General features: G+C 38.2%; 5 protein-coding genes across 8 annotated transcripts; 3 read left to right on the forward strand and 2 right to left on the reverse strand.

Annotated features, from left to right (window-relative positions):
- The first annotated feature begins 11,930 nt into the window (after positions 1-11,930).
- On the forward strand, positions 11,931-14,648 carry bet1 (Bet1 golgi vesicular membrane trafficking protein). The gene is made up of 4 exons (XM_044138313.1): positions 11,931-12,097; positions 12,292-12,398; positions 12,491-12,547; positions 13,955-14,648. Exons 1-4 carry the CDS (start codon positions 12,079-12,081, stop codon positions 14,108-14,110), a joined length of 339 nt encoding a protein of 112 aa, XP_043994248.1. The 5' UTR covers positions 11,931-12,078; the 3' UTR covers positions 14,111-14,648.
- Positions 14,539-32,520, reverse strand: zgc:85777 (uncharacterized protein LOC405871 homolog). The gene is made up of 9 exons (XM_044138312.1): positions 32,252-32,520; positions 27,915-28,035; positions 20,924-21,053; positions 19,528-19,634; positions 18,546-18,713; positions 18,154-18,327; positions 16,824-16,985; positions 15,405-15,555; positions 14,539-15,048 (listed from the first exon to the last, which is right to left on the reverse strand). The coding sequence occupies exons 1-9, from the start codon at positions 32,450-32,452 to the stop codon at positions 14,958-14,960; spliced, it is 1,305 nt and encodes a 434-aa protein (XP_043994247.1). The 5' UTR covers positions 32,453-32,520; the 3' UTR covers positions 14,539-14,957.
- Positions 32,521-33,161: 641 nt separating this feature from the next.
- Positions 33,162-34,228, reverse strand: gngt1 (guanine nucleotide binding protein (G protein), gamma transducing activity polypeptide 1). Of its 2 annotated transcripts, none has more exons than XM_044138315.1 (3): positions 34,166-34,228; positions 33,934-34,032; positions 33,162-33,792 (listed from the first exon to the last, which is right to left on the reverse strand). In XM_044138315.1, exons 2-3 carry the CDS (start codon positions 34,027-34,029, stop codon positions 33,667-33,669), a joined length of 222 nt encoding a protein of 73 aa, XP_043994250.1. In that variant the 5' UTR covers positions 34,030-34,032; positions 34,166-34,228; the 3' UTR covers positions 33,162-33,666. The 2 variants fall into 2 exon arrangements, with proteins under 2 accessions (XP_043994250.1, XP_043994251.1); XM_044138316.1 differs by having other exon boundaries at positions 34,143-34,180.
- A 2,359-nt stretch (positions 34,229-36,587) lies between these two features.
- On the forward strand, positions 36,588-38,968 carry tfpi2 (tissue factor pathway inhibitor 2). The gene is made up of 5 exons (XM_044138317.1): positions 36,588-36,721; positions 36,865-37,035; positions 37,447-37,626; positions 37,748-37,921; positions 38,289-38,968. The coding sequence occupies exons 1-5, from the start codon at positions 36,646-36,648 to the stop codon at positions 38,369-38,371; spliced, it is 684 nt and encodes a 227-aa protein (XP_043994252.1). The 5' UTR covers positions 36,588-36,645; the 3' UTR covers positions 38,372-38,968.
- Positions 38,969-51,733: 12,765 nt separating this feature from the next.
- On the forward strand, positions 51,734-121,570 carry calcr (calcitonin receptor). Of its 3 annotated transcripts, XM_044138318.1 has the most exons (26): positions 75,844-76,454; positions 77,116-77,289; positions 78,322-78,429; positions 78,532-78,667; positions 81,101-81,259; positions 86,963-87,030; positions 90,573-90,723; positions 91,556-91,663; positions 94,849-94,934; positions 95,063-95,198; positions 95,288-95,398; positions 95,481-95,593; positions 96,396-96,468; positions 96,571-96,681; positions 96,786-96,898; positions 101,088-101,253; positions 101,343-101,453; positions 101,524-101,636; positions 102,610-102,701; positions 104,095-104,221; positions 108,613-108,766; positions 109,665-109,725; positions 109,905-109,971; positions 110,066-110,284; positions 111,416-111,457; positions 117,814-121,570. In XM_044138318.1, exons 6-26 carry the CDS (start codon positions 86,986-86,988, stop codon positions 118,033-118,035), a joined length of 2,421 nt encoding a protein of 806 aa, XP_043994253.1. In that variant the 5' UTR covers positions 75,844-76,454; positions 77,116-77,289; positions 78,322-78,429; positions 78,532-78,667; positions 81,101-81,259; positions 86,963-86,985; the 3' UTR covers positions 118,036-121,570. The 3 variants fall into 3 exon arrangements, with proteins under 3 accessions (XP_043994254.1, XP_043994253.1, XP_043994255.1); XM_044138319.1 differs by lacking the exons at positions 75,844-76,454; positions 77,116-77,289; positions 78,322-78,429; positions 78,532-78,667; positions 81,101-81,259 and adding an exon at positions 51,734-52,195; XM_044138320.1 differs by lacking the exons at positions 75,844-76,454; positions 77,116-77,289; positions 78,322-78,429; positions 78,532-78,667; positions 81,101-81,259 and having other exon boundaries at positions 94,852-94,934.
- Positions 121,571-129,380: the final 7,810 nt, after the last annotated feature.

Below are 129,380 nucleotides of genomic sequence, written 5' to 3' on the forward strand. Positions count from 1 at the left end.
TATCACATTTTCAAGTGTGAGGCTCCAAACAAAATGAGAACAGAGCGAAAACCAGCTTGCACTTGGAAATGCTCCAGTCTGACTACCTTGATATGAACGTATCCTGGTTGACTGCAGGAATTCAAAGAGGCGACAGACATGTTTTTATGTGTGTGATCAAAGGCAGCATGTTCAATCCGCTCCCAGTTGGTTTATGACTCACTCGGCTAAATTGTGTCTCCCTGACTTGCGAACATTTCTCCTTCAAGTGGTGACACGGTAATGTCTAATTAGGCCAAGTTACTGTTACTACAGGGAGCTTTTTATTCAGATGAGACCATGGCAATGAAAGATCATGTCAAAACATTTTAAAATGACTTATGACCTGATGCAGCTGAAAATAGCCTCAAAATTAGCCACCACATTCATACTGACTCCAGCTGTAAGTTGGAGTCAGTATTAGAGTTGCAATCATTAAAAGTCCATCTGATGACTGAAAAAGGTTTCTGTAAACAACAAAATGAATTGTGTCACCAAAATGTTTTGGAAAACTGCGCGTTTAAAAAAAAAAAAAAAAAAAAGTATGTTTATGTCTAACAATTAAGATATTGTGACTGAAGTTGTTTGGTTCACGTTTTGAGTTTTGTATAAAATGAATGTATTTTATTTCATCACAGAGAACTATTTTTTGATTTAAGCCATCGCGGATTTGCGTGAATATAAAATACTGCGTGACTTGAATACACTTACAACAAACAGAAGCCTGGAACCGAGCTACATGCAGCAGCCTCAAGACTTCTGTAGCTGCAAAAGTATTCTGTAATTATCTTGGTAATATTTTGTAAACTCATCAGTTGTGGTGTTTTAATTATTTCAAATGTTAATTTAGAGTGGACAACACAAAGAGTATCTGTTAAGGACCTCTGAGGTGGCAGGCGGACATGAGGTAACTTTTTGTTAAAGCATGTGTTACCTGTCACCCTGTAAAATATCTAAAGCGTTGTATTTTATTTTTTATGGTTTTCACGGCATTCGATAAACAGCCCGTCTAAAGGAAGCCGTGCCAGTGTCGTTACTTCGGAGCTACAAGAATCACATTAATTGCCAAATTCCCCCATAACGCTTTCTCTTCGGTTGGCCTTGGCTGCTCCCTGTGGCTGTGCAAACACAATGTGAGAACCAACAGCCAGAGCAAACCATTTGATATTACTGATGGCACACTGTGGCCGCGCAGCCGTGAGTTACATATTGTGCTTCGTGCCGCAGCTCCAAATGAAATACGTGGGCAGACACGGTCTGTGTGTGACCAATGGAGCTGCATGTTCTGCTGCCACCGCTTATTAAAGCCATAGCTTATGAACTTGTTGCTTCTGAGTGAGAAACAAAAATAGCTGGTTAGAGGATTACACATGCCTGACGTCAAAAACAAAGGAGTTAGGTAGACAAATTTGGTTCAAGGCTTCGAGAAAATACAAGGAAATGGGAATCTAATTATTTACTGCCCTTGAGAAGTACAAATCTGTCAACACACGCTGATATAATAAGCAAAACACGCATTTGTCATCTGTGTTCTCCAAATTATGTTTTTATTCTTGAGCTTTTTTTTAACCTACCACACTTTAGGTAGGTAGGTGTTGGGCTTTTTGAGACGTTTAATAACACTCCTGCGGTCTCAGAGCATCTGTCCCTCTGTGTCTGGAGCAGCTAACCACATTCCTCCTTGGACATGAACTTTGTTATGTCTGGAAAAGTTTGAATCTGGCTGCATTTCCACGAAGAACATAAACTATGCAAACACGCTGAGGCAAATATTTGCTTGACTGAAGGAAATAACAGGCTACATTGCTAAGGAATAATAATAATAAAAAAAATAATACTTTTCCACTAGACGGATGAAGTGGTCATAGGATTATAATCAGCAGCAGAGTCAAACGGAGGGAATAATCTTGGAATAATAAAATGACTATAGGTCCCTGAATGGCTCCAGACTTAAAAACAAACAAACACTGTGAACATTTTCTGCCAAACAAATTATTATTTTTTTTTCATTTCACTCTTTTCACATAAACACTGAATTAATGCAAACTGCAATTTTCAAATGGTAAGTAAATTTTTTTCAGGGAAGAAAAAAAAAACCAACCAAACAAATAAACACCCAGGTTTTGAAGAAGCTACACAACCCAACACCATCCCACTAACATCACCATGTTTCAATATTGGTTTGATATCCTTCAACCTGAAATGCTGGTGTTGGTTTTACATCAAAACATCCCACTTTTGGTACATCAATGGACATATTATTTTCCCAACAGTCCTGGGGATCATGTGATCATTGGGTAAAAATTAGATGTACTTTCTATTGTTTGCACAGAGACAATGGTACAGAAAATGTTTCTTTTTTAAATCTTTAAGTCGACTACATGTTGTCAAACCTTTTAAGTGATTTATTGATTTCGCAGGTCAGCCAATAATTAACCCATACTGTGGCAAAAATGAACCAATCACAGGTAATTTATGATTTAACAATGATAAAAGTTAGATTTTCTCGTAGACACAGGATGGATAACTTTTTTACCCTTAGCAAATCTAGTAATAAGTTGAAATCTACTTTTTGATTTGCTTGGTTTGATCTGACAATAAAAACGTGTGATATTCTGAAACATTCAATGTGCGACTGAATCCAAATCAAGCAACGAACAAAAAGACATGATCATCTGCTGCAGCATCAAAGAATGTCTTTGTCAAGCAATTATTAGCCAGAAAATGCCAGTGGGAAAAGATGAACTCTCAGTCAGTGACATTAACATTTACAGGGCTGGCCTGGCTGTTGCTGTTGACTGAAATAAAATGTTTCCCGTCACTGCCATGGAACAGAAGTGCTTTGTAATTAGAGGCACTTCCATTTATTGATTAGAAGGGCATTTGTTGATTAAAAGGTCACCAAGAAGGGCAGAAAATGAAACTGAATCATAATTAGGCACTAGTTTGGGGTTTACGACTCTAATTCGGCAGTAAATGGTACTTGAAAATATCAAGTTTGATCTTAAAGCTCTATTTCAACAAGAAAAAGAGGAGAAAGTCACTTCAGTGTTTGATGGATTTCTGTTAATTTTTAGAAAATTCACTGGGTTCTCGAAATTGCAGCTATAAACACACTGTGAAGTACGAACGCCCAGGCACACACATCAGACAGGTGTATAATAAGAAGGGGTACAAAGCCGACAACTTACTTTAGTGAGAGTTATAGTCTTTTTCATCAGGAGAGACGGATATTCCCTACAGCTATTCAGCCAAGTGGGAGAACCATAAAGCTATAATTGAGGCTTTCAGATCGTTGACTTTGAGAAAGCGCCTGACCTTCATCTTTCTACTGAGTCTTAATCTGTTAATATTCAGTTTTTACTTTTCTGTAACAGCGGGATCAGGAGGTGTGATCAAAATCACATTATTATAAAGATTTTTTTTCTTCACAAGCTGTACATTAATTTAAAGAAATAATTTTAAAAAATGAATGTAAATAGGCATACACGCAGATTACTAGGGACACTTTCTCTTTCTGCACATGGGTATTGCATCATAAAAACCAAGATTATGTGTTTTGGATGTGAGTGAATGAGCCTATATAGGCTTTTGACATCTATTTAACTATTGAACATGAATAATTCCTAATTGCAATTATTTCCTCAAAATTAGATATCTTACAAGAGAATCAATAACAAAGCCTACAGGTCGTCCTACAGGTCTGCAGCTTTGCATGTTTTATTCATACAAAGGTTCAGTATTTAAATTGGTAAACTAAGCTCTCCTCTATAAAGGTTATCTTTATGAAAAGGTGGCAAATGTTTGATTAAAAAAAGTGTGTGATTCAATTACATTCAGACACAACACTACCAGTATTAATATATAATATACATCTTACAGTTTTTGATTTTAGAATAATTTGCTGCTGATTCCAACTCTGCGGAAACAAAACCAGAGATAGTAAGTTTCTCAGTCCACTAGTTTCATACTGAAGCACTCTAGAGTAGATCAGCAAAAAGAACAGAACGTAGTTTTTCCAGATGTATCGTTTTGATCTATTATTCAGATAATTATGTAATTTAAGTAGCAGCTCTCATTTATGCCTTGTATTCATTCCCCAACCTCTTCAAGAATCACAATAGTTTTAGTCACATTACATTAAATTTCATCATGCACTTAATAAAAAAAATTATTTTCATTTGATTCCTGCTTTACAACCCAGACAGCGACTGAGGCTAAAGTGTCATCAGAGACCCTTTTCGATTTTTTTATCCAGAGGAAGTAAAATTGCATCAATAGTAGTTTATCTCCTATGTGGTTTTCCTTCTTTTAATTTGTCATTTTGTCATTTAATTTGGCAGCTGATGGCCAGTAGTTGATAATGTATTTTATGATGCATTAGTATCCAGTGGTCTGTGTGCATTGATAACATAAAAATCTACAAGAAGCACAAAAAATGGCTTTTAGATAGCTTTCCACCATAGTGACCACTATGCATGAAAGAGTCAAACAAAATTATGCGAACTGTAGTTGGTTCATAGCAAGTTCAACAGAGACATTTCTCTTGGTGAACAGTTTATTCTATTTTTATTCAGAAAAGTAATAGGAGGAACTGATATTAGTCTAATTTGTTGGTGTGGATCTGCAGGGAATGTGTGAATGCAAAACCTAACAACACATATGTTGTAAATGAACAGAAAGATAGAGGCGATGGAGACTGTATGTGAAGGGTTCTGGGGTTATGAAGGTATAGGCTGGTATGGCGATTATGGCCTCACCGACTAGTCTGGATTTGCATATATTGGCACAAGGATAAATGCCAAGTTTTAAACATCCGAGTGCCTTTCTCCAGTCTGAATGCCCTTTCGTTAAATAAAATCTCCTTGGATCCATAAAGCACACCAAGATGGCCGCGCCCATTTCAGTCAGCATCATCTGTACCTTCAATCCTCATGTCAAGGCTACATATACAGTAAAGCTTTTCATTCAGATATAAAGAGATGGGAAATGGGGCACTGAAATGTGATACAGTAGATAAGTTCTAAATGTGTATTTATTTAAGATATCAGTCTGAGATAAATTAACGCCGTGAAAGTCATTTTAATCTTTCAAACCAGATTAGAGGCCCCGTGCAGCATTGGCTTAAAGCTGGGTGATGGATCACGTATGAGGGGATAAAGGAAGCCAATCATGGCTAAAAAAACACCTACAGGATTTTGGGAAGTGTTGAGAAAATCTTTTCCATCCAATGCCGCACAGACGGATATATCAGTGTGCCCTGGAACTGAACCCAAAAAGAACATCCGTCTGCATTTTATGGTGATTGGCTTTCAAAATGTTCAAAGGAAACAATCCGCCTGCATAGGAAAGGATCATATAGAAATCTTCTTCTTATAATCACATCATCTACTGCCAAAGGGAGATTAACCCTCAGATGTTTCCCACATTGGGATCTGCGCTGTTAAAAATACATTTCATTTTCTGTAAATTTGCCTTTCATCAAGCAATTTTTACAGCTAACCAAAGGATGCACACTACATTTATTATTTTGAAACCCCTTTACATACAAACACAACAAAGAGTACAATCAGTGTTAAATCAGGATAATATCAAAATGTAGGGATGACTAAACTGATGGGAAATCAAAATGTTCAGACTTTGTGTCATGGCACAAATGGAATAAAAAGTCAAATAAAATGTCTGCAAAAGGAAAATATTATTGGCATGTTTCACACAAATTGGACAGCACAATGCATTGTTCACTGTTGCTGAGTAAGATGATTAACTCCTACTTTCTATTTTAAAAATGTTTTTGGTAGTTCAGAATACATATGAAAGAAAGTCAATAAAGATGGATGAAGATGACTTTTTGTTTTAAGAAGGTAGTTTGTCTTTGTTTGTGGTATTGACACCTTGTCATTCAGACAAACACTCTGATTTGAAATGAATATTATGGTTTTTGGAGCAGAATAACACAAACATATTTATGTTTGGTTATTTTTTATGTTTCTTAATGATCTCTTTGAGGTATTCACAGTTTTTGCACTGAAATTAAATTACATACAGGTGCACTCACTAAACAAATAACTTCTGAGGGAACTTAGTTATTTTGTTTAGTAACATCAGAGAAAAGGGGACTAAATGCAAAGGTGTTCTATAATTATCAGGTTTCTATTGGCCAAATGCTTCAAGAACTGTTCATCTTTTTCCCCCACTTTGCAGTTAGGCATCTGCATACACTTTGTATTGATCTGTCACAAAGAGTTCAGATATAATGCAATGGTAACGCAACAAAAACTGAAAAAGCTGAAGGGGTGTGAAGACTTTTGGAAGGCACTGTAACGTGTTCCCACAGAGCAGTAGATACATCTGGATTTGAAACAAGAATCCCCACACACTGATGCTGTTAACTTGTTTTGTCTTTTTGCAAATTCAAAAAACCAGCAATAGTCCATTTTCCTTCTACATAAGCACTTTGGACTGTCATGTCTGAATGACCGCTACACTCCACAATGTAATGCTTTACACTCATTGTTCACACACAAACACAAAGATTAAGAGGAGTATTTGTGAAATTAGACCTTTTTGGTAAACAGGACAGCAGGCTATTATCATTATTATTATTGCGTAGGCGTAGTAACCGCTGCATTTCAAGTTTCTGCGAAACGCCCCTTTTCTTTGGCATATTCACCCTCGTCGGCCACCGTATGATGTCGTGGCGGTCGGAGCCGGTTGGAGAGTGAACGGAACAAACAAGGCGGTAGGATTTGAATTTTGGCGGTTAGCATAAACTGTACATTGACTGTAGCTACATGGCTTCTACATCAGGAGGAAATAGTGGGAATGAGATGGAGTGGATGATTTCTAGATCATCACGAATGAAAAGAACAATTAAGAAAAGACAAGAAAGAGCAAGAAGTTGGTCAGAAGAAAGTGAGACAAGAGCAGACATTAGCAAAAGAACAAAAACAAATGACAGGGCGAATTCAGATGAACAGAGTCAAGCTAATTTAGAAGCAGAATATAAAGTCGTGGTAGAATTCAAGCAAGAGGGGGGAGCTATACATCCCATAAAACTGACTAAAGCAATAGAGGCAGAAATAGGAAAAATAAAAATGGCTAGAATCATGAACAACAGAAGAGTGCTGATACATGCTAATCACAGCAACAAAAGATCATGAAAATGAAAAACCTAATGGGGGAAAGAGTTAGAACTCATATACCAGGATTGTTAGCGAGGCTAAGAGGAGTGATTTCAGGAGTTCCGCTGGAAATGACAATGGAAGATGTGAAAGCAGAAATCAAAGGAGGGAAAATAACTGATGCCACTAGGATTAAAAGTAAAAGAGACGGGGAACTTAAAGATACTATGGCAGTAATTTTACAGTTTGAAAATAGTATGCCTGGAAATATCCAGCTGGGTTACATGAACTATAGAGTTAGAGAGTATATCCCTAAACCCCTCCGCTGTTTCAAGTGTCAAAGAATGGGACACACTGCAAAGGAATGCAAAGGAAAAATCAGGTGTGCAAGATGTGGAGGTCCACATGAATATGGAAAATGTGAGAAAGATGCAAAAATCAAATGTTGTAATTGTGGAGGAGAACATAGTGCAGCTTATGGTGGATGTCAAATACAAAAGGAAGCTAGGGAAGCTCAAAGAGTTAAAATTACAGAAAGAATTTCATATGCTGAAGCCTTAAAAAGAGTAAAGAAAGACAGTAATAGAGGAATGGGAGAAACAGGTCAAAGAAACTCAGCTTGGAATATAAATCAAGTGCAGAACGGGCAGAGACAAATACTGGCTCCAAATCCAAATATCCAAAATGCATGCTTGCATAAATGTAGAGTGGATGAAGATACGATGGTGGTGAAAAAAGAAAACTTCGTAGCATTTATATGCCATATTGTTAATGTAACAGTGCAAATGAAGAAGAAAAGTGATAAAATAAAGGCAATAGTAACAGCAGCTGGAAGATTTTTAGATATGAAAGAAATACAAGCAGATCAAATACATACCATTCTAAGTGCCACTGAAACTACAGGAAATACACAGGACTAGGATCCAAGTGTTCTTTTAATGGTTTTATATATACTTCAATGGAATGCTCAAGCTTAATAGCCAATGGACAAGAATTTAAAAAGTATATTTATGAATTAGAAATAATCCCTGATATTATATGTATACAAGAAACATGGTTAAAACCAAATCTAGATTTTAAGATCCCTGGATATAACATGGAAAGACAGGATAGAAGTGATTGTAATGGAGGAGGATGTGCTACCTTAATTAAAGATGGAATAGCTTATAAGAAAATCCCAATGAATAATGAATTAGAATGTATTATTATAGAAATATTTAATGTAAGAAAATATGGTAATATTAAAATTATAAACTATTATAATCCATGTAAAATCTCGATTGTAAAAAGCTTAAGGAAATGGCTGGGAAATTACATAGAAGAGAAGTATGGTGCGGTGATTTTAATGCTCATAATAGTCTCTGGGGCAGCAAAAGACAGATCAAAATGGCAACATAATAGAAGAAATAATGGATGAAAGGTCACTAGTTTGTCTTAACAATGGAAAAGGTACCAGAGTTAATGTATATAAAAATACAACCTCATGTCTAGACATTACATTAGTATCTGACTGTCTTGTAGGATCATGTGAATGGAACGTCAACAGGAATCTACAATAGGGAGTGATCATTTTCCAGTAAGTACTATAATTAATGATAATATAAAGAGGCAAGAAGATGTCATAATCACAAGATGGTGCTTTAATAAAGCTGATTGGAAAAAATTTAAAGTAAAGTGTGAGGAAAGCAGACATTTGGTTACATTAAAAGGTAACATAGAAGAGTGTACAAGCCAGATAACAAAACATATTTTAAATGCTGCAAATTCAAGTATACCAAAAACAATAATAAAAGGGAAGAAAAAGTAGTCCCTTGGTGGAATGATGAATGTACTAGAGCGATTAAAGATCGTAACAGGGCATTTAAAATACTGCAGAAAAATTTAACACTTGAAACTCTTATTAATTATAAAAAGAAAAGAGCAGTAGCTCGTAAAATTATTAAGGAAGCCAAAAAGAAAACGTGGAGAGAATATACTTCCTCAATAGGATCTGAAATTAAATTGCAAAATGTATGGTCAATGTTTAGGAAAATGATTGGGAAAAGGAGTGGTATTAAAATACCAGCCTTAGTCAGAGATCAGGAAGTAGTAGTGCTAAATAAAGATAAGGCAGATTTGTTGGGGAAGCATTTTGCAGTACATAGTGGGGAACATCTTACAAACATTCATAGACAACAGATGAATCAAAAATTAGCAAGCATAAAAATATTTTGGGAAAAAGTCAAACATATAATTCAACATTAGACATAAATATAACCATGAAGGAAATTAAAGCAGTATTGAAAGGGACAGGATATTCAGCTCCTGGGGAAGATCAGCTATGCTATGCTATGTTTAAACAGATCCTGAAGTAACATTAGAATTAATATTAAAACTATTTAATAAAATATGGAAAGAAGGTTTAATACCAAATAGATGGAAGAGAGCAATAATCCTGCCGCTTTAACAAACCAGGGAAAGATCCTGCAAATCCAAATAATTACAGACCAATAGCATTAACTTCACACTTAAGTAAATGGATGGAGAAAATAGTGATTAATAGACTAGAATTTATTCTTGATCATAAGAAATTAATCAATGAAAATCAGTGCGGATTTAGGAAAGGAAGATCAACAATGGACTTAATAACTAGAATTAGTAATGATATAGAGAAAGCTTTAAAAATGAAAGAAATTATGATTGTAGTATTTTGGACATAGAAAAGCTTATGATTCATTATGGAGAGAAGGACTACTTATAAAAATGAAGCAGATGGGAATAGGAGTGAAAATGTTTAATTGGATAGCAAATTTTTTGAAGGATAGAAAAATAAAAGTTAAGATTGGAAATGATTACTCAAAAGAATTGAATATTGAAAATGGAATTCCACAAGGTAGTGCAATTAGCCCAATACTATTTAATATTATGATAAATGATATCTTTTCTGAAACAGAAGAATGTATAAAATCTGCATTATATGCTGATGATGGAGTTTTATGGATGAGAGGAAAGAATACAAGATTTGTTATAGGTAAAATTAAGAAAGCGATTAATAAAGTAGAAAATGGTCCTTTGAATGGGGTTTTAAATTATCAACAAGTAAATCTTGTTATATGATTTTTACAAATAAGAAAAACATAGACATAGGTACAATAACATTATATGAACAACCATTGGAAAGGGTAGCAGAATTTAAATATCTGGGAATATGGTTGGATCAATCATATACATGGAAAACGCATACAAAGAATCTGGAAACTAAATGTAAGAAAGTGATAAATCTACTAAAGGCTGTGGCTGGAAATAACTGGGGTGCAGATAGACAGTCATTATTAAACATATATAGGGCTCTCATGAGATCAACAATAGACTGTAGTTTTATATATGGAGTAGCAGCTAAAACAACATTACAAAAATAGATACTTTACAGAATAGGGCTTTACGTATATGTACAGGAGCAGTGAAAACGACACCTATTAATGCCCTTCTAGTAGAGACTGGAGAGATTCCACTAGAAATAAGAAGAATAAAATTAGCTCTGACATACTGGATGAAAATAAAAAGTAAAAAAGATGAAAATGTAAATTCAACAATATTAAAATATTGTTGGGAATACTCAAAGTTCCATAGTAATGGATTTGGATGGATCATAAACAAATGGATTAAAATATATGAATTAGAAGATAAAGAAATAGCTCAATTTAATCCAATTAACGTTAGCCCTTCATGGATATTTCCGGCAGTAAATGTAGACATAAAACTCCTTAAAATGAAAAACGATTGGAATTTAAAAGAAATAGGGGTAAAAACCGAAATTTACTTAAGAAACTCATATTATAATTATGCTAAAATATATTCAGATGGTTCTAAGAATTCAAAAGGATGTGTGGGAATAGGAATTTATATATCTGAGTTTAAAATTGACATATCTAAAAGATTATCTGATCAACTATCTGTATTCACGGCAGAAATGGTGGCAGTTATCATCAGTTTGCAGTGGGTAGAGGAGGTGCCCAGACAGAGTAGTAATTTGCACAGATTCCAAAGCAGTCATAGAAAGTATTCAAGGAGAAGGAAACAATAGGAAAGATCTAGTCCTAGAAATTCAACATAGCTTATTTAGATTATACAGAGGTGGCATTGATGTTTGGTTCTGTTGGGTACCAGCACATCAAGGTGTAAAAGGCAATGAAAGGGCAGATAAATTAGCAAAAAGGGCTTTAGATCAGGCAATAACGATTAAAATACCTATTGGCAAAGGGGAAGGGAAATCAATTATTAAGAATAAAGAAATGGAAATATGGCAAAAAAGATGGAATGAAGATAAGAAAGGAAGGAAATTATATAAAATACAGAAGTCAATATTTAGTAGAAATGTTAAGGAGAGAAATAGAAGGGAAGAAATAATAATGACTAGATTGAGAGTAGGGCACACATATTTAAATGATACTTTATATTTAATAGGGAAGAAAAATAATGATAAATGCGAAAAATGTGGAGAGAAAGAAAATGTAGAACATATACTACTGAACTGTAAAACATATGAACGTGAAAGGGAGAAATTGAGAAGAATAGTTGGAAAGACAGATCAAGAATGGAGTCTGAAAGGAATATTGGGAAATGATGGAAATATAATGGATATTTGTATGATAAGAAAAGCGTTATTTATTTTTCTTCAAAACACAAAATTAAAAAATAGAATATGACTGATGTAGAATACTGTTGCTACACACTCGTGTACAGTAGGTGGCGGTATGCACCTTAAAGTTGATTGCGACCCGCCATAATAGAAAAGAAGAAGAAGAAGAAGATGATGTCGTGGCGTTTTCTACGGTGGGAAGTCGCTGTCACAACTATCAGGCTACGGTTCAGTTTCGCTTTCAACCTTATTTAGCATCCATAATTTCCATCCACACCTCAAATTCATATCGGGAATTATTAATTTCAGTGGGTCGAGATGAGGCGCGCCGGACTGGGTAGGAGAAAAAAAAAAACAATTATACCTGACGGTTTATGAGTTCACGTTTAGCTTGTTTGCTAATTAGCTAACGTGTTTACCACCTGAGAGAATCCTACTGTCGTGAACTCTTGTTTTAGGTTTATGTTTTTTACCTAACGGGAGCAGAAGGCTAACGATAAACCTTATTGATGGTATTTGTTTTTCTTGCAGGTGAAGGAAGCTCTGGACATTATGTAGCCAGCGGCTACAGTGTGCATGAGGAGGAAAATGAGCATCTTCAGGAGGGACTGAGGAACAAAGTCAGCGCCCTGAAGAGTGTAAGTATGTTTGGACACAAATCAGAACCTAAAATGATTAGTAGAATTACTATTTAATTGTTCACATGTTGCCAATATTACTGTCTTAACAGCTGTCAATTGAAATCGGAACCGAAGTGAAGTACCAGAATACAATGTTGGACGACATGGTGAGTTTCACTTGGTCATTTTAGGTTTCCTCTCTGTATAAAAGCCAAAAAGTATTTTTTCCCGTTTCCAAGTTAAATGGTAAAAAAAAACAAAAACACCTTGTCTGCCTGTTTTTTAAATTTTAGAGCAATGTAAACTGAGTTTAGCTTCAGACTGGCATCTGGGAGTTGGCCAGGCTTTTTGTTTTTTGCTTATTGAATATTCAGTTTCGCATAAGCAATAGTATTCTAACAAATAGTAATAGTAACGAACCTTGATCCATCCCTCCTATTGAAATTGCAGCTCTATTTCAAGACATCTATTTCTTGCAAATGTATTGGAAAAAGTGGAACGTGTGCAACTCGAACTCCCGATTAAATAAACAGACTCCCAAAAGGAGTCAATTTGGCTTTAATATCACCGTACACAACCTTTTAAAACCTTTGAATGATATTTTCACTGTATTTTAATCTCAAGCAGTGCAACATGACATGCACAGTGTATTTTGAATACGTTGCCCTAACAATATCATGAAGTCCAATGATGTCATTTTACAATGCAATACTTGTCAGGAGTACACACTTCACATGCTGAAGCAATAGTCTGCATGTTGGCTGGAGATAAGATGTGAAAATGTCAGTGCTGATGTCATAATCACAATTTGCCAATAACATATTGCCACTGCATGTTTTGTACCAGAACAATTTAGGTCTTTACCTTTACAAAAGTCCATCTCTTTACCTCGCAGCACACATACACCTTTGTGGAGTTCACCAGGGCTCCACTCTTGGGCCAATTTTGTTCTTCGATTTTGTGGACTATATTGTAAGAAAATATAAAATCTTATCTTATCGATAAGACCCAGCTGTATTTGAAATGAAGTGGAATCATTCACTTTAAAAAAACAAAAAACAGTTTCATTTATTTTCACCATTATTTTCAGTTTCACCATTAAGACTTGAGGTCTTTAAATGTTCCCAGTTTCAGGGAGGAAAAAGGTATGCAATTATATTTGGACCCAGTGGTAATTTCAACAAACCTCATATATTGAATCTCTGTTAAGAAAAAGACCATTATACTAAAAATCCAAGACTTGAGTCTGACTTTTAATTCCAAAAAATAGATTTAAACTGAGATTTTGTCAAAGATGGAACAATATGTTTCAAAGATTTCAAAAGGTTGACCCATACTTTGTATACCGTACCCATACCGTTTTGGCCATGGAAGCCAAAACGGTTACAGTTTATTGTAACCGTTTTGTTCACTGCCTCTCTGTTTGTTACTGCATTGATTTAAAATGTTACTACGTTTATGGTGTTTTGTGTATTAAAATTTTATATCCCTATGAAGTCAAAATTGTAGTAAATGTTTGTTTCTGCTGCGTTTCGTTTGATTCCAACCTTTAACCCCCTTGCTCCCCTCTGCAGGACTCGGACTTTGACTCGACGGGCGGGTTGCTCGGCGCCACCATCGGTCGGGTCAAGCAGCTGTCCAGAGGCAGCCAGACCAAACTGCTGTGCTACATGCTGCTCTTCTGCTTCTTTGTCTTCTTTGTTCTCTACTGGTTTATCAAGTTGAGGTGATAAGAGCTTCCGCTTGGACTTGGACCTTTGGTTCCACACCGTTTAGTTCCTGTCTGATGCATTTCTAAACTAGACCGACCCAATGGTGATAATGCAGAGGCAAGGAGTAAAAATACACGTGATTCGATGATATGTGCTTAGTGTCTGAGCCGCGAAAGGACGCTCGACTGATTCTAGCTGGAAAAAGTACAAGCCGGCTCATTTATGTGAAAAAGACTTGATGATAAATGAGCTGAAATATTTTGTACTCCTCAAGCCATGCTAGTATTCGTCTGTGACTCAGAACTGCCTACTCTACAGTGAGATATTAGGACTTAACAAGTAATGACACCGTTCTGAACAAAAATGCAATTAGTGGAAAGATAATTTCATAGCAAATAGCACATGTTGGGAGTAATATCTGACTGTAAAGAAAAACCGTGACGATGCAATTTGTAAGAGTTTATGTGAAAGAATCAGGAGATTTATGAGAGCAACATCTTTGCTTCAGATTACATGTAAAAATGTTACTGTAAATAAACACATTTTATGTTCTGAACATTTGTGTGTTCCATTATCACATAATGGTTGTCATGGCGATCTGCATGAATTTATCAATGTGTAGAAATACAAGTTTTATACATGCTAATTGGCTTTTATTTTTTTTCCTACAAAAATAAGGCAAATCTTTACAATTAGTTAAAATTACAAAGGGAAAAAAAAAACTTGAGCGCTTAATTGTCTGATGAGAACGAGCAGACAAAAGTAAGTCTCCAGTCCTAAAAACATAAATGTGTCAGAATTGCACTTCAGTGTTTAATGATTTAGCAACACGTTCAGGACGGGTGCGAAGAAACCGTCGATGAGATCACTTCCTGGGCAGCGTGTCCATGTATTTGCAAATGATTCCCAGCATGACCTCATCAGCTCCTGCACCAATCGACATCAACCTGGAGTCCCTGCACACACACAAAAAAAGATTTAAATAAGCATAAAAATTTTTTTCTTTTGGCAATTATTGATGTTTCTAGGAATGCCGGTTTTTGCATCCCCGTAAGTCAGGATGCTATAAAATATCGAATCATTACAAATCACTAAGCCTTAAGCAGTACGTGGTGATGGCAAGCCTCATTAAAACCCTAGCATCTTTAGCAGTGAATGCACACAGCGGATTAAATTAATACTCGTCGCTTCGCCAGAGTAGAACTTGCAGAGGTCTCGTTCGGGTTCCATCTGCTCAGTTTATTAAGACGTACCTAAACGGGTAAAGAAAACAGAGAACTGAAGGAGAAATGAGCACAGATGTGTTGCTAACCTGTAAAATCTGCTGACTGGCACATCACTGGTGTAGCCCATCCCGCCCCAGTACTGCAGACAGCTGTCGCTCAGTTCTCTCGCAAGGCGGCCGCCCTTTAACTTGGCCATGGAAGCCAGCTTGGTCACATCGTTACCTTTAATGTACAATGCTGAAAAAGATTTTTTTTTTTTTTTTTTAGTTTTGAAATCACAGACAAATGTGTGGAAGAGTATAAAATTGGAGGAGATATTAAACAAATATGCTTCAGATTCAACAGTGATTGGCTCTAACTCTAACTTTTTTTTTTTTTCCCCTCATTCAAGCTTTTTTTCCTTGAATGAGGGAATGATGCCTTTATGATAGGAAGCCTGGAAAAGGCTGCGAGTGAGCTGCGTTCTTTCCTCTTTCGATATTTGGCTGTTTGGGTGTATAGTTATGCAACTTGTGCCAAACGGGTGCAGAGGCTTTGACTCCCGGAGAGCAGATTGTAAACTGGTACCACTGTGATACATTCATTCTAAGCTTCAGACCACTGGGAGACAAAGACAGCAGCTTAGTCCTGGACTCCTGCCTGACAGGTGTCTGAGCCACAGAGGTAAATATGTTCTTGGTGCCACACATTCATAAAAATACAGCAAGAATTCTGAGGAACGAGCGCCATACTGCCGGTGTGTCCTGATTCTGAGAGCACCGGGGGCAGATATGGAGAAATGGCCTCTGTCTTTGACGTAATAAAAAAAACCGAAACCAGGCTAACAGCTCTTTTCCTGGATAAAAGAAAAACCATTTCTGAAACGACTCCAAGTCTGACAGCGGTTCACGTACCGTACTAGATTTACTCTTCTTTTATTTTTTTTAACAAAAGATCAAGAAATGAAAATTGTTTTTGTGTTCTTCTAATAAAACATCGATTTTTTCCAGAGTAGGTAAGAAATTGAAATAAGGCCAGTTTGATGAATTAAAAGTAATGAATTATTTCTGTGCCGTCATTTCAAACTAACATCGACCTGTGATGAACCTGTGGCACACCTGCATCATCCTTGATGATGCGGTCGATGAGCGTACACTGTTGGCGACTACTTTTTAATAACCTGGAGACGCAACCACACCTCCATGATGAAACACCTCTGCATAAGATGCTTCTGTGCGTCAGACCTCGTCTTCCTCATCTAAACCTACCATCTGTCACATCCTTCATGTTTGGACTGATTAGCACTGACCGTATATGAAAAGAAGGAAAGAGAAAGAGAGAAGAGGACAAGGTGACTGGTTGTTTTTTCTTCCCGGATTCAGTTTAACTGCATTTTCTTTTCTTTACTGCCTGAACCAGGCAGAGAGAATAGAGGTGTTAGGATGCAACTCACACCCTCGAGCGAACAATGACCTTTTCTTTTTTTTTTTTTTTTCCCCCCTCCCAGCTTTATGAAGTGACTGTACCTGTAGCGCGGTACAGGAGGGAGCGGAGCAACTCGACTTCCGTCTGAAGCTCGGCCAGCCTGAAGTGAACCGCCTGGTGATGGAGGACGGGCTGCTGGAAGACCTTCCTCTGCCGTGTGTAATTGACGGTTTCCTGAATGACGCTGTCCATTGTGGTGACAACTGGAGAAAATTGAGAGAAAGAAAGAAAGGTGATGTCGAATTGTTTTTGGTTTCCTCATCGTTGAGTGTCATGTTCATTTCAGGCTTTTAATTACTTATTGAATTCTCCATTTTTCAGTGAAATAATTGTGCAACTAGCAACTTCAGGGACTTTTAAAGCAAGCACTTGGCGCACAAGCTTTATTTTGCATACATTTCCACTGTTTTCTGGTTAAATGTACCTTAGCAACTCACAGAGAACCAAGATTATGTTGTTTTAATACCATTTTCAAGTAATATATTGATAATGGCACAATGATGCAAATACACCAGCTCAAACATCAATAAGCTTACATTTGTTTAAAGAAAATTTCACGCCACAACTGGAAGATATTCTAGATATCCAAAATAAAACACAACTAAAGTAAAAAAGGGGAAACACATATACAACTGAGACCATAAATAAAATAGATTATTAAGTCTAAAAACTAAATTGCCATTGGAAAAATAATCATCAGAATGAAAATGATCAAGTTAATTTTATTTATCCTGGGAAGACTTGATTGTTTATTGCGACAGGCTTAAATATTGGTGAGGTTTTGTAGAAAATGGAGCCTGTTTAGGCATTTTGTAGGTTGGAAAAAAATAAAAATTAAAATCTAACTTGCACACACGATTAAAGTTTTTAACACTTCGATTTTGACACTAAGATTGTATTTTTTGTTTTAAGTGCGTCCTAAAAAGAAAATGGTTGAAACAGAATATTACAACGCAAATATAACAAGACGTTCACATTCACGCTGAGTATGGGGAAATTGAAACCTTTCTGCTGATCTACTGATTTGCAGCACTGCGAGTTGTGCAAGTTGTCAGACAGGCGGCTGTGCAACCATCCATTTCACTAAAGGCATTCCGGTTTGCTTCATTTCGACAAAGCTTCTTAAAAATCCTGCCCAGAAAACACTGAGTCAGACTTCTTTCACAAACTCAAACAACTATTTTACAAATGATTAGGAGCTTAAACTGCGTGACCCGAACTCCCCTTTTTGTTGAAACACTAATTAAAACCGAAGAAAAATACCAAAGAAGACCATGGAATGAATGGAAAAAAATCCAAGAGAAACAGAAAGCTGGGGAAATATTAAATGTTTTGATTGGCTTTTACTCAGGGAAAGAACGCTTCACTCACTATTGGCCACGGCCCAGAGCCTTTCTTCCTGGAACTGAAGCATCTGATAAGTGAAGCCCAGGCCTTCCTGGCCGATGACGTTCTTGCAGGGTACGCGGACGTCATCGAAGAAAACTTCGGCTGTGTCCGATGACCACATGCCGATTTTATTAATCTTCCGGGCAACGTGTACTCCTTTTGGGGGGGAAAACACGAGAAATACAGAAAATTCATATGCGGTCAAAACAAATATTATGAAATAATTATTGCCAGGTAAGAAAACAACGGCCAAAAATGAGCCAAATTTAAAGTTTAAGCTTTGGTTCTTAACGAATATCATCCTCAAGCTACATTAATCACCTCTACAAGGTAAAAATGTATAATATGAATATGAATACGACATCTTTGACTACCTGGCAGGTTCATGGGTAAACAGATGAGAGATTTGTTCTTGTGTGGGGGTCCATCGCTGGTGTTGGCGAGGAGACACATCCAGTCAGCCTGTGTACCACTGGTTGTCCACATCTTCCCTCCATTTATCACATATTCATCCCCCTTTCTCACTGCCTTGGTCTTAATACCTGCATTAAGAGAGCAATTGAGTGTGACTAAAGGGCCAAAGAAATCAAAATTTGGGAATTCTGCTTCGTCTAAGGAGAGGTGAAGACAGTGTGAACAATAACACCAACTAAACCAAAGAAGGAATTAAAGACGATGAATTACAAAGAGTTCTCGATTCGATCCTAAATATCTGCTCATTGTGAAAATATATTTTAGGAGCACTGAAAGAGGGACTGTACTGGCAGCTGCAGTTTACGGCCTGTGTGTCATGTGACTTGCTCTGCATGTTGTGCTCCCCGGACAGGTGTGTGGAGGTAAACAAATCAAACAGTGAACAGGAGAGAACAACCTTTCTGTCAATTTAGTCAACCCACAGTGACTGGAACCGCACTGAAATATGTTACAAGCTGAGTTATCAAGGAGTCGTATCAAAACAGAGAGGAAGCATGCTAACATTAGCACAGCACTTAAGCTAACTGCCTCACATGAAGGGAATCAACAGCAGGAGCAAGACTTGATTTAAACACTGTAGCTGTGTATTGGATAAAAGGTAAATAAAATACCTTTTATTTATTTTAAAGGTTCTCAAGATCCCACACCTGCTGATTAGTAAGCCCAACTTACTTTGTGAACCACTGGACTATATATGACAGATGATATGTATGTTGTTAATTTTACTACACTTTACAGTTGTTACAGTTTTCCAAGAACATATATAACATTGATTTAGTTAAAGTATTACACTAGGAATTGGCCAAATGCTTATTTTTAGTCGATACTCGAAATGGTGTTTTCGAACATGTTCTGATCATTTTCATTCCTCTGAATACGTACTTGAGACATCGGAGCCAGCTCCGACCTCGCTCACACCAAGACAGGCCACTTTGTCCCCCATAATGGAGGGAAGCAGGAACTCCTTCTTCAGCTCGTCTGAACCAAACCTGTGCAGTCACAAGCAAATACAGAGACGCATAGGAAACCTAGACAACCTGATAGAGTTGCATGAGTATTCGACATGGAATGATGACCAGATAAGTGGTAAAACTGTCAAACTGTGTTGTGTAAATGTGGTAAGACACATCCACAATTACAAGACTGCCAACATAGTTTGAAAGAATTACATTTCCAGGGGGACAGAAAGGAGGTCTCCTGAGGAACCGCTGCCCCCGATTGAGCAGCTCTCTTCATATATAAACCTTGTTTCAGGCGTAGGTTTCTTCTATGTCTTAATTAAGCTCCCGAGACTCTAATTGTATGTTCCCCCGGATTCTCTTTTGTGTCAACAGCAGCCACTTCTCAGCAGGGACACTTCACATAACAAGTCTATGTGGTTGGCAGATAGATGCCGCATCCAGCTCGTCTCAGACACAACACTGTGGTCAGTGATGGGTAAAATAGGAAACGTTTCAGCACGAAATCCCCTGCAACCCGGCTATTAGCGTAGATGTGAATATTTCCAGAAAACAAACGCACACAAATATCTGATCTTTTGTCATGGAAGCAAATCCAGAACACAGGGAACCCAGTGGAACTTCCCCAGACCATGATGTTCCACCCATCCCCAAAATGAGAAGAGGACATACGTCACCTCAGGAGGATGAGTCATTGTTCAAATTACAATGAACATTTTACAACACTGCAATCAGCTGTCTATATTTCTTTATACAAATAAAAATACAGCTCTTGGAAAAAATTAAGAGACCGCTTAAAATGATCAGCTTCTCTAATTTTACTGTTTTTTATAGGTATATGGTTGAGTCACATGGACAATGTTCTTTTATTCTATGAACTACTGACAACATGTCTCTGAAATTCCAAGCAAAGATTTTGTATTTAATTCCAAAAAATGGGAAATGGTCAAAATAACAGAAAAAAAAAAAAAAATGACGCAGAGCTTTCAGACCTCAAATGAAGCAAAAAAAAAAAAAAAAGTTGATATTCATTTAGAAACAACAATGCTAATGTTTTAACTCTGGGAGAGTTCAGAAATCAATATTTAGTGGAAAAATCACGATGTCTTCAATGGGGTTCTGCGCAGTGGGCTCTTAATTTTTTCCAGAGCTGGATAAACCTTCTAAAACACAATTTATTGAAAAAAAAAAAAAAAAACATTTTGTGAAAGGTAGGGAGCAAAAAAAAAAGCAAGAACAGTTTTTTGGGACACATTTGACTGATTGCAATGTCATTTTAAAATAATAATTTCAACAATCAGATATTATTAGAGGATTACCTGGCCAGAGCTGGAGTAGCCATGTCACTTTGCACGCCAATGGCCATGGGAATGCCTCCGCAGCGAATGCTGCCGAGCTCCTCTGCTACGGCAACACTGTAGCTAAAGTCCAATCCCAAGCCTCCGTATTCTGCACAAGACAGAAAACAAACAAAGTGAGTATTTCTGGTTTATCACAATATGCATTATTGCTGCTTTTTTCCCCCCCCTTTATTTATGAAAACTGAACAGGTGTAGAACCTTACCATTAAAAACAAAAACAAATCAGAAAGAGCTGCCTGCTTTGGAATAATATCCCAATCATCTTTTTCAAACACTTCAAAGTTGAAATCACATTCCCGACTTTAATCTTTTCTGTGTTTTCTGTGATAAAACCATCACACACAAAAGCACACTCGGGTCTCGGCACATAATCATTGTGAAGTGAGCTGCTGCGGCAGTAACATGCACTCAGATTAATAACAGGATGTTATCCTTAATTGTGTTCTCTGTAATTACGTGTAAAAAGCACTGCTGAGAGATCTAGCAACACACTGTAGATAGGGGTCACTGTAGTTTTTCTCTCATTCCATCTCTCCTACTTGGTATACGAAACCTGATTTGATCCATTAGACGATATATCTGCAGCAAAATCCAAACTCACCGCCTCAGAATCTGGTGTCTACTTCTTCCGTTTTGACAGTGGAGAGATATTTACCAAGACCTCAGGTCCTTAATGGAGTAGAGCGTTGCTTTTTAAACCCAAATTTGTCATTTTAAACCCATCTCTTTACTTTTTCCTTTGTTTGCCCTTCATCATCTGTTGCCACACTTACTGTGAAATAAACTACCTTACTCCAGCAAGAAACAAGCAATTGGTCATTTCATACAGACACGGAATCTAAGTTATTTGTCTGGAGGATATTGATGAAGCAGTCCAAACAGCAGAAGGTGTTGCCTAAAAAGTTCAGTTTCCATGGTAACGAAATGTTGCGCTGGCCGAGAGGTGTTGGTAGTCTCTGCTTTACTTTTCTTGTTACCTAAAGTTTTACTTTTTAAGCACTTGCCACAACATCAGTCCTTCTTAAACTAGAAAATAGCAAATTTACCTCAAATTTCATAATGGATTTCTCTTAATCTGGTGCAGTAAACCTTCTGAAAATCCATATTTCAAACTAAAAGACAAAATATATGAAGATAAACATGTGATCAAAGAGAAATAAGAAGGTATACTTTATTTATATAGGAGGAGGATAAAACAGTTCTCAAGAGAACTATTATTTAAAAATCGCAAGGTGGAGATTACAGCAAGCGTCTTCAAGGGTCTTCCTAAAAAAAAAATAAAAATCAATTGGACAATTGCAGCTGATCCAGAATACTGCTGCTCACATTCTCGGTAAATCCAATAAGATAGAGAGCATCACCCCATTTTTAATGTCCTTCCACTGTCTCTCAGTAGCTCAAAGAACAAACTTTAAAATAGTTCAGTTAGTTTATAAATCACTGAACTGCTTCGCACCAAAATTCATTAAAGATCTGCTGTTGTTGAAACAACCTTCCAGATCTCTCAGGTCTTGTGGTTCTGGTCTGCTCTGCATCCCCAGAGCCAGAACCAAACGAGGAGAAGCAGCATTCACTTTCCATGCTCTACTAATCTGGAACAAACCTCCAGAAAACTGCCAAACAGCTGAAACACAGAGTGCCTTTAAATCATGGCTAAAACCCCAGCTGTGTAGAGTCGCCATAATAACTTTGATCGATAATACATTTGATGTATATTTGCTGAATGTAATGTTTACTGCTGTTTCAGACTTTTTTTTTTTACTGTACTGCATTTATAATAGAAAGCACTTTCAACTGCTTTTGTTGCTGAAATGTGTTATACAAATAAAGTACCTTTGACTTAATAGAACACTCTGATGATGTTTGCAAAACCCTAAAGCTGCCAATACGATTGGGATTGTCACTTTCTCTGTTTGGTCTACTTTTCCGCCGATGGCTCCATGAGAGCGCTGCATAAATGCGTCCCTGAGGTGAAGCAGCCTATTTGGTAATGGGCAAGTTTTATCTCTCTAGCAGCCTCTGAGTTTGAGGAGCGCCGACTGTCTGCAGCGAAGACGACGGATGACTTTTGAAATATTTCGCTGTCAATTTCATCAGTGGAAACAGTCTCTAAAAATAAAATCACTTCAGCTTTCAGTCTGAATACATATAAAACTCAAACGTGTTTTTGTTCCCAGCTGAACACAGAAATTTTACCTTCCGTAGAAAGTGAAAATAATGATTTTGTGCCTGGTCAAGCAAATGAGAGGCGACCATTACTCATTCTGGACAGATAACCTTCACGTGGTTGGAAGTACCAAGGTGTCACTTAGTTTTTTACTGACTACATATAAAAGACAAAAGCAAGGGCTTATCGAATATGATTTAAAGGAAACTCACCACTCTGATTACCTGTCAGACTGGTAATCAGAAAAAGAGGAAGAGCAATCCTGTGGATCGCTAAGGAGAGAGAATAAAAGCAATAGAGCAAAACAACTGGAGACACAAAGAAGTGGAGATAAAGTGGGATAAGTAAACAGGGGAGAGCTGGGTGTAGCCAAAACTAAGAGGAAACACTTGCAGCTGCGCGGTGATAGGTCTCTGAGCACTGAAGTCCTGCAGCGGCTGATGTGAGCAGAGGTGGCACTAGGTTTACCCTGCTTTAAACAAAACAGCAGGCTGTCTGGTTCAGCCAGCGAGCAAAAGCAAAACAAACAGAGCTCTGTTGCACATGTCGACCCAAAACACATATGTCTCTCTGGAAAAGCAGCTGTTCCTCACCATAGGTGTACATAGGGTGGTGCTCCATATAAGGTAGAAGGAAGTGAACCATAGTGATGATAAGGACAATATATAGTTTTTTTTTTTTTATTATTATATAGCAAATTGAACTTTCATATTTTGACAATTGGATTTAGATCTGAACTTTGACTAAGCCAATCTAACACGTGAATCTGGCGCACTTAATTGTACGTCGAGAGTCGATGCCCTGCTGTTCTGCTGTTTTAACTTCAGAAAATCTTCGCCACAGCATAACGGGGAGTGTCCACTATGGTTTGGTTTGGAGCATTATAAGAAAAGAAACCATATGAAAACACAAATCTCAATTAGAGGATCTTCATTTAAACATTTGCATTTTAAAAAAACTCAAAGTGAAAATGTTGGAAGCTGACAGGGCGTATCTGTCAAATAGAAGACATGGCCATTTCCACGCTATAATCTCCAGATCCCTCGTTCTCAAAGCAGAGGAAAACAGGCAGAGAGCCAAAGGTCATCTTTGGCTTCTCCCTCAACGTGGGGGCGCAAGAAAAACTTCCTGTCCTGTGTGTTTTGACCAGTGGTGTTGAGTGGAACGCTAGGTACAGAGCTTCATCACTGAGGCACACTGGAAGGCTCCCAAAGTTATAAATGCATGCTCTAAAGTTGTTCAAAAAAGGTAAAATTATGAAAACATGATTGAGCAACTAAGCCACATTTTTTGAAGTCTTTTTCCCCCCCCCCAATTTGTTCCATCTTTTTACTGTGACATTTAGCAAGTCAGTGAGTAAGCTCTCTATCAAAGACATCCTAGACATCCATCTATCCAACTGGCCAAAGTCTTGAAACATCAATCGATTATATAATATCTATATTATGTCTGTCTCGTTTGAGGAGTTCTTTATAATTTCAACTTTGTACATAATGATTTGCAAATTCAATACTCTGCGCAGCTCAAACATTTAAAGAAATCACAGAAATATGAGCTTGGCATGCAATTTGATTGGTCCACAGCATTGCATTGTTCCAAAAACAGATCAACCTTTTAAAGTAAGACTTGTTACCAGAATTATATTCTCAATGGTAGGGATATTTTACGGGACAAAACCATAAAATAACACCAAATAGTACGTATACAATAACTTTTGTCCGTTATATATGTTTTTCTAATCTTTTTCCTAATCAAGAAGATATGTACTGTTCTCTGTGATTTGTTTGTTTCTGCTCATTGAACTAGTTTCAATAGAAAATTGTGGGTTGTTTTTGTATGGTGGCCAATGGGACCGACTGTAAGAAGCAGAGACGGGTTAATAAATCAGTCTACAGACAGACTAGGCCTGATATTTGTTTTTTCGTACTATTTTTATATCCGCCATTAACCTCACCTGAGTAGATCCAGCTGACAACCAATGAGGAACATCTATTGTTGTGAAGGTAGACACCAAATTAGGGAAGAGCCATTATATGCTCTTTTCATATATTATGACATTAATAGAACAATAAACAACATTCTGGGCATTTTGTGGACGAAATGACTTTGAAAAAAATTTTGTTTTAACTGGAAGCTTTTTCTGCATGTTTAGAATATTCCTAAAGTCAATAATCAAATTTTAATTTTCAAGATATAGGATCAATCTGAGTGAGTTGATGTAAAAGTCTTTTTGACTACGGCAGTTTGTATAAGTCCAGTTCATTTACCATTTATTGGAAAAACATGCTTTTGAACAGAGTAAGTCATGCGCTTTTGTGATTCTACTCCATGAATCACTTCTCTAATACACCAGTTCATAAATCCCTACTACCACTCAATTAATCCACCTTTAGAAATCAATTAATTCAATGGAGCACTCTGGAAATGTGCTTGATTGGTCATCAGGATTGCACTGAGCAGCAATAATAAACATCATGTTACTAAAAACTGTTGGCTTCTTTTAACAGCTAAAGTATATTCCAATCTTCATCCCTAGGAACTATGAAACTTTATTGAGCAAAAATTGTCTAAAAAGAATTAAAATTTCAATGTTATATTTTAAATGGTTATCCTGGACTTAATTTTTACACTAACATATTGACAGTGATATGGTACATCTCTCCTATAGTCTACCACAGGGCAGATCCTCCTTTCTAATCTTCTCAACTAATGCCTAATTCTTGTGCGCTCAGCACATTTTAATTCCTTCGCCCTCCCTTCTCTCCGACCTACAGACTCTCCATGCTATCTTCTCTTCAGAACTCACTATCCAACACTGTCCAGGACATACTTTGTTCTTTTCTGCATCAAAGGCCGTGACTTATGCTGCCATCTTCTCCCAAACATAAGGATAAGAAAAGCGTGAAAGTTATTATGAGACATCAGTCTGCTACGGCAAGAACAAAAAAAAAAAAAAAGAAAACACTGAAACGTCTAAAGTCTGCTTATAGTTAGCCACACATTGTGAAGTTTTGATTCATCTAAATCATAAGCAGTGGTCTGTTACTGTCCTAATTCCACCCTCTCCTCCATCTCAGACATAAACCGCACTGCATCCACAAGTGGAAATGGTTTATAAAGCATGCAGAAGCAGGTGTTTTGAATCGTGACAGAGACATTTAGATAAAAACTGAATCCAGGAGTGCTGTGTTGACGCACGGGCAAAGCACGACCCACGTATAATCTGTGGTCGCAGGTTCGATTCCCGGCCTGGTGACATTTGCAGCATGTCTTCCCCCTCTCTCATTCCACTTTTTCCTGTCAAACTACTTTCAAATAAAGGCCACTAGAGCCAACAAAACTTAAAAAAAAAAAACCTGAATCCAACTCTTCTGAATCGAGGACCTGCATGTAAATTATAGTCTTTGACTGATGGGTTTTCCGATCTGTCCTTTTGGGTTCAAGATGTTATCATTCAAAGCGACATCTGAGCTTTGACCAGGATTTTCCAGGCTTCCGACATGTTACGGATTTATCAAGGGAGTTTTTGAAACATTCACAAACAGAATCTGTACAGAGCATTTATCATGTCGACTGAGCCATAGATGATTAATCTGGTTTCGTGTTTGTAGAGCTCTCCAAATTAAATTCACAGGGATACAAATGGACTGAGTTCTGTGCCAAAGATTCCTTTGTAGATGGGACTTTTTTTAACTTATCAAACGTTCTATTTTTTTAAATTTTTTTTTATAAAGGCTCAGCATCCTGTCTAGCTCTGAGAAATATGTTCAAGAATGGCAGTTCAAAAGGAATTTATATATAGGTTTTATCAGAGGTTTTATTAGGTTTTATCATAGAAAAAATTCTATTATTTTGGTGGTTTAGAAATTATGATCATTGGTCTTCATTACTTTGAAAAAACAGGCAAATAAAATCGGAGTGAATTGTGGTTTTAAACGTAAGAACTTTAAGTAGATTTTTGTGGAACATCAAGTCCTTCATGAAGCATGGAAACACTTTCAATTGGTTTCAGTCATAAATGGACTGTGTGCATTGGGATCAGGGGTGTGGCGTTTACAATGTTCTGCTGAATCAAGACGAGGTACGTTATTCTTGCCATGACATCACTATCTTTTTGGCTCCTTCAGATTTAAGGACCAAATGACTGCTAGCACATGAAAATTTTATGATCTATGAGAGCCCCCTAGTGGTTGGACAAATTAGACATCAGTTTCGCGTTCAGTATGTGATGGAAGCTAATCTCTTTTGGTGCAGACAGCATAGTTTAGTGTAGAGTTTTGCGAGCTACTACTTGGTAACTTTTTCTATATTTGAATTGCAGTTGTGTTAAATCTTTAGCAGGTATAGATGAAAGTGTCAAATTTTTTGACAAATGAAAACGATCAAAGTGGAAATGCTACAATATTAAATACATAGTAACTTACACAAAAGCACTGTTTCTTATGGCATTGTGTCTCACGCAATAGCTTTCAATAGCAAGGTCACACTGCCAAAATCATCGGACTACAGATGGAAATTAGCATTAACAACATTGTACATCCATTAATATGCAGTCCTACTTAAATAAAATCAACCAATCAACTTCAGTACAACTCAGTGAAAAAGTTTTGTTTGTTAAACATCTCTTGTGACTAACTTCTTGATCTAGAGCTGTTTTACTTTGACACTTCAGTGAAAAAATATGCTACATTCATAAAGACATTTTTGATGTATTAGCATCAAAACAAGTATTTATTTTAGAACTTTAAAGTCTCAGTGTTACTACTACTACCGCCAACTTACCAACTGGTTTGTTCACTCCAAGAAAACCTGCATTTCCCAGTATCTTGAAGACTTTGTGGGCTGGAAAAGTCCCTTCTGCTTCCCACTGATCCACATAAGGGTTAATCTCCTGGTCGATGAGCTGCAGCACAAATAACAATCCAGAAGAATAACCTTGGACATGTGTGTCACTCTGTGTAACGTTAAGCATTAAGTCTGAACAGTTTTTCCAAGTAACTAGACCGCTATTTGTACATAATTTGCAGGATTTTTCTGCATAAAAATGTTTTATTTCATCCATTTAGCTAAAAGTGATTGACACACCACAGAAAATACCACAAGAAAAACATGCATTGTTATTTTTAGTCAAGCTATTTGTGTGGCAAATTTCTGTTCTCAAGCCTGCCTTTTAACACTAACGGAGACAAGTTGCTGCATATCATCAAAAGCGGCCTGCAGAAATGGTTCTGTGGGCGTCTTCAAACATAAATAAGTAGTGGGAAAGTGGGGATGTCATGGCATTTGAAAACGGAGACGTTGAAGGATAATATCTGTACTTTAGTGCTGATTGTGTCTGAGGCCAATCATTTTCTTGACGTTCAGCAGATCTGAATTCACCCAGTTAGAGTAAAAAACATTTTAATGTGTTTTTCACTGAATTGCTATAAGTATAAGGGGCAATTGTAATTTTAAGAATTCAGCTCAGTTAAGAATTTATACTGAAAATCATTAGTCAAATTCCATGACCAGTGAATCTGCTGAAACCACAAAGCATAAGTTGCATCTTCTAGAAAAATAAAGAAGCAACTAAAAGCATCAAGGAGCAACTATCCCTTTAGCATTACAAGCTGACGAGTATTTTATTTTAACAAATAAAATGTTAAAAAAACATTTGATGTGATCTCACATATTATTTTTAACATTTTATTTTAGAAAAAAACAAAGGGTCAAGCTAATCTGGATGGGTAATAAGTAATTATTTGAAAATAAAGAACACTATTGGTAATATCATTGGTATGTAGAAATTGGCCTGAATACCAGCATTGTTGTATTAATATTTTCCAAAATTAGGGATTCAAAACAGGAATTTTATTTGTTTGTACCATAATTAAATGCTATAGACGTGTAAGAATAACAAGAATATCTCATAAGGAAAAATATGAAAAAATTTTTGCCTAACGCCGAACATTGTGGGTCAGGTAGCTGCAGGAAATCCAAACTTCTCTGGCTAAAGAGAAATATAAATTATAGTATTTATAATAATATTTACCACTGCAAAAAAATGCAGATAGTTACAGTATGGAAACCAAAGGAGGAACACCCATCACAATTATAAAGGTAGCACTGTTTCTGGGAAGCATACCTGCAAAGCAGGGGACTATAGGCTTGGCACTTGACCAGATGACTTAAAAAAAAGTCATTTACAGAAAAGAGAAACATAAAACCTTCCTTTTGTTAAAGAAAAGAACTTCTAAAAATCAAACTAATTCTTTATCCTTTAAGCTAGCTAACCCACTAGAATCAGAAATTGTAAAAAAAATAAACCAAATAGCTTTATTTCCATGTTTTAATAAATCCTTATCAACACCTCCAGGCAGCAGTCAATGTTTTTGTCAAAACTGCAAAATGTGCCTGCAGTCATTTATTACTGCCAAAACATACAGATGCCAAGCTAATCACAGTTAGTCCAAAAGAAAAAAAAAAAAAACATTGTGAGGGAATATATAACAAAAAAACACAGGTAACCCTGTCATTTAACTTGCACTCCATGTTCAAAGTTCAGCTCCTGAAGAGGAAAAGGGAGGGACAGCTAGCTGCAGGAAATCCAAACAGAAAGGTCATCAGGGAGTAATCCTAGATGTCCTTTCCTAATGTCCTAAAAAAAAAGTCATTTTGCTCATTTTGTGCAACATAGCTGAGAGATTTCACATGAGTGCGCTGTCTTTTAGTAATATGTGGTCAGAAACGTTGCATTGCAAATCATTTCAGCATGCTCTGTTTGGAAAGTCGATGCTTTTCACTGGACAAAATATTCTGGATATAACGAAATTAGGCAGGATTTTCCCATTAAAAAATATTTTTTACAGTACGGCTGGACATTTAGGTATTTTGGAGGATATGTGCAAGATATCCTAATTAGCATAGCAAGAACATACTTATGACAAAATAATTTAGAAGTAATCTGAAAAACTTATTTTAAGTTGTTTTTTTTAAACACATTCATTTTTATCTGAAATATATTTATTTATCACATATATTAATATTGTCAAATATGTTTAAATCAATCGTTATGTTATTATTAATTACTAAGAATGGATTAGTATGCAATGATGACTGTCACAAAATTCTACGATGAGACCTAAATGCTTTCATCGAAAACAAAACCAATAAATTTACTTTCTTCTGTTGAAAAAAATATGCAATTTATTATCATTTTGGTTTCAAACCCTTGAAAACAAAGTAGTTTTCCAGGGCTTAATGAGCAGGATATGTAATTTTTGCTTTGTGTACTTAGCCTACAGGCGGCTGCTTTACAGTGTAGGTTAGTTGTAAAACTCTGCTGCCCTAATTAGAGGGATGCATGGTGAACTTATTGATAAGCTGCAGGAAATCTTTAGCTGCATCCAAGCAAAGCAACACATGACTAAGTGCTTCTGAATAATGTCAAGAGAATTTCTTGTTCATTTTTCATCACAGCAGCTGCTTTGTTAAGAATCCCAGCTCTGCCCAGTTCCCGGACATGTTCAGGGCTATGAAAGCTCATGGTTTAATGTTTATGTCAGATTTACTGGCACTCTGTGACTGTAACCTTCAGCATTGACCGGGGATTTCCTACAACAATAATCGTAAGTAATTTATAAACACACTACTCTATAGTAACGTTTTTAAATAAAGCATTCTGACTCAAAGTCCTCTTCCTGCATTGCCATCATATTGTTCTGGATTTCCTTTTTCACATTTACATTCTTCCCAGTATTCCCAGTGTTAGATTATTTTCAGCCGTCTGGCATTCTTCAATAAGAAAAAAAAAAAAAAGAGGAAGAATGAACCTTTATTGTCTGACTAATAAAGCTTTAGTCAGACAAAAAACTTCCCTTGACTTTATGCCACATTTCTGCTTCCTTCCCCCTGGGTCTCCTGTTGCTATTATTGAAGTCCATTTTCATTTTTTGTCTGGTGAAATAAATCCAAGAAGACTCAGGTTAATAGTTGTCAACCTATTTCTTTAGAAAAATAATTAGCAATAATAATGTGTCAGAAAGTATAGGCGCATTTTGAACAATTATAAAAGTCACAAACGACTGATTTAATAATCATACTTAAATTACACTGAACTGTGTGTGGCTCTATTTCGGTTTGGGCCAGTTGATTCCTAATAAATATAAAAAATTATGACTAACTGTTGAACTAAAATAAACTTATTAAACCGAGCTCCTATAAGTGGATCAAATTTATAGTCGGAAAGCCTAATTTGCAGACGATATGAGCAGATTAAAGAAATTCACTTTATTTTATGACATCCATTCTTGACATGAAACCTTCTATCAAAGACATCCCATCCTTACCTGAAAAAAGTTGGATACACCAAACATCATCCGACTGGGCCTCAAACCTTTACTTTATACATATAAAAAGTCTCTTTGCATCCAAACTACTAAGCTTGCCTTTTACATTGTAATTAAAATGTCAATTCAAGTTAGCATATAAGGCAAATAGCCAAGTGTAAGAGTAACCACACAGATGTGCTAAATATAAATTAATATTCTGTTTGGCGTATCATATTTGACGCCCTCAACACATTCAGACCTCAACCATTCCCATGATTGCCTGCATGTTTCATGTCATGTTCTGGAAATATAAAGATATAGGATTAAACATGCAGGAGTTAGAGGACAGGTAGATAGATATTATATAAGACAGCAGCAGCAGGGCAGCTGAAACGAAGACGAGGGTCATGAGAAGCGGCTGTCAGACTGTAACCGTGTTGGTTGAACTGTGCAGCCTCCGTGCTGCTCCTTCCTCAAAAATATACACACATACTTGTTAAACTACCTTCACACAGCAATGAGATGAGAAAATATTTAGCTGAGGAAGCCCTGTATCTCTGCAGTGAAGGACAGTGAGGCTGCAAATATGAACACAATCAAGCAATGGAGAAATCAAAACAAGCTAACTTTGACCTCTCACCTAGTTTCTAGCTTTAGTTTTCTTTGCTTTTAACACGTTTTGTGTTCAGTAAGTTGATTAAATACTTGACGGTCACATCCAAAGTAGTCACACTATTGTGTCAGCGTTGACTTGCTACCTGCCCGTTAGGTTAACTGTGACAAAATTATGATATTAGCAAACCTGCGTACCTTCCTGAGGGCCTCCTTCATCGCAAAGTGCTCTTGTGTGTAGATTAAATGGTCATCCGCGATCTCTGGGTGCTTAGGCGATACAGACTGAGAGGACACATGCTTAGAAAGCAAGCGAGCACCCGAAAAAGAGGCGAATTTGTACAAAGTGCGGCTGCAGAACAGCATCTTTACGTGCAGAGCTCCTTCACGTAGCGCCATCACTGTTGACGTTCAGCAATTTGCGCATGCGCACCTTGGTTTGTGTGCAAAACTTAGTGGGAAGCAGTGAAAGATTTCAGTGAACAAAAAAGGACTTTTAATCTATCTTTGTGCCGAGATTCATAACTTAAGAAAATATTCATATATATATATATATATATATATATATATATATATATATATATATATATATATATATATATATATATATATATATATATATATATATATATATATATATACTGTATATGGTTACAGTTTAATAGGTAATTACGTAGAAAACAGATTTTTTTTAAAATTGTGATCTATCTATCTATCTATCTATCTGTCTATCTATCTATCTATCTATCTATCTATCTATCTATCTATCTATCTATCTATCTATCTATCTATCTATCTATCTATCTATCTATCTATCTATCTATCTATCTATCTATCTATCTATCTATCTATCTATCTATCTATCTATCTATCTATCTATCTATCTATCTATCTGTCTGTCTGTCTGTCTGTCTGTCTGTCTGTCTGTCTGTCTGTCTGTCTGTCTGTCTGTCTGTCTGTCTGTCTGTCTGTCTGTCTGTCTGTCTGTCTGTCTGTCTGTCTAATCACAGAATACTGTAATTTATGTGTCCTTAGACTTGAACTTAAAAAAAAATGTATGCACTACAGAAAAAAAATACAAAAGTTAGTTATCTTTTTACTGCCAGGATTAATATCATCATCTGTTAAACAGTGAAATATACATTTCTTTGATAATGCTACAAATGTATTTAATGTCCACAATGCTGATAACATTATGACAAGTCTGTTACACATCTCCTACTGTAGGTTAACTTGAAAAACCCCAAAGGTAATCACAGAGACAGTCTGAGTTATCAACATGCACATTTAATGACAGTTGCTTCAGTGCATGAAACAACACACAGACCCATTTACTCAGACTATATACATCACATGAGAGGGAAGCATTGTTGTTGGAACTCGTGCAGAACAAAATCTCTTATTTATTGCATCTGCTCAAAGGGTGAAATTGTAAGGCTACAAATCTGCCCCCAAAGAATGGTGAATTCATTTACAGGGTAGCTCGTGCAGTTGTATAATTCCTGTCTTTATCGTGTCCTTCTAGTCTTCTCAGTCTGCAAATCCACTTTACGAGGGGAGGGAGAATGTCCTTGGGTACTAATCTGAGATACGAAAAGCTCCTCAGGTCCATTTCAGCAGATGACACAGCCACCTTTCTCCTTGAAGGGGTTCTTCTCCTCTGAAATGCCTTTGACGAGGGTGTCCTCTTCCACTCCAGCCTGAATGTACTCCTTGATTTCCTCACAGCATTTAGAAGTCTAAAATGGTCAGACAGGCATGTGGAAATGTGAGTTTAGGATATGTTTCCTAATAAATCAATTGAAAACGTGTGTGTTTAGATTAAATCCATCATCATGCAGACATTATAAGTAGAAATGATAGGGGTAAGAAAAACTTACCAACCACCTCTCAAGCTTTACTTCAATTTTGAGTTGGTTTACTTCCATCACAGCCTTATCCTTGTCCGTCAGGTCGTCCACATTTATGACTGGCATCCTCTGTAAAAGAAACGAAAAAGTTCAGCCAACATGATGCTCACTCAACATGACAAACACGAGATCTTGGCTTGAGGATTCTCAGTAGCATTTCAGCTAAAGCATAAATCCACCTGTAGAAAAGGAGGGTACTCACGAATGCTCACAGGAAGCGGTCCTTCACCACCAAAATCCTACTGAAGAATCCCTCTCCTCTCCCTCAATCTGGGTTATAAAGTAATCCGCACCAACATTTCTAATCTGCTAATCTGATTAAAACAAAGGCCCACTGAATGGTCATGTCATTTATTCTGGAGCAGCATCAAAGAAGGAAAGGATACCTCACAGGTGTTTGTCTGATCAGTATTGACGTGGAAGCATTTTAATCTGTGAAATGTTTATTACAGACTGAATCAAAATTTGAGCTTGTTTGACCAAAGGTTCCTCAGAGTCAGATATATTGGGTAGTGGGTGGTGTTTATGTATTAGGTCATTTTGATAAGACGGCTAATCTGTATTTAGCCTTTACCTGTCAAGGTGGAGACGCATCATTGGTCTGAACATGACGGCATGGCACTTTTTCATGTCACAGCTAGCAACAGCTAGAGTATATCAAAAAATTTATGTCAAATTAATGGTATAAATAAGGCCAGAAAGAATAGGTTATTCATTTATCAATTTTCTTCCACTTGTTCAATACTGGGTCACAGGTGTTACATCTCATTATTCTCGAGCTCATTCTGGGGTTCTCAAGGTGTTTCCAGGTTCAGGAGGGATTTTCAGGAGTCTTTCCCCAAGGTGTTCTCCTAATGGAACATCCCAACAAAAATCTCAGACAGCAAATGCCAAGAAGACATCCTGATCAGATGCCAAAACCACCACATTTGACTTGGTTTGAGTGGAGGTCCAGCTCTTCAGATGGAAAAGCTACTCATTTTATCTCTAAGGTTCTGTTCAACCATGCCATGGAGAAGGTTTGCTTCAGTCATTTGTATCTGGGATCTGGTGTTGATCCATATCTCATGACCACAGTTAGGAGTTTGATTGTAGATGTACTGGGAAATTATATATTTTTGTTTATTCTATCTTTTTTCTTTACAATTCCAGACCAAATACGAGACCCAAATATCTCCGACACGGGATTTCAACCATGGCCTTGAGGCATGGTTGAAAGCCTTCTTCAGTTTCACAAGACATATGTGAACCAGAAAACCAGACTCCCATGATCCCAAAGGCAACTCTGCAAGGGTGAAGTTCTGGTCAACAGTTGGATCACCTTGAAAAAAAAAGAGCCACTCTTGTTTTCCTGTTACATCAACAGTTTGTAGAAATCGCCTTTCCAGCATCCTAAAATAAGAAATAAAATAAAACTTTTCCAGGGAAGTGTTGGGACCACATCCCTGTTTTGTCACTTTATGGGTGTTGCCCCATAGCCCTCTCTGAGACATTACATGACCCATCATCAACCATGACTTTCTCATAAGGTGTGGCATCTTCAACATTCTTGGTCAATCTCATCCAATTATTGCAATCTTCTTCTGGAAGTTTTCAGCAACTTCATTGATCTCTGCCATGGTGATGACCTCACCTTCCCCTTATTCATCCACCTTCTCCCTTGAGGACACAGTAAACCGAACTTCCATCAGTAATATCAGAGGCTGGTCATTTTGCCCTATTACTGTTTCATGCCTTTGCAGTTCGTTGGTTTTGTTTCGACAACATACGACTTAAAGTATATCCCCCTCATAATCTGTTGTAATGAAGTGTAATAAATATCAACAGGAGGTCTCTGAGAGTTGGCAGGGCTACATAGTTTTCATTCAAAAATGACTCACACGTAATGTATGAGAGATTTGAGCATCTAATGGTTGTTTATATCAGGATATATGAAAATAATTTCCCTTTTGCTTTGTCAAAACATGAGCACAAAATTACTTGTTAATGGGTGCGAAATGGAATGAGGGGGGAAATGAGGTTTGAGGTGACAGTAGCAGCAAATTGATCAAATTTGATAAGTTATTATTAATATTGACTTTGAATGGTAATAAATAAAGTTGTGTATAACTAGAGTTTAATTGGTAAAGCAAGACATCATGTTTACGTGAAGGAATATTTGAGGTGACAAACAAATAATTATAGGTCAGGCAAGGGTTTGGTTGAAAAAGGGCGTGACTTCTAAATATTAATAAATATATTAATATTTATTTTTAAATTTGCTAATTAATATTTCTTATGATCTTATTACTAGGCTTATCATCATCATCATCATCATCATCATCATCATCATCATCATCATCATCATCATCATCATCATCATCATCATCATCATCATCATCATCGGCGTCCTTAGACTAAACCTTTTACAACGTACTCAGAGATATTTATTTTCTCTCAGTTCGGTTAAATACAGCGTTAGTCACAACTTTAACTCCACTCTACGCAAATATTGCGACGCAAAACGTCTCTTATGTCACAAATTCCTTAATCACGGATTTAGTGTGTATTGAAATGATTCACAACATCCTCGACCCCGCCCTTAAATTCCACCCCCCCATGGGAAGCCCTTCGTGGCTATAAAGCCTGAACTGAGTCGGGTGGTCGGTGATAGAGGGGAAAAGACTAATAACTGCTTGCACAATGGCGTTTGCCTTACTTGCGTTTTTTACGTTATTTGCATCATTTTCCAGTAGTCTGGCGTTGTCACGAAGTAAAGGTAACATAATTTACGCTGAAAGTTGAAGTTTTAAAACGATGTCTGTCAAGTGACTTATGTTGAAGCGAAAGTTTCCGTGTTTTTTTTTTTTTTTTTTTTTTTGCATATTGGAGCAATAATAACTTCATGTTGTTTTGTTCTAGGCGCATGTCTGCTTCAAGTGGAAAATGGTCCCTGCAGAGGAGAAATCGAGCGCTATTACTACAACACCGTTACCCAGAAGTGCGAGATATTTTATTATGGAGGTTGCCAGGGAAATGCCAACAATTTCAAGAGTTATCAGGAATGCCAAAAGGCATGCTTCAGAATCCCAAGTAAGCTCTCTTTTCATTGTAAGACCAACAACGTAATTTCAAACTGTTACAATTGATGAAAAACTATTATGTATGAACAGCTTCTCTCAAAATCACAATGTACCTCTCCAGGCTTCAATATGTCTTCAGATTTTAATGTGAAAGAGCCTCATAAAGTTAAGAAACCCCCGATGTGTAGTTCTTGGTTTTATCCAGATGCCCCTGAATAAATTACAGCACGACCAAATGCCTTTGAAAGTCTCTTTTGGTTATGATTGCATTTTCTATAACGTTCCATAAGTGAAACCTGCAGAGATCCTCTCATTACTCTTTCAGTAAGTTATCTGATATACTTGTGTATATATTCTGTGATTTAAAATTCTAAACAACTCTTTTTTTTTTTTGTTTTATTTTTCTTGCGCTGCCTTGCAGAGATTCCTCAAATCTGCAGGTTTCCCAAAGAGGTGGGTCATTGTCGTGGCCTCTTTCCCCGCTATTTCTTCAACATGACCACTATGCAGTGTGAGTCCTTTTACTACGGGGGATGTGGCGGAAACACCAATCGCTTTGAAGACCTCCCCTCTTGCCTGGAGTACTGCAGTCCCAAAAAAAGTTAGTAAGATTTCATAGATAAAATAAATAAATAAAAAAGTATATATATATATATATATATATATAATTGGCAGCCAACTCAATTATGGTTTTGTTTATTTTGTGTGTGTGTGTTTCACAGCTATTCCTGTGCTCTGTCTGGACCCTCTGGACAAAGGCAAGTGTTCGGCCTCTATAACTCGGTACTACTACAACACGGCCACCAAGACGTGCAAGGAGTTTGTCTACTCGGGCTGCGGAGGCAGCGGCAACAACTTTGTGTCACGGCAGAGCTGTGTGGACGTGTGTGTTCAAGGTGGGAAAGTGTGAATTAGTGTCACGTGTGTTGGAAGTTTCACCAGCCACAGTTGAGCTTAAAGCATTTATCAGACCTTTGCTCTGGTTTGAATTCAGTCAGAGGGAAGAAGGGTAAAGTCAGCTCAGATGATTTAACTATCAGTGGGGTTTAAAAATGCTCAGTATCTGAAAACATTCTCTCCTTGACCTCCGAAATCAAATCCTAAATCCAGTTGTTATCATATGACCTAGAGAACACCAGACAAAATCTATCTCTGAGAGGTCCTGTTTTTCTAGTTGGGAGTTTTAGAAAGTGAGCGATCATCAGACATGTGAGCTACACTAACAAGATCCTGGACATTTTCTTCGTTTTTTTTTCATTTCAGGACCAAAAAAACGCTCAAGCCATGGGAAACTTCGACGCTTGAGGCGAAATAGAAACAATCACACCCCGCTGTTCCAGGTCTAAAAAGCCTGACGTCACTCAGGAGTTCACACTTGGACAAGTCCTCAACGTTTCTTTGAGCTAACATAATGATATGTCTTTTGTTTTGTTATAGAACGACTCTTCAAATGCTGTTTATACATTTTTAAAAATTTCTATGTGATTTTAAACACAAATTTTCAATCATACTGTGCCAGCCAGAGGCATAAGTGAACTGAGCTGCTGCATAAGATCTTCAGACTAGCGGTCAGCTCTGTTTTAATTGTCAATGTATATTTTTGGGTGGAAAATATACAGGTTTTCCACTGATGTCTATTTCCGGAGCCACATTTGATGTGTTATGCAAACTTATCACAAGCTATGCAGATTACAATATGCTTCTTTTCCTGACTGTGAAGGAGTAAAAGTATCTCGTCTCCACAATTTATTTACTGCTATTTATTTGGTAGTGTCACCTGGAAATCAAACTCTTCGTAGGGTCCATACAGTCTTGGACTGGCTCTGATGATAGTGCACCACTGATCCTAATTATGTATTTTGTTACATTATATATGAAAACTGTATGTTATGTATGTAAAGACAATTTTATGATATTTTTTTTTCAATAAAATGTACAGATTATGTTGAAGAATTCTGTGTTCTTTTGGACTTTTACCGATTCTGCTGTTTTAAGCAAAGTATTCTACTTATTTGGTGCCCGAATAATGAACAAACTCAAAGCGTGGGAATTCAAGCCTAATGATCATGTTCTGTCATGCAGTGCTGCTAGCATGTAAGCATAAAGAGTGTCTTATTTGAGTTGGTGGAAAAAAAAAAGATAAACAGGCTTAGCTGGTTTCTGCTCTTTCTCTCGGTCACTTTCACTTTTATCTCCTTCACTAATGCCGCCGTCTCCCTTCCTTATCAGGTAATACTTTGCAATGCACTCGAGCCCATCTCTGCCTGCTTGTGCATGGCCTTGAATCAGGGAAGGGAGCAATCATAAGACAGTAAACTCTGCTGCTGTGGCACGGTCATTAGAACGCCTTTGAATATTCAGGCGACAGGAAGCTGCAGGTTTTCAAAGTGTGCCTAATGAGCGTTTAGAAAAAATTCTTAGCAATTCTAATGCAATCACACAATAAAAAAAAAAAAAGCAAAACAAAGAAAAGAAAAAAAAAACAGCCCCACAGCCCAATGCGCCTACAGCAGCAAATTCAAATGCACAAATATTCTACCAGAAACACAAATTTTGAATTTTTAAAGTTGTTTTTGGTCTAAACAAATATGGAACTGCACTTTGTTCCATCTCAGAATAAAAAGCAATAAGCACCGTTTGATTTTTCTGATTATAAATATCTACGGCAGAACGCTGAAGAAACTACTTAAGTGCTCGACCATTAGTTGCAAAGAAACGCTAGTGAGTCTGTCTGAGCTTGGGATAAGAAAAGCTAAATCAGTAGACAGTATTGTAAGAGAGGCAGACTTTACAATAATGCGTAAACATCTTCTCAAACATGATGCAATCTTAAAACCATCAATGCTGTTCAGGGAAATTGTTTCTGTTGCTTTTCAGTCAGCAAACATCAACCTGAAATCAACAAATGTCAAAAATCAGCCTTGAAACTGTTAATTACACTGCTACCATAACAAGTCACACTTCATCTATTGATCATACACCAGCTATTGTTTGTTTTACAACGCCTGTCTTTGTAAAGGATTCTAATGACCTCATAAATCATTAGCATAGACTCAGTAGTTAACTTTTAATCAGAACAAATTGCTATCTTTGCCCATCAGTGGGTGATAAAACATTTGCAGTAGTTAGGGGGAATCGGTCTGGTCTGGCTATGTCGTTATCTTATGGGCATTAGACAAATTCATTATCCTGACCTGTTCATTGATTAGTAACGGTTGTCTACCTTTGAAAATACATGCTTTTTATTTTGTACTGCCGTGGACATTTTCCTTTAACAAAGAGTGAGGCAAAACTGTTTCAAGAACCAGAGAAAGAATATATTCTTAATTGGTATTTATTTGAAGGCTTTACAGCGTTCAAAGTCTCTGCTCACTGAACGCAGTCAGGAGAAAGAGCCTCGAGCAGAACACAGCTCACAGGTTTATAAGGAGAGGTTTGTTCCAATCGCATAGTTTGATAATCTACTTGGTTACAGAACAGACAGCAGACGTCAAGAACACGTCGTCTTTCACTAGGAACCATGAGAGACAAAACAATCCAATGGTTGCATTGTAGTGTAATCAAGGCTAACGACTTCATTAAATGCTAAGGCCAGAGAAACTCCTTCAGAAGGCTTTTTCATGAGCTCTATGCATCACACAAGAATCATAATACTGCTATGCAAAGATTCAGCTAGTTATCATAGTAACCTTAAATTTTCCCACCACAATACACGCAGATTATTCTGAAAAGTTTGTACGTCTCCTTTGTTACGCGCTGATATTACGCTTCAATTCAAAATGCTTCAAGACACTTCAGAAAACAGCGTGAGTGAATATGGGCTGTGGTAAACCTCTAACATGCCCCCTGGTGGTAGATTTATAAACTAAACTAAAATAACTAAAATAAAGTGCAATGGTACTTAACACGTCTGTTTTGGGGCGCAGATATACATAAAGTATATTTTTTGATGAATAATTTTAATCAATGCATTGATTCAGACATATAGAGATGTAAATAGTCACTTTTTCATGCATCTATCACAGTACAAGGTTTTCTTAAACAAATGCTCAATCTTAAAAGTTTATTTAAAAAAAACAAAAACTATAGCAGTATTGAACATGGCAGCATTTTAATAAGTTTAAATATCTCTAATGGGGCTGCTGACATAAAATTCACTCCTCATGTCATTTACAAGCAGAGTAATGCCATCATAAAAAGAAAATCAAAACAAATTACTTTGTAATTGAAGCTTCAGTGTGGCTAAAGAAATTAAATGACATAGAGAAATACAATTGAACACGCTTTCAAAAATGTATTAAATATTTTGTGTAAAAGCCTGTTTTTAATGTGTCACGTATAGAAGAACTGATCAGAGGCATTGTTTAGCCATGAATTTGACCCATGCTTCCATAAAAACTGTCTTTAAGACTTAGAGGTTCTGGTAGGACCTTGCTATTCATTCTGACATTCTGCTTTTCTCCCTCCACACATTTTCTGGTTGAAATGTTTCTGGCCTTTTATTTTTCTCCTCTGGAACAATTTAATAATTTACTTGGGACAATTATACGCCGTATTTTATGTCATCCGGTATTGTTCAATATCAAAAAAACCATTAAGGTTATTTAAAAATATATAATTCTGTGTATTAAAATTGAGTGATAATAAAGCATATAAGTTAAGTAACAAACAGGAACTGCATTGCAGCATAATGGATGTAGACAGAACCATATTAAAAACTGATAAAACTCTGCTTTTGCTAATTAAAACTTTTGTACAGGATATGAGATAAAGGCCTCCTGGCTGCCCCTTTGAACGAGGCTCACCTATAGGTTTAAAGTGATGATCATGTGTTTGTTACAGTTTTGCCTATTTATTTTAATTTCAAACAATAGATCAGACAGATGCTGTGGATGCTGACAGCTTGAGGTATATATATTCGTTTTTAATAAAAACCTGCTTCAGACTTCTCTGTAGCCTTATCCCTGCTCAGTTGTTTTACCTTCAGGATGCTGTTTATTTTTATCACAGATTTTCTCCATCAAAACTCTCAGAAAACAGAATTTATCCTGAGATTATATTCACTCAGGGCCACCGTAGGGATTAGATTGCTACTTAAGGCAACTTGTGGTCCTATATTTTCTTTGAGGGTATCTTGTTAACCATCCTATTATCTCTGCTAGCTTCCCTGTCCCTACAAAAGAAAAACTTTCCCACATCATGATGTTGCAACCACCATGTTTCACTTTAAGAAGAGTTTGTTTTAGGACAATGTGCATTCCTTGTCTTCTGCCGCACATATTGTTTTGTAGGTTCACTTGTGCCCACTCGGCTACTGTAACAAACCACACAGAAATTTGTAATTGTACGTGGAAACAGTCAAGGGTTATAAATACTTTTGCAAGTCGCTGTATTGTAATTTTGAAATGTTTAGACAAAACGTTTGAGGCTTTTGATTTTGGTCAGCAGTGAGCGTTCTATTTTTATAAACAATAACAATATGATAATAATAAAAAAGGCCCACATGCAAGCAAGCACTGAAGTCTGGCTGCAGGAGGAGTGCAGATAATACAAAATGTCTATTTTGAAGAGCCACAATTTCTTTGCCATCAGTTTAGTCTGTTTAAAACGTAGACAAAACATGTCAGCAGGCCCGACATGGCATCAGAGTTTCCCTGACATCCATCACCCTCTGCCACGAAGTGGAATGTCTCTGACCCGCTCCCCTCCTCACAGGCTGAGGACTGATGTGTCTGGTGATGAGGATTTGGGCTGCTCCTTACTGTCCATCTGGCCTTCAAATATACGAACCTGCCGCATGCTTAAACAAATCAAACATGTACATCTGAGACGCTTTCAAACTGGAAACAAGCCGAGTGCCAGGGAAAATACCAGCATAGAAAAAAGATGGAGGAGGGCTGAATGTGTCCATGCATGGGAACGAGGCTCACCCTGTCCTCATGTTATTGAATTTGTCCACCCCTGGGTGGTCAGAGGTACAGCAATTAATTTCTGTGGTGAACTCTGACAGACACTGTCTGAATGACAAACCCTGGTTTTTGTTAAAGGAGAGGCTCTGACCTTCCTTAGAAGTTAAAGATTATCTTAATGGATATGAATGATTGTCCTCAGGACATTAGTGTAACTACCGGGCTTTTGTTGTCTGAGAATAGCGTCTCTTTTGCAGCAGATGACTCACGGCCGAAAATAAATCCCCCACTTCCTCTTCGCTGCAAATGTGCCACAATCGGTTCTCATCAAGGTTCGGAAGATTAAAAATGATTCCAGCAGAACGAACAAATACAGATGCCTCGCTCTCTTTTTTTTTTGTTCTTCCCTCAAGTCAGGTTTTGTTTTATTTTTTTGTCATTATCCAGCACAGTTGAACAGAGCTAAAATGAACTAAATAAAAAATGAGATCTCTATCTGGGCAGGTGCCTCTCCTTCCTCTATGGGCTTCAATTACCAGCTTCCCACAGGTCAACGTCTCAAAATTGAGCTGTGCTGCAGTTCTCTGCAGACTCAGCAGCTCAACATAGTGGCGCAACTGAATTTTGTGGTTAATAATGTATTTCTTTAACATCTATTGAATTATTGAAAGATGACCTGGTGGCTGTGCACGGAGGAGGGTCACACAGCTCAACAGAAGACCTTAGATATGCAAGCTTTACTAAGCTTTTCTTTTGGTCTCTTCCTTTCAATTTAGTTGATCTTTTTTTTCTACAAATGAGCAAAGAATTAAAGGGTATAATCATCAATAATTATAAACGGCAAGGAGTTGATGGTTTGGAAATTAGACCTTCAAAAGGTCACATTTCTCTCAAAGCATCAAAGGCAGCAAGACAGATAATGTACAAAACCTACAGAACAATATGAAACAGAGCAGAATATCACCAAACAAAGACCATGGACTGCGTTCTGAGTCAGAGTTGTGAGCAATCTGACAACTGGGATGTTCACTAAAACGTAGGAGGAAATGGGGTCAGCAGCAGGTTGTCATCTTAAGACAAACACAAGCTGGAACGTTCAGACTGAAGCACAATGGACAGGCATGGGCAAGTTGTTTTTCCCTGTGTACTGTAAATGATGGAAAGAGATGAGGGCTAAACTGCAGTTCAAGTGGGAAAAGCACCGTCTGAAAGAAAGAAGCGCTCCAGCTACAGCATACGGATTTTGAAGGAGAGCTTCAGATTTCTTTTCAAATCCAAGTCAAAACAGTGAGTTATGGTTCCCTTTTCATATTTTTTTCATGTTGCCATCACAAACTTTATGTATTTTCTTGTATTTTCGCAAACTACTAAAATACTCTGGAGGAGCTATGGAGCTCCACAACTCAGGTGAAAAAACAACTACTAGTCACACACTTCACAAATATATTCTTCACTAAAGACTGGCTAGAAGAAAGCCTTTATTGAAAGAATGCCAAAAGAACCCATGTTTGGAGTTTGCTGAAAGATATTTAGGGATACAAGAGGCACAGAGAAGAAAGGGCTCTGGTCAACATTTAACTGTGAAACATGGTGGTGGCAGCATCATGTTACCGGGATGGTTTTCTTCAGCAGGGAGAGACGGTGGTCGGAGTTGGTGTGAAGATGGATGGAGATCAATTCAGGCCAAAGTGTTGAAAACAACATAATTTTCCTCGAGCACTACTTTGTGTTGGTTTGTAGTATTCCAATAGAATACGTTGAAGTTTATTTTTAACATAAAAGAATTAGCAAAAATTTTAAAGGGGGTTTTATGAGTACACAAATGTAAGTGGGCTTATAAAAGGCGGATTCCATAAATTTGCTGATGACATTTAAATGGGGGAGAAAAAAAAATTGCACACAAAAAAAGGCTAAAGCTGAGCATGAAAATTTAAAGCTGCAGAGAGAGGCTCCAGCCTTATAAGCCGGTGTAAAATCCCTATCTCCCCATTTTAATCTTTAAGGATCAGGGTTTTAATCTATTTATTTATTAGTTCTTAAGCAAACGCCAATAGTGGCTCACAAGAAATAAGATTCTCCTAAAACATCTCACTTATGAGAACTTACTAACACTGCGACGATTAGTCAGATTATTAAAATCAATTAAAATAATTAACATGTAAGACTTACAGCGTGTGCTGTTGGACTTTTATCCAGCAGGGGACACTAGAAACAAGCTGCCCATCTAACACCCCTTTGAATGTTTTGAACATATTTTGCCTTTTGTCTGCGTGGTACTTCATCTGTAGAGTTGTTAAATTAAAATTGTTAAATTAAAAACAAGCAGATGAAGGCACATCGAGAGGAGGATTCACCCATAATCTATTTATAATTTATTTGTAATTTTTAGAGAAGCTGGTTTTTATTTGACCAAACTTTAGAATCTCCACCTTATTATTTGTGGGTTGTTTGTGCAGCTGGTTTTCCCGTCTTTTTGCTCGCTTTTTAACACCATCTCATTGGTAACATAGAAAAACCAATGAACACTTGTGGTTTTACAGCTTTAATTCAGCAGCACACTCACCCTTCAACTCTTGAATGATCAATTCAGTTCCTGTTTGCTGCCTCTCCAGAGAGACAATTGGTACTTGTCACATTAAGTATTCCAGTATAATTACATTTGTGCGCATGCTAAGTGAAAGGCTTATGAGTGGTCATTAGATCTATTCTTTATGCACGAATAGCAATTTTGGTAGCTTTAATTTGTTGTTTCAAAAATATTGTCCTAAAGCTCAAACAACAACAAGATGGGGTTATATAGAGCAATTCTGGTGTTTTTGTCTAAATCTTAAGATTTACAGCCAGACTGAAACATTTAAATAATATATTGATGAATTAAGCATTACAGTAAGTGTAAAAAAACACACTGTCATCTCAAACTCAAAAAAACAACAATAAAAACCCTGCCTTGTTTTGTGTCTATTTATAGAGCTTGTCCAAAAAGGACAGTCGAGGACTGTCAATACTAATCCAACCCGTCTAGAGATAACTCCTGCTTTATACATATATATATAAAAATATAAATTAATTAAAAACCAAATCTCTAGACAGCTCATTTAGGCGATGATGATGTAGCACACTGAGTGGATCAAATGTGTTTCCTTTTTTTTATGTTGTGCATAATAATCAGACTCACTCCCCCACAGTGTTAAATCTGCAACTCTCTCAGTCTTTGCAGCTTGCTCTGCTGTTTTTCTCATGTGTTTCCTGGACACAGTCACACACAAATTCCCTCATGAAGAAAGTGGTGAAGTGATGCTAGAATAACATTAAACTGCAAACATCCAGCGGCTTTGCAAACGTAATATATGAGCGACATTTTTTATTTTTATTTTTTTCACATTTTCTCACTTTACAACCCACAATCCTCAGTGTATCTAATTGGTGTTTTGTGAAACAGAGCAACATGAAGAAGCACCTAGCTATGAAACGGAAGTTGAATGATTCATGATTTACAAAAGTTTTGACTAATGAAAATCAGAAAAGTGTGGAGTGCACTTTTGCTCTGCTTCCTGTTGTCGATGTTTTGTAGCTCTATAGCTGCTGTAGCCCATCAAGTGTTGTGGGGTATTTATCAGCTGTCTACAGTTTTAAACAAAGAAATTTCACAAAATAAACATGCTTATTTGCAAACCAGATGAAGAGCTTCTGGAATGTCTTGCTTCAGATTCTCATATGGAATTATGTCTGGACTTTGAATAGGTCATTCCAGTACATGAATTCACTTAGATTTGAATCATTCCGTTGTACTTGTATGGTTAGGGCTGCTGTCCTGCTGGAAAGCAAACCTCACTGTCACGTCTTTTGCAACCTCAAACCTTTTTCCATCCACATCAAAGATGTCCTTCTGCCACCAAATCCTTTATTCTTTCATTAATATAGTCCTGATTCTCACAAAACCATCTCTTTTAAGCCCAATTTCTCCATTTCATTCATTCGCTACTGTCCATCACCACCAGAACTGGCCATAATGAGGGGATTCTCTGAAAGTAAGTTGCCTTTTCAAAGCTGTGTCCTCGAACTGAAGTACAAAATATCAACTTAGGATGCATAACAGAGAGAAAAAAAGGACTGCTGCTGGAAGTGGTGCTTTTTAACACTACGGTGTCACAGTGGCTTTTTACTGCAAGCTGTGAAGGAGAGGAAGAGGGAGTATGACATAAAAGGCAAATGACCTACTCATGAAGAAGTAAAAATGAAATGCTTCCGTTTGTTCCTGTTTTATCTCTACAGCATAGATAAGGATCTAATGGGCTGATCCAGGGCGCATTTAAAATTCATCTGATGCATCGCATTCCCATCCCCATCTAAAAGGTTCACGCAGAGTCGTATAGAATGCAGCTGACAAAGGGAGAGGGTTTTTTTCGGGGCTGGAAGATTGCTAACATTCCCAAGTAGATTGTGTTTGTCCACTCCTCTGCTTCTCCCGGATGGATGTTCTGTCCGTTGCAATGTCTTAAGCGCAGCGCTGTTTGATGGACGATTGCACGGCTTTAGAAATGACAAGCTCATCTTGCCTCTCACTGTTTTTAATGTGTTATAAATATGCAGCAACATGTTCTGGGCCGCCTTCTCTCCGTGTGTGCGAACGTGTCGGCGTGTACGCATACGTGGGCGACACACACAGAGAGATGAATGTCAAATGTGCGATGGCAGGAAGTGCAGGCAAACAGCTGCTTGTGTTGTAATTAGCGGCCATACGGAGAGGGAGACGCAGGAGATGGCAAAAATGAAAAGAGCTCCTCTATTTCAAGGAACTCCCCGTGGAGTTGGTTTCACAGATATTTTTCTATTTTATATATCAGCGCTCGTCCAAATGCCAAGTCGACACCAAACAGCAAAAGACGGTGGCTGTAGCAGAGCAAGCAACTCCTAAGCTGGGGTTTGATCACAAAACTGTGTTCTGAAATTTAATCTTTCGGGAAAATCATTTGGATGGGGCGGATGTTGGAGTGATGCCACCACTAACAAGCAGCCGAAGCCTACAAGACGCTTTGCGGCCCAAATCTACTAACAGACCAAATGTTGACAAGACCAACAGCACAGGATCAAAATCAAAACTGAAGAAATTTCAAACAGTGACAATGAGAAAGAGGTATTTGCTTTAACCAGTGTAAATGAATGTTAACCAGTGTAAATCAATGCAATCAGACGTAGCGTTTCAAATATTTATTTCTCCCTTTCCATCCATCCTTGTGGTATTGAGAATTGCCTCTATTTGGATCTTTCAGGTGAGCTCCTCACCTGATCGCTTTGATTTCAATTTCACGCGCTCCTTAAGTATCCAAGGAGGAACACACTACATGAACCACATAAAAAGGAAGGCAAATTTATAGCGTACCATAAAAAACCCATAGAGTAAGCTCAAAGGAAATAACCAATTTGAGGTGAAGAGAAAAAAAAGAAAACAGTTCATTTAATATCATATGCTTACAAATCAATATACAAACAAGGTGCTATCAGAAAGAAGCTCTCCTTCTGTCTGCTGTAAAAATACAGCACAGAGGGTCATGCCTGCCCACTGCAATAACCTTTTGTAATCCAAGTGTTATTATTTGACTCTTTGTTATTTAATTTATTTTGCTAGTTTTTGTTCAATTTTCATATAAAGTGGGCCATTTTGATTGACCAGTCACCAGTTTATCAACATCTTAACAATTTTGAAGAGAAGCCATACCAAAATCCCTCATATCAAACCAACCAGAAACATACTTCTACTGACCGTGGTCGGTTGTGTTTGCTTTCTATTTGGAAATTTTGCTTCTTAATTCAAACCAGCAAAATTATAGGTGCGGTGATGCAGGGCAGGGGTTCTGTTTTGGAAACCGCACGGTTTCATCTTTGCCATGAAAACAATGTAATCCTGTTCGAAAATGAGAGCAGAAGAAAAGCAAATGGAAAGAGGTGCTGACCGCAGTGGTGATGACACTCAATTTGTTTAAAACTGAATTTAGCATTCTGTCTGTGTTCTCATCCTTACCTCGCCATAATATATAATGACAGAAAAAAACGAGATCCTGGATTGGAACTGAAAGAAAGAACATTTTCTTTCATTTTTGGGAGCTCGAAGTATAGCAATCGCTCCTCCGTAACTAAACGTGTTGGAAGAGGTTGGTTGGCCATTTGATCAAGATTCTCCTTTTGGAGGTTTTCCAGGCACGCTCCGAGGAAGGAAACCTATACCTGCTCTCCGGCTTGAGCAAATATGTGCTTTTTAGAGATACCCTCTGTCAATACTCTATCATGTCAACATGAAACACCAGATTTTTAGCAGTGCTCATTAGGAGGTCTCAAGTCCTTTGATCGTGCTAAAACAGAATATTGGAACGGCATTACTGGCAACTTGGAAACGTTTACTAATGCATGTGCACTAAGGGGTTTTATGATGCAAACCACTTTGAACTGCCTTGTTGGTGCCACAGTCTACTGACTGGTAAAAAACCCATACTTCAGATCTACATGGATTTGAATCCTCAATGATGATCAAGCCACTAATCTTTATTGGTGTGACAGGCTGTTCTTCAGTAAGTTTTCTAGAAAAAAGTTTCTATGTGCTGAATAAGATTATTAGCTTGAACTGAACTAAATATCATATCCCTTTGCTTTAGTTTTTTTTCCCTGTACTGATTTCTTATTTTCCTTCATACATGTTTGTCTCAGTCTTGTCATGTTTTACTCTTAATATGCTCTTAATTGTATCCTTTGTGATAGTTACAGTTGGATTTACTTTCTATTTCCGCTGTTTGTCCTCCTGTGCTGCCTTCTGTCAGTCCCCTTCCCTTCCTCTTCCTCAGCTGCTAGCAGTTTACCTTATTGAGTCTCACTCAGTCCCTTTCTGGCTCCAGTCAGCTTCCCTATTGGTTCCTCTCTCTGCCCCCTCAGTCCACATCCATCTCACACCTGCAACTCGTTAGCTAATCAGGCAGGTTTTTTTGTTCCAGGATTCACTCTCACAGTATTTGCACAGCCTTCTCCTGAGCAAAAACTCCTTGCTGGTTCCTTCTGTTAAATCCCGTCAAATCCGCTCTATCCTGCCCAGTCCTGGTACCTTCGTGTTGAATTTTGTTCTGCTCTGGCTCCCTGCATTCTCCATGTGTGTGTGTTTCTTTTTGTTATTTTGTTTTTTTTTAAGTTTTTATTTCTCGTTTAAACTCTCACCACCCTCCCAGGTCCTGTCTGCATTTTGGTCCATCAACAAACTCACTCATCGTGACAGTGTCACCCTTAATGTCTCTTTGGTGCAGCGGACAAAGAAGATAAAGACATTAACTTAAAAATTAGACATTTTATTATTGTGCATTATTATATTGTATCTTTTTGTATTATTGTGTAGTTTTTTTTTTTTTTTTTACATTTTGTTTCGTTGCATTTTCATTACGCCCACATTTTTGTTTAGCATTTTTAAAAAGCACTATTCTTTTCTCTTCTGTCGAGCACCCACAATTTAACTTTAATTTACAATACAGTGAAGATAAACTCTATTCTGTTCCATTTCAAATTTCACCTCCAAATAATTGATTTATAACCCAAATAGACTCCACGGGTGCAACATATTTTTAAGATAGAAGAACTCTGCTGTCCCTTTCTCACTCATTCATCAACCGCTAAACTATCATTATTTTTATTTGAAGTGGGAAAATTTATTAAATCTGGGATCCTCTCTTGACATATTACAGCAATTTTCAGTTACAGTGACACATCTGATGTTTTGAGGTTTGATTCATATGGTCTTAACAGTTAAATAGTTTGTAAATAGACTCCAAATCATTAATCTTGGAAGGTTTTCTTGGCATAGCCTTCATTTTTAGCATCCTCAGTAGATTCTCCATTGAGTTTCAAGACAAGACTCTGGCTGGACCACTCAAAAACATTAATTTCACTTTCAGTCCATAAGCGAAAGATGCTCTGATTGAATAAAAATATTACTTTAGAACTAAGTCTGCCATGTGTATGGCACTCTTCTACTAGATTCAGGGAATTTGATTAAAAAACCCCAAACTTTGACAATTGGTCTTTGGAACACCGAATAACGCCACTGTCATTTTTGCCTCTTTGGTTAAGTAAGACAGGGCGAGTCAGTAGTATATTGACACAGGAATATGGCACTTACAGTCCATGTCGAGGAAAAAATTGTACATGGTCTCGAATGTCCCTCAATTTCAAGTCTTGAATGGTGGTTGCTTCAAAACCTTTTTGAGGTAGTAGTAGTTATCTGTTTTGCATGTGCACCTTTTCCTTCCTCTAAACTTTCCATGAACATGCTTTGGATCATGCAAAGGCTTACCCCCTTGAAAAAAATGCTGATATTTTCTTGTTGGATACCAGGCTTCTCCACAACGCAGCAATTTTGTTTTAAAACTAGTAATTCTTTTTATTATTATTATTATTATTATTATTATTATTATTATTATTATTATTATTATTATTATTATTATTATTATTATTATTATTATTATTAAAAACTGAACAGCAAAATCAACACAATTCCACGCTTGAAAACGATCAATCCCCCTAATTAATCTATATAATGTGTAAGCTTCACTTCTTGAATTAATTTGTGGTGCTAAATTGGAAATATTCCAGTTTACTGAGATGCACCTGTATTTCATTCTCGGCACCCACAGACCAAACGCAGACTGCAATCTTGACTGTTTCTGCCCCCGTCGCTCCAGTGTTTGTTTTTAATAGGCTACCGGTGTCCAAAGGAGTGTCCAATCCGCGCACAGCCGCTGCGAACCGAGGCTTCTCCTCCCTGCATTTCTCAAACTGCACGCAGGCACACAGACTGAGAGGTTAGACGAGGAGGAGCTCCAGCTCCGCAGGACCGACCGCGTAAACGGAAAGCTGCTCGTGCGCTTGGATTATACCGGGCAGTGAACTGTCACCGCTCATAACAGCGACAGCACACCTTTCCTCGCTGCCCTCTGCAGCTCATTAAGTCGTCTTCTAATATTAAATTGACAAATAAATAAGTCTGGATATTTGCGCAAAAAACTACAACAGTAGTGGCGTTTATATGATTATTTTTTTTATTTCTTTTTTTAAAGTTTTTTTTTTGTGTGTGTGTTTTTTTTTCTCACCCCACCCAGGATAAAATTGTACAAAAGTATTTTCCATTCACCTGCGCTGCTTGAACTGCAGAATCCGTGAGTCGTCGGAGGAAAAGGGACTTCTCCTTTCCCATCTATAAGTCTGTCCCTGGAACTACATCATCTCAAATCTGTAAGTCCTCACAATGAATGTTTTCTTCTCTTAACATTTTTTTTGCTCTATTTACTTTTTGTTGTGGAAACTTATATATATATATATATATATATATATATATATATATATATATATATATATATATATATATATATATATATATATATATGAGTTACAATTGAGTTGAATAACTCAAAAGCTACTTTTCCCATTTTTTGTGCACAACAAGATGCCTGGGGGGGATTTGCATTATACTGGAGCTGCTGATGCAAAACGATCTGCTTAGATATTTTTTTCTCATATTTATGCTGTAACTGGATGAATAACAACTGCTTGCATATCTTGCAAAATGGAAAAAATATATTCTTGAGCATATAATATGTCTCTTACAGTTATTTTCCACAACATCATTAATTAAGCTTTTATAACCAGTCTCTTCTGAAGGAATGCTGATTGACTTGGAGCTTAATTGAGGGTAATGTTTAGAAATACCATACTCTGATTCTCCTTTAGTAAATCGCTGCTCACTTAGGAGAAATTTCCAACAGGAAGTGTGGTCTAAAGCCTTTGCAGGATATTCTAATTGTGGATTTTCTGCTCAAAGTCAGAGAAAAGTGAATAAGGTGATTCCTTTATGTGTCAGGCACAAATGCACACATGCGAGAAACGTGCAGTTCTTATAGCGCTGCACTCCTGGATCCTCTGGGTCAAATGATGAGAACCAAGATGAAGCACCTACACAGTGATTAAAGGTGAATGTGTGCAGCCATTCTTTGCTTGTTTTTATTAGAAACAAAAGGATAACGAACGATTCTTATTTGCACTCAGAGTGATATTCATGATCTACTGTCAGTCAAATCGACCTTCTCTACTTCTGTGTGCAGTTCTTTTTTTTTTTTAAAACCACGCTTCATGGCTGCGATCGATCAACTTAGCAAAGTCACAGAAAATGGGGGAAAATAGGCATACCTTCATTGACCCACCACCCACAATACAGAAACAAAACGAGAGAAATTCTTCCCGAACACCGCCTCATTTCAGTCTCCAGTCGGAGCATGGAATCATGTTTTAAATTCAGGAAGATTTCTGACAATAAATTAGGGAGATTCCTTTGGGTTTCATACAGCCATAGTGCAACAGCCTGTGCCATCGGGTTTTATTAGAGGCTTGATTGGCATCAGAGAGCAGAAAATGCCGAACTCTGATATACGCACGAGCTGTGCAACACAGAGGACAGGAATAGCAGCAAACACACAATCAGCCTGTCGGAGAAGGAACATGAGGAAGAGAGAAAGAGAGAGAGACAGAGGGACAGCCATAAGTGAAGATCTTTACAGATAGGCATGCTCAGATATGTAAGGTGCCCTGCAGTGAACTGGACTTGGCTGGCTGTGTGTTTGTCTGCTTTCTGGTGGCTCAGAGATAACTCTGTCATCCGTCAAGCTGTGAGCGAGCGTTCCGCCTCGGTGTGGGTCGACCTGTCTGCAAGATCACAAATGGGTGGGCGCAGAGGAGATGGGAGTCCAGAGAGCTGCATGAAGGAAAAGACGTAACTCATCAGAGCTAGTGGGAGATAGCGGGTAATGGTTTTATTACTAAAATTCAGTAAGAAACAGCGCTTCAAAATGATAATTCCCGGATTTATGGAGGGAATCTCTATTCAAAGGTTACAAACAAGTTGCCTGTTACAGAAATCCATATAGTTTAGTTGAAAATCTCGAAGCTTATGGTCAATAAAGGAGGTTTTACACTAAAGTAGAAAAAGCACTGCTGTCTTCTATGTAAACACTGTTTTATGAACATTTAAACCATCTTGATGTTTCCATCACATTGGGTATTTGCACCAAAGCGAATGATTATTTATAAAGAAAACGAAGGTTGGAGGCAATGTGCAGCTAATAATCCTCCGGTGGGAAACATTTACTGAGAACAGAGGAAGTAAGGTGTTTCTAGTTATAGTGTCTGCCCGTTGTAAAGTGAAGAGGTGTAAATAGTTAAAACTTATTTTTTATTATTTTATTTGCACCATCTTTTTCTTCTTTTCTCTGACCAGAACAGCTTTCCTCATTCCATGCTCGGTGGGTGTTTCACACAGGAAGGTCCACCACCTCCTACCTTTATTTCCAATGTAAATAAGCAATTTAGCATCCAACCCTTCTGTATGAATAAGGCAGACTGTTGACTGTTCATAAAATGGATTCACGTAAATCTCTGATAGTGCAATCTTTGTTCTTGGCCTCTATCAGACTAGCTGTTAGCGTCAGCACACCTAAAGTAATCTGGATGAAAAACATTAGGAGATGTATGTGCTGAAGGTAGGACATCATCTTCTTACAACCTTTCCACAAAAATCCTGAACTATCCTTTCAAAGCTTTATTCACAAGGCAATTACGTTGTCCTGCTGTGCCTATTTTTGGACAACGGTCCCTCTGTGATTATATGGCATGCAGATCAATGCCCATGAGAAAACACCACTCGCACTCCCGAAAAGACTCGTCTCAGCGTGCTGCACAAACCGAACTCCTGTGTTCTTCCTCGCCTCTCTACACATGCACAAAGTAATCTAATTGACTCCTGTCGCTCAGGGAAGTTTAGCTGACCTGCACTGGTGTTGATAGTCCTTGGTTTTAATACGGCTAGTGGCTCATGTTTTATTCATAAATACACACAATAACTCTGCATGTCTGAGCCTCATAATCGGCGATATGATGAACAAGACAACCTTTAATTAACCGTGCAGGGCAGTTGACACATCTCACACTGCCTTACACCTCCTTGGTAAGCCGAATCACGAAAAGATCATTTGAATTAGTGCTATTACAGCCACGAGTTAATAATGTGGGTAAAGTAGAAGCAGCCAGTTGGATTATATGTCCTATCAGGAGCTCCGGATTCTAATAATTTCTGCCTCCACTTTTCTCCACTCCCATTCGTGTTTTAGATTTTGAACTATAATCAAATACAGTCCACACCAAAGAAAAACATAGAGTGAAAATAGCCATTCAATTTAGCATCCAACCCTAAAGCCATGAATCAACTAACCGCTTCAGCATCATTAGCCACCAGCAGAGTAAGGCTAGTTCTTCCTCACATAGATTACACGTTACATTTATTCACCAAAGGAGGATCAAAAAACTATTTTTTTCTGTCATTGTGGATGCTTTCCTCAGGCCGCACTGTCCTGGGGGCTGAGCCTTATCCCTCGTGCCTCTGATTAAGTGTCTTAGTTTATTATGCACATCCCAATAAAAGAAATGTTAGTGAACACCGTAGAGCACTAAGTGCTTCCTGCCTATCTCATTGCAATGTATTGCTCCTTATTCCTTTTCTGTCCATTTTATTCTAAAAGAAGCTAAACCTGACTAAATAAAAGTACAATTAGATATTTCCCGTGGTTGGAAGAAACTGAAAGGTCATCCAACCTTCTTTTTGTTAGCAAGCCATACATCAGGCTACAACAGATCCAACCTGGTTTAACCTTTTCGATTATGAAGTCATAATCATGGTGGTGCAGTTGGTAGAGCTGTTGCCTTGCAGCAAGAAGGTCCTGGGTTTGATTCCCGGCCCGGGGTCTTTCTGCATGGAGTTTGCATGTTCTCCCTGTGCATGGTGGGTTCTCTCCAGGTTCTCCGGCTTCCTCCCACAGTCCAGAAACATGACTGTCAGGTTAATTGGTCTCTCTAAATTCTCCCTAGGTGTGAGTGTGTATGTGAATGGTTGTGTGACCTGTGTGTCTCTGTGTTGCTCTGCGACAGACTGGCGACCTGTCCAGGGTGAACCCGCCTCTCACCCAGAACGTAGCTGGAGATAGACACCAGCAACCCTCCCGACCCCATTAGGGACAAAGGATGAACAGACAATGGATGGATGGATGGATTATGAAGTCATTGTGCCAGAGGTCTTTGAATCAACAATAGAGCTACATTTATGCTGCTAATGATGTTTCATTTAGCAGCCAATGGCTGCATGTGTGTGTGTGTGAGGAGATGGTCTTAGAGATAGCCAAGGCAATAAAACTCAAAGTACTGAGAATCTGGACTGGTTGAAGGATAAGGGTGAGTTAAAGCTACTGTCCACAGTGTTCTGTAAATTCAGTCAAACTCCCTTTAAGATAATACGTTGCCTATCGAACCAAACACTACGTCCAGCTTTTGTCTTTGTTTTGCTGTTTTTCTGTAAACTGTTCTTTAATTGGAATGGTATGAACCCTCCCAAAAGCAAATTTAGTACACAGGTGCACTAGTTACATCACATAAGGCACAAAGCAGCTGTTCAGGCAACTGTTCCTCTGGGGATGTATTTTTCTTGTCGATTTCCCCATCATTCCAGCGGGAAGAAGCAAGAGCAACATGTCATTTCAGAAACAGCCTTACTGACAAAGAGGTCAACTGTTTAACAAGAAGAAAAACTCGACAGATTCATGCCAGTCAAAGAATGAAGACGGTCCCAGTCATCATGACCCTTTGTTTCAGTATTGCTAGTTTCCATGAAGGCTGGATGGATTATCAAAGTCAGCAGACTGCAACAAGCATGGCTGCAAAATGTTTGAGTGGGATTTGACTCAAGTCACTTAGCTCCCATGCTTGTCCTCATGATTTCATCGACTCAAATAAACATGAATGGGAATTAGTTGTTTATTTCTCAGGAGACCTTTTTTTCTGGAAAAAAAAGTACTTTTGTCAAGTACTACAGCGGAAATTCATACTTCATTACTCAGCGGTGTATTTATTGTTAGTGTTCATTTATTAGCGTCAAGTGAAAGAGCTGGATGATATCTTGAAATGCTGCAGTGCAGCGAAAGCAGCAGCTCTCTTGTTTGTGTGGCATGAGTCAGAAAATTACTTTATTCATGCATTCATTCAGGGTCTTGTGCATGGCTCTCCAAGCCAAAAAGGGAATCTGCTGTCGTAAAATCTAATTTCACAGTCATCTGTTTCAGTTATCTCCGCCCCGTTAAGCTGTTTGCCAAGCGCAGGTGGCTGGATTTAGCGGCGGAGGAGCTTGCATCATTTGAATATGAGGCTGGAACTCAGAGAAGGGGAGCCCATGAAACTAACGAGTGGAGAATGTAATTATCCCAGCATCACTGTTCATGTATTACGAGCGAAGCCGTGCGTTCCATGCTGTGACACATCCACTCCAAAGCAGTGCTGAATCCACTGCACTTCAGATATTGAGCAGCTGAAGTAGTATCAATAGGTGGCGCTAGAATAGAGCGTGTAGCTGAAGCCTCGGTAAACAGAGGCCTGGGCAGGCAGATTGAGGAGCAGAGAACGTATCTGGGAAAAAGACAGACACGCTTGCAGAATGATTTCTCATAGTTCAGTGTTATCATTACCATGTCTCAGTGTCTCCTCCAGCTTGTTATGCCTTCTTCTCCAATAATACCTGAATTCAATTGGCAGCAAAGCTACTCTGGACGCTGCAGCTGCGCGGCTGGCGGAAAAACGTGCTTCTCCACCGGCCGGATTTATTGAGTGTTCCCAATCTGAAATCATGAAGATTTATTAGCCACGTCGGCCGGTCTGCACTTTCCCGTCACCTTTCAATTATTTTATTGCACACAAGTCGACACACATATTTACTGCAAGGTAAAAGCAAATCAAAACAAACAAACAAACAAAAAAATCTTATTAGAGGATTAAAGGCCTAAAGCTCTATTTGTCAGTTTTAAAAGAAAGCCTTCCCTGGGGCATAGTGTGACTAAAAGATGGTGCAGGAGCTCATTATTGAGTGGCCGAGAGTCTGAGCAAGCAATTGAATTAAGCATCCTTTTAGCAGTCAATTTTAGTCCTCTGTTCTAGTTCCTAATTTGATTTTCATATTTTGTGCAGTGTAGCCAAAATTGTTGACCTTTCTAAGACCCACCAAACTGTCTGTTCTATCTTAGGCAGGCTGTGTATTTAGATTCTTTCTCCTGCTAAATGAACCTCTGTGTCAATCGTTCCTGCAGCCTCTTAGAACAGGTTCTCCTCCAGGATTGTCTTTTATTTGGCTCCATCTATCTTACCATCAGCTGTGAACAGCTTATCTGTCCCTGCTTAAGTTAAGAATCCCCACAGCATGACTCTTCCAACACCGTGTTTCACCACGAGGATATTATATTCCAGGGGATGTGCGGTAATAGTGTTATTTTGCAAGTGGGGGGAAGAAAGAAAAGGGACATTTTGGTTTCATCTGACCACAGCACCCTGTTCCACATGTTGGCTTTGACTGCCATATGAGTTGTGGAAAACTGGACTTAGTGCTCTAATTAGACATCGGGTTTCTCTTTGTACTTTGTCTGTTATTTTTAACAAATGCAGTTAAATCGTCCCATCAAACCATCCGTCTGTGGATGGAATGGGGATTTTCTTGCTTTATGAAAGTTTAAGAGCTGGCATGTATCCCTTAATAAAACTGACCTAAACAACCTTTCTTGATCTAAATGAGTGCTGTAGTACCAGACCAACAAACCCATTCCTCTACCAGAACCTTTGGTATTTTATGTGCCTCTTGATTGGGTAAAGGATTTGCCTCAGTCCGTTTGGAAAAATAACAATATTGAGCCCAAAACATCAGATGCTATGCTCTCATATTGTCTGTCGACCACAGATATTTGGAGGGGCCACCAGTAGAGGACAAAACTTTGATTTAGGAATCAAAGTTTGAATCAGAGAGCCACGTTCGCAGAAGCTCAATCTCAAATGCTAATTAGATTCCAGAAGAATCCAGAGTTTTAGGTTTTGCAGTACAGAGACTAATCTGAAAGTCACCTGTAGAAAAATGACCGAGAAACTGATCTGTCCTAAACCTGCTCATTCATAGAACGGTAGCCAACCGTATGTCATGCTTCACTGCGAAAGGGTTTCAAATATATTGCCATTGCTTTCTTTGACTGGGACCAGACAACAAACGGGACAAAAATCTCTTGACAGACTCGTCCCATCCATTAATCCTGACTCCCAATTTAAACTGCTCCATCCAGTCAGACCAGCCTTTGCATTTGGCTGCATTTAACTTCAACATAAGCTGTTTTACACAGCTAATGAACAGTACCACCTGAAAAATGTCTTGTGTCAATAGACTATACAGATATAGGTCTTGACACAATGGGGTCAAAGTTCAATCCAATACAACTTTAACCTTGAGTCAGAGAACACTGCGGTAATTTAAATGCATTAGTAATGAATGAATTTCAGATCATTGTGATGTCACTATTACTTTTACGTAGAAGCCATATAAAGGGTGCCACGTGTTTGCAACCACAAGGACAATTTCTCTTTAATTTCCATAACTAATAACACAAAAGAAACAAAACTTTTTTGTTGGTAAGCTTTAGAGGGGCTGATAGCTTAAACCGAGCTAGCAGCTCAATTATCAAGTTCAAAAAATGTTGTTGTCAATTTGTAATTGCATCGACAGATAGGGCAAGTTCACTCACATTATTAGAGAAAGTGGTAGGAAGCACAAAGCTGGAAAGAAAAAAGCTTAGACTGTCATTGTGAACAAAAGATTTTTTAGATGATAAATGATTCAGAAATCATTTCAGGGCTCAAAGCAAGAGGATTAGTGGCACATCAGCTGCATTGAAGTCCCCCGACCTCCATGTGGCTTGAAAGAACAGCCCAACATAGTTTGGGGTAATTAATGGATTGGCAGCGTATTTCCCCCTCCTCCAAGGACAGCGCCGTGTGCTTTATTGGAGGCTGCTAATTCTGACTTATTACAATAGCTCTCCACTATTAAACCATGAACGATTTCCTTTTACTGTTCAGCTTTTTTTCCTTTTTCATTTTGGCTCTTTATGACTCACAGGGTCTGCCGGAACAGAGTTTAATCCTCCCTAGTATCGAGTTCAGTGATTGATCTGTGGTGTCGAGGGAGAGCTATTACGTAAACTCAGGTGGCTGTTTTTTTTTTCCTACCCCCACCTATAAAATAAGGTTATTTTCATCTTTGTCAAAATCTGATGGCACAGTTTCAAGTTGAATACAATCTTGTTTGTGATCAAAAGCAAGGAGCTAATTGAGTTCATTTCTGGGATTTGTAATCATTCCAGAGGAAATTGCACACAATAAACACATTTTAAAAACCCATCCGAACAAACAAAGAAACAAAAAAAAGGATGACTAGTTTGTGATTTTTTTTCTTAGATTCACTTGTGAAATTAATGATTCTGAATGTCGAGTGTTTTCTGATTTTTTTTTCTCTCATCGTAGGGTTGAAAGAGTTTGGTAGGGTCCACAGATAGTCTCTAAGGATAGGAGAGGGCTTTAAGAAGGAGCTTTCACAGGATTTTTTTGCAAAGGGAAATTTATGCTCCGGCATCAGCAAGACAGCATTGGCATCACATCCGATCTCAGGTTGCTTAATCTGGTGAAGAATCAATTACTACATTCCAGGGAAATTAAATATAAAAATAGCATCTTTATATTTGCTATTGGCATGAATGGCATAAAATAATTTCCCCCAAAATTGGTTCAATTTCAAGCATTTTAAAGATTTTTGCTCATTGTTTGTTTTCCAAGTTTCATGATACGTTTTCATATTTAGATCTTCACAATGAGGGTATTCTGATGCCAAAAAATTATTAAAACAGATTTGAAAGAGGCCAAGTATTTTTGATTTTGAGTTGGAGTTAATCAGAGATACCAGATGCAAAACACGATCTTCAATGGCTGAGAGATTATGTTATTTATCTATTTATTTTTGTTAGCTACAATGATGCACTTGTTGGAGAATGATTCCAGTGATAAGACCTCCATAGGTTGTAGTTATAAGTGGAAAAATCAGTGATATTTGGAATTTGTTGTGGCTAGTGACGAGGCTCTTATTAATACAAAATAATAGTATATTTCCGCATATTTTACATTCAAACAAAAGAACATGCTCCTGTTCATGTAATAAAAACCTTTAGGTGGGCAAATGAAGCAGCTCTTTCCAGAAAGTTTGACATTTTGTGAGAGCAGTAGTTATATTGGGTTAACTCTATAAACCTCAGTGTTTCCATATGCATATAACCTATGTTTTATTTAATTTTTAGACATTGACCTCAGTGTGCAAATCAAATCCATTGTACTTCTGCTCTTTCAGTTCACTCCTGAAGACTGAATATTGATTTTGCTTTAGAGCTTTCCAATTTGCACCATAATATCTGTGTTGTTCAGAGACCCTCTGGTTGCAAATCTTTAATCCTCATGCTTCTCTGCAGCTTTTTTCCGTTGTCCCTGCTGTATCAATTTGCATGACCGCTGCTTGTGTTAATCTAAATTGTAATGCAATGTTTGCTCATTTTCCCTTCCCTGCTTTCTCTTATTGGTCTATTTGTTAGTTTACATTTTATATGTTCCTATTTTTAGCTCCTGGTCACGATATTAAAGAACTGTTTGAGCACTTGTGCTGCTTTGCGGTTATTCTTCTTGTCACAGCACGTATTTCTGATAGTACTTGTTCTTCTCTCTTGGCCCGTTTCCCTCAGTCTGTTTACAGCTTGTCAGAAGTCAAACGCGGGCTGCCCCCTGACCCAGTGGGGCGTATAAGATGCTCTCTCTTGCCTGGAAGGAGAACCGTTGTTAAAACCTTTCAAGTGAAGCTCAGTGGCAGAAATATTCAATTAACTGCTTTTCTCATAGGTGTCAGCTTGGATCTGCTTTCACTATAAGTATTCATGGAAGTAGAAGTTTGATTGAAAAAAACTAATAATGATGATATTTGAGATTTATGCACGTAGAAAAATGTTAAAATTTTATTTGCCTTGTGCTGTTTTTGTTCGTAATAATTATAACTATATGGAGTGAAAATCTTCCCCACCCATTTTTTATTGCTTATGTAGTTTGCGTGTTCGCATGCTCATGCCAGCTGCCCTTATTTATGCCATAGCTTTGCATTGACTGATAAAATTATGAATGTTCTTTAGAAAAATAAACTGAACGTGAGAAAGAGGAGACAAAGATGAGAGATGTAATGCCATGGTGGAATTATCAGGATTTCGGTTTTGTTAGTATCTTTGTTTTTGTTTTTGTTTTTTTTTTATAGTCAAACTGTAAGGGAAATGGGAATTTTGAAGACTTATGATGTGCAGATGGAGCAGTGGAATAGAGAGTGCTGCTTAGTCAGTCACATAGATGACAGGCCTGGATTCAGCCCATCTGTCACCATCTTTCGTCTCTCTGAACCGGCTCTAGAGATCCTGATTCTGTTTTCGTGCCAGTTGCTCCTGCACATGTAAAATATTGTCCTAAGTGGCAACATAAAAGTAGAAAGGATTTACCAAAGCAGAACCAAGAGATAAATATTTTGTTCTTTCTCTTTGTTTGATGAGAAATTAAAATAACCATTAAAATAAAAAATGCATTTTTTTGTCGAGATGAACTATTCTTCAAGTGCCTTGCAAAAACATTCCTTCCTTTAAATTTTTCACACTTTGTTTTCTTACACTTTGATGTGCTTTTAATGAGAGTTTACATGACTGACCAGTACAACCAATACACAGTTGCTAAGTGGAAGGAAATTGGCACATGCTCTTTACTGTTTTTAAAAAATAAAAACTGTGAAAGTCTGGCATTAATTTGTACTTAGCATTTTATACACCTATATTTCTCTGCAATTACCACATTTAGCTGCAAAATTTTTTCCCTCGACTTTGATTCTTGTGAAAAATAACAGTTTTCCCACAGCATGATTTTGCCGCCACAAAGCTTCACCATGCAGGTGGTGTTATTCGTCTGTCACATTGGGTGTTTTGAATCAAAACCTTTTCAAAATGCTTGTATAGATTTGATTCTCAGGGATGTCAGAAAAAAAAGGGCTAATTCCAAATATGTGTATATTGTACTTTTGCAGTGCTCCTCCCCCCTATGACTTATTTTTTGTGGTACAATCTGTGCTTGTTATATAAGGAAATAGCAATGCAATATTATTCAGAGCACATAAAATACAAAATATTTACAATCACAAAGTTACCAAAAACTGGATTCTAACTGGTAACACAGTCAAAGACAATCTCAAAGAAATGCAGCACATCTATGCAGTCAATCAGAATTAGCTTAGATTTCAAAACAAATGGAAACAATAACACAGGAAATTTTAAAACTGTCCTTATCATTCTACATTAGCAATTAGCATGATTAGTACTTATGGAAAGCTTGTCTCTTTTAAGAAATCTCATTCCACTGCTTCATATGGCTATTAATTGTTTATTAGCAATAATAATGTAAAACTCGGTTACAGTTACAATAGAACAAGAAACCCATTGTGTAAAGTGTTTGCTAACTAGGTATCTTCAAATACTCAGAGGACCCAAATAATTTATTTATTTATTTATTTATTTATTTATTTATTTATTTATTTATTTATTTATTTATTTATTTATTTATTTATTTATTTATTTATTTCAGAGTAAAGACATTTCTAATGTGCTTATGTGAGCGTCCGCACGTGTGTGGGTGTGTGTGTTTTACAGCATTTTCTCCAGTCACTCATCATCTCACCTGTCCAGAGGGTTGTTTCTCTCTCTCTCTCTCCCTCTCTCTCTCTTTCTCTTTCTCGTCCTCCTTCTCCTCTTAAAAATGTATTCCATAAATTTCTGTTGCCATAAAAAAGGTTTGTACAAGACCCTTAATAATCAATCACATACCTAATTAAATATTGTAAACACATTTTTTATGATAAAATGTTATAGCTAAAAAAATTGAAAGAATTCCTCAGGAAGACAACTTTGGCGCTTTACTAATCTAACGTGTTAGATTAGTAAATACACATTCGGTTTTATTTTATTTACAATGAAAATTCTAGAGATTAACTTGCACGGTGCAAACACAGCATTTCATGTTGAAACCCAATCCCCATAGTGCTAATGGTTTACTATGAGGCCGACTGTAATAGTGGTAGTGCACAGCATCAGGCCCATCAATGCACATTCATCCACTGATTAGTTAATAGTGGCTGCAATTTGCAGTGTACTTTGCTGGCCATATGCTCTTCCTGGGCTGAAAATTGTTGCCCATCAGCATGGCACAGATAATGGTATCTAACATGGGATATGAGAGGAAATGGGCGACAGAGACACTCACCTCTGTGAACGTATGCAAGGTTTGGTGTGTGTCGGGGCGTGTGTGTGTGTGTCGGTTAAACGAGGAAAGTTGGCTGCAGACATTCCCTGTGTATGGTACAAAACAAGAATTTCAGCCTCAGACCCAGCCCGTTTAAATTTTCTTTTCCATTTACCGAATTATAAATTACAGAGTCCAAGTGTTTTCTACTTGTCCTGATGTGATCTGTAGGAATATGACTCGACAAGATTGTGTTAAAGTCCTAACATCCATCACTTTGATGACACAGCGCTTGCATCTCAAAGCATTTGTCAAGTGTTCGATAGTGTAGAGACTTTTTAAAAAATGCCCTGAAGGCGTTGAGATCGTAAGGGATAACTGATCGCAATGCTTTGCAAAATAATGTCTTCCACATTTTCTTACTCAACAATCACAAATCTTAACCTACTTTATTGGGATTCTTTATGATAGGCCCAAAAAACAATCTGTGCACACTTGTGAAAATAAAATTAAATATGATTTGTAGCACATTTAGCAAACTAAAATTTGAAAGGCATTGTATGGATTTGTCTTTGTTGAAATAAATGTAACCTCTTTTAGTCTTTTGAAAACAGCCGCGAGCTCAGTCAGATTTAATGGACTTGTCTGTGAACATTGGTTTTCAAATTTTTCCTCCTATTCTCAGTCAGATTTGACCCAGTCTGGACTTTGACTGGGCCAGTATGAAACACAAATGTGCTTCAATCTAAGCCATCTAAGAGTACTGTTAGAAAATACATCACTTTTCAACAGATTAATACAAAATGCAGTTTTCAAAATCCTGACTTTATTTCTCAAGCATGAAAGCTACCCAACGTGGCTGCATGTGAAAATGAATTGCTCCTTTGTGCTAATTCTCGATCAAGAGAAACACTTTGTGGCCACAAACGCTGCCACCTGGTGTTTGTGATAAGTGACAATGATTGCTTTTACATCACTGCAAATACGGTGCTCTCTTGTGTTATTTATGCTCAGCATTGGTTTCGGCTTTGAAACTCTTCCAAGAACGCTGCACCAGTCTCTGATCCTGTTCACTCCCGTGAAAAAAGTAGAAAATGGACTTGAGGATTAGGGACTGATATGCTCTGGCTCTTTTAGTCTGGGAAGGAAGTGGAAGCGCTGCTGAGCTTTTCCGACTGGTGATGAGGTGCGTTTGTCCCTCCTACAGGCTCCTTGTGTCTTTGCAGTCAGTGAGTGAAATGGTGGGTTTTCTTTCTGCAGTACTTCCTCTTTGCTAGTCTGATACCTCAGGACAGGTTAGCTCTTGCTGAGCTCAGACCAGACTCATCGCCTGCTCTACAGTAACCTGTAGCTCTTCCCCCATCAGCCAGGGTTTCTGGTTGACCTGTGCTGTGGTGGTATTTGTGTCTGTGACATCATCAGTGTATTTATTAATGTTGGCAGTAGCAGTATTGTTAATGTTAATCTGGTAATTGGAGGTGGCTGTCAACGTCAACATGCCCCAGTCAGTGATTTTGACATTTTATTTGACACCTCTTTACATTCGTCGTGCTGTCAGACGCGTTCTCTTTAGCTGATTTCTAGATTTTAAGAACCTGACAGTCATCAAACATGAGAGTTATTAAAGAAACTGAACTCAACAATTTGGTAATTCATGATTTACTCAAGAAGGGTAAGAAGCGCTGAATTAGATTTGATAGATTTTTTGCTCTTTATAGACAAAGTCAATCCCTGGAAAACTTTGTTTTTATTAACTGAAGGTTACCTGATATAATTACATCAGTTAAGTGAGACAAGGATAGAAAAAATGTTTAAGGGACAGAAATGTTTTCCTCAGCCACATATTATTTTCTCTGCTGCACATTTAAGACTATTGTGCATGTATGATTTTCCTTTAAGTTCCCTTTTATTCACTACTTATATAGTAACAAACAAGTAAAAAAATAAGTCATGGTTCTCTGCCTTTTCTGGTAAATTTACCTTTGGCCAGAAGTGTGTGTAGACAAACTAGAGGAACACAGGAGGATATTATTAGAACTTGAATGACTTTGTCTTTGTGCAAATACTGCGCCCTTTAATGAAAACATTTGAAAAGGATAAGATAAGCGGGCCCGGCTGCCTGCACATGAAACGCATTTGATTTCTCTTATGATCGTCTCTCTGAACTGCAGCTAGAAATCCCTGCTCTTCTCAAGCCGCCTTAATGTGGTGCTACTGGCAGTGCATGACCAATAGGGTGCTGAGGAACTTATCCCCTATTTGACATCACATTTAACCAGCCGCCACTGGGGAATTAGCCTTTACAAATGATGTGGGAAAATACTAAAGCACTAGACAAAATGAGGCTTACATTAGAGGACGGTACACCGTTAACCACCGTGGAGGCAATGAACTGCAGGAAAGATTGCAGGTTATGTTACTGCTGTGTAAATACAGCCAGCACTTCTCAGGTTGTGGCAACCTGTTTTGAGTAAATGCTGACAGAAACTGATACCCGATAAAGTGTCGAAGCTTGCAAATGGACGAGTCTGTGCAGCGTTTCTATCCTCTCTGATGAGATTTGATCGTTTTTGGGGTTTTTTTCTTCTTCGGGGACAATAAAAATCATCTCGTTTCTGTTAATGACTTGGGAACCGCAGCGTGGGTTTGGTCCCATTCCAGGTAATTCTGCGCAGACAGCAGCTCTTAAGTCTGGCATCCTCTGCTGCTTTCTATCAAGGTCATACTTTTTTGCTAAATATCGAAACTTCCAGCATTGTTTTCTAAACTTTTTGATGCTTTTTTTTTTTTTTTCCTCCCTCAGCATATGCTGGTGAAATGGTTGTAATTATCGTCGGCATTCACGTTGAGTGGAACAGCTGCCTGGAGTCAGTGAAGCAGTCGGGTTTGTTCTTGTGCTGAACAATAATACAAGTCTTGGGAGATTTGTTTGAAAACCCACATAGATCTTCAGTTGATTATTTTTTTTTCTTAGCCTAAGAAACCCAAATTGACTGCCTGCTTGGTTTTGTGAAAATTATGGCGTCGGCTTGGATGATTTTGAATTTCACTTTTTATGTCTCACGCAGTTTCAGCATTCGGCCCTCTAGCGTAGGAGTCTGTCAGTATCTCATATCCTGACTTGGTGAAATTAGTTCTTTGCCACACTAAAGTTCTCTGAGTCCATCTGATTGGGAGGATTTCTCTTGTTCAGTAGGCCGAAAGTTGAACTTTGTTCTGGAGAAGTCGTTTTTTTTGTTATTTTGACGTACGCTCGGGCTTCCAGTAATGCTGCGAGTGCACAGTGTTCCCTCTGCAAAGGAGAACTACTTTTCAATCATCTCATTAGGTCGAACATAGGTGTGAAATTAATTTTAAAAATTAGGGGGAAAAAAAACGTATCTCTTAATCTTAGTTAGTCTATCAGAAACTTGAAAGTGTACACTTGTATTTTGACCTCTGTCGTGATTTCACCTACCATGTTCCTACCACCGTCACGTTTCCCTGCGATTATCATTTTGTTTTGGTGATTTCCTGATGTGCCAAACGTGCAAAGAACAAAGATGATGGAAAACAGGTTTTAAGAAATAAATGGATGTAGCGTGCAAGTCCAAATAAAAAGGCTCTGGAGGGTAAAAAAATACATCTCCTATAGCAGTTAACAATGGATATGTTATAAATATCTAATAAATTGTTATGTGTATGAAGTTTAAAGAACATGTTTGACAAGCAAAAATCTGAAACGTGTGGTGTGTAAATAAATAAGTAATCCCGCTTCAATCCAACCAAATGCAGATCTTTCTGAACACGTCTTCACTTCTGTGGCAGCGTCATGCTGTGGTGAATCTTTTTTTTTTTTTTCAAACAGAGAATCTGGGCTCCATATTTGAACGTGTAAGAAGAAAAAAAAAAAAGGTTGCACCGCAAATTATATGAATATATTACTCATTCAGATGAAACAAGACCTAAGCATAAGATGGCAGATGATAGATCACAAATGTCACCATGGAAAAAGTATCTAATTTGCTGCAGTCAATGAACACTGTAACAGGTCAGCTTGGCAACCCACAAAAAAAAAATGCAACAAATTATTTGTTTAAGGGATTTTGTTTTAGTCACAGCCGACCTGCATCATGAACTTCCACTGCTGCTCACTTGTTTCAGAGTGCAGTTGGATCTTTTCCTTTCGTTGGGCTTCATCAGTTTAGCCCAGCGCATATTATTTATTAACACCAAACAGTCATGTTCTGAATTAAGTAATGATACAACATTTAATTGTTTGTATATTTCCCTAATCAATAAATGAATCAAAAATAATAACTCACATTATTATTATTATTATTATTATTATTATTATTATTATTATTATTATTATTATTACCTACCTACAAACCTATTCAGCAGTGATATGAAAGCAATTTTTAGTGTCTGCATGTCACATTATTTTAAGACTGATTGAGTCTTTTGTTGAACGTATTTTTGTTTTTCCTGCTCATGTGAGTTTTAACTCATTCGTGATATGTGTAATACGTTTTGAAGCTTTCAGAGCTATTCATGTTGAAACATCTGCACCTACACGCCTACAGACAGAAAGGCATATAAATAAGGCCATTCTATATATGAAGGATGCTCATTAGCATAGAATGGTGCATTGTTTCTTTAAACACTGTGAATTAGAGAGCAAGAAAAACCGCAATCCTTTTTTTGTCTCATCTCAGTCATATGGATTCAGCAAGGCCTGTTTATTGTTACTCTGTGTACTTCAGACACAAGGATTGGTACTAGCCGTTTTCTGTCCACATCTTAACTTGAATGCACGCTCACAGTTTGCATATTTCCTCCCCTGAGAAACTGTTTTAAATGTTAATCCATTTCATTGTGAATGGGTTCCCTGCTGGCATGAAATGCCACTAATGTTAAGGTTGCACAGTATCGGTTTTATGTCTGGAGAAGCTGTGCTTACACGATTGCTTTCTAGCAAAAATATGCATCCATACCGTCTTAATATAATCCTATTAAGAGAGCGTGATTGTAAAGAAGTCCGAGGCAGAAAACTGAGGCCTTTTCCTATTTATTAAATGTGTCTGCCAGTGCATTGCTGTCAGTGTTTTGAACCCTTTTTGGATCATGCAGGGTTAGCAATGGCCCCCTCAGCTGAAATTACCGTGCTGTTTCTCTATTGTGTTTTGGCCGCGCCTGCTATAACAGCGATATTTCTGTCAACCTCCTCTTTTTTTCCCTCCCACCCAGCTGGATTGTTTTTTTTTCTGTTTTTTTGCAGTGTTTGCTCCACTCTACCAGTGCACATACATACCAGAGCTATTACCAGTTGTTCCAATAAGCACCTATCATTTTCCATCTGAATAAGCCCTTACTGTCTGATGCACTTTAAACTGTCTTGTTGGAGTTTATGATTGAAGAATAGGGTTCGGTGGATGTCATCCTCGGAGATCAACTCTCTGTTTGATTGCCACCCTTGCTCTAGTGGTGGGGTTATCTTGTATGGTTGATTTGTAGCACCTCTTCTCTGCTAGCGGTTCTCAAAGCGGATCTTTGCAGCTGTATTGTGCCTCTTTGCTCAGAGTACTTCCACCTCACACTTCCATTTTCTTTCTTTTTCATTTTGCGATGCCTCTCAATGTGGTGGGTAAAAATAGTATTTTACTTGTACAAATCACGGTGAAGCATGCAAAGCAAAGCCTCTAATGCCTGTGTGAGAAAAGGGAACGTCAACCAGGGAACCTGCAGCGAAGTGATAGATGGAGGATTGTTATTTTCTTTGGAAATTTGCAAGACTATCAATCTACTTGTGTATGGTGGATTTTAAGCTACAGCCACAGAGCAGCTGATTTTTTTGAGCTGACAAAAATTACAATCTGCGGGAGTGCGCATTCAGAGTCCAGCAGTTCACTGTAAATTAGGTTTTAATTAAATATTCTATTCTTGTGTCTCGAGCAATGTCGTAAATTTTATTTTTAATAAAACTGAGAGCAATTAACTGCCTGCAGAATCTCCTTGTAAGTGGAGAGTTTCCCTGCTTCAAAATGAGTAAGAAAGAGGTGTCTGCCTGACGCGTCTCGCTGGGCAAGAAGAGCATCAATCAAAGAAGCAGCCAAGCGGCCATCAGTAGCTCTGTGGAGGAGCAGAAGGCACCCGGGCTTTATGTGGGAGAATCTGTCAGCACTTTGCACTCCACAAATCTGGACCTGGAAGAAGAAAGCCATTGTTAAAAGAAAGTCATTAGACTTCCTGTTAACAGTGTGCTACAAGCCATGTGTGAGAGTCACAGCAAACATTTAGATAAATGTGCTCGGGTGAGACCAAAATTGAACAATTCGGCCTTCAAGCAAAACACAGTGGGTGGCGCAAAAGCAGTACTTCACACCATGCCAATGTTGAAACATGGTGGCGGAAGAGTCATGCATGAGGGATGTTGTTGTTTTTTGTAGCATGGGCGGGGAAGCTGTTCAGAGTTCAGAGGGTAGATGATTGGAGCTAAATATAGGGCGATCACAGGAGAAAACCTGTTAGAAGCTGGAAAAACATAACAAAACAATACTGAGAGTTAGAAATGTTATGTTTATGTCCAAGTCCAAACCTAAATTCAACTAAGAGTGGCTGATTACACCTTCCCGTTACCTGAGCAAATTTTCAAGGAAAAAATTGGCAATAATTTCTGTTTCTGACTGTACAAAGCTGATAAAATAGATTTCTGTGATTGCTGCAAGAAGTTGTTTCTACGACATATGAGGATTTTAGTTATAAGAGTTTTTATAACCATACATCACTTTCATTCCACTTCACTGCTATTGCTTTGTGTTAGTCTAGCCCACAAACCAATGTTTTAATACACTGAAAAGTGTGGTTGTTGTGGCGCTGGACAAGCTCTCTATCAAAGTGCCTGTATATCTTCATTTGCAATTGGGGACCCATAAATCAAGCTGTAAAAAGGACTTCTTGTCATTCTGTGGAGAGTTTCTTAAGACATTTAGTGGCGACTAAAAGGTGTCAATGGAAGTGATGACCATTAATTATTACTAATTATTACTACTAATTATTTGGTAAAATAATTTAAGGGACATTAAAACAGAGGCGACTAATGTCCAAAAGGCAGCAATAAACAGCAGACAGTAATATTGGTTGTGGAACATTTCAGCAAGTACAACACAGTCACAGTGCACTAACCTTCACATTTGGTTCTGCAGAGTGACAATCTATAGGAAATCTCATTTTCCCTGATAAACAGAGGGTTCGAGGTCAGGTTGGGTCTCCCCGCCAATCAACTGCATCCTCCAGCTGGACATCTGGACAGGAAGTATCAACACTGTGTTCCTCAGCCTGGTCAGATAACAAGTGACCTGCCTTTTAGATGATACCCACTATCGGGTTATATTCTTTTGGCCACCTCAGAATTATATTACTTTTTTTTTTTAACCTTTCACGTTAAGGCACAAAAACCCAGAAAATCAGAGAAATCTGATGATATTGCTTCTTCAATATTTTCATTTCTTTGGCCGTGTGTTTGAGATAAAATGAGTTGTCCTCGCTGTTTCACTGAACCCAACGCTGGCGTAGGTCATCTGGCATTTGCCGCCTGTCCTCTACGTTTTTCACTTTAGGAAATGAGACATACAAAAGTCTCACCAGGTTGGGTGACAGATGAGATGCGCAGTCGGTGAAAGTTGAGAGGAAATGGAAAAAGGTGAGGAAAAGAGAGGGTGCCAAATGAAAAGTCTCTTATCCCTGGAAAATACCTTCTATTTACTCCCAGTTGTCGGTAAGCACCTGAGTCTGCTCATTCTGCTTCTGACAGACTCTCGGTATGAAGTTCAGGTTAATTGTATCAGGGCATAAACAGAAAAACAGAAGAAAGGTGTCACCGCCACAGAGGGACCAGCTCATTTGTCCGAGCAAAGCTCGCCTTTATAAACAAAGTCTTTTGTTTACTGCAATTCTTGGGGTAGATTATTAATCAGTGACTCACCTGACATGTTTGAAAGTCGGGACAGAACTGTTTTTATGTCGTGAAATTCAGAAATGTAAATTCAATGTGAAAAAGTTGAAGGGGTCGGACACTTTCCCAAAGCTGTGGACGCTTGTCTTATTTGTGGAGCTTCCCCCCCCCCTGGGGTACAGAGTTTGCAGGACAATTCAGGATCACATAGATGTGCTTCACAAGCCACTGAACCAAAACGCCAGGCCTTTGTCAGCAGGAACCCTGGAGACCCACAGATTTTAGAGTAAATTAATAACCTGCATGCAAATCAGTTGGAGTTATGTAACCTCTAATCATGTCAATGTTGCTCTTTTGTTTGCTGAGTGTCTGCATGACTGACAATGTTTCACTTCTGATTTCTACATTCTTTTGTAATGTTGTCTTTATAGGAAGAGTTGTAGCTGGGGGTTTTTCGGTCAAATTAAGAGTGTTAGTGTTTTGCCCTGAAATCACGATAGAATAGCTACAGTCATAATTGGCTTAAATTGACACAAGCATTTCTCAGCTGTCAAAGTCCCTCTTCTTGGTTGTTGTTAAATTTCCTCTTTGATCTGGAGGTATTAAGTAGATTCCCCACATAAAATGACCTGCACATAAACAAAGGTTGCACTTTTTTTCTTTTTTTTTTTTTGTCCGTAGCAGCAACACAGTACACAACCTGACAAAAAAAGAATTTTGGAAGACTTTGCAAATACGCATATTTACACTTTGAAACGCTGACTCCGACAGGTTTAAGATGCATGGCACTCCCAACGCTGCTCACCACAGCTGTCCTCCAGTGCTTAAGTTGTTGGGGCTGCGGAGTGATTCAGAAGGGCTACAATTTGTTCCATGTTGTCACATATAAGCCCAGGGAAGGAAATGGTTAGATGGCTCCGATCAGTCTGCTTGGCCAACACTGAACAACTCCAAATATTCCATGATATATGCTTTTAGTGCTAGGAAGACGTTTAATGCCAGGTGGGAGAAAAGTAGAAGGGAGGGAACATGCCTTAGAGCAGACAAGTGGGCAGTGGATTAAATTTATGCGCCGGAAAATCTGCTGAATAATCCACACATACAGTCGATTTTGATCTAATTTGGGTTCATAAAGGTTTCTTATAGTGTGCTTTTCACTCATTCTAAGCTTTTTGAGGTTTTTTTTTGCAATATGATAACATTGGCCAAAATATTACAGCTTCATGATATTTTCACAAAATGTCAAAAGGAAAATATATGACATGATGGAATAGCTTTTATTAAAAATGGAATAGAAAAAGGTTGTTTTTGGGGCCTGCCATGCAAAGGGGTGGTATTATTTTTAATAATGACTCTGAGCAGTTACACTCTGAGAGTCATTATTAGACTGAGGGCAGCCAGACTAGTTTATTTTGCTAACTTATATTTAGCTAATTATTATTGCTGAGGGGCACAAACAGGCCTTCTGACATACAGATTAAAAATTAAAAATAAAAATAAAAATTTATTTTTGAAAAAAAAATTCAAAAAGGGCACTGGGGGCATCACGGATCAGGCACTCTGCACGTGCCTGATTAAACTCTACAAGTGGAGAAGATTAACTGTTTAATAATCTGACTGAATCAAACACATTTTAACAATATTCATTTCTTGATGAATAACAAATCCTGTAAGTTTGAAAATATTTGCTCATTATTTGTCAAATTTATTTGGGATGAATTATTTCAGCTTCGTGAATTAATCTGCTCCCCTTCATAACATGCGAACAGAGAACAGATATTATTAACTCTGTTTATTTGAATGATAATTATTTTTCCCTAAAATTGATCACTGAGAGAAGCAGGACTGGATCTTCACACATACACACAGATGTTACTCTGTTGAATGAACGAGTTAGCATTAGCTAGCATGTCGTCAATCAGTTTATCACAGAGTAATTTGATTGACGACATGCTAGCTAATGCTAACTCGTTTCATTAAAATGAAAAGCAGCGGGTTAGTACTGATGGCTCATTAAGACAGAACCAAGAGTTAGAATAGTTTATCACAGAGTAATTTATTCTAACTCTCGGTTCTGTCTTAATGAGCCATCAGTACTAAATGCAGGTGAGTCTATAAATGAGACAACATGCCCCAAACGTCGGATATTAGCTATAAACTAGCGATATTAAAGCCATTTTGTTCGTGGTAACATCAATGAGAGATATATTTACCGATAAACCGAGTTCCGTCTGCATAAAAAAAAAAACCTAAATACCGCGCTATTCATATTTAGCGAGCAAAGGACAAATAAAATCATTTCTCCCAATTCTGGTCACAATCAGAGGAAAATGATGCTGTAGCTTCCCCTATCACGGCATTTAACAAACAAAACCTTCAGAAATAATAAAAAATGTAACAAAATAAAAAGCAGCGGGTTGAGGCGCTAAAAATAGACCTGACGGCTGCGGACGCCGCAAGGCTGCGGGAGTTGCGCGGGGCGAAGAGAAGCGATCTGCGGTGGCTCCACTTGTAAATGATTTAATTATCCCATCTGTAAAAAGTTTAAATATAGTCTGACATGCGCAGTAAAGTGGCTCCTGACAGAACGTGACTTCATACTGAGGATATGACGCTGCTGTGTGGGCGGTTTGATGTCTATGACGTATGGACAGACGTCATAGGTCAAGGTCTTTATTTGCTTTCTTTCCCCCTAAACATCACTTTGCACTCATTCTTCACAGAACCTGCTGTTTTTGCTAGAGTTGAAAATTATCTTCAACCTGACAAATAATGATTAAAAATAGTCAGAGTTCACCATTGGAGACCCACAACGTCACCGTTTTGGATAGATCGCCCTCATTCATGGAACCAGCCGACAGTGAGCCAAAGTCTAAGACTAAAGGTCTGACAGGAGAGATCAAGAGGTTTTTTAGGAATTTCTTTGCTAGACATTCAGCAAAGGTGGCTCCACTGATAATCCAAGTGGAAGATATAAAAATGTCAGAAGGAGAGGCTTCTCTTTCGGATATTAAAGGGTGCGTAGCTCAGCTTGCCAAAGACAACAAGGAAACGACGGCCATGGCAGCTGATATTCCTAAAGACATCAAGACAACCGCAGAGCTACAGGAAGAGGAGAAAGACCAGTCCGTCTGCGAACCAGAGGAAGACAAGTCCCTCTGCGAACCTGAGGAAGACCAGTCCCTCAGCGAAGCAGAGAAAGACCAGTCCCTCAGCAAAGCAGAGAAAGACCAGTCCCTCTGCGAACCAGAGGAAGACAAGTCCCTCTGCAAACCAGAGGAAGACAAGTCCCTCTGCGAACCAGAGGAAGACCAGTCCCTCAACGAAGCAGAGAAAGACCAGTCCCTCTGCGAACCTGAGGAAGACCAGTGCCTCAGCGAAGCAGAGAAAGACCAGTCCCTCTGCGAACCTGAGGAAGACCAGTCCCTCTGCGAACCTGAGGAAGACCAGTCCCTCTGCGAACCTGAGGAAGACCAGTCCCTCAGCGAAGCAGAGAAAGACCAGTCCCTCAGCAAAGCAGAGAAAGACCAGTCCCTCAGCGGAGCAGAGGAAGACAAGTCCCTCTGCGAAGCAGAGGAAGACAAGTCCCTCTGCGAACCTGAGGAAGACAAGTCCCTCTGCGAAGCAGAGGAAGAACAGTCCCTCGGCGAAGCAGAGGAAGACAAGTCCCTCGGCGAAGCAGAGGAAGACAAGTCCCTCGGCGAAGCAGAGGAAGACCAGTCCCTCGGCGAAGCAGAGGAAGACCAGTCCCTCGGCGAAGCAGAGGAAGACCAGTCCCTCGGCGAAGCAGAGGAAGACCTGTCCCTCAGTGAATCAGAGGAAGACCTGTCCCTCAGTGAATCAGAGGAAGACCAGTCCGAGGAGATAATTATGAGAAGGACTGCTGTAAGAAATCTTGTCAGAGCAGTTATCCAACAGATTGTTGACAAGACAGGAAACAGCAATTACCCTTTATTTCAATATAATTATATCTGTGATCGACTCTTTAAGAAACTCTGGGTTGAAACAAAACCCAGAGTTCTGAAAATGAGCCCAGAAAAGATTGCACTCCAGGGGACCACCATCTTTAAAGACCTGATGAAGGAGTGCAAAAACGTAGAGTACATCCTCCTTGTCCTGGAGGCGGGGACCCCAATACTACAACGAAATGTCCTGGTAACGATGGCAAACAGATTACAGCCGCAGTGGAACCCCTTTAAGTCAGTGAGAAAGGCTTTCAGGGAAGTGGTACAAAACCTGCGAGAAAACCTACACAGGCTTATCATTTGTAAATGAGTTACAGCCAAATGTAAAGCCTGAAACTCAGGAAAAGTTAGTATAGTTATTGTTTGTAAATGAGTTTTAGTAGTTATTTAGTAGTTAGATCATTTTATACATGTTCATTTTTAGTAGTTAGGTCATTTTATACATGTTCATTTTTAGTAGTTAGGTCATTTTATACTTGTTCATTTTTAGTAGTTAGATCATTTTATACTTGTTCATTTTCAGTAGTTAGGTCATTTTATACTTGTTCATTTTTAGTAGTTAGGTCATTTTATACTTGTTCATTTTCAGTAGTTAGGTCATTTTATACTTGTTCATTTTTAGTAGTTAGGTCATTTTATACATGTTCATTTTTAGTAGTTAGGTCATTTTATACTTGTTCATTTTTAGTAGTTAGGTCATTTTATACTTGTTCATTTTCAGTAGTTAGGTCATTTTATACTTGTTCGTTTTTAGTAGTTAGGTCATTTTATACTTGTTAATTTTTAGTAGTTAGGTCATTTTATACTTGTTCATGTTTAGCAGTTAGAAACCCAGAGTAAAGAGTTTGTCTCATTTTGCTAAAACATCTTCCTCAACATCTGTGCAGTGAATCCTGTAGGACTGGTTTTATTTCTGGTCCTCCAGAATCGCAATGTGGCAGCTTTCGTACAGCGTAGTTCAGTTTTTCAGTCCGTCTTCCTTTAACTTCAGATCGTCTTCTCTCCAGGGACTCATCCCAGATGTTTCTCCCAGTTCTCCCAGTTCCCATCTCCTCTCCCTGCATGAACATCATGGCGTAAACGTTTCCACCTAAGACTCTTTCCAGGTTCCAAGGTGAAGCCAAGGTCAACTGATTTAGTTTTGCTCTGAATACCTGGACATCTGCTGGAGTCATTTCCAGGTTTTTCATGGACATCATTCTCTCTTCTTGATGTTTTGTCCTCCATTGTTGCAGGAACTGAAATGTTTTCCTTTTATTTTAGCATATAGCTAAAATGCTAAATTCAATTTAGCTAAATGCTAAAATTAGCATTTAAATTTTAGCTAAATGCTAAAATTAGCATTTAGCTAAAATTAGCAAATGCTAAAATTAGCGTTAGCAATGCTAAATTTAGCTAATCTTAGCATTAACAAAAATTAGCTAAATGCTAAATTAGCTAATTAGCACTAAGCTAAAATGCTAACTAGCTCAATTAGCATTTTGACTAATATTAGCCAAAATGCGAAACGTCTTGGCTAATGCTAACGTTTAGCAAAAACGTTAGCATTTTTGCTAATTTTAGCTCATACGCTCATTTTAAGACGCTGAATGGCACAAGTCCATGTCAGTCGACGTTCTCGTGATTCTCCTCATGCCGTCGATCGTGCTGCAGCTTTCTATGGCGTCGATGTTAACTTTCAGCATCAGAACGCCGAGTCCAGACTGACGGGCGCACTTTGGCAGGCCCCATTTAATTTTCTTCAGAAATTTTCTAGTTTTTTAATGCTTCTGAAATATGACATATTGATCATTACAGATACAATATTGCCAACTATAACCATTCAAGTGCATAATGTTTGCATGTATAACAAGTTGATATTAATTGATCAGTTTGTCAGGTTATCTGCTGAGAAAACCATTCAGACAACAACGGCTTTAAAAACACGACAAGTATTTCCAATCAACTGTCTTAAAATATTATTGATCTGCTTCAGGCAGCCGTCAAGCAGCTAAAGGAATGTCTGGTCGCTCCACTTTCTTTATCATTGTATTAAAATGATTTGAACTAGAAATCTACAGATCAGGCTTTTCCTGGCTGATATGAGCATCTGCTTTTCCCATTTAGACTCCAATCTGCCAATTTCAATTCATGATCTTTACACCATTTAATGCTAAAAACTGAATAGTCCAGTATTGACAATCCTGCCCTGTTTCCTGTCCTTTTTCTGACAGGAGTGGCGCATGCTGTGACTTTCTGCGGCTGCAGCTTATCCTCTTCACCGTTTTCTTTGTTGGCCGTTCTGAGTTAGCGCTTTACATGATCGCACCTGATTGCAACAAGTAGTTATTTGAGGTTTCTGGAACAATTTGCGCACTCTTGCCCAAGCATAGACATTAAGACAACTTATTTAGTTCCTCTTTTTCTGACTTTTCTATGTAAAGCCCAGAGATGGCTGTCCATGAGAACTCCTGCAGATCAGCAGTTTCTGAAGCACCCAGACCAGCATGACTGGCACCAACACAACAACGCATTTGACGTCACTTAAATTCCCATCTCTTCCCGATTCTGACGCTAGAGGTGAAATCACTGTCATCATCTTAATGCCTAAATGTACAAGGATGCTGCTATTTAATTACTGGATTTGCATATGTCATTGAACTGGTCTACCTAATAAAGTGGCCAGTTAATGTGTGCATCTATTTCATCTGCACAATTACACACCCGTAATTATTTTAAGGCCCAAGTGAGGGTTTAATGTCTTACCCAAGGACTCTGCTACATGCGGTGGGGCTGAGGATCAAACCACCAATCCTCCAAATGCAAAACAGCCACTTTCCACTGAACCACAGTCGCCACACTGGAAAGACACCCGAAAGGGGCTTTTAGTTTTGCAGTCTATGTTTCCATTATTAATCTGCCTTCATAATCCCTCCTCCCCATCCTGCATACTCATTTAATTTCCTTCTGGCCTAGCAAGTGAAGTGTGTGGGATCATGTCGGGGCATTAGAGATTGAGAATAAATCAACTGCTTTACCTATAGACTCTGCTTAATAGAAGGAGTATCATTATGAACATCTGGCGCACCAGAACACTCAAGGTTCCCATGCGTTATTACTGGTGAGACCTTGCACCGGTAAAAAAAACATATTAATTTGATAATAACAAATACAACTTTTTTTTTTTTTTTTTTGCAAGCAATTACAAATCTTGAAGATCGATGAGATTATGTAGAAAACGATGACAGTCTAATCAGTTCAGACAGTGCGCTGGCTGTTTGTCTATTCAGTTGCATCTTAATTTGTTTACTCATTACGAAGATGAGTTTCACTGTCACGACCCGTTAAATTTCTCCACATTCTTTGGTTGTCTGGCAGTCAGACAAAAGACAACTGCTCAGTCTTCCCTCGCTGCAACACGAGACTGTCATCGGTAATGACGTCTCCTCATGGGGACGCAAAGAAATCTGCCAAATTAATTTAGACGGATTGGCTGCAAAGAGTCGATGTGTTCAAAAGGAGTGACTCTGCAGACATCGCACATGTTACTTGAGTAATGTGTGTGATGTTATTTGAGTAACATCACATGTGAGTAAATGTGATGCAGGGAATCACATTTAGTAATCAAAAGATGTGTTGCTTATAATTATCTGAATGAGTGCAGTTTCATGCTTCTAACTTTATTTTTTCACAACACATAACAAATAATAAAAAATAAAAAAAAAAATAAAAAAAAATAACAATAATAATAATAATAATAATAATAATTAAACTGACACCCAACCCAATGCATTAAATCACAGCAGTTGTGTAAATGTTGACATTTTGTGGGAGCTGTCGTAAAGATAAAAAAAATATATTTCGCTTTCTTTCACATGTCTTATCAGTTTCTGCTGGTTCAGAGGAGAAACCTTAGGAGGCTTTTATGGAAACCTCGTAAAGTTTCTAATCTGAATAGAACAAACTGTAGAGCCACAAGTTGTGTGAGGGCATTTAGAAGAAAAGCCCATTTAAAAAACACCGATGACTGCTGACTGGTGTTCATCTACACACAAGATCACAGGAAGGTGATTTTTCATATTCCAGCTGGAGTTGACAGAAAAGGGGAGCTTTGACTAGGCCTCCTTGCACAACCCCACTAGACTACTTGGGACAAATTACATAATGACAAGACCAATGTACTTCATACTGTAGAGGCTTCCCTTATTTAGCGCCAGAATCAAATGAGTAAATTGCCAAACCTCTGCAGGACTTGGAGACATGCTGAGAAAGCAATTACACTGATAGGATCGACATCAATGTTCTCAGCACCTTTAGAAGACAAACAAGCCCTCAGTATCATGGGTCCTCTGTCATACTTAATAGGGGCAGGACATATTGATCCTTTATTACACATCAAACCCTCCTGGTGTGTGTAGCTTTTTACAAACTCCATGCTTTCCTTGCATTTGTTCTTTTTTGTTTTTACTGACGTGCCTTCTAAAATATCTAGAAAGCCCCTAATGGTTGATTATGGTGACTTGGTGACTTCAATATCCTGTTACTCTGTGTGGTTGATGAAAAGAGAGCTTTTTTAAACCAACCTTACCATCATCTGTGGTGGCAAGATTGCTTTTGAACAGAGACATTTTCAAGAGTGACGTTATGCTACTGCAATAAAACACATGTCATTTATTGGCCTCCATGTCAGTTGGTGAGGCAAATGATTATATTTCTACTGCCAGTAAAAAAAACCAAAAAACTAAAAAAAAACTGAGGAGTATCTTAAACATGTTGGAGTTTAATATTCCTTTTTTTGGAATGTGAGGGATTATTCCATATGGAGAAGAAGCAGGTTATTCTTGTTTTTGTGATTAAACATGATTAGCAATAAATTTACAAAAACATGAAAGTCAAAACTAACACAAAAATCTTATTGAATGTTATCCAAGGTTAATGAAATATAATTCCAGGTATAAATTATAAAAAGGTAAAACCACGTTTCATTCTATGCTTTGGGGTTATTCTGTTTAGGACACGAAGGGGGAACCCGAAAAGAAGGGCTGAAGACGATATGTGGCAGCAAGGACCTATTTAAAGGATGTGCTCACTGCTCGGTCTGCTGGAATCTTCCAACAGAGTCTGAGAAGGAAGACAAGTCTAGAAAATGCTGCTGAAAATAGGAAGGAAAAAGTAAGTGTACTGTGCAGAAACACAGAGCTTTTAGAAGGGCAGATTGTAGAAAAAGGGAGGGAATGCAGGGAGAAGAGGGAGCTGGAGTGAAGACAGGAGGGAGTGGATGAGGGAGATGCAGAAAAATGAGGTGAGGGGGGGGGAAAATAGATTATAGTAGTAAAAGATATATGGAGGTAAAAATAGACCAGAGAGGAAATGAGAATGCAGAGAAAAGCTTGGTTTGGTTGAAGAAAAGCAGAGGGAAAACAACACAAGCTCGTTCTCCTTTACCTTAATTGGAAAGAAGAGTATTTGGTATTTTCATGCTGCAGATAAAAGCGAGAGCAAGTCAAGATGCAGATCTTTTGTTGCTTTCTTCGTTTCTCTGTTACCCCTCAACCTTCAAACAAACACGGCCTCTTGAAAAAGTGGTTCACAGCAACCCACAAGCTTAGCGTGTGATTATCCAGCTGGATTTTGCACAAACAGAGAAAAAAAAAAAAAACACATCACAACACCTTACATAGCAGTGACAAATAGGTTGAAAATATGCACTTGCCCCACTTAATCAATGCCGACGAGGCGAATAGCAGATTAATGAGAAAATCAGAGCATTTGTCTTGGATAGTTGGAAATTTGTTTATCCGTGGCCTGTGAAGGGCAAAGAACAAAATCTACAAGTCAGGAGAAAAGAAAGCGAAAAGCTCATTTTAAACAAGTGGTAATCGTCATAATTTTTGAGTACTTTTTGCCTTAGATTATTTAGTTATTAGAAAAAAAATACTTGATACTTATTGACCCACTTAGGTGTTTTATTTTTATTTTTTTATAGATAAAACACACGATTTTATACCTTGATTTTACAAAAAAACACAATTCAACCTGCTATCTGTTCTCCAGTGAGACACAAAATGTCTAATCCTGTGGGAGCAGCAGGGGTTTCATCACCATCGCCTGGAGCTCAACGCCAACCCAGAAGACTAATCGGTTGGACAGACATGCCCTGACCTTGACTTGTATACAAATGTAGTGAGTGGAGGAAAACATTACGCTTTTGCATCAATACAGCCAAATAAAATGTTTGCCAAACCTTTTCGGTTCAAATTTTAGTACTTTAAGAAGCATTAAATATTGAGTAAGTATGTTGCATATCTGCCTTGCTTTTCATTAGAATGGGAAGATGGCAGCACCATTTATGAATTTACTATTAATTGAAATAGTATGCTTAGGTCCATAGCTGATAGATGTGTTTGATTCATACCAATGAATCAAGGTTGATTCATACCTCGTTCATATTTTAATATGACTTTAAAATTTTTAAATTTAAACTCACATAAGATTTTATTTAAAAATATATATTTTAGATAACATTTTCTCTTTTGATTTTTAAAAGTGTTTTTTGTTTTCACAGTAAGAAATTTTAATTGATCACTGTTGACAATCTGCAAACATTTGAGACTAAATTAATTTGGCCTGTAGTAATTTAAAAAAAAATTGCTTAAATAATTTAATTCCATTGAGAAATTTACAAATAAGATAATTGGGAAGCAATGGGAAGCAAATTTTGGCACTTTAAGATGTACCTATATGCCTTGTTTTAAATAATTCTTAGCGATACTCTATTGACTTTGCTGCTTGATCATGTCATTTGAAGAAGAGTGCAAATGTGTTTCTATTCAGGAGAAATTTACGTTCCAGCTTTCTGAAGCTAAGATCTGAAATGTGTCCATTGGTCAAGCTATTCCTCCTGACCTGCGATTGGTAATGCAACTCATTTGTGGCTGCAGATTTAAATGCCTTTTGTGGCTGCTGAGTCAGAGCTTCATTTAGGATCTCAATATTATTGAGAATAACTGCAGCAATTCTGATGTTTTCTTGAGTTAACTGTTGCAGTATGTTTCAAATATTTGTTGTTAATGTTATAAAAGTGATGGGTCACACAATCCTCTGGTACCCAATCCATGGTTATCTCTGAAAAGTCTTTCTCAACATTTTGTCATATTCTAAAAATTATTTCCAAACAGTTTCAGTCATCTATTCTGTGTTGAATAGATCGAAATATATTCAGTGAATGAAATCCAGATTTTATAAGGTTTTGTTTTATAAAAAAACATGACCTCAAAACTAACCACATAAGCCATGACTGTTGTTTACTGCTGCACCCCTAATTATTAATAATAAATGACATAAACTTTGAACACCGATGCATCAGTCCAAATTTGGTGGCAGATCTGTAATGTCAAGAAGTCTGACTCAAGGAGAGCATGGAACAAGCATTTAAAATATTTATTTCTAGCCTTCCCACTTTAAGAATATTTTTACATCACCGCTAAACAATGTGGAGCTCACCTTTTGTGTCAGTAAAAGGGATTTTCAGAGGTGACTCCAAGCTGCACTTTGGTACAAATGTGTATGTGAACGCTGTCTGTGGTATCTGTGGGTACAGAGCGATTATTTTCCATGACTATTTAAGGCTCACCAGCCTTGGTTTGTATTTAGCCCCCGAAAAATTTATGCTTCAAATTTAACTAAAGGCCCCTTCAAATTGAGCCTAAACAGCAACGCTGAGAGTAATGCTTGTGTCACTGATCTCGTCAACCTCTGCCACCTTTGAGCCACATTCGGACGCAAGCACACGATTCTTAGCAACTTTTCAATTTTCAACACAACATTTCCCACTGCTGAGTTAAAGGCCACTGTTGTCTTACGTCTGAACAACACAGACGGCAGATTGACGTACAATTGATGAACGTAGTAATCAGCGGCATTTTTAATAAAGATATCAAAGTGAGTTTTTCATTTGCAAACTAAGAACTACATTTGTTCCAGTGAACAAAAAAACCCCAGATTTAATAGCAACCAATGTTTGAACCTGATAGAGGCTGACTTCACAACTCTGTCGCCACCAAAGCAAAGATTCGATTCCCTCAGTGCGGCAGCTTGAGATCAGCCTTTATAAATTTACTGTTTAGGTGCATGACACCTTTAGAAAATAAGTAATTTCTCAAAAGTAGAGGAGACATAATTTTTTACTGTTGCCAAGTGCAGGATTTATCCCCCCTTACAGGTACTCTTTCAGGTGGCTGTAATTGCAAACCATTATAACACTTAGCTCTGTAATTCAGCCGCTTGATAATTTTCATCTTTCGGTGTGAGACCAAACTGAACAGAATTAGTCACTCGCATTCAGTTATATGGGCTTCATGGGGTTTGCAGTTTATCCTCCATGAGGTGAAGAACATTCGTCTGTAAAGAGGCCAAATAATTCACCTTACACAAAATCCTTTGCCTGCCTGCAGCTAAAAATTGACTAATGTGAATTGTTAAAAAATGTTCAGAAAATCTTTGTCCCTGCGAGGAGATTGTTGATCCATTCAAATAAATATAATAATATTTGTTCCCCTACAGGAAATTTACATAACTGCAGCAAAAAATAAGAAGAGTACACACAAAGGGGGGGAAATGATGTTTAAATCCAATGATAGAGAATGTCACTAGATATAAACAAGCATTTACTTCACTGAGTCCAAACAGGAAATTAACTTTAAAGGTTGAATGCACTCAGATGGAGGTGGCACTGATATCATTGCACACCATGGTGGCTGCAACTGAAAAACGTGTGTTGTTGTTGTGTTGCTTGTTGATAAAAGTGACAGCTGCATGGAGGAAGGTGCTGCAATAATGCTCTTTGGTGCATTTAGTGTGAGTCTCAGTGAGAGATTGTCCAGGAGTGAGGATAGCTTAGGTAGTAGCATCCTACTGAATACTTCATTTTAAAAAGATAAGCACTAAATATTCCTCATGTGTTATCTTTGTACATCAATGTCTCTCTATGACTCTGATCTTTTGTAGCACACTGAATTATGTTTGGTCTTATGATTAAAGTTTTGTTTTGGCCTGAAGATGGTTGTGGTTTATGATTGCAGGCACTAAAATGATCATGAATATAAATCATGAGCAATTTCATAGTCCGAACGCTGAATAAAATGGGGGTCCCATTTCTATTTTCAAAATCTATCTCATTAAGTAGTTTTTGGTGTAAACATTGTCGTTCTTTCATCTGGCTTGGGAAGCTGGTAAAGAGAGGCAGCTAACAACTATTTGAGAAGGTGAAAGGACACATTTCCCATCATGCACTAGGCCAAATAGAGCTCAGCCTGCAGTTGTTTGCATCTTATTAACTCTTGATCACTTATGTAACTCTATAAAAAGTCAAACACAAATGTAAGCACCATTTGTTGTGCTTGGAGCTCCATTAATTAGTTTTGCGCAGCTCCTACTCATGTAAACAAGCCTATTATGTGTCCCTCTCTGATCCACTAGTCCATCACAGCCTGTCTGTTTAAAATTACTGGGCTGTAGATTAATAACTGTGTGCAATATTGGAACAGATAAAGATGAGTTTAAATCCATTGTTAAATCTTAATTGAGACTTCAATTGATTATTATTATTATTTTTTTAATTACACCAATGCATGTAATGGTAGTTCTGCAAAATTTGAAAGTGTTTCTTGCCAAATTTTAGGAATAAATACCCAGGAATTAACAATTTTGTAGGCCGTCCTGGTAAAGGATGTAAAGCTTCATAAAAGTCTCAAAAATGGCCATTAAACACTGGCAAAATTGTTTTAAAAAAGAAATACCTGCAGTTGTCTTCAGCGAGCTTTGGAGATTTTCTTGGGACAATTTCACTTGTAATTTGATGTTGCTATGTTTAAGACATTTTTCAAAAATATTTCACTCGTGTTTTTAGATGAAATTTGGATAAATGTATCACTAATTCTACTTTCTACTTTCCCAAAATGTAATTAAATAAAATAAAATAAATAAATAAAGCATTTTTGAAAACTAATATTATTTTCTTGAGACTGAGACATACAAAAAAAAAAAAGAAAAAAAAAAACAAAGAAAGAAAGAAAAAAAAACTTTGCATTTGATGCAATTTTTCCATCAACATGTTCAATTTAGCATTTTAAGAAAATGTCAAAAGAGACATAAGGAAAACACTGTAGCATTAAAAGATCCCTGGCTGCAGATGAAAACCCTTGGCCTTGAATTCTTGGCATATGCTGTACCAGCTTTATTTGTCATCTTAAAGCTAAGTAGCCTACCATCAGTGTGCCACTGCTGCCAAGAGAAATACTATCAATAACTCTGTGACTTGCTCATCCATGTCTGACTGCTGAAGAGTCTGCACGTCGAGTCGCTGTGACGGTGTTTGGAGCGAGTAGGCAATCCTTAGAGTTCAGATGCTGGAGTGCGGGGCCTCCAGCAGGTTTTCTGTAAGCCGAAGTGAAAGTCCTGAGGTGAATTCTCAGCCCACATGCCTTTGCTGTTCTACAGAAGCAGAGGCTCTGCACACAATTAATGGGTCCTAACTACATTCGTCTGACTCCACCTCTGAACTTGACGCTATCTTTTCGTGTATGGATTGACATGTCATATGTGGGCGTGTGCGTGTGTGTGTGTGTGTGTGTCTGTGTCTGCTTTTTAGATACATACGGAGAAGTGTTACATGTTCCAAACTGCATTGGTTCTGCTGCAGTGTTTTCCATTTCTTTTAACTGGTTCTGTGGATGTTTTCTCTCAAGAGGCTTATTTCCTGATCTGAAATAAAATCAAAATAACAAAACATTGTTATTTTGTTCTCAGTCACCTCATTGTAGAGGAATTATTTCTCTAATAGGTTTGACATGTTGCTCTTCTCTGTTCTTTCTCCAGAGACTTACCTGTGTGTGGAAGATATGAGGTGTGCAGGCTCCTGGTGGATTGTTTGGTCTCTTCTGGTGGTAAGCTTTCATTTGGCTTTCATTATTTAACTTTGCAAAGTCCTCAAAGCCCTTCCTATTTTATGTCCCATTCACATGTGCAGAGCGTTCAGTTTCTATTCAAGGGAAATGTAATATGTCTTGGTCGGATGGTTTCATTTATCAGCAAGAATCTCAATATCTCATGATTGCTTTCCACAAACCGTTATGATTTGGGCTATTTAATTAGCTCAGCTTGGCTGGAGAAACTAAAAGATGAATGACTCAGGAGTGCATTTGTTGTTTTTGTGTGAGTGGTGCCTGGGTAGGTTCTGATATCGACACAGAATAAAAAAGAAATTCCCCTGCTGCGATTGTGGTGTTGCAGTGCATTCATCTGTTTTCATGTTGCGGACAGAAATTGCATTTTGAAACTCTTAATTGCAGCCAAATCATCTTTAAAATAGTACTCCACAGTTACCAAGGAGAAGGCACAAACAAGGTATTATGTGTGCTTTAATTAAATGCTCACCTATGTTTTGTAAATTATATTGGAATAAATGTCGTTGTATCAGATTATTTACTGCAAAATGACTACAAAAGTAAAGTCGCATGATTTATTTAGTAAATAAAACTTACACATTAATTTAATTTAACTAATTTAACAGTTAAACATTTTTAAAGTTATCTTATTAGTAGTCATTTGAAGATTTAAAACATCTTCATCATTTGACTGCATGCACCAACGTTCTTATGAAAACGCACTGGTCTATAAAGTGTAACATAAACTAATTTATTTCCAATACCTTATTATCAGGATGGTCAATTTCCACCTGTTTTTATTCTAAATAAGTCACATACAGAAATTCACCAATGGCAGCTTTCTGAACAAATAAGTATGTCTATAATCTCTTGATATTTACAGTCAGCATCCTCTTTTTATTTATTTTTCAAATTTAGAAGTAAAATGAACTAGTCATGTTTTGAGAGATTCAGTGTTTTGTGTTGAAAAGTCGAGTTCAGGTTTAAACTGTAGAACAGTTCAGATTTTGAACCAGATGTTCATCATTACTTTACACAATAAAAACACATTTATTCAGAGAATAAACGTTATTCAGAGAATAAACGTGTAAAAAAGCAGGGCTATAAATTACTGTCTTTTTCACTTTTACTCCCCGCAGACCATTCCTCCCACGTCAAATTTCACCATTTCATTTCACAGCTAAACTGAAAACTTGCATGTGTGTTCATAATGTCTAGTGAAATTAAATCAGGAAGCTGAAGATGATACTGTTGTTTAAAAGAGAAAAAAAAAATCAGCAACTCAACAGATACGTTGAGCCCAAAATTGTGCATATCCCTGGAAGAGTTAGGTTTAAATTCATCTTCTAATTTGAGCAGCATATTGGTTTTAACTTGTCGTAATATTAAGAATTTTGAGTGGCCCAGTCAGGCCGATAGTTAGAGTCTGACAGGGAATCTGTGGAGGGAGATAAAAATGTCATTGATGGTAAAGAAGGCCTTCAGACTTTGGAACGCATTGTCAAAACGATAACAAATGGTTTGATGGCTGCCATACAAATAAAGATGTTTCCAGTGATTACTGAGAAAGGTATATGTTATTCTTGATGTGTACATTTTTTTGTTGCAATGTAAATAGACTATATTTATTAAATTAAGCCATGTCTTCATTTGGCTCAAGGCTTTTTTCTTGAATAAATCTTCAGATCTATCAGCTCAACCTTCACCGCCGCTGTGGGGCTGAGTCATAATGTGTTCTCTTTGAGAAATGGCATTAATTAACTTAATGGACTCTTCTAATCATCAGTAAAACATTCCAGCAAGACCCACTGAAGAACTACAAATCATGTAGGGACGACTTTGCTGTGCTTTGTCGTTAAAAATGGGAGCTGATGGGAGAAGTGCAAACAAACGACATGGATGTTCTGACGATAAGAAATGGAAGCTGTCGTTTTAATGATTACAGCTGGCAGCAAGTGAAAACCCAAAGCTTAGTTTCTAAGAAATAATAAAAAAACAACAACAACAGCTTTGTAATAGAAATTACGCATTGTGTTACTGCTTAACCATTAATAGGGAAGATTGCTGAATTCACAGATGTTCAGCTGGCAGACACTGATACCCTCCACAGGGAGGATTAGCCACAAAAGGTCAATAATAAAGATAAACCTGCTCACAGAGTGCTTTATCCAAGCATATTAACAGAAAGTTGAGTGGAAGGAATAACCCTAGCCTTGGGAGAACTTTAAATGAAACCCCATTTAAGGAATTGGAGCAGATTTCTTGGGTCTGGACTGCAGCTAGAGTCAGTGTTTCAGTGTTCAGGCTATTGGAGAGCAATCATGAGATATTGACATTCTTACTGATAAATTAATAATCGTCAAAACTAACAGGAAGAAAAAATAATAATATGTAACTCTTTATGAATTTTCTTTTTAAACTTAACGATGGAAATAAATTGCTTTTCAGTTATTATTTCAATTTTGTTTAATGGCTTTTTGAATGCACCTATCTCTCTCTATATATACATTTTATTTCACTGTTTTAATTAACGTGTTTCAACATCAGGCGCAACATAGGAACATTCCAGGTGCTTTACGTCTGATCGAATGCAAATGTTACTGTGGATTGTGATTTTTAAGTTGTTTTAAATGCTGTTTTCATTTAATTCAGGAGGAATAAGATGCTGTAATGAAGGAAGAAACGAGTTGGGTTTTTTTTTAAAAGCGAAAGAAGATTTTTTTTTTTTCTGATATTGGTGGTGGCCTGGTGGTCGTATGTATGACGTCATTTACTTCAATGCTTGGAGTGACATCATATGTACGGCTGCTAAACTGCTACATGGGACATCCTGTTTTTGACGGTACTTTTACCTTTTTTTTAACCTTTTTTTTTTACCTTCGACGTCTCTCCCCTCAAGAGAGGGGTAGACGTCACTTGGCTCCTCTGAAAAGAGTCGGGTTAAAGAAGCTCCTCAGTTGCGATAAAAGCTGAACATGATCCTGGCAAAGTATTTAAATTCTTCAAATAATTCATGAAATGCAAATGCATAAGCCTAGCACTCGGAGAGGCTTAGATTTTGCCTCCAGAAGATTGAGATTAAGATAAGTCACGCCAATATAAGTTCTTTATCCTTCAACGAGCGGCACGAGCAAACCAGCCTTTTATACAGCACCTTTTCATTTTACATCTACCTCCAAATACAAACAATAGAGCAAAGATATGATTCATTTGGAGGAGAAAAAAAATCAAAAATATCAGCCGCTTAACTTCTTTTGTGTGATCCGAAACACATTTTAATGAGTCACACACTTGCAGAGAGACCAGAATTTTACACCAGAGAAATTGTGATCAGAACAGCTTTCAAGGAACTTTCCAGACGCCTTCCTCCATTTAAAATGCCATCGTTTGTAAAGACGCGCATCTTCATTCAAGCTTGTTTTTCTGCAAAGTGAAACATTTGAAGACCTCGCCGTAGCTGAAGGGGATTTTTACACTTAGTCCTGCACCTGTCTGTGGAGGGAATTTAAATGAGAACATATCTGATTTCTTTTTCTCCACAGCTCAGGGAGGCAGCAGACGCTGGAACGATCGCAGACACATCACTCAGTCCTGGACTGAGCACCGAGATGGGACAGAGCGAGAAGGCGCTGAGCCAAGGTCAACACAGATGTGTCGAGCCATCCGAAAGAGATGGCCAAAAAAACAGAACCGGTGAGATGCAAACGTCAAACCACTCAGAGACTGTGACAGATAAATGGTGGTTTGCAAATGCATTCATATCCCTTGAATTTTTATTCAGATACTAGAATTTCACCTACCAGCTTTGAACAGCTCAAGCTATGTTTTTTTTTTTATTTTTTATTTTTTTTTATAAACGTTCTTCCCTGGATAATTCCTTAAGCTTACCAATAATAAGATTGGATAGCGTGTCTTTGAACACAATTTTCAAGTCTTGCCACTGATTCAGAATCGGATTTAGGTCCCGCATGCATACACTGAATCATTCTTAAAATAAACCGTAACGTTTTTGTTGCGATCCAACCATTCGTTTGCACAACACCAGTGACCTGAGCAGCTCACACCGGCATTTTTTCAAACCAGGTCTCAGAGTGAAACTTTTCTGTAAGAAAAACCTTTCAAATGCTGGCTCGAACAGCACCTTGCTAGATGTCCTAAGCTTTGGGATATTGTTTTACAGCCACATCCTACTTGATGACGCTGGTCTTCACGATGTTGCTGATGTTCAATAACAAACCCATTTTTCTTCTGTTTCACAGCTGAGCATTACTACTTGCATAGAATCCAAAAAAATACACAGATGTTTTTGGTTTTGATGAAAAAAAAAAAAAAAGTTTGAATTGAAATACTTTTGCAAAGGTGAGAGCATAAATTTTTTTTAAGAAGGTTGGTGGTGACGGCAGTGGTTAAGCACAAATGATCTGAGTCTTTTTAGGTTGGAAAGGTTCTGTGGACTGTATCATACTTTGGGGGAAAACTCAGGCAAAGTGTATGTGTTTATAATTATGCTTATTTGGCTCTTGAGGTCTGTTCTGCGGTCCAATGTGGGATGGGTTTTTGTGCTGGAATGAGACACCAGCTGGGGAATCGGTAACTCTACAGTGTCCAGATCACCCTGACCTCGGTGCAACCGGTAAGTTTTCTGCTTTTCTCACTAGAGTAGAACAACCAGCTGGAAACTGGTTCCTGTTGAACTATATATATATATATATATATATATATATTTATATATCTATATATATATATATATATATATATATATATATATATATATATATATATTTTTTTTTTTTACAAACCAATGCAGTGTGTGCGGGGGTGCGTGTGTGTGTGTGTGTGTGTACGTGTCCATAACAATGAAATCCTCCAACACTTCATCTGCTCTTGAAACCCTGTTTTCTGATTTAAGTCAGATTTAGAGTTTGTTATTCGAGCACAGCTCCTTCAATGTCCTGTTTTCTCATAATGCTAATTCTATCAGGTCTCATTTTACAGCCACTTATTTTCACATTCCATGATGTTAGATTCATTAATCTTGTGTTACATTCTAACATGTCAAACTCTAAGATAAAATTGCTTCTGCTTAGGGCTTTCACACCCCTTTCTCTTACAGCAGCGGGGATTTTTCAGTTGTCTGGTTTTGGGTCATCTTGGAAGTTTATTCAATAAAGTTACCTGCTCAGTATCCATCATAAAAGCAGCTGCAACAACATGTAACAACATGTTTAGTGACTCACCAGGCCTTTGAGTAAAAAACAATATTAATGAATTGACTTTTCTATACGTTTCATGGATGTTTGTGCACTTGGCAGACGGGGGCACCGGGTAGGTGTTAGAGTAGGAGGTCTTTTCTGAAGAGTTGTTTTATTGTAAAATGTCTTATAGTGTATCTTTCAGGTGCTAACAGACAATCCCTTTGTGAGAGCGTTCAAGTAGATGGCAGCTATTTTATTGAGCGCTTTGCTGGCTGACAGGGTCCTGACTTTGATAGCAGCGACTGAGGGTAGTAAGTGGAGCTCAATGAAGTGAGAGATGATGCTTGCTCTTCTGTAAACATCACCTCTCTTATGTACTTCCATGCAAAGGATTAAGAGTTACAATTTACAGTTTTATCTCTGAGTGAACTTTGTGCAGCCTTTGATTGCAAATGCAAATTGTTTCCTAAATTTCTGAGTACACCCGTCCAGTCAGTTCTCACCAAAACCAAAAATGAAATAAATACAGCATTTTCTCTGGTGGGCTGCACAGTGGCGCAGTTGGTAGAGCTGTTGCCTTGCAGCAAGAAGGTCCTGGGTTCGATTCCCGGCCCGGGGTCTTTCTGCATGGAGTTTGCATGTTCTCCCTGTGCATGCGTGGGTTCTCTCCGGGTTCTCCGGCTTCCTCCCACAGTCCAAAAACATGACTGTCAGGTTAATTGGTCTCTCTAAATTCTCCCTAGGTGTGAGTGTGTGTGTGTTTGTCCTGTCTGTTTTCTGTGTTGCCCTGCGACAGACTGGCGACCTGTCCAGGGTGAACCCCGCCTCTCGCCCGGAACGTTAGCTGGGGATAGGAACCAGCAACCCTCCTGACCCCATTAGGGACAAAGGGTGAACAGAAAATGGATGGATGGATTTTCTCTGGTTGGTGGCGGTAGAATAAATTGCTCCAAGTGTCAATACACCCTGCATGTTTATACACCCTGGGAAGACATATTTTTGGATAACTTTAGTTTGATTTCAGTGTTCAGCCTTTTTTTTTTTTTTTCTTGTTTTAGCTGATATTTGAGACATAAGAAGTGATTGGATAATTTATTAAGGCTTGGTTGGAGGCACAGTCATATAACTGAAAACACTCATATCTCGTGGTTGTAGCCTGTGCCGACGTTGAAAACATTTTCACAATTATTGGCGTCCTTGTTCAAGAGTTGGAAAAAACCTTGAAGTAACAGACTGCTGGAGTACAATCTCAAACTGAAAATATTCAGATGAAAAGATTTAATCATTTATTGAAACCATTGCTCTTAATAACTTTTTGCAAATTTGACTCTTTTTTTTTTTTTTTGTTGTTGGAAATTTCAACATTTACCAAGTTGAAAGCATACAATATCCTTTAACCATTCCTTTCTGAACAATTTTTTGAAAAATCCTCCCCTCTATTTCCACTAACTCTATGGGATTTCTATATGATTTAGATCTGTAATGGCAATTATTTTATGGCTAGTGAATTATTTATGTGTGGATTTGACCATATGTTTTGGATTATTATCACACGAGACAAGTCAGCTGCTTCTCGCAGAAGTTCTAGCTGAGTTCAGACATAAAAAAGTAACAAGTGCTTCTTTGTGCTTCCTTTTCCCACCACACCTTTTAAATGACAGCCGGTACAAGAGATGTGCGCATCAGATAAAAACGTAAATCATTATCAGATGAGTCAGGCCGGATAAATACGGGCATTTATCTGAGCCGAAATAGACCGTGGACTTCGATTATGTAAGAAAGGTTAAGGCTCGATTTGCAGGACTGCTGGTTTTCACAGAATGTGAAATTTTAACATTGTGGATAATTCGAGGCTCAGCAATGTCTAGCTGAAGAGATCCAGAGTCGGGTCATGTCATGATTTAGGAGATGCAGCATGACAAAGAGAGGGGAGGTGAGGTAGAGGACAGAGAGATGAATGAGGAGTAGGTGGAGGGGGAAAAAAAAACAGAAGAGGAATAAAGGCAGGAAAACTGGAGCCGGAGAGATGGATGGGGAGAGAGAATATGAATGAGGGAGCCGACTGGTTGTTTTTCTACAAGCTGGCTCATGAGGGATCCTACTAGAAATGTCTGTGACTCTAAGAGTCCCCATATGGACCATTGGGAAGCTTGTACTCCCGATCTGATGCCGGGAGGGGATTTTATTTCGCGAGCATTTGATGAGCTGTCAGCTCGGACTAAGCTGTTGTTGCTGCCTCTGTCAGGAATAATGTGATCTCATTCTTGTAGCCTCGTCACGGATCTCTTGTACATGTCTTTCTTTTTCTTTCCTTCTGTTTTTTTTTTTTAAGTTTGACATTTGAGAATTTGCCAAAAAATGACTCCAAAGGTGGAAGACATTCTGTTTGATGCTGCGTGCCAAGGTGAATTAATCATAGTTTTCTAGCACTGCCAAGATTCGCCGTGTCAGGATTATGCCAATATGCTACTGATGAAAAATAACAGAGCGAGGCATCCAAAGCATACACTCTCTACTAAATCTCTCGCTGAAATAGAAAAAAAAAAAGTGCCTGCAAATAAGTCATTTGGGAAAGCTACTGGTTGATCACACTGTGTGCCACTTCTTTTCTACTTCTCTGCAGAAGATGTGACCAAATATTGTGACAAATCAGGCAGCTGGGTCCAAACAGGCTCTGCTTGTGGACCACCTTTAAAGAGCAAAACAGAGGTAACCGTTTATTGGATTTTTGCCTAGAAGCAGTAGAAAGATGAGACAGCTTGTGCAACTTTTCATGTAAACAAAGCAGCTGCTTGTCATTTATATATATATATGTATTTTTTTTTTGCTTCCAAAAGAAAATGAGTTTTTTAAAGGATGCGGCAGGAGAGCCAACCACAGAAGCCATGTGGGTCAGAACAGAGAAAAATATTCTTGAAAATAAGAACAAATGCCTAGAGAAAATGAAGAACGCGCCACCTTATAATAAATCAGGTACCGACACGGTTTATTATTACTTTGTAATCCTACATCCGCAAGAAGTTTAAATATGCTTTCATTATGTTTGGGATGTGGTGTGGCAGGCTTGCACTGCAGTAGGAACTGGGATGGCTGGCTGTGCTGGGACGATACTCCAGCAGGAAGCTACGCATCCCAGAACTGTCCTGATTACTTCGTAAACTTTGACCGCACAGGTGAGAAGCAACAATCAAGAGCGTTTATTTTTTATGTAAAAAAAAAAAAAAGGAAAAAAAATTAATTACACTTGCTTTACAGAACAGGCAAAAAAGTACTGTGGAGCAGATGGAGAGTGGTTTCGTCATCCAGCGAGCAATAAGATTTGGACCAATTACACACTCTGTGTGACAACCGATGACAAGAGGCCAGCGGTAATGTCTATTTATAAGAGATGCACTGATCACTGATTTTGTGGCCAGTCTTCATTTTTGGTTGATTTTTATTTAAGAGATGCACGTGAAAAAAATTGTTCAAAATGAATTCTTTTCAACCTTCTTGTCATGAACAGTCATTATTTGTCTCCTGTGCTAACAGCAGGGGCAACATCAGCCCAGTTATAGTTCAGCATTCCCTATAAATTCAATTTTTAAATAAAAACAATAATTACAGAGTTGACCATTTTAAATTAGCTTCCTCTAGCATCTTATTAAGGAAAATAATAAGATGCTAGGTTTATGATTACCATTACAAATAAGCACTGTGTATGCCTACAGATTGTACATCTTTTCTGTAAGCATTACATTTCCAAAAAGCTGCAAACGTTTCTAAATCCATAATTTAGAAACGTATGTTGGACAGCTCAAACAAGAAACCTGCAACTTTGTACCTTCCTGTAATCTGCTGAAAGCCTGGCTTTCCTCTGCTTTCTTCAGTGAATTTTAGAACTATCTCAACACGTAGCTGAAAATATTTCCTTTTAGATAAGCGCTTATAAACGCTTCACTGATTCTACAAATAATTAACATGAAGTCTTTTCACATTCACTGGTAAGAGAAAGGTACTCTCTTTGAGTCTCCAACCGCCTGGTCATCAGCTAAACTGAAAACTGGCTGTTTTTTGTCAATGGATGATGTCACAGTGCATCTAGTGAATTTATCGCACAAGTTATTTTAGTGAAACTCAACCTTGTTCGTACACAAAGTATGTCATTTTAAAACTATATTTTCTCCGCAGAAACTCCAAGTAGAAGAAAATGAACAGAAGTGTCTGCAAAAAATGAAACAAGACCCAGCACTCAACAGAACAGGTACATTTTAACGTGGTCTTTATGGGTAAAGCTTCACGTTTGACAATATCAACAGGTGTCCATTCGAAACAGCTATTAAATTGTGTTGTGGGTTTGTTCAAGCGCCATACTGCAGTCGTAACTGGGATGGCTGGCTGTGCTGGGACGATACACCAGCGGGTACCCTTGCCTCTCAGAGCTGCCCTGATTATTTTTCTGACCTCAACCCCACAGGTAAAAGAAATCAATTTCACTCTCCTTCTAATCTGCTCATATGTTCTAAAGCTAGAAACCACATAAGTGTTCTGCATAATAATAAAGTGTATCCTAATTCCTAGCAATGGCTACAAAGTATTGTGCAGAAGATGGCCAGTGGTTTCGCCATCCAGTGAGCAACACGACTTGGACTAACTATACGCTGTGTGTTGACGACAACCCGGAGATATTGAGGGTAATTTCCTCTTTTTAATATTAAACTGACTTTCCTCACAGACAAGATCAAATAAAAATAAATAAACTGAACCTCCACCAAAGCATGTGTCATCAAAATAACGAAGGTAAACGTTACCCAGAGACACTGCCATTATTGCACCTAATTCTATCCCATTTTTACTGTTCATAAACCTTTAAATGTTCGGAATGCTAGACTTTACAAGTTATTCTCACTTAACCTAAAGAAACATTTGATCAGATAGTTAATGTATAAAGTTTGAAGAGCTAAATAGAAAACTATTACCCAAGGTATTTGAAATTAAGTTAATAATTTTGTACAGCTTTTAAAAAGTCTGCTAGCTAGGAATGCCAGGCTACAAAATAAAGCGTCTTCAGATGTAAACATAAAACCTACACTGCATTTTGTCAATGTTACCTGGCCTTAAATGGTGTTGTGATTATAAAAAAACTGGTATGTTGTCGTAACACCACCTCGCCTTAGGCACTTGTATTTTATTTATTTCTCAAGGATTATCAGATTCACTACATGACTTCCATAAAGCTTTAATAAATATGAGAATGTTTGCATAGGGAGATGCAAGCAGTGGTGACAGGCTAAAGTTATCGTTAGCTAGCTTTTCTCTGTTTTGAAAATATTCTTAGTTTCAGTAACTGATATTTGGTCAGATATTACTTTGCTTTGAACATTGTCAATACTTGGTTTGGTGCCTGATTTCCAGGGACAGTCCAGGGACCTGTCCTCGGCTAAAGTCCTCGGATTGTCTGGTATTGTAGCAGGTTGTGCGTCGACTGTTACCATGGTAACTGGGGGTAGAAATCGTGAGTGAACACGCAACAACAGCTCTTACGGTAGCCCTTACAAAAAAATCCCATGAAAATCACATGTGACTTTCATGTTGTGAATCACATGTGAAAGCACATGAATATGTGTGATTTTGGAACGTTTCGTGGGAAAATCACATGTGATCACATGTGATTTTTTTGGTGGATTATGTGATCACGTGATTTTCATGGGATTTTTTTGTAAGGGAGCTGCTTGCACCGCTGTTAACAAAGTAGAGTAAAATAACAGCAGAGTGAAATGGCTTTTAAAAAGAAGACAACAAAGGTAGAAGAGGAGAGCTACCGGCCACCGACGGGGAGCTCAGCTATTCTGTCATCTGGTACGTGTGAATCGACTTATTTTATTTGGGCTGGGCCGATCCTTGCCATCATTAAGCTTTAGTTCAAGATAGAAAAAACAAAAAAACTAACAAACAAAATCAAGTTTTTATTAACAAACAGTGCAACAAAAAAGCGAGTAGAGCACAGATACGAGTCAGCGAGTGAAGGAAATCTCCTGACAGGATGACTAAAATAAAGCAAAACGTTTTGGAATTTGCTGGTGTTCTTTATATTTTCAAAGTTAGGCATGAGTTTGAACAAATGAAGGTTCCTCACAAAACTGAACGAATCAGAAACTGAATGAAGAACTGCATGGACTGTGAGATAATTTCATCTGTCATCAGCTTCTACCTCCAAATAAAAATTGTTATTTTACAGGATTTTTGGCATTTCGTTGGCTGAAGAAACTGTGTTAATATTTATTTTGTATTAGGGCGAGCCCAGTTTCTCATCTAAAAATAACCAAATTCAAAAAGTAAAAAAAAAAAAAAAACCCATCAAATTGCCTTTATTAAACTAAACTTATTGTTTATGTTACACATTCTAATGTTTGGGGATATGATGATACAATGTCATAATATCAGTCTTTCACTATAAGAAATAGTGAAAAACTGATAAGAGGAGACAGGTGGAAAATAGAGTCTGAGAAGAAATGATGATTGAGAGCAGAAGAAAATGGGAAAACTGATAGAAGAGTTGAAGTGAGAAGGAAAGTAGATTGACGGAAGGAGGAAAAAGAGGAAGTCGTTTGGATAACTAGACAAAATAAGCTGAAGATTAAATAAAAAGTAAAAAATAAATAAATAAAAAATAAAAAGCATCTAATATCTTGTATGTTAAATGTTTTATTTTACGATTACCTGCGCACTTTCAGTTTTGCTTTTAATCCTTTCTGCTCCTGTTTTACCCAGACCTCTATGGCTGCCATGCCTGATCACCATGACTGATGGCTCTTCAGATAGAGAAGGCCTTGCAGAACCAGAGATGAGCTCATGATAGCAGACGTCACTCACCTCACACAAACACACTACACCCTTAACCCCCACCTCCATATCTACTACTGCTCTGCTCTGTTTCTACTACTTTTACCACTACAGTTAACTATTAAGAAAACAACTGTGTGGATTGAAACGTTCCTGCTGTTACACTTGATTATTGTTGCTTAAATACGAATAAATATGTCCCAGTTTTTTCATTTCATTTTCATACATTTAACTCCTCTTTATGGCCAATCTGTGTCTCGAAGGGAATCAGTGGAATTGTGTGAGCCTGCTACTTTACTTGTCCTGAGTTGAATGAACTATAACGCATCTCCCAATTTGTCATGCATGGCCACCACAGAGCTCTCGATAACTATTGTGTTCATAGAATCATCCATTTCCACTCGTTCCATTTATTATTGATGCAAAAAAGTCTTGCAATGCGTCCAAGCAGTCTTATGTCACATTTTTAGAATGGATCATCAATTGATAAAGCCCAGACTTCTTAGTTAGGAGGGACAGATTCAAAAGAGGAAGATAACAGTTTGAACTTGCATTTCACCAACAGTTTTCCAGTGACCAAGCACATAGGTGAAAAAAACCCAAAACCCTCTGCTGATTTTTGTCTTTCTTTTTCTCACCAATGAATTTCTTGTTTGCATGCTAAATGAGAATCCGAAGTTAGGAAGTGGAGCAGCTCTCGTTGCCAAAGAAACGCCTCTTGAAAGAAGCATCAAAGTGACACAGATATGAGTGCACTCCTCAATAAGACGTTTCAGGGCAAAACCAGCGTGAACTGAGGATTTGAGGCATGTAGATCTGTTTAAACTAGACAGCTTTCTGACTAGGCATTTTCACACACAATTCTATGATCACTATATTCAACTGAATTCATACAGAGTCACATAAATTTGGTTCTGGCACAGAAAGAAGATTTTATAAATAATTATCTCAGTCAGTACACTCTGCTTAACCTGTAGCAGCATTGGATTGGTGGTGTGAGGCTTGACAAGTCTAAATATTGTTATATTTAATTTTTTTTTTTTACAAACGCTCAAACTGCATTTGTTCGGTTAAGAACAATGCGGCTCAAATGTGACTTATTTAGGCCTATCAGATTAGAATTAGAGCTATATATTATCACGCCTTCAAGTTTTTTTTGTTTTTTTTAAAATACAAAAACTGGAGAATAGTCCTTTAATTTAGAGGCAAAGTCATGTTAACATTAACTCTTTTCAGATTTTCTTACTGCTTGTAAAATTTAACAAAAACCCTCCAAACCTCTGTTGACTGGACTCCCAGTTAAATAAGTAAAAGAACATTACTTTGGCGAGCAACCACCAGAACTTTAAGTATTTTTTTTTAATTCTTCTATTTGGAGAAGCAGTGCTGCCCCCATAAAAAGGCAGCCCTGGGCAGTGAGCCATATTCCCCTTTTTTAAAAGCTGCCACTGGTTACAAGTTACGTACTAAAACCTTGGTTTGCCTGCACAATTGTAACTACCGACTACTTCTTTTACTATAGCATCATTTTGGGAAATAATTTGCACGATGTGAATTTTTATTTTTTTAAATTTACATACTTTGTTGTTTAACTTGGGCTGCACAGTGGCACAGTTGGTAGAGCTGTTGCCTTGCAGCAAGAATGTCCTGGGTTCGATTCCCGGCCCGGGGTCTTTCTGCATGGAGTTTGCATGTTCTCCCTGTGCATGGTGTGTTCTCTCCGGGTTCTCCGGCTTCCTCCCACAGTCCAAAAACATGACTGTCAGGTTAATTGGTCTCTCTAAATTCTCCCTAGGTGTGAGTGTGTGTGTGAATGGTTGTGTGTCCTGTGTGTCTCTGTGTAGCCCAGTGACACACTGGCGACCTGTCCAGGGTGAACCCCGCCTCTCGCTTGAAACACCAGCGGAGGCACCAGCAACCCTCCTGACCCCATTAGGGACAAGGGTGAACAGAAAATGGATGAATGTTGTTTAACTTGGTTGACATGTTACATAGCTTTTCTTGTGATATGTTAATGATGTAAACTTTGCTCAAATTTAGGCAACTGCACAGTTCTCCCGAAACACTGAGGTGGATCTCATCAGTGAAGCCACAGAGAGTCCAGAGGTCCAACAAAAGAATCGGGAAATTGTGCGGAAAAAAATCCTTGACAACCAGTACAAATGTTTTGAGAAAATTAACAGAGATCCACTTTACAACAAATCAGGTAGGGGAACAGCCACTGAAATGCAGTTGAGTCTTTTTTTTTTAGGTTTTTCTGTGAATCTGAGAGTTATTGTTTGGTCGTTGCAACAGGTTTGTTCTGCAGTCGGAACTGGGACGGCTGGCTGTGCTGGGAAGATACTCCAGCTGGAACTTACACATTCCAAAACTGCCCCAACTATTTTGATGACTTCGACCCCACAGGTACGCCGCGAGACAGGAGTCTGTTTTCAAAGATCTGCCGATTTGATCATATTGATTTATTTGCTTTCAGAGAAGGCAACAAAGTATTGTGGGGAGGACGGGCAATGGTTTCGCCACCCGGATACCAACAGGACATGGTCAAACTACACACTCTGCAATGAAAACACTCAGGCAAAACTAAAGGTGATTCATGAGATCTCACCATTTTAAATCTGCTGCATGGAGGCAGCAGTGGGAATTCATTTTTTAGTGCTCTGAGGCCTCTGGTAATTTGAGTGTTGGTAGGTGGGAAGAAATGCAATTTTTATGGCATACCCAGTTGCTAAGATGCATTGCTGAGTTAAACTGATGTTGCACTATTACAGCGATGTTTATTGGAGAACAAAGATTAAAATACAAAATTGGTTAAAAGCTCCTGATTACCTGTTTGTGTTCAGCTGTCTCCTTATCTCAGAGAGGACAGTTAGTTGCAGCAGGTTCTGTTTGTCCAGGCAAGCAAACTTTACATTTATTGGAACAAAGCAATCACATTTTTCACAGCATTTTTTTTTTTTTTTTTTTTTATCAGGAGCAGCACCTGGTTGTAAACAGCACATCTCTTATGAAACTTGACAGAGATGTCACATACTATACATTTCCAGCTCTGTTGTCCATAACGATACTTTTAGTGTGTTTTTTGTTTTTTTGTTTTTTTTTTCCAAACATGCACATTTGGAGACCAAGCTCAAACAGGCTTATTCTTATACATTTTGAATAAAAGATATATAATCAGCCTTTAATGATTGAGGGGAAAAAAAAGCTTATTTCTCTAATTGTTGGTCAGAAAACAGGTTTGAAAAGGTTTTACAGAATGAGTAGGGCAACATAAGTTGCAGACGATTGTACACAGGAGGCAAGTCGGTGCAGCTGAAACACATTAAGGTGAGCCAGATAATCAGGACATCATGGAAAAACAGGCTGTAAAAACTCGGTTTAACTTATTTTGCCTTTTTAATCATTTTGAGGGAGTGAAGTGGCGATTCTGTAAAATTTACCAAAAGCAAATGTTACAGTGCAGCTTTCCAATGAAGGACACAGCATTATAAAAATGATTATTACTTCATTTGTATCTCCAGCCCTTTTCTTATCTAACATAATGCTTGTTTTGTCCTTACAGTCGGCTTACATCCTGTTTTACATGGCTATTGTGGGCCATGCTTTATCCATAGCCTCCCTGCTTATCTCTCTGGCCATCTTCTTCTACTTCAGGTAATTGATTCAATTCAATATTGTGTTCCCATCCTGCATATATGAATCAATTAGGTTTAATTACCAATAGTTCTGCCCCCTAAAGGTCAATCATTTTCATCATCAAAAGTGAATCCGACAGACACACAAGGGCTACACAGGTGGTGTTGTTACTTCGTCAGCAAGAGGAATATTCCCGTTTCTGTAGTCAGCATAATCGTCTCCTAGCTTCTGACCAAAGCAGCAGAGTAATGGGAATTTAAATGCTCTCCGCAGAGCCGGACGCAGAATGTTTTGCAGTGTTGCTCGCTTTTGATTATGATTAAGATAACTGTTTCAGTAGCATCTTTTTTTCTTTTCTTTTCTTTTTTTTTCATTCGGGGAAACATTTTGGATTATGTAAAATGCTTTAGATTTGTACAGGGTGTTAGCACTGCGGCTGCTGCTTAAAATTAAATTGGAATCATCAGCCAGGAATTGGTTGATTTCTTCATGCAGTGCATTTAATTAATGTTCGTGTGTAAATCTGCTGCTGTAAAGGAGTCAGGATGTCTGCTGAATGCATTGGTGGATTGCCACTTATTTGAAACATATGCACCTGAGTGCATTCCTCATTACAAATGTTCACAGAGATGAACTGCTCCCCCCCAAACCCCAAAAGGGAAATGTCCCGCAATTAATTTAGATTCTGCCTAAATCCATATTCATTACAGTTCAGAATAACAAACCAGGTTTCTGGAAGAGATACAAAAAGTTACAGAAAGTCGGTGCAGGGCCATTTTTGTCTGCACTTTATTTTAGTAGGGAATTATCTGAATTAATGTAAATGTAGAATATACAAACTGGAGAAAAGTAGAGTAAAAAGAAAACCTCAGAATTGTACTATAAAATTTGTATAATCTTGTTTTTGTAATGATGAGGTGTCTCATAAAAGATGATTAGCTCCAACAATTTATGCACAGCATAAATCACTACACCTAATTTGTGGTAGGTGCATAATTCCAAAACTCAAAAAGTCACCAACAAATATCAAAGTCCTTAAAGACAACTTTTCTTTTAACACAGTCTACAACTGCACATAGTTTGCCAAAGCCCTTCAAATCCAGAAGTCTTCATCTCTTATTATAATATCCAGATGTTTAGTCTTCGATGTGGTATCTGATGGCGTGTCACTACACTGCTCACTCATTTAAGTCATGGCTGCCAGAGTTCTCAGATAAAAGTAATCAGGTTGAGTGTAGGGACAACGGCTTAGTTAGGAATGTGATCCAAACACTTCAGGACAGACGACAGTCTGGAGAGAAGCGTAAAAAATAAATAAATAAAAGATGTGTGTGTGGTTTTCTTTTTCATCACAATAGCAACTTCAGGTAGGCCTGCATATTGATGTCCAACATTTTATTGCATCTCACAGGAGTTTGAGCTGTCAAAGAATCACCCTCCACAAGAACCTGTTCTGCTCCTACGTGCTGAACTCTGCCCTCACCATCATCTACCTCGTCACTGTGGTCAACAATCCCAAAGTGGTGGCCAGCAACCCGGTGAGTCGCCTTAAATCAGAATATACTTGTTGTGCTATAAAACATTCCCACATCCAGTCATATTCAATAAATTGAAATGAGGTTCATTTCTCAAATCAAAAGTATCTTTTGAGAATAAGTTTATTTTCATTAAGCCCACATATCTGTCTTTTGTTCTATTTTTTAATACGCAACAGAAATAAAGGCTTGACAACATTTGTCTGTGTGTAGTTTGTCTTTTATAATGCTTCTTACTTAGTAAATTGTACCTGAATTAGAATAACTTTTGAATAACATTTGTTGAATATGACTGAAAATGGATAAGTACAGCCATATTGCCTCCCTTTAATGAGCTAAAAATGTAACACTTGCCCAGGCAAAAAAATACACTTGTGTGTAATGCTGCATTTTAATTAAAACGTATTTTAATAAGACATCAGATATTTGTCAAGCTAATTAAAATGAGTGTTAATAATGTTTTCCTTGAAGAGGTGTATAGATTTATTTCCAAAAATTTACTTATTTAATAAAGCAGGTGACTGGCTGTTCTTCTGAGTGCTATCATTGGTAGCCATAATGCTAGGTGTCTGTCATTTTAACATTATGCATTAGTGGAACACAGACGTTTATAGAGTTTACTTGCCTAGCATCATCTCGTGTGTCTGATTTGCAGCAGGAGGTTCTGGTGCACTTTACAGAATAGGTGGAATTATAAGTATGTGGAAATATTAAAGCAACATCTCAACACATTGACCAGATAGGACTTTGACCACATGAAGAAAAAAGCTTGCATGACATGGAGACTGTTGTAAAACAATGAACAAGCAATGATACTTTACTCGTAATGAGCTAAGACCAGGAAAGTTTATTGTCAAGACTTGACTGCAGAGAAACATAAGGTACCTAGACCAAGAGAAAAACTTAGGTAAACTTAGAAAACATTTAGCTCACCCTTGATTAAATAAATAAATAAATAAATAAATCTATTCTTTCAAATGTTCTGGGCCAACATTGACAATAAGTTTAGTTATAAAGTGGCTCAGAGACAACAAAGTCAATGTTTTGTAGGAGTCATCGCAAAGGCCAGATCTCAATCCCATGAACAAATTGTGGTCAGAGCAAGACAGTGTACAAACTGACCAGTTCTGACCTAAAACAGGAAAAGTTCTGTCAAATTTCATCTAAGTTAGTGTGGAAAAAATTTGCGTTTTTATACAGTGAGTGAAAACATCAGGTTTGAAAAAAATCAGTCAGAAAGCCGAATCAATTTAAATCTACATTGCTGTATTTAAAAAATTATATATATTTAATATATATATATATATATATATTCTAAAATTAAATGTTTAAAAGATGCTTTTACGAATGACGTCCGTTCAGCTACTATGTAACATGAAAGAGGAGAGCATTTAAAATGGAATCACTTACACTTTCCTGAAGTAAAACATTATTATACCAGGCGAATGAAATATAAACCTATGACACATAACAGTATTGATATATTTATTGTGCCACGCTAGCAAGTTAAATGTAGTCTCTCCTCAGCTACGCACCAATGAGTGTTAGTTTTCTACATTCCATTCTTTTCTACTCTTGGAGTTTCGCAGCTTCACTGAAAGCTGATGTGAAGAGTGTGGAACTCCGAGGTCTGCTTAGGCAGAGGTAATAAATCTGTCATGTAGGAATGTCTCGCTATCAGGGCTGAACATAAATTTGTCTATTCGTCCTTGGAAATGAAAACAACGGAAGCCCCCCGAGCCAAATGCCCACTGCGCCTGCCTCTCAAAAGGTTTTGCTGGATTTTCTCCAAATATGAAAAAAATAATTCTATCATTCTCACTTTTGTTTTTACCCAAATAAGACGGCATGCAATCAATATTCTCCAGGTTAATGAAACCTGATGAGATGTGTCCTAGAACCCTCGGTTAAGACTTTAAAAGAGAGAAAAACGTGCCTCAACAATGTGGATGTAAGCATTTAGCTAAAGTGGTTCAAAAAAGTAGCTCAGACAATCAAAGCAGAGATGGGGATGTAGAATTTGGCTCACGTTCCTCCCCAATCCCATCAGCCCCTGCTAAAGCATCTCTCTCCTGAAACAAAACAATATTTAGAAACACTGGAGACTGCAGAGGCTGCAGCTGGAACAGAGTAGTTTTCTGAATATGCTGCTGCTCGACTTCTCCAAATCTCCGCAACACATAAGCTCCATAAATGGATCCAAGAAGCAGAAAACACTGACAAACTTCGTCGTCAATGTTTCCTCACATTGATAATGATAGGTGCTGCGTGTGGTGGCTCCCCTTTTTAAATCCCTCGCTGTCGAAATTTGTGAAAAAGAGGCTTTCGTTGAATCTGTTACTCTCCCATGTAGCATGGTCAAGTTTTGCTTGGTTGCCGCTGCATGCCAAAAACGAAATTAGTCACTGCGGCTCTGCTTCTGAAAAACACGCAGAACGAGAAATCAGGAGTAGCAACGGCTTGGAGTCAAATGCGCCTGTTGGGAAACATTTTGAAATTAATCGCTGCCACTGTGAGATGAATGAGCCTGCTTTCGGAGGTTGTGATTTAGGGACAGTAGATTGTAGGAAAGATTTGCTCTTACCAAGAAAACATGCGTTTTCTATTTTCTGTGGTGTGGTGCTACAAAGTCTGGCTTGGCCTGCAAGCATTGTAGAGGATCTCAGCCTCAAAGCTTCTGTCGAACCCGGGAGGAAATTGAACACAACGGAGATCTAGATAATCTATTGCCGGGTCTTTTACAACCAGAACCTTTCAGACCTTGGTATACGCTGCTCCTATAAAAGGTTTGGAGTTTTAAACTCATCTATGATGCAGATGTGAGCAGCACCTGCACATCTGCATCATAATACTATGATGCAGATGTGATGATAAGTCAAGCCCTTGTCTGTCTTGGGGGAACATTTTAAAAGAAAAGAGTGGAATTTATTTATTCAGTTTTTTATTATTATTATTGAATGAAGCACAGTATAGTAAGCTATTGTATTGCGCTAAACTAGCTTGACAACTTGACAAATTAAACACTTATGTGGTGGGTGCCTAGGACAGAACTTTGTGGCATCTCTGAGTTTAATGCTGAGTTTAATGATGTACTTTGAAACTTCATCAGTTTTAGGAAGATACTTATGTCAACTATGAAAATCCTTTCAGACGTATCAATGAAATGAGAACGCCAATTCATTTGAAACTACTTAAAATGACTCGCTCGCTGAGACCTCAAATCACCGCCTAGCGTTAGCTAAAATATGATTGCGTTTAATTATTTTTCAAAGGCTCTTTGCGCTTTAATAGAAGACTTTCCATGATGAAAGGTTTTGTAAGAAGGCAGATTTTCTGCAGCTTTTTGTCCAAAAAAAAAAAAAAAACCCATCCAAGTTACATTTCCTGGTGACTCAAATGTGCCTTTCGGCGTGAGTGACAGTGAGTATGGTTGTTTATTTGGTGTGTCAAGCTGTCCGGTGTGCACGCCGCCTCTCGGCTGAGATCAGCTCCAGTCCCCACACAACCCTGAGCAGGATTAAGAGATTCCCAGAAAATGAGTGAGTGGGGAAGATTTTCAGCACATTCAGTCATTTTGCTCTTTTTTGACAGTCGATAGAAGAACTACGGCGTGTAGCACATCCACAACTGTGTCGATAATTATAACATTAGCAGGCTGTGGTTTGATGAGATTGACATAATAATAATATATCATTAAAGTCATCACTTCTTAATGTAATGACTTAATCAAGGAACAGAAACCATAATGAGATATGCTGTCATTTCTGTTGTATTGCAGCGGCGGTTTCATAAGTAGTATATAACCACGAAGTTTTCCATAACCTACTTTTTTTTTCAATTATTTTTGTGTTGTTCAACAAACACTATCACAGATGCCTCTGACTTTCGAGCAAAAATCACCATTTTCAACTCCACTCACCTCCAAAGGGGGTAAATGAATAAATGTCTTTTCAGCCCAGGAAGCATAATGCCTCCTAACGATTGTCTGCCAAAGGCAATGAAACATCCCATTAGATCATTTCATTTTTTTATTTTTTTTTGATGTGCTGAGTTGATGTTGGGAGTACTTAAACTGAATCCTTTTTATACAGATGCTGCAAAATGCATCTATACAAATCTGCAAAAATATCAATTTCTCTGAGACTTCACACTTTGTCAAGTATTGCAGGTTAAAGTGAATGTAATGTGTTCTAGGTTCAAAATAATATAAAAATCTGCCAAAAAAAGAGAGAACATTTTCCTAACTTCTTCACAAATAAACATTTCTTTGTGCAGGTCTTCCTGGGAAAATCTCAATAAAATACCATGTGAAAATGCAAAGTAGGGTGGGAGTATTTGTGAAAGCAAAAGTAGAAAAAAATAATCCATTGCTGTATTTTATTCCCTCGCTGCAGGTTAGCTGTAAGGTCCTGCACTTCTTCCACATGTACATGTTGGGCTGCAACTATTTCTGGATGCTCTGTGAGGGCATTTACCTGCACACACTCATCGTGGTCGCTGTGTTTGCAGAGGAGCAGCACTTGCACTGGTACTACCTACTGGGCTGGGGTGAGTTTTGGTGTGTGTGTGTATGCGTGCGTGTGTGTGTGTGTACAAAGTGCAATGTTGTGACATCAATGCTGACAGAAAACTGTCATAAGGCTGTTTTATAAAAACGTGCAGGATTTAGAATTATAACTGCAGTTTCTGGTTTTTGACAGAATGTCAGATTGTGGACATGCTGACAGCTTTATAAGCCTTTCAGCGGGTTAATTTGACTTAAGTCGTTTTTCTTTCCCCTTTTTTGAACCAGTGTGTCCAACAATTGTCACCATTTTAAATATTCAAGTCCTTTAGGCCACATTTTCTGGGAAGTGTGCATAATGCCTTATTAAAATGTCCATAACCTTCGACCCTTCTCATATTTTGTCAAACTTCAGTGTATTTTACTTTGTAGACTTGACATAAATGAGTCTAACTTTGTGTTTGTGCTTCGCAATGATGAGCTACATTTCATCAGACTTACAATAGGATACATAAAATTTTGTGGTTTTAGTGCAACAAAAGGTGAACGAATGAAAGGGATTTTGTGCATGTGGCTAAAGAAAAGTCTTTTTTTTTCAGCTCCATCTGCAGTTGATCTGTTGCAGAATGCAGTTGGTGTGTGAAAAAAAAACTTCACAAGGATTTTTGTGTTTGTTTCCAGAAAAGATGTTTTAAAAAAAAAAGAAAAAAATCTGAGCCTACTCTCCCCTGGAAGAATTTCAAATTAGACTGAAATGTCACTGAAAATGCTCCATGTGGCTTTTCACTTGAAACAAAACTAGGATTGGGAGACGTATCAAAGCAAAACTTTCAGAGATATTTTATAAAGTTACACCATATATTATAAAGCAGCTCAGCACAGCTAAGGGATGCATGATGGTGAATGAACGCTGCCTCAAATGGTTGTCTTTTCCCCTTCCAGGCTTTCCTCTGGTGCCTGTGTCCATCCACGCCGTAGCGAGGAAAAAGTATTTTGATGACAAGTGAGTAATGTTCCATAAAACTCGTGCAAATAAACAACGGGAGGTTTACACACGTGTAGCGCCGCGCGCGACGGAGTGAGAGCGTGCCGGCCTGTACACATATGTGTTTTCATAATGTGTGTGTTCGTGTGTATCTTGGGCAGCGAAGGGTTCTGACTGAGATGTTTTTCTCGCTGTAGCTGTTGGATGAGCGTGGAAACCCATCTGCTCTACGCAGTACACGGACCCATAGTGGCAGCCCTTCTTGTAAGTCTGCTGCTTCCACTTAAATCTTCGTCGCTATTCGCAGCTTTTGACGCAGAGTGACCTTCGTTTGAACACAAAATCGTCGTTGTCGTAGGTTAACCTCTTCTTCCTGCTGAATATCATAAGAGTGCTGGTGACAAAGTTGCGAGACACTCACCGAGCAGAGTCCAACATGTACATGAAGGCGGTGAGAGCCACCCTGATCCTGGTGCCCCTGCTCGGAATACAGTTTGTCATATTTCCTTGGCGGCCGGAGAACCGTCTGGCCGGTGAGGTCTACGAGTATGTCATGCACATACTCATGCACTATCAGGTAGGCACCGAGATACGGCATTAATCTAGCTCAGTGTCCAGATGAAGTAGTCCATCAACCCAGAGTTAAAGGAGCAGACTATTACAAATGATGATAGTGCCGCTGTAATGCATTGTGAATGGACGCCATTTCAGGAAAGTCATGTACATATTATGGTAGCAATGATGGGAACATATTCAAGGAAGTGCAGTTTGCTTGTAATATAAAAAATAACACTCTTTAAAAAAAAAAAGGACCCCAAACCTCAGTATACATTCAGAGTAAAACTCTCCTCTCTTGTTGTTGACATTTTGAATAGAAAAGGTTTTGGCTCACTTTTCAGATCGTACTTGTGTTGCTCCTGTTGGGTTCAGATATTTACATACACACGTGTGTCAAACAGGTTTGAGGCTCTTACAGGATTTGTATAAATTTCTGGGTTTTTTTTTTTTTTTTTTTTTTTTTGCTGATTATGTGTTTTTAGCTTCTCTAAGCACATTTCTCAACATCTTTGAATCTCCCAACATGGATGAATTGAATGGAATATATTTTTCTGGATATAAATTGGATCTAATGGTTTTGCAATGTGTCATCAGATAATCTTTGTTGTGAAACAGTGCTGTGTAAATAAACCAAATTTAATAATTGTTGTTACTGTGACCTAGTAGCTCAGACTTTGATAGCTTACAATAAGAGTGTCTCTGAAGGGGGTCTTTGCTAAACTGGTTCCAGTGTGGTCATAGTTTAACTGAGAGCTGTGCATAGTTACCATAAATGAGAGATAAGCAAATAATTAGTGGCCTGTTGTCAAGCTAGTTCCCTGGTTGTTTTCAACCCAAATGAGTTGATTAATTTAACCAGTTAGCAACTAGCTTAGCCTTCCGACTCTGGTCAAGTGCTGGCAGCAGCCATTAGGCTTTTCACTGCCGGAATTTCAAATAAACTTGAAAATGTCCAATTTTACACATATCCTCTTCGGGAACAAAAAATTAATTTAACAGTAGAGAGTGACGTTGCTGTCCAGCAGCTTGCATTTCATCACTCCATCCTTAGTGGGTCCTTTTAGTCCTGAACATGCTTACCAAATCTTATTGATCATAGATAGATGGATGGATGGATGGAAATTAATGATTTTTTTGTTTTTTTTTTAAGGGTTTGCTGGTGGCAACAATATTCTGCTTCTTCAATGGAGAGGTAAGGAACACTCCTAATTTTACACAAACTGTATTAAAAAGACATGCATGTAAATAGCGGTGCTTTTCCCGTGATTTTCATCTAAAAATAGAGATGGATGTCAGGGAAAGTTCAAGAAGAGAACCCAAACCAGAGATAGAAAGGCAGATTAGGATACAAAAGGAAAGTCTCCATGCACAAGAATAAAAAACAAAAATACACTAGGTATATTTACAATTGCAGGGAGATGAAACAGTGCATAAATACCAAGAGAAACAGGGGAAAATTGTCAAGGGAAAAAGTTTTAATGAACAACAAAGAAGAGACCCACAGTTATTGCTGTTGATAAACTAATATACCCTCTTGTATTATGCTTATTATAATGCTATCACGTTGTTTTAATGTTAACAAAACATGGGCTAGTATCCTGACAAGCATCCAGCAGCTGTCTATATATACTATATTCATATATACTTATGACAATGATCTATGAAAATACTTCATTTAGTTCAAGACATCTAGACAAAAATCTGTGATTAAATCTTAGTATAGTCATGCAATAATTAATTTATAATTAGATTGAACAGGCTTAACGGGCATCCCAACTTTACTTTAAAAACACACACACACACACAACGCTTCTTCAGTTTTCACACTACAAATTTCCAAACACCCAATTATCTTTCACATGATCAAGAGCCATGTGTCACAGTAGGGCACTGAAACAGTGAGGGAGGGGCAACATCAGAGTCAGAGTATTACTTATTGCTGGAGAAAACTCACCCCTCTTTGGGTGAGTTGTCCATGGCTCTTTAACAAAGATCTTCAAGCTGTAAAAAAAAATGTCTGTAGTTCTAAAAATTCAACTTTTTAAAGTCTAGGTATATCTATATTGTTAGAAGATAAATTAGTTATCAATTAACCTCATTTTAGACTGTTCCTTTATAATTCTTGTGATCTGGTTCCATGTTTGACATGACTTTGCTCTCCTGAATGGGGCAATTGCCCTTTGGTAAAGGTCAGCATCCACCTGTTATCCTGAGACCTGCTCAGCCACAAAGCTGCTCACTGCTTGAGGCTTTATATTTTGGGACATCTGGCATCATCAGCTAAGACACGTTTGGATTTTATTTCTAGGTTGTGTCTCTTCTACATACATCTGCCCTTGACAGCATGTCAAAACATGAAACATGGACACTAAATACAAGGTCAAAGTTTTGTTTGTACTAGCTTTTAATTTCATTTGTGTGCTTGTCCCTTAGAAACGCAATCTGAAGGCGGTTAATGCTGAAAGGTCACATCAAGTGACGGGTCGGACGAGGCATGTAATGACTGTTTGGGATGCCGAGCTTAACTGGAAATTAGCTTTCCTTTCACATCCCAATGTCAGCCTTTCTAAATCTGTCGGCAGCAGAGAGACAAACAGCCTTAGCTGGATTCAAACGCTTCCCCCAACCACTGATTTAGATCTCTATATGAACATTTGCTTACGAGGTTAATGAGCTCGTGGAGACTTCTTGGCTCTCCAGCTTGAATGAGTGAAAGACGCTTTTAAGCTCCATGTCTTCAAGAAGCTTGAATTGAAGGTTTTCACCACCTTGTTCTGGTGCATTGCAGCTTAAACTGCGTACAGAGAGCAGACAGTTAAACTAGACCATCTGTGTCAGATTTTGGCGGAGCGAAACTGTGTAATTTGAAAACTTGCTTTGCAGTAAGATGTTGATGTACAGAAGCTCGCTGAAGAATTTGCACTTCTGAAAAATTGTTTTCACCTTTTCATGGAATGGTCGGTAACTTCAGGGATTTTTAAATCGGTTTTCACAAAACAAAGCAGTATTTAATTGGGATCCGGGAGAAAAACGATGGATGTTTCATTTTCCTATCTGTTTCATGCAGAAGCACTTTTGAAATAAATTATTATTATTGCTGGTATTAGTTACTTTATATTAAATCCACATTTCTGTATTAAAAAGCTTTCTTTTTTTTTTTCTTTTTTTTTACTGTTCTGCTATAATGTTTTATTATTAAGCATGTTTCCATTAGTTGCATGTGAAAAATCATCATAATTAACAGAGTCTGTGTGTAATTAATGTAATCCATGCTGTTTCATTTAACAAATTAAGATACTAAAATAAACAAACTTTTAAATTCTAATTTATCAAATATAAATCTCGGCATATTGTAAGCATATAGTCATGCTCAACAAATGTTCTGATTTCTGTCGGTTAAACAAAAAGTTCCTTTTTTGTTCTGTTTCACAACGGTGCTGTGGATTTTGTGGTTGTAAGATGACAAAATATGAAAAAGTTCATGGGGAAGGAATAGCTTAGCACAGTAATGTAAGCTGAGGTCGGCCGTTTCTGTGTATGTTTTGTGGAATAAAAACCTGTCCTGTTGACGGTCCATCCCTCAGTTAGACGATGACATATTGTTATAGCGCCAGGCTTGAGTTCATAAAAAGAAAGGCCAAAACAGTCAAACTCACAACAAGCAGATGTTGGCACAAATGACAAAAATCATCCTACTGTGGAGTTAGGGATTCTGTCTTTATTTTGTAAAACAGGTCAGCTATTAACTCCCACACGAGCAGCCAGGAGAATCATCCGAAACTATGTAAACGATTCTTTGAATGAAAACAATGTGTGGTGCATGTGTTTAAAGGGCAAGCGCACAACATGTCACAGGGGAACGAGCGAGGTTTGTTTTTCTTCACCCACATAATGACCAATTCATGCTCCCTTAATCAGGACAAGGGTTTCTGGGGCTGGGCTCGATTCACTTTTCTTTTTTTGGGGGGGGATTTCAAGGCCAAACCGCACAGACCTGCCTTGTTCCATCAATGGCTCCATTGTGACGCGAAGGCAGCAAGACAAACAGCTCCCAAGTTGTGTTTGTGTCATCAACCAAGATGTCCTACATGGAAGCTTTAAGCCTCAGCTGCTCTTTTGTCTCATTGCGACAATTAGCAGCTTCATTAATATCATTACATCGCTGTGCGATAATGTACTACCCACATGACTCACACCAGTATTAGTGTGCTGCTCTGAACAAACTGGTTTACGCTGAGCTTTTGGTGTGATCGCACTCCAGTATGGAGTCTAATTAGTGTCACCATGTCCTCACAAAACATGACATGAGCATGTCATGTTTTGTGAGGACATGCTCATGCACTTATAGTTCTCACATTATAGTGAGACCTATAAGTGCTCCTCCAAGTTGATGTGTGATACTTTTGAAGCAAAATAACATTGTTTTGGTAGAAAAAATATACCAAGAACTGTAAAAAAGTGACTATAGTACAGTAGCAGAAAATGTCATTACTCGTAAAAAGAGCCATATTTCTTTCACTGCGTACCACTAGAATTATAATACTGGTACAGAGCAAATAATATTAAATGAATGTATGTTTACTTTTTCTAAACTTTTAATTGGCTGTCTTAAAGGTTGAGAAAAGCCAGTAATTAATGGGGTAATGTAGACCCATGAAAAAAAACCTCAACATTTTCACTAAATGATTTTGTGATATGGTTCCAAAGATAAGACCTGCCTTTCATTTGCCTTAATTAAAAAAAAAAAATCATGATGCAATCATCTACATTACATTAACATGACAACGTGCATTTACTGAACTATCATCATTCTGCCCTTGCTGCCTCTCACTTCACACCTTCTCACCAACTCGTCTCTGCAGTCATCTCTACTTCCAACTCAGAGGTGTAATGTTCGTCTCACTTTCTCTCTGTTGCCCCAACAAACTGCCTCTCATTACTGCAGCACAGACCCTGTCAGCAAGTAGCAAACAGCAGTCTAAAAGAAGACTTCAGCAAAAACGTGCAAGGTTGAATCTAATGAAAGAGTGAATATCTGCAGCAAATTGTTATATAAACTTGAAATACCTAAAAGTATCACTTGGATTGCTAAACTTTATGTAAAGAATTGACCTGTTCCAGAGGCTTTTTTGCTACCACTTGTTGAACGCATACAGATTTTCTCTGCAGAGACATCTACTGTTTAAAAGGAGAACTACAGTAAGCATAGTGGACCTGAAAGAGCGGGTCAACTCTGTTCACATCAAAGCCAGAATGCCGAGGCTAATACATCAAGTGTTTATAAAATGAATCGCTGATTTCTTTTATCTAGAGTTTCAATTTAAAAGCAAAGTTTCCGCCATGCCTGTCTAGAGGCTAAAATCTCTGTTACTGCAAATGCTGGATAGTAAGGATCATTGGACTGTGAGTCGTGGATGTAGCCTGAAAATTTCTTTCATTTTAACGGTCACTTCATCCGCCCTGCCTCTATCACGTTGCAAAAATCTGTTTCGGTCAAGCGACCTAGTTTTGTCATCTCTTTAAATCCTGCGTGGTGCTCTCTAAGGCTCAGATTTGTTTCGGCCCAAACTGAATCCTGAATCCTCACCTCACACAAACCGTCTACAGTCTGACCCAGTTTCCTGTTCTCTGTAAGAGGGAATGATTGGGCAGCAAACACCACTAAGTGAAAGTAAGGAATGCTGGTAGAATATTTTTCTTTTTTCTCAATTTTTGCAATGTGCTTTGTGACTCAGAAATGTCATTCTTAACTTTCCTTTCTGACTCAGTGAGATATTGTTATTGCAGTTTCGCAGATACCCTTTGACCTTGATGTGAGACACCCATTTCTCTCTCTCTCTCGCTCACCATTGCACCTCTGTATCCTCTGCAGACATTCATATTTAATTTGTGAGGAAAGGCAACTTAAACCTGATGCAAAACAGTAGACATTGTGAACACCTGAAGTGAACGATGGCTGAGTTTGCGTGGGCTTGCCATTAGTGCTGTTTGCTTTGTGAATGAGATGCTGAGACAGAGCAAATAGTAGGTGAAAAAAGTTGAGTCAGAAGCTGCTCAGTGCACTAATTAGGTTTAAATAACTTGTTGCCTCCTGGAGTATTTTAATGGCTGCAGCAATTTACTACATATGTTCTGTTCATCATGGTGAATCCACAAGAATCCTTCCCTGTCTTTGTCAGTCCATCTACGTAGCAAAGCCTCTGACTCTTGTCAGTCACCATCCCTGCTGAATTTTGTATTTGCACTATAATTATGTTCCTTTATATAACAGCATGACTGACGAAAGACGAAAGAGAGGGGTTTTCAGGGATTACTTCCAGTAAGTCATCAGGGGAGTAATGGATTTTGAGATGTTGCAAAATAGATCCGATTCAGTTGCCTATTAAAGTGTTTTCAGTGTCACAGTAAGACTCCGTTAATGAACTAATTTCTCAAGTTCCTCTCTGACACCGAAATGGCTCCAAAACATGCCGATGTGGAAAGATCTGCAGCCAGTTATTTTATCAGATTAAAAAATGTTAGGCAAAAATCTGCACGCTCTTTTACATGAGTAAAAGAGCGTGCAGACAGCCTTCCAGCCTTCCAGGCTTTATTTGTTATAGGAGCAAATTTGTTATCCCACTAATGGTAAAAATGCCTGGATTAAAGATTGCACTCCTACTGTTAACAGCTGATTTGTCCCCAAGCAAAAACTTGTCACAAGTCCTTTCAACAGGACAGACACCCTACAGATCCGTCTGAAGCTACAAACTAATAGTTTACAGCATAATTATGAATTAAAATGGCCCAGTCAAAACCCTGTTAGAAATCCAAATGAGAATCTATGTAAAGTCTAGAAATTTTCTGTTACCAGAAACTATGCATCCAATCTGGTGAACATAAACTATTCTGTGAACTCGTATGACAATTTTCAGCGTGTTTATGTGCAGAAAGAGTAGAAACACATTTACAGCTCAAAATGCAGCTGAAGATGTTTTTTCTTTTTAACCCCTAGAACCCGACGGACCCACCGGTGGGTCCGTCGGGTTCTAGAGGGACTAAATAGAACTAGAGGTTAAGGTTCTAGAGGTTAAGCTTTGACTCAGGGCAGTTGAACAGAAATGCACGCTGTGCTTTTATAGATTCTCACTAGCTGGAAAAATGTCAGAAAAACATTTATTCGTTCCCTTCCCCTTCAGAATCACACAATCTGTTAGTCTCATAAAACCCCAACAAAATACATCGACGTCTGTGGTTGTAACGTGACAAAAGCGTAAAAACGTGGTCCGAATATGTTTGCAAGGCTCTGCATCAGCTACGATCAGTGTCAGTTTGATTAATATTCTCACATAATGTTGGTTATGTGGTGTCTGCCCTCTAACCCCACACTGAAACCACATGATGTAAATCTAAATGTCTGGTGGAGTCATTAGTAGAGCAGACGGGAGGAATAAAATAAAAGATGTTGAACTTGGGGCAAATGTTTTCTTTTTAGTCTCTTTTTTTTTTATTCTAATAAGACCTGCGCATTTTTAAAAATTTCTGTGTGTCTTTTTCTGTGTACGTCAGGTGCAGGCAGCTCTGAAGAGACAGTGGATGCAGTACAAAACCCAGTGGGGTCAGCGACGGAAGGACCACTGCTCAATGCGCTCTACGTCCTACACGGCCACCTCCATCACCGAGGTGCCGGCCTTCATGTACCACCACGAGTGCAACGCCGAGCATCTGAACGGCTGCCACACAAAGGACTCGGAGCTGGTGGCGCTGAAATCAGGAGACACGTACGCTTAGACTGCGCTTTAATCGGAGCGTAACGGCAGACACACACCAAGTCAGAAAAGAGAAAACGGTTCTCGGCGAATAAATCTCAGAGGCTAATTTGTCCGGCACGGGGTGAATATACGGGTCTGAGGCAGAGCGCTCTCCAGGAGAGAGGATTAGCTACGAGACTGAAGCATTTTATTTACACTTTACTCTTACGTTGTTGCTGCAGCAGCTCCTTTTTTTTTTTTTTTTTTTTTTGAGAACATTGATGTCGAGAACTTGCAGCACGAGAGGAGAGCTGTTCATGATGTCTGCTGACTTTCTAAAGCTGCTATTCTGTGTGTGGGTCGGCTCACAGAGACAGAGAGGAAATCAAATTACTGCAACTGTGGTGCTTTCTGTTCTTGATGATAATGTGACACTTACGTGGGTAGCAGCTCTAACTCTTCATGACTTCGACAAACAACATCAGAGTGATGAAAACCATCACTATGATTATTATTATTATTATTACTATCAAGCTGAGGACCACATCATTCCTAACCTCACCTATACCAAAGGGTACTGCTTGTTCATCACAGCTATGAAGACAGAAGCAGAGGTTAAATACCCCTCACACACATTAAGTCAATATGACATGGAAGAGGTAACATTTCTAGACCCTATTTTATGCTTACAGTTCTGGAATTATGTACATATATGTATGTTAAATTTGTTTCCTTTGACAAAAAGGTGTTTCAGTGTTTTAAAATGACTTTATGCTTCAATTTCTGTTTGCGTTTTCCTTGTTAATTCCTAACTCTGTGCTACCTGTGTGTCCTGTGATGCTGCATTCCTGACGGCGCTGTTGTTTCGAAGTTGCTGTATCTGTGCCGATGCTGAATATCACAGGGCCGAGAGGTAAAATGCATATTGTAGACAGAAAAATAAAATAAAAAAAGAGAACGATATAAAGGGTTTATAAGTCATAGGAGTTCGTTTTGCTGAGCTAAGTGGAGTGCGGCATCAGCTTTGCCCGGAGTCCTGATAAAAATGTTATTATCGCTCCTTCTTGATCCGCTCTGCGGTTCGTCCTCGGCCATCGTAGCAGTGCATTTCTCTGGCCTCTGTGCGTACATGTAGGGATTCATTTCATAAGCGTGACTGACCAGGAGTGACAAAAAAGATTCAATATGGGCGCAAATCTTAGTGTTACACTGAAGAGAACCATCTGGAGTCACGACTTTTACACGAGGGCACAAACATGATTTATTGACTTTCCTTGTTTTCTCTAGCCTCTTAATTTAAACAGTTTTGATTAATTGTTCTCAACATTGTGAACATTAATGTTGTTTTAATTTTAGGCTTTTTGATGATTCATTTGAGCCATTTTTGTATCAGGATGAAATGATTCAGCAGCAATCATTTCAATAAATCCAATCAATAAATCCAAAATAAGAATTATGGATTTATTGGCGATTTGCTGTCACACACAGAGGGCCAGAATTACACCAGAAGGCTCAAACAAATGCACACATATGTCCAAAAATATGTGCTTAGACGTCCCTCTGCAAGTTACCCATGGCCATACTTAACCACAGTGAACAAAGTGGTTCTGTTACATCATTAAAAACCCAAAATGAAATAACTATGTGTACGTACCTCTGACTGGAAATGTATCAACAAAAAAGTTTGTTAAAATTATGTTGTTCTTATGAAGTTACTTATAGTCCTTAAAGTAGCGCTTAAAGATCAAAGCTACAGACACATTTAAGAACATTTAAACACAGGCAGAGAAAATGATTTATGTTTATCAGTAAAATGGTCAACATCCAGCATTTTTAGCTGCTTTTGTAATCATAAATTCTTCTGGCTCAAATAGAAACTGGCTGCTTTATGTTAGCATCACCTGCTTGAGCGCTTCAGGTTAAAATCAATTATTCTCTAGAAATAGCCGATAAGGCTGCTGCTCCTCTTTAGGTTCTTTTTTTAAAATACACACTTTGAGGCAGGTTTGTGTTTTCAAATAAATGTCTGTATCCAATGTGTAGAATTGCTCCCAATGTTAACCTACAGCTTGAAAAGTAAAAGGTTTTCAAGTAATGTTTTAAAGACTTTCATACTTTAAAGTTGGATCTTTATTCTTCACTGCCCCTGTCTTTACTTTGGGTACCTGTCATCCGTCTGCCAGTCCAGAGCTGGAATCTAAACTCTCTCATTTGTTTTCAACCCTGACGGTGCCTCACACTTTGACTGCCGGACCCAAACTCGGCAAATATGTTTCTAAGTACCTCTTCAGTCATTGTACTACTGAATTTGGTGCATGTTTTGCCTGTTTCCGTCTTACATCTCACATTCAGAGTTGGGCCGCCTCGGCAGGAAAGGTAAGTAGGCCTTTCCTGCATCTTGTGTCTTAATGATATGGTTGACGCCAGTTCATTTTGCTATTCTGCTATGTGCCTGTTGTTGGATCTGGCATGAGCAGCACCTCAAACTATTCCTCAATCCAGCCTTATAGCCCTAATGGTAGGAATGATCAATACCAGCCAATCAGTCTGTGTGTGACACATGCTTAACCTTTCAAGATGGTTCCTCTTTGTCCTTCTCTTGCACCTTCGATTCCTGTCTCCACGGACATTCGCTTAGCAGTCCTTAAAGAGGGCGGTCACCTTCCTGATGTCCTCCAAGACCTTTGCTGAGTTATTCAGCATGGTGGTTTTGATGCTCAAAGGGTGAAGGGTTAGGTTTAGGTTTTCTCTCAGTCTCAGAACTCTTCTTTGGACCGCCTCAAGCTGTTTGAAAAACGCAAATCACAGCAGCAATGTGACCCCTCATTAATAGAAATCAACTCATTAAACCTTAGAAGACACTCAGCAGGATCAATGTAGAGTTCTACGTACGAGACTTCTCCCATTCTAAAGGACAGAACAAAGTGCGGCTCTTGTCCGAAAACATCTTCTTAATATTTAATATAACATCTTATACCAGATATATTTGGTCATTGGCCATCCCTTCACAACAAAGTGCTGTTCTCAATTTGGTTCTCTTCAAGCATCACTGCTATATAATAAACTCCCATCGGTTCTTTCTTGAGAACCATTCATTGTATGTCAATGGAAAGAATTGACAAGCATGGACTCGCTGCAATTGCAACATGACACTGTCAGACCACAAAGCTGCCGAAGGATTTATTTTTTTTGCTTCATGATCAGAACTGCCTGATCATCTTTGGATGGGTCTACGTGTGCTATAAGAAATGATGAAGAGAGTGATTTACATGGTCACTAAAAGCTGACAAAAAGTTTTTAAATTTAAAACAATCTTCAAAAATCCTAGAGGGCTATTACGCAAGACCACATTAAATGAGTCAAAGAAATTCAGGCTTCTTTGGAAATCATTAAAAAAAAAAAAAATGTTAGTACTGTCTGTCTGAGGTTTTTTTGTTTAATTTTTTTTTTTATCAGCCCTTTGCCAATAGAAAACGAAGAGTGACAATCATTGATAGAAGAATGGTTTTACAGAAAATGTCACATCCTAAAAATGTACATGTTCTATTTTATTATTAAACTCATCCTCCTCTTCACTGTATGGTTATGGTCTTTTATCTAGTTCATCCACGTTCAGCTCCAGTCAGCACGTTTGACTGCGTTGATGCTCCTCTGAAAAGGTTCGTCTTAGTTTTATGCCAGATGTAAAATGGAATTTATTTGGCCACGGGATATTTTGTAGAAGTCAGTTCGCTGAAACAGGACCCTCAAACCCGGTCTCCACCTTCCAAACTTCCCTCAACAATTCCCAGTACATCTAACTCAATTCTTTATCTAGATGTCTTTCTTCATGACACATTTAAACTTACTCTGGTTTTAGTGTGTCCCTTTCTAGTGAAAGTAATTTCTTGACTTTGCGGTTTAGGTTAATGTGTGATTTAAGAATCTGGGCAATGACTTCTTTACAAAAGGACCCAGTTTGGTTTGGATTCATTAAGGTTTCATCCATCCATCCATTTTCTGTTCACCCTTGTCCCTAATGGGGTCAGGAGGGTTGCTGGTGCCAATCTCCAGCTACGTTCCGGGCGAGAGGCGGGGTTCACCCTGGACAGGTCACCAGTCTGTCACTGGGCTACACAGAGACACACAGGACACACAACCATTCACACACACACTCACACCAAGGGAGAATTTAGAGACCAATTAACCTGACAGTCATGTTTTTGGACTGTGGGAGGAAGCCGGAGAACCCGGAGAGAACCCACCATGCACAGGGAGAACATGCAAACTCCATGCAGAAAGACCCCGGGCCGGGAATCGAACCCAGAACCTTCTTGCTGCAAGGCAGCAGCTCTTCATTAAGGTTTCACTTAATGAAAATTATTTGAAACTTGTCTTTTTAATTTACTTAGGTATTAATATTTGATTATCTGAAAGTTTGATAACCTCATTCACCATTATTCTGATTCTAATTAAAAACAAATCTGTTGAAATTGGTATTGGCAGGTCAAAATATTCCATTAGTTCTGTATTGGTGCATTTCTTCCTTTAACATGTGTCATTACATGGAAAGTCAGTTAAAAATAAAACACGCAACACTTCATTAATCCCTCATTAAAAGGTTTGTTAATTTCCGTTTGATCTCATTATTAAATAAAGCACAAATTTTGTTCCAGCTCTCCTGCAACATGCGCTGATTGCTTGGCTGCCTGTTCCCAGCCAACACCATTCTTGTCAATATTTCAGGGCCGACAGATTTTGTATAATGAGTGAGGGGGGAAAACAAAGACAGCCCTACACCATGTGGTGTCCTGCTTGGCAGTGATTTACAGCCACGGTTTTTATTCAGAAGGTTCTGCAGGAATCACACCAGCATCAAAATGTGTGTAACAGGATAAAATCGACTGATGCAGATCGTCCTGGAGATGAGTTGGAAGTATTCTCACTATCTGATTTTTTTTCTTTGTTATTTTACAAAGGAAACGTTCTTTGAAATATTTTTCAGCTTTTATGCAACCACCTGCTCCATGGTTGATCATTTCAGGCTCTGCCGAGTCCGGGACGGCGACGAGAAGAAGACGTGCTGTCCTCGCCGCGATGAATACAGTTCCCTCGTCAGCTCAACACCCGATTCATCAGGAAGGCTGAATGCCTGTGTGTGCTCGCTCGGTGCAAATTCATAAACTTATATGGAAAGTATAGTGCATATGATTAGAAACAGAAATATTATGCATTGACGGAGATGCATTGAAACACGTTGGTATGGATATTTCTCCGCTGAGATCAGTGAAAAAAAAAATGCAGCTGGAAGTGGAAGCTCTAAATCACGTCGAGAAGTTTCCATCTTGGGCTGAGAAGCTGACGATGTGGCATTTCAGAAGGCCTCCTGGCAGCACCAATGTCACAGCACACTGGACCAAACCCAAATCGCTCCTCGCCTTGAGAGCTCAGAAATTGCCGGTGCAGGGGACAGCGTGTGCGGCTCTAAGCCAGCAGAGTGAAGGAGGACAGCGTTTCATGTCAAAACATTTGAATGTTTTCAGGGCAAACGCGAGTAGTCGCAAAGCATCGCTGCTTGTTCCTTTGGACGATCAAATTCACCTAAAAGTCTACAAACAATGATCAAATACTGGGGTGTTAAAACAAAAATGTAAAACTGAAGTTCTAAACTGGGAGCGTCATACAGGATGACGGAATTGTATGGAAACGCTGGTCGTGCCGTTTCATGGCACAATAAAGGAGATTTTTCTAGAATGTTTTATCTTCGCTCTCCTCTGCTGTGAAAATGAACCAACTCACGGCCGCGGTCCATGAACAGTCATGCCTGGAGCCCCCAGACACCAAAGATCACTAAAATGTAACCAATGTTTTGTTTTGGGTTTTTTTTGTGTTTTTTTTACGTTTGTTTGAAAGGGAAAAATACACGAGAAAACAAGTGTGTCAGTAAAAGCTTACTGGTACCAGGTGAACAACGAAAACAAAAATAAATACTGTGTGGCGATGATGGTGTTAATGTAAAATAGCCTTGCTTTTTATACTAATGTGCCTTAACTTTTTCTGACACACAGATCAGGAATATGTGTCCAATTTTAGATTTTAGTGAGGTTTTTTTCTAAAATAAAATAAATCAAATGTAGCATAACATATTATAGAAAGAGGAACAAAGGCAACATGACAAAGTGTTTTAGAGAGATTTCATAATTGTGTTAAAACTGTTTTTTTTCTCTTTATTCCCCAGAGATTACATACCCCTACCTTAATTCTGAGATTTCCAAAACTTCTGCCAAGCCACCATTTCTTATCCAGCACCTTGAAAGCTAAAATGGATAAAACAGCTTTGTGTTTAATCTGACTTCATTTTTAAACCCTCTTGAATTCCCCACTGAAGAGACTATCTGTTAGTGCTCAGGGTGCTGGTCTATCACCATTCAGCGCCAAAAATGTTGAAAATCACTCCGTTCCAGTCCCCGGATGAGTTTGCATCGCACTTCTAAAAGTAAATGATTAAAGACTTAAATTCTTTCCTCTTTCACGCTCATGATCTTGATCTATTGGTCTGCGAAGTTAGACAGTCACTGTTTTCAGTGACATGGTGTCCTTGCAGTTTGGAAGCAAATCTGTTGATTTGAGGAGAAGCACTGTCACTAGGATTTTTCCCATTTTCTATGTTGCATACTTCTTTTCCACATCTTTTCAAAAATTACCACTTATGATTCCCACCGGACTCTCCGGCGGTTTCACCTGACCTCTCTGTTCTCGACCTCTGACCCCTGCTGTTAACATGCCGCACGGCTGCCACCGTTGGTTTGACAGACGGTCCTTGCGGTTTCCGCCTTTGTTTCCAGTGTTCGGCGTGAACACATCAGTCCTTGCCTTTCTTTGAAGTGAATGAATTTTTATTTTTACTTACCCAAGTCTCAAGCTGTGCTTTCAGGACACCGAGAGCACAGTGGAGCGCCAAAAGCATATGTCTAATGGCCCAGGCCTTTGGGGGACACACATATTCTAGGTGTATTAAAAATACAGCTAGAATAATTATTGTTCCTTACTGTTTGAATCATGTTTTTCTCCGCAGCTAAACATGATAGTTGAAAGCTGGATGTAACTGGGTATCCTAAGAGGACGATGATGCCCAACACACAAACTAGCTGTGGAATAGCCAAAGGAAAGTAACATTGAGCTTTTTTGGAAATATACCAAATTGCATGGACTCTGCTTAAAAGTTTGTTGGTGCCAAAAAGAGACACAATTAAATTTGTGTATTTTGCACTTAGAATTAATCAAAGTTGCTTGGCTGTACAATTATTCCACCAAGGAAAAAAAATCAACCCTTCAAATAAATAATTAAGTGCTTGAAACCAATATGAGCTTCCACTTCATTCCTGACACTGTATTTTGCATTTTCTGATAAATTCATGCTCTTTTTTTTTCAGGAGGAACATTAGATGTTTTCAAAGTTTTATAGATGATGATTGACAGACCATCCCAGGAAGCATCATCTAATTTTGAAACCGCTGTTTTCACCCCGGCATGATGTGTTTACAGGACTGCTACAAGTTCAAAAAGGGCAACTCAATTTATTCGCAAAGCACAGAACAATCAAGATTTTTATTGGATTTCTAAATTCCACTTGATGGAGTTTGCCTTCTTGGGAAATGAGCATCGCCCTGATGTCTTTGGAGAGGGAGCTGAGACTTGCTAATGAAATAACTCCTCCTTCAAGATAACAACGCAGCACTTAGAAATTATACTCTTAAATTAGCTGTGTTTTCAGATCCTGTGATGTATTATGGTGAGACAATGCTTGCCGTGTGATACTGCAATTATCTCTTGATTTAAGCCCCCGATATCGGGAGCACAAGTGCCAAAGTCTTGTCCTGCAGCTGCTCGCTGATCCGCTCGTATGCATCCATCTTAGTATATTACTTTTCAGAAAGGGAGGCCGCGGGCATTATTGTGGCTGTAATTTGTAGAGTTGCAGAAATGAGAAACACTGAGAGAGACAGAGAGCGAGAGAGAGAGAGAGAGAGAGAGAGGGGAAAAGAAAGAAACAGAGCAATCTGCACAACGTATATTTGTATGCTGTTGCTGAGCTGAGATGAGGGAGGTTCCACTGATGCTCGCTCTCAAATTTGCCTCTGACTTCACCCAAAAACTGAGTCATGTTGCCTCCAAACAAAGTTTGGAAGGAATCAGTGGGTACACGGTCTGTCACAGAAAGGAAACGAAAAAAACAGACAAACACACACAAAAAAACAACACAAAAAACATAATACCGTGGAGCTAATGTCTCCTCCCGGCTCCATCCGACATGATAAAGCAGTGATTTCCGCTTGCATCTCGGCTGTCCTAAAGCTGGGGTGAGCCTGTCAGTGAGCCTGTGGCTCCCGATGCATCTTGAAAGATAAGCATCTCTGTTGCATCTTTCTAATAGCACTTGTTCCCTCATTATGCACTGATGAGATTTGTGAGGCAAATCATTACCAGGGCACTTGACAGAGAACACGCTATAGCGCTGCAAAGGTTTTTCAAATGAACTTTTCTTTTCTTTTCTCCTCTTTTTTTTATGTCTGCTGATGTGTTATTTGCAGATAGAGTACCTTGCAAACGTATTCACACCCTATTCAATTATTTCACATTTTTTCAAGTCATTAGAGTGAGGTTTAATAACATTGTAATTTTATGAAAAATGTTACAAATATAAAAAAAACACGTTTTTAATGAAAACGTGAAAAGTGTGGAATGCATTCTAAATCAGACACCCTCAGATTTTGCTGCAATTACAGCTGCAAGTATTTTTTATTTTTTTTTTGTGGCATGCTGCCTCTAAAAGTTGCAGGGATACATGGTGATGTTGTGCAAAACTGTGTTCACGTTTAGAAGTTTTGCATGTTTCCAGCTGACGGATTAGAGAACAGCTGTGTTAAACTGAGAGTAAATTACAAACAGGTGAGAACAGTTTAGTCAAGTGATGACAGGTGAATAATTTAGGTCGATCTGAATAAAGAGGGCTGCTGGCATAAAGTACGCTGCACTATGCAGTGTTATTGTTTTCATTGTTCGTCAGTATTAATAATAGTCAAAAAGCTAACTCTAGTTGAAAAGGTTTGCATAACACTGACATGACACTGTCATAAGCACGACATAACACCAGTTATGAACATGAATGTTTACGACTGATGTCATGAAGTGTCATTTGGTAAATCATGAGACTTTTAATGCAAATGTGACTCTTTTACTTTGATTTTTAATGAAAGCTGTAATGCAACTTTGCATAAAAAATGTGATTATTTAACGAATAATGCTAAATAATGCACTTTTAATGCAACTTTCAATGCAAATTTGCATAGGCATTCACATAGGTACATGACAGGTGTTTTGTCATGTTTATGACAGTGTAATGCCAGTCTCATGCAAATAAATTCAATTCAAATAAAGTGTTACTGTAAAAAAATAAAAATTAAAAAAATAACTTGTTAATTTTTACATCAAAGTAATTACTTATACTCAAATAATGCAACTCCACTTCAAAGAATGAACCTGTTTTTCATGTATCTTTGTGTTTTTAGAGCATTGCACAAGTCAAACTGCTGACATTTCTGAGGGACTATTTCTCTCCACCTTCAAATTGTCTCAGCGATGTAGAATGTCTGGTCAGTCTAAACATCCAGAATACACTCATAAAAACACAAAGGTTTAGGATCTTTTAGAAGAAATAATAATAATAATAATAATAATAATAATAATAATAATAATAATAATAATAATAATAATAATAATAATAATAATAATAATAATAATAATAAAAGAACACAAGTAGAACCCTAATAATAGGTTCGTTGCCGATCTGGCGTGAAGGACATTGTTGGCTTTAATCTCCCTTCCCGCTGACCTTTCAGCACTTCATCCGGAAAGGTCATTCACTCCTTCGGGCCATGTTGTCACCCAGATTCTGTCATATTACGGCTCAATGAAGCTGCCTTCTACAACAGAATAAAATGTTTCACAGGTCTTTTAATGCAGGTGTACGGGTAAAACCTCCAGGGTTCTTCCTTTTGGCCTGGCTGATCCCGCTCTACAAAACCAAAGTCTGAGTCACCCATTTCGACATCTGCAGCATGGAAGTAAAGATATACTCCTTAGTTGTAAATCTCTGACACAAAACCTGCCAAACAAACTGAAGTGTTTAAAGTTAAGGGGCCGCAGAGGCTCATTAAATGCCATTTTAGCTGCCAGTGCTCCATTTCCAAGACTGGGCTACACTTTTGGGTTTTTCACGGTACTCAACGCGTTTTATGAGGGTTCCCAGCACAGCAGGTACTGCACTAATGTATTTCTGCTTTACTGTGTCTGCAGTGCATGGTTACAGCAGCAGGTTTTACTGCTTTTATAAATGTCTGCAAATAGATGGCAGGTGATCGCTTTGCTCCTAAAGGTTGCATTTCACCTGTCAAATAAAGTCTCTTGACATAAAACGAATTTTCACATGATGCTTTTTGAGTACATGATTTCTTTAATTAGTGGTAAAAATAAAGGCATGTTGGAAGCTGAAATTGATTCAAGTCAGGGGGTGAGGGGTTAAACTGAGTTTACATAGCTGGAAGTGAGAAACCTCCTGGCTTTTTTCTATACGATTTTCCAAAGAGCGTTCATGTCAGGCATGTTTGTACAAGTCTCATACGATAGATATGTGTGAAGTGGCTCTTTGACCAGAGTTCAACTGTGTCGAGGGGTGGCAAGAGTATCTTGGAAAAATAAAATAGAAATGAGCTGAATAATCAATAATCTGGCTAGTCCACCCCACCATGATTTTGAACATTGGATGGATGGATGTGTGTTTGATAATGACCAGGCGTCTTCTATTGGTCAGACACTTTTATTAAAGTCTCTATTCATTGGTCTGCTCACACAGGTTTCTCACAGGTGTGTCACAAAAGACTCTCCACTTCTGTCGTCCTATTCTTTACATTCATGCATTCACATGAACCCATGACTGCCACCTAGTGGACATAAGCATAATTCACTCAATCAGATGCCAGCTTAAAATTCCCTCTAGAAAAATAGTTTTTCAGTAAGATTTCCCATCAAGAGCAGGTGTGGTGATGCAGAACAACGTCACGAGGTTTTACATTTCTGAGTGTGGACTATAAAAGAAGTCTTTTATTTGTTGTTGTTTTACATGTAACACTTAAAAGTATCAGTTCTGCAGTCCATGTTGACTTTACCATCATGTTTCTACTTGGAGAGTTCTGACTTATTCAGGTAAGATAGCCACAGCTCCTAACCTCTCCACACAACAAAACTGCAATAAAACACTGCTTTTAAATCGTGATATAAAACAGATGTCCTGTAACAGAAAGAGACATTTTACCAGCTTTTTAAAAAAAAAAATTATTTCAGCTACTG

The sequence above is a fragment of the Gambusia affinis genome, linkage group LG14, assembly GCF_019740435.1.
Source record: "Gambusia affinis linkage group LG14, SWU_Gaff_1.0, whole genome shotgun sequence".
Classification (NCBI taxonomy): Eukaryota; Metazoa; Chordata; class Actinopteri; order Cyprinodontiformes; family Poeciliidae; genus Gambusia; species Gambusia affinis.

Coding starts and splice junctions, on each gene's coding strand:
- bet1 (XM_044138313.1), top strand. Junction 12,399..12,490: donor AAGTCAGCGCCCTGAAGAGT/GTAAGTATGTTT, acceptor CTGTCTTAACAG/CTGTCAATTGAAATCGGAAC. Junction 12,548..13,954: donor ATACAATGTTGGACGACATG/GTGAGTTTCACT, acceptor TCCCCTCTGCAG/GACTCGGACTTTGACTCGAC.
- zgc:85777 (XM_044138312.1), bottom strand. CDS start 32,452: ATGGCGCTACGTGAAGGAGCTCTGCACGTAAAGATGCTGTTCTGCAGC. Junction 28,036..32,251: donor TGAAGGAGGCCCTCAGGAAG/GTACGCAGGTTT, acceptor TTTGTGCTGCAG/CTCATCGACCAGGAGATTAA. Junction 19,635..20,923: donor GCTACTCCAGCTCTGGCCAG/GTAATCCTCTAA, acceptor GTGACTGCACAG/GTTTGGTTCAGACGAGCTGA.
- gngt1 (XM_044138315.1), bottom strand. CDS start 34,029: ATGCCAGTCATAAATGTGGACGACCTGACGGACAAGGATAAGGCTGTG. Junction 33,793..33,933: donor TAAAGCTTGAGAGGTGGTTG/GTAAGTTTTTCT, acceptor TGACCATTTTAG/ACTTCTAAATGCTGTGAGGA.
- tfpi2 (XM_044138317.1), top strand. CDS start 36,646: ATGGCGTTTGCCTTACTTGCGTTTTTTACGTTATTTGCATCATTTTCC. Junction 36,722..36,864: donor GGCGTTGTCACGAAGTAAAG/GTAACATAATTT, acceptor GTTTTGTTCTAG/GCGCATGTCTGCTTCAAGTG. Junction 37,922..38,288: donor TGTGGACGTGTGTGTTCAAG/GTGGGAAAGTGT, acceptor TTTTCATTTCAG/GACCAAAAAAACGCTCAAGC.
- calcr (XM_044138319.1), top strand. CDS start 86,986: ATGAGGTGTGCAGGCTCCTGGTGGATTGTTTGGTCTCTTCTGGTG. Junction 87,031..90,572: donor TTGTTTGGTCTCTTCTGGTG/GTAAGCTTTCAT, acceptor TTTTCTCCACAG/CTCAGGGAGGCAGCAGACGC. Junction 94,935..95,062: donor CTTTAAAGAGCAAAACAGAG/GTAACCGTTTAT, acceptor TGCTTCCAAAAG/AAAATGAGTTTTTTAAAGGA.